Genomic DNA, 107,971 nt, shown 5'->3' on the forward strand with positions numbered 1-107,971 from the left:
TTTTTCCTTGACGGTGTTGCGCATTTTTCACATACAGAAAAAAGAGGAATTCTAATTAAATTCCCTCAAATTGTGTTGAAAAGTTTGGGGAATTTAATTAATTTTTACATGAAGTTCAAAACTTGAATTTATACGATTTCTGTTAGACAATTTGCTACACATTGATAAAAACAATAATAATAACAATAATAATAAAACGAACATTCAAAGCAAAAAAATAAAAATAGTCAAAACTGCTTAAAATGTTGATGAGCTATCACTTGTCGCGTGCTGCACATACTTACACCTATTTTGTGTGCTCTAACTATTTTCAATGAAAACGTAGCTACCTGTCTTTTAGTTTTTTTCAAGCTTCCTACTTAGATCAATGTTTTTGTAAATTATTTTTCCACAACGCACAGTAGGGCAAATGACTGCCTTTTCGAGTAAAATGAATAATAGCTACAAAATCATTATTTAATTTGGTTCAACAACTGTAAGAATTGCATTACAAAGAATAACTACATAAAAGGTAAAACCAATCCATTAGCGAGGCAAGCAAAATTTACGCTTTCAAGGTCACTAATTAACTTGTCAAAAAGCTTCAAAGTTTAGTTCCTTTACACATCTTCTCAGCCATAGAAGAGCTTAAATAAGTCGCAATTTGAAATGGGGTGAAAAAGGTTCTTATGAGGTTACATGGGTTTATCGATTTATTTTTTTTTTTGTGCTTATTAATTTCTACAATATCTCAGGAATATTATCCTAAATTTTCAAGTCGATCCGAATAAAAAATTCGGAGATACAGCCTTTGGAATGTGTGCGCTCCAAGCCACTTTTATTGTTACTCAAAACTTTAAACGCGTTTTTCTCGGAACCGTGTTTTCAAAGTCGGCTGTCAAATGTTCTCGAAAACTACTCAACCGATCTTGATGAAATTTTACCCAGGTGTTCGAAATACAATTTACTCGTGCTTGAACGAAAGATTTTGTTTTTTTTTTTCAATTACAACTATTAAAAAAAAAAAATGTCAAGCAAATTTGACCGAAATTTTCATTTTTTCGGAAAAATGTCTGCCAAAACTCCATTTTTTACTTTTTTTCTTTTCTTCGTTCAATCACGAGTTTATGGTCTTAACTAAAGCACTTATTTTGGTTTTTTCATTTTTAATGATCGTGTCAGGAGTTATGCTAACAACGCGAACGCACCTTTTTTCGAGGGGTCACCGGAAATGACGTCACAATGGAGGAGTTTTAATTTTTTTTTTTTTTTTTAATTTCAGAAATTATTCTTTAAATATGTATCTATAAGACAGAAAAAAGTTTGAATTAAATAAATAATTTTTTACATAGAAAAAAAAATATTGAAAATAGGCCTTTTTTTACCCGACGAAACCCATGTAACCCCTTAATATATTAAATTAATTTTTTGTAATGAGTGCAAACGCCAGGCGAAGTCTTTGCCGGCCTTATACCGGTAAGCAACTTATAACCCTCCCTGAGCACACATTCAGGTTACATTTATATTTAAACTTTAATACTGTCGGTCCCACCAAAAGTGTAACGACGGTCCTCAAGAACCGGAGCCGGTTACGGGAAAAGATCAGCGCTGGTCCCCTATTTAGGGATTTTCAACTTTTTCCTCTTCCATTACTATCAGCAAAATTTATGAAACCTGCAAGAGTTCGATCAAAAAACTTTTTCTCGGTACTAACAAAACTAGTAATTTCACTCATCTTTGCATAATTTCAAATAATTAAAGGACCACCTGACATCTTTTTTCAATATGGATTTTACTTAAAGCCCTGCGCAAGGCGAATCTATACAAGCTCGTATGGTTTCATCGGCAAAATATTGATTTGAGAGCATTTCCATGAGTATTTTCTGTCCCTTTTCTTCCTTCAGCTGAAATTTGATTACACCCTACCACATTATTGTAATTGTAGAATTGACTTTGTACACGTTCGCCTTGCCCTGCTCTAACGCAGTGAAGTGCGCTGCTTAGGTTAATCTCTCTCTCTTTCTCCGCCGTAACAAATATTTGCTCTCAGGGAGGCAAAGAGTGCAAAACCAATAGAAGAACTGAAGATTATACAAACTAAGACGTAGAACTGATGGTATCGAAAATTTATGGGTAAGAATTGTGCTATCAAGCCCAATGTAACCCAATCCGGACAAGAAAATAGTGGCGCTCTTTCGGTGCAAGTATACAGAAGCAAAGTCCGAGCAAACCGAGTTCAACACATCTCAACCACTCGTCTGGACTATATAAATCCACTGTACAAAAATATCCTAATCAAGAAAAAAACATTGTTTCTAGCGACAAGATTAATTTCGTGACTCACCTAATGCTTGCGCTCATCCAACTTTAGTTCAGTAGGGATTTCATATTAGCATTGTGGGCCGGTGCCTTCTGTGTTTTAATATTATTTTTATTATTATGAGCGGATTTGGCACTGTAACCAGAAATATCTATTGTGTCACCTTTTTGAATTCAGAGTATTTTTTTGAACCCAATTTGTTTAATAAATTTCGGTTTATTTTATCGAATTTTATTTCTCGGTGGTTAGCTGTAGTGATCGATATATCGTAAACTAGCGATCAAGGAATTAATAGTTTATGTCCGTTCCACACCAAAAAAAATCGTTTGCTGTTTTTTGTTTGTTCCATTCAGTTGTGACTTACAGGGTATTAACAATGGAGGTCAACAAAGAGAAAATTCGAGTTTTTTCCGTCATTTTATAGTTTTTTTTTTTGGTTTATGCGTTCATGGTGTCTATACTGGAACAGCTAATTATGTGCAATTGTGGTTTCGTCGCCATTTGCGCAAAAATTTTACGCAAAAATAATGGGTTTCTTTTTCCGAAAACTAATATGATTACTCAAATGTTTGCCTGCTTCTACATCAGTGCTAAACACGATCCCAGCACATGTTCGGCAGTGTCATCTTCTTACCTACAGCACCTGGAATTTTCTTTGGAGTATATTCCCAGATTAGTAGGAAGATGATTAAATATTCTTATGCAATGCGCTATTACAATTCATCTAATGATTCTCAAACTATTCTTATTTGATTCCATGCAATCTCCCAGTACGATCTTTTTTGTCTTTTCTCTAAGTTTCCCTTCCTAGGCCACAAACTGACTCTGTGCTAAATGCGCAGGCTGCACCTTTCTTGGCTAACTCATCTGCCATTTGGTTCTCAGTAATTCTTATGTATCTTAGAATCCCTAGTATTCGCATCTGATTGTTCTGGGCTAAGCTATTCAGTTTATCAAGGCAACCCAGCGCCAGTTTTGATGTAACCTGGAAAGAGTTTTGAGCCTTCATTGTCGTTCGTTTTAACCTTAAACTCAATATTACGTTTAATTGAGACCCGGAAGAATAGTAATAAGGATATACTCAGGATTCAAAGAACGACAATGGTGTTGGAGCAATAGACTATTGAACACAACGTACAATGTTCGTAAAACTGCTTGAAGCAACAAGACGGATCAGTTTTTCGGGCTGGGTAGATGCCTTAGACGCATCTTTTCGAGAGTTAGCAAATAGTGGGATGATCAAAAAGGACATCTCCACGAGCACTAAGGGCTTTGAAAGTGCATGAAGTTACATCGATGATGTGGTGAGACGGTACTCAATTACAGTATTAATAAAAATTGCATACATGAACGCACTGTAGCTTATATACATAGGTATGGGTAATGAAGTGGCAGATATATTTACTAGAAAGGAGGCAGTCATGGATATCCATTGCGTGAAATTATTTTCTTTTGTTGAACAAAGAGATGTAGCATTGCTATACGAATATGGAAGGAATAGGCAAGACAAAGGATTCCTTCTGGGGGTATCTACCGGAAGATCCAAAAACATTCTTCATAATAACTACACTTACCTCAGTGGCATTTGAGCAAAATATTAGTGATGATCTGCACCTAAATAAAAATTAGAAACAATAGATAAAGTCTACTTGAAGTATCCATAACAATAATAACGCAACTGGATCACATTCTGGAGCTTCTTTGGGTAATCATCTTTATTTTTAAGCCTTTTGATTAGTTCTATAGGGCTCGACGCCAGGAATAGGTATGACGAAAATAGAAAAGCTGTACTTGAAATGAATGATATTTTTATATAATAACTAGCGGACCCGACAAACCACGTTCTCTCAAATAGATTTTGGCACATTTCGACCTTAACACGTTTTTACTCTGCTGACCCTCACACACCGCATTATCATCATGGTGACGGTTCTGTTCAGGAGAATTAAAGAAAAGGGTCAGCTCGGGTGACCTAAGCATCTTTGCTTCCACGAACTTTGGCCACCCTTTTAGGACCCACTAAAAACCCCGACTGGGATGTTTGCCAGAGGGTTTCAAACTAAGAGGGAACTTAAGGTTCAAACCTGATTGAAAAATAATCTAAAGGGATAGTGGGAACCTAAAGGTGACAAATATTTATAAAGCGGCTGCTTCAATGACAAAACATAGAGATAATTTATTATTTATTATTATTATTATTAACATAGGGTTAATAACCGATATAATAAAGAATAATGAAATAAAACGTATATAAGTATTTTCAGTAATCGCTACATTATAAATCAAGTGAATTATTCGTCTTTTGTTCTTCTTAACATATCGCACCCTAAATACAAAAGGGTCACAACTCAAAATGTACTTCTGCTCACATATTAATGAGACGTTATCAATAAAACGGTCCGCGGATGACATATGGCAAAAATAAATTTTTTTGTTTTTTGGTAGGACTGTTATAAGCTTACATGGCAAATTTTAGCGTGATATGTCACATAGTTTGTTTTCTGTGCTACTGTAAACAAGTCAAGCTCGAGTGTGGAAAATTTTGAGTTGTGACCCTTTTGTATTTAGGGTGCGATATGTTTAGCTTTTGGTATTCTTTAAATTTGTTTGGATTTGTTCAGCCCTGCATGATTATTCTTAGAATTTACTAAACCATTTTTATTTATTATTTGTGAATGAAATCATTCCTTAACTCGTTCTAAAACTAAAACAAAAGAAAGAATATTGCCAGGCCAACCAAATCCATAGCTCTTACATTTTTTGACTTTTCAATTTGGTCGGGTTCAGGATATTATCACTTTTGTGTGAACGCATTAGATCTTCCAACGCGAACACGTACACGAACGCGCAATATTTGTATGGGAAAAAGAAAAGGTCTGTTTTAGGATTTTCCCGGAAATTTTTCGAATTTTTCTCGCCGCACAAACTATCCTTGGACTTCAAGGAACATTAAAAAAAAAGAATTGTTAAGATTGTTAATTCATGCGTTGTTGAGTTATGCGCTTACCGACACATTTTGCGATTCATTTTTATATAATATTATAGATAAATATATGCACAAAATAATGGATTTTGCCGCTGGTGGGTCAGCTTATACTGGTTAGGCTGCTCCCAAAGAAAGTGGACTTACTTGGATGCTGCCTAGGAAAGAGGGAAGCGCAAGGGAGGTATTACAATCATTACGATCAGGAGCTCCTGAAGAAAAAACCGCAGCGTGCTTATGAAAAAATTGTGCAGGTATAGCTAAAAAGTGAGAGTCAAGCTGTTGGAACTTTGGTCACGTAAAAGCAGGCTAGCTGAGTGGGAGAAAAGAGACTCGATGTTCTATTGAGTCTCAATGAATCGAGTATAGTTGAGTATGTCGGGTCCCATCGTACGAGTATAGCTGAAATTATTATAGAATGAAAAAAAATATACTTTTTCTATAAATTTTTTTTTGGATTACTCAAATTTTTTATTGCCTGTAATTAAGTGCACGTACAGCCTTGTAATCTAGTGAATATTTATTTTTTTTATATTTATATGGCTTGTGTACTTCTATATACATACATATATAGGTATGTATTTCATTTCGGTAATGCATATTTGTTTGCAGCTCAAACATTTCTTATCTACGTCATGTAAAAGGTTTGCCTATTTACTTTCGTACGCCAGATAAATGTTTTTGTACGAACAGTGTTACGATTTGAGAAATAGAAACAAAAGCAATTGATTTTCTCTGAAGGCTGCAGGTCGTTTTATGGTAGTTTGAAATGTCGTATTTTGCAGATTAAAGTTAAATGTAGATTAGATTAAAACTAAAAAAAAAAAAAGAACGAAATCAATAGAGAAGCTAGCAATAAAAGACAGGTTAATTGCTTTAAAACATGTTTTTTTTATTAATTTGACACAATTGCTGTTTGTGTGACGTCACATGCTATTTATTCGTCTGTTCCTAGTGTAATTAGTTTTCCTTGCATCTTCTTCGCATTTCCACATATCTCTCCCGGAATTGCACCAGTGTGACGACAAGTCTCTCTGATGAGCGCAGTCTTGTTTTCTATCATTCTTGGACATAATGCGATGATCCCCGAACTGATTTGCTAGTTTTTGTTCCTAAACTATCGATTTTAAAGGTGAACTTAGTCATTGAATCATTGAAAGACTCAATGAAATCCTGAAAAATGTTGAGAAAGGCTGGCAGATAAGTACTAATCTAGGTAACTAAGCATCAGCATCAAACAGTGATTTATTACTTGAAAACAGCTAAATATTAGCTTGGGGAAAAAGAAATCCAATATTTTTGAGTATAAATTTTGTGGTCGATCTTTAGCTCCTGGGCAATGCTACGATCGGCAAACTAATACTAATTTATTATTTCTGTGATTTCAACGACATTATCGACATTTTCTTTAACATCAAACATGCCTAAACGGAGTCGACGAAACCAAAATTAACTGTTACAGTATCAGCACCATAAACACCCTTCACCATTTCAGCGACCTGGCTTGCATTTTCGACTTTATCAAAGAAAAAGTTTAAAATTTAATTTTCTTTTGACTCCCATTGTTAACACCCTGTAACTCACAACTGAATGGAACAAACAAAAACAGCAAACGATTTTTTTAGTGTGAAATGTCACCTTGGCAACGAGCGCAAACTTTAAATTGTTTGATCGATACTTTACGAGATATCGATCACTACAGCACCCTACCGAGAAAATAATGGATTCTTTTTACCCTAGCTAATACAAAATGATGCTCAAAATCCTGTTGGAACTGAACAAAATCAAGCCATTTTACAAGCGTACGATTAATAGTGATGAAAAATGGAGCAGCTGCAACAATTATGCTCTAAAAATTTTGTAGGTGAAATAAGTTAAATCTTCTCGAATGTCACCAAAGTTTGGTGGCTGGGGAAGGGAATAATAAATAACCAGAAAGGTATTGAAATATTATGTGTTTGGAGGGTGTGGAAGGCGGTAAAATATTATAATTCTGGCCAAATTACTGAAAAGAGATTTTATTCTTATACTTATTCCTCCACTGTTAATGGCACTGAACATAAGAATAGGTTAATTAAAACAAACTGCTCTGTAAAAGAGTTCACTTGGTGGCCACAGAGGCACATTACAAATGTAATATGCCTTTAAGACATTCCCTGTGTCTAAACTGTGACAAAGTTGATGTTCTACATACACTCCTCTCCTCTTCCTTACTTTCAGCAATTGCGGCAAAAGTCTGTTGATGGCTAGCTCAACTGCTTTCAGTGTAACTGCTTTAGACAGTTTTCTATATTATTCTTATTCCATAAATATTACTATTATTCCACGCCATTCTCTTTTAAAGAAATTCACTACTTGCAAAAAAGCAGCTCAAAGCAAAGCAACTTCTCCGATGGTATTTTCGGCACTTTTTTGCCGGCTCAGCTGCCGTTCTCGTGATCAGAAACCGTGTTGTATGGTTTCTTCTTCCTCCTACACCTCGTGGCAAGCTCGCTCATAGCACTCCTACATTCAATTGTTTGATACCTTTGAGGAGATTGGAGGAGACAAGCGATGTAAATCTATCATCAAATTTTGTTTTTGAATAACTTTTTTTACTGAATTAAAAAAAAAATTATTTTGTGTGATGAAAAACTTTATTTCGACTTTAACGCCCCCCATTTCCTAGTCCGTTTGTATACTGCAACTGTCTAGTTCACAAGTGCCAAATATGATTGTGATGATTGTCTAGTTCGCATGTGTAAAATTAGAATTCTTCCAATTAGGCGGTGCCACCTTGTTAGATTGTAGACATTTAATGACGGCTTGACTCTCAAGACGCACACCACAAATAGGAGGAGGAGCTCGGCCAAACACCTAACAGAAGTGTACGCGCCAATTATTTATTATTTTTTTTTTTTTGACTGTCGTAGTGCATTCTAAGAATAACTTCTGAGTTAAACTGAGAAACTCAGGTTTTGTGAGAATTCTTTTGAAAGAATTCGACCACCCACTCTAACATTTAGCTTTAGAGTTATCTGTAAAGATGTCAGTGAACCAAGTGGTCTACCTAGGCCCATTACATTTCTCCACTCATTTCACACAAAGATTCTAGTGAAAAATCAGTTTTCAAAAGTAAAAAAGAAAGTATCTAATTCTTATTACTATTTTTAAGTTTTGAGGAATTTCGAGTAGTCAGAATTGCCAAGTGCTCAAATTTATGCTACCTTCAGAGCTGTGTCGCGCTGAATTAGGTCGGCTTGCCATTGACTCTCAAGACTCTCAAGGCTCTCAAGTTTGTTAATAAACTAGAATTTACCATGCATTTAGGTTATATTGGCTGGCAGAACCCAGGCAGAGACCATTTTGGTCCAAAGCGATAACACAACAGAGTCCTTTTTTTTTGTTTTAACAAAAATATGAATCGCTCAAACGCCAGTTCAGTGAAATATTATAGTTTTTCAAAACTGAGAGCACCAAGGTAGCACAGTCCAGTTTCCGAGAGACACAGACAGTAGCATAGAAGATGGGTTTCCCTTGTACTCGGCTCACTACATTTCTTATAGGCATCGTTAAGACTGCTTTTTTTTTTGGAGGATAAACATGTCAGAATCATTCAATTTATAGCTTCGCACAAAACCTCCCTCTTCGGCTGACTTCCACACAGGGCTGCATGTTTGCACTACATCGAGTTGGAGCCGTGATTGTGTCTATTGACTACAATAGAAACCTACGTCCAGACCCTCTGTCTTAGACGTATTTAGGATATAAGATGTTGAAGATAGTCTCCAATTACTTCCATTGTAGGTGGGATCAAAAGGAGCATCGAAAATGCGGTAATGTCATAACCACTAGTGTCTTGTCCCTATATGATTTTGAAAGTTAGCGATAGACTGAGTCGTCTGTCATTGTCATCAGTTCGTCTCTATGCGACATCCACTAGAACTCTGCTTCTAAATGAATACAGGCACAGATGTCAAAGTTATCAGGTTCTATCTACTGCTGTGGAATCTGCTGTCGTCTTCACCTTTCTTCCTCGAGCTCACTCAGTAGCCGCATTGCCAACTTAGTAAACTCGCACGCCGCATCCCCACACGTTAGGCTTAACTCCTCACGCCTTCTTGCGAACCGAGGACAATGGAATAGAATATGGTTCGCATCTTTGAGGTTGTTGTTGTTGTAGCAGTATAAACATCCCCCACATATATATGAGGAATGCTGCTGAAGTGATAGTCTTTGGCCGGATATAAATCCGGGTCGTTCCGGTAACGTAGAACCGACTGTCGTGGGAACGCGTCTTTGAGGTCATCAGGGGAGGTGGAGCAATATAGTGAAGCTGACATTTAAAATGGAGTCAAATGAGCTTGTGAGCTTCATATTATTACTTGACTGGCTCAAAGCAGATACTTTGTACTGACAGGATTGATCTGCTTCGAGCTTTCACTAGTCTATAGTATTTATTTACGTTACAGATCCCTCTTTATAAGAGTCCGTTGACGTTCTCCCATTTTTATGGCCTATATCATTTAATTTTCAGCTATTTTCACTACATTATTAGCCACTTACGTCCCACTGTGCCGACCACAGACCGTGACTATTTTGCTTTACTTTGTTTTGTTTTTTGTATTTGTTGGTGCTGACACGAGTGCGTGTAATGTTGCATGAGCCGACTGCCACCGCATTTACTACGATTATAATGCATGTTGGCATGCACATAAACATACATACACACATACAAATGCACCAGGTTACTTATGTAGATTTGAAGTTTTGAATGCACGTAAGCGTGTGCATTTAGCTGCTGTGCTACTGCTGCCACTCGAAGGCAAACGCTCGCTTCCATTTTTTATATGTATGTAAATATAAGTCAACTATACATTCACGTACTTTTATTTACAATACTTTTTACACGTAAATAATATATTGAGACTTAGTTTAAACACGAAAGAGGAAACACAAAAATATGCAAATAAAAAATATAAAAAATTAAAAAAAAATTAAAAAAAATATACATACATGAATGTAAAATGTTAACTATGTGAAAAAGGAAAAAAAAAAAAAAATTAAAAAAAAATTAATAGAGATCTATACAAAAAAATATACATATTGCAGTGTACAGCTATTATTATAAATACCTTACTGTGAGTAGATAATTTAATAATAATAAAAAATAATTGAAAAATTGTTTTGCTTAAAAGTAAATTGTGTGAGAAATAGAAATATTGAATTATGGAATTAATAGTGTATTGGAGCGGTGGAAAAGTGAAGCAATTACATACATACATACATACATATATGCATATGTACATACGAGTGTACGGTCATTCTCAATTAAGTCTAATGAGATTCTATAATTCCATTTGGCGAAAATTTCACACACGACTTAGTTTGTATTGAAACTAAAAGAAAAAGTCTAAGAAATTTAAAATAATCTCCGGTAGCCAGCAAAATGAGTGAGCAGAAATCTTCTTTAGATAACTACTTTTTGTTCTCTTTGCCCTTCAATTGCCTGGGGGCGGTTATAAGATAAGAAAGTTTATGAAACTAACCTTGGATTAAATAGGGAGCACACTTTCGACTGACTTACTATACTAGGAGTTCCATTTTGCGAGCTACACAGGCCTATCGGCTTAGAGCAAATACCAGTATTTATAGCTCTGGGCTCTTTGAGACTACATTTTAGAATATATCGTCCCCTTAGTATAACAATAGCCTATGTGTTCATAGGCTATTATTTTTTTGTTGAATTTTTGGATTCTCCATCGTCGATTTTATATGTGGTCAAAATTTTGTCAAATTCTAGTTCCACAGAGTGGGTCAAAACGTCAGTCAAAAAATAATAAATATTTACAGACATAACGAGATTTGAGTGAGAGCTACTTTCGACAAAAATTTTGAAATTTATTTTCTCAAAACATCAAAAAATTTATAGGCTATTTTAATACTAAGGGGACGATATTTTATTTTATTTTATTTTTTTTTTTTTTTTATTATTGCAACTAGTTCATAAATATTTACAAATGACTAACAAGCAACTTAATTATGATAACATTACACAATTTACACTCTAAATGACATAAAGCAATTCTATGGTGGTATGAGATCGCTAGGTTTAGTGCGTCTGAGCCTTCGTATTAATCCGTTGGTTTCAATTAAATTAAGTGATTCTTCATTGATGTGGTTTAATAGTCTTTCTTTGTGGGCAACTGCAATCTTTGCGATTTCAGTGTTAACGGAGTTTATTTTAAGGTCGCGCTCAATGTCGGAACTTCTGCAGTACCATGGTGCTTTGATAATGCACCTAAGGACCTTATTTTGGAAGTGTTGGATTTCGTTTTTCGTACTTTGACTGGCGCACCCCCATAGCTGTGCCCCATAACTCTATACTGGCCTTAGTATCTGCTTGTAAATTAACAGCTTGTTTTCTATCGTGAGAGCTGATCTGCTACCCATGAGCCATTGCATGTTTTTGAGTTTAATGTCTAATTCTTGCCTCTTTTTCTTGACATGCTCTTTCCATCGAAGTTTGCAGTCAAGTGTCATACCTAGGTACTTCGCATAGTTTGAGTATGGGACTTGTTGATCATCTATGTATAGTGGTATATGTTGTATTTTGGTGTTTGTGAAAACTACGTGTACAGATTTTGTTTGGTTAAGTTTAATTTTCCATGTATTAGTCCACTGGCAGATCTTATTTAACGCGTTTTGTAATGTGGCTGTCGATTCGTTTTCAGTTTTTCCAACTGCAATCAAGGCGGTGTCATCTGCAAACGTTGCTGTGACGTAATTAGGATCAGACGGTAGGTCATGTGTAAAGATAAGGTACAGCAGAGGCCCAAGAACGCTGCCTTGAGGTACTCCTGCATTTATTTGTCGAAGACTTGAATAAGCATCATCTTGCTTGACTCGAAAATAGCGATCTGATAAGTACGACTCCAAGATTTCGTAGTATTGCTTAGGAAGTATTAATTTTAGTTTAAAAAGCAAACCTGTGTGACAAACTTTATCGAATGCCTTTGCCACATCGAGGAATACGCCAGAACATACTTTTTTATTTTCGAGTGCTTTTTCTATTTCGTGCGTGATCCTGTGTATCTGGTCGATTGTAGAATGTTTACTTCGAAAACCAAACTGATGTTGGAATTATTTTTTTTCGTTCTATTATTTTATTGAGTCTTTTAATCAACAGCTTTGAGATCACTGGTAGGAGTGATATAGGTCTATACGATGAAACTTCGTGTCCAGGTTTGCCTGGTTTTTGGAGCATAATAACCTCCGCAGTTTTCCAGAGAATAGGAACGTAATGAAGCTTAAAAGATGCATTCATTATGCTAGTGAGAATTTGGATGCTTTTAGGGGGAAGCTGCTTGAGTATTTCTGCAGTGATTATATCGAAACCAGGAGATTTTTTATTTTTTAGCATTTTAATTTCTCTTTTTAGTTCGGCGCTTGTGACTCGTGGAATTTCTTCAAACTCTTGGGGCACGGATGTAGACAGGCTTTCGGATGTTGCCTCATGAGGTGTAAAAATATCAGCTAGATAATCTGCATATAGTTCTGCTTTCTGGGAATTGTTATTAGCCCATTTTCCTTCTTTTATTTTGAGTGGAGGACAGTGCATTTGTGGCCTTTTTAAGTACTTTGTGCATTTCCATAAAGAGTAATCCACACGACGATCGTTGGACAATGAATGCAAGTAACGAGAAAACCCATCATTTTTAAACTTCTTTATTTTCCGACTGAGGTCTTTGGTCATTTTGTTTAGCCTAGTTTTATCTATTGGTGCTCGTGTTTGATGCCACTTACTGCGCAGTTTTCTCTTTAGTGAAATGAGATCTCTGATGTCCTTTGGGTATTGAGTAATGACTGCGGTTTTTTTAATAGCTGGAGTACTTTTCCATGCGGCAAGTTGCACGTTGGACGTAAAATTTTGAATTTCACTATCTAATTGTTCCTCATTAACTATTTGTGCTGCATTATTTTTGCAATTTTGTAGAATTTTCTTGAAGTAATGCCAATCTGTGAATCGGTTACTCAATTTGTCCATATGTTCTTTAAAAATGATATGCTCGCTGAGAGACAAAAATATTGGTGAGTGATCCGAGTTTAGATAATCACTATCTTCAATTTCTAGAAAGTTTCGAGATATTTTGTTAACTATGAAAAAATCGATTAGGTCAGGCATTTTTTTCGAATCAGTTGGCCAGTACGTTGGTTTGCATGTTGTGACCGCATCACATCCAGCAAGTTGCATTGCCTTATGTAATTCTCTTCCTTTCGTTGTAGTTAGTCTTGAACCACAGTATACGTTTTTAGCTTTAAAGTCTCCACCCATGATGAATCTATTTTTATATCTTTTTAATAGTTTATAATATTGTTCACATTTGATCTGGTATCTTGGGGGGCTGTATAGTGCGATAAGCGAAAGGGGGTTTTGATCTTCATTAATAGTTACGGCTGTAACTTGGAACTCATCATCAGAAACTTTTTCTTCTTCGAAGTGCCTGATGCAGCTTTTTATTATTATTGCACTACCACCTCGGGCACAATTGCTTGGATGAATCACATGATAGGTTTCATAGTTTTTAATTTTTATGTATGATTGCGTTGTGAAATGCGTTTCAGATATCATACAGACATCAACATTTTCCGAATTGAGTACAATCTCCAACTCATTTTTGTGCTTTAGTAGTCCATTCGAGTTCCATAAAAGTATTTTTAGGGTTTTAGACATGGTTAGATTCGGATAAGAATATCTCAAGTTTAGATAAGCGTATTTCCAGTGCTTTATTGAAATCCATTTGCTCATTTAGTTTCTGTAGTATCTGTGCTAGTGCATCTCCAGAGCAAGCAGTATTAGTAGTGTTTTGTTTTAGAACATGTGCGTAAGTAAGTTGTTGTGGGGTCTGTTTTTTTAATGTATAATTGCAAGCCATTGATTTCTCAGAATTTTCTTCATTAATTTGGTTGGATTTCGTTGTATAGGGAGCTGGAAGTTCTTTTTTTTTCCTGTCCAACTTTTTGACTGCGCATTTTTTGTAGTTCTTTTGGTACCCTCTATAACTGGCTGGATGGGCTTCTCCGCAGTTGCAGCATTTTGGTTTTTCTTTTTCGGGTTTTTTCGGGGACGATATAATGTTAATTATTTTATCTTTGTGATGATTTTTGTTTTGGTTATGAAACGTATTTTTGTATTAGAAATGAAAGGACTTCTTAAAATTATTACATAGTAAAAATTTTAAAAGCTGTAATTTAAATACCCAATGCGTTTAATAACTATGGCACGGGAACTTCTTGACAAGTTTGACCTTTTATTTATTTTCTTAATTAATTTTAATAGTTATGTTAAGGGGTTACATGGGTTTCGTCGGGTAAAAAAGGCCTATTTTCAATATTTTTCTTTTCTATTTAAAAAATGATTTATTTAATTTAAACTTTTTTCTGTCTTATAGATAAATATTTAAAGAATAATTTCTGAAATTTTCAAAAAAAAAAATTAAAACTCCTCCATTGTGACGTCATTTCCGATGACCGGCCCCTCGAAAAAAAGGTGCGTCCGCGTTGTCAGCATAAGTCCTGACAGGCTCAATAAAAATGAAAAAACCAAAAGCAAGTGTTTTAGTTAAGACCATAAACTCGTGCTTGAACGAAGGAAAGGAAAAAAGTAAAAATTGGAATTTTGGCAGACATTTTTCCAAAAAAATGAAAATTTCGGTCAAATTTGCTTGACATTTTGTTTTTTTTAAATAGTTGTAATTGAAAAAAAAAAAAAAAAATCCTTCATTCAAGCACGAGTAAATTGTATTTCGAACACCTGGGTAAAATTTCATCAAGATCGGTTGAGTAGTTTTCGAGAACATTTGACAACCGACTTTGAAAACACAGTTCCGAGAAAAACGCGTTTAAAGTAACAATAAAAGTGGCTTGGAGCGCACACCTTCCAAAGGCTGTATCTCCGAATTTATTATTCGGATCGACTTGAAAATTTAGGATGATATTCCTGAGATGTTATAGAAATTAATAAGCCAAAAAAAAGAAATAAATCGATTTTTAGAACCAACGAAACCCATGTAACCCCTTAAGAAAATATAGTTGTCTCTTCTACAAAATCCATACGAATTGAACTTCGTGCAAATAAAAAAAGACAAACAAGTTTTCATTGAAGCTGCACACTTTCTAATTAGAGATTTTAGAGAAATTTGGAGTATGCAGTTTTATTAAAAAAATAATAATAATTGGCGCGTACACTTCTGTGAGGTGTTAGGAGGAGAAACTCTTTGTAATATGGGTCTTCATATTTTTCCACAAATGTAGAGACTTACAATTTTAAGCCGCCTACGGGCAGTAGGCAGTTTCTTTATGAGAAGCTTGGCAGAAATACACCCGAAAATACATCGCTTGCTGAGGGCCGACCGTTAATAGAAATCATTTTTTCCATGTTCGAGGTTTCGAATGGTAGTCATACACTAAACCATTTGGCTACGGCGCGTGGATTATTAGGTGAACCCGCCTTAGGGAATTTTTCAATTTGTACCCAGTAAAAATAACAAAAACTAGTTTTTCAAACTTAAGAAAATATATAGGTTTTTAACTTCAAATTAAAGGTTTTTAATTTCAAATTAAATTTTTTTAAAGGCAAATTAAAGATTTTTAATTTCAAACTAAATTTTTTTAAAGGCAAATTAAAGTTCTTTTATTTCAAACTAAATTTAAAAAAAAAATACTAACAAGAATAAGAATAAAAAAAGTTAAATAAAACAATTTGGACAAAGCATTTAATGCAACGATTGTTCTGCTACAGCCAGCGGTAGTTTCCTAGACATGTCAACGTAATAATTGTTGCTATCAGTAGAAGTAACAGTGGTCATTGATTCTTCAAAAATCTGTACCAAATTTTGATTATTTTGTAGATCGGCTAGCCAATTTCGTGGAGACAACTTTATTTTTGAAAATACCTTTTCTATAGGATTTAAAATGGCGGAATATGGGGATAGAAAAATTATATTTTCCAAATAAAAAAGAAATATATTTCAAAAAATCTTACATTAACATAAGTCTTTTTGTCAAGCTAAATAAGTTGGCACTCAACGACTAGACAATTTATTTGGGTGGAATCATCCGGTTAAAAAATTCTAGCCGAACCAAATCTGTCTGCTGAAAGCCGAGCTTTGAGATTTAATTGATGTGAAAAAGTGACTTTATACTCCCAACCAAAATGAATAATTATATACCAAAGTAGCGAAAGTTGCTTCAGTTTTGCACATTACTACAATTACAAAGTAGCGCAAAATTAATCATCTGAAGGTTTATAATTTTTGCAAATGGTACGAAGATGCAGTATACAAACAGATAAGCAATGGAGGGCGTGAAGGTCAAAACAATTATTTCCATACGCAATTTTTAATTTTTTTTTAACAAAAAAAACATTAGATGAATCATTTTGCGCCCCCTTGTATATATAAGTACATATTTATAGATACATATGCCCGTGTAGTTGACTATGTGTAAATCGTAAAATTATCTAGCAAGTGATATTGTGAAAAATATAAAATTTAATGTATCGTTAAATGATATACGAGTGTCAGGTTACGTGAAATTGGCAGGCGGGGAAGTTGACTCATAACAAATAGTGGTGTATGTGCATACATCGAATACGCCCATAGTGCTACCAATAGGCATTTACGATCCTGACAGCAATGTTATACATACATACATGCGTACATATGAGCTTCAATGTCAACTGATCCAATTATCTTTTGGACATTGTCGCAAATTTTACTGACAACTACTTTAGTTGTAGGCTTAAGTACTGAGAAATTTTTTAAATAAGATTATAATTCAGATTTATTCAATGTAGAAAATTTTGGTATAGAGTTCTTTAAAGTGAAATATCGGGTTTTTCAAAAAGAGGTGTTATTTTGATATTCAAAGAAAAATGCTATTTTTTAATATAAATGATCGGATGTTTATGTCATTATAAAGAGGGAGGTATACCATAACCGAATTGCAAAGTGGCTGCCCTATGTCCTCGATAACCTCACCCATCTTTGAGGCCTTGAATCGACCCTGGGCTGTAGACCTCCTCTTTCACGTCGCCCCAAAGACAAAAGTCACAAGGTATTAAATCACAAGAGATCGGTGGCCAATTGTGATCAACTCTTCGAGAGATAACACGGTCCGGAAACTTTTCCCGTAAAAGATCAATGGTTTCGTTGCTTGTGTGGCACGTAGCGCTGTCTTGTTGATACTAAACGTTGTCCAGATCAATACCACCCAATTCCCGCCATAAAAAATCGTTAATCATCTCATGATAGCGCAATCCATTCACCAGTAACACCTGTTATTGAAAACCCTTTATCTTCGGTTCTTTTTAACATTAAAAAATTGTTTTTTAGTTTTGAGGATAAAATATTCTATGCTTTTCAAATGCTTTTTAAGATGGTTTTGTGGCAAAAAACAAATAGATCACAAAAATAATCAAAAATATTTTTAAAGTTTTTTATTAAAATAAAAAAAAATAAATAATTGGCGCGTACACTTCTGTTAGGTGTTTGGCCGAGCTCCTCCTCCTATTTGTGGTGTGCGTCTTGATGTTGTTCCACAAATGGAAGGACCTACAGTTTCAAGCCAGATATTTTTATGAGGAGCTTTTTCATGGCAGAAATACAGAGGTTTGCCATATTGCCTGCCGAGGGGCGACCGCTATTAGAAAAATGTTTTTATTAATTTTTGCTTTCACCGAGATTCGAACCAACGACCTCTCTGTGAATTCCGAATGGTAATCACGCACCAACCCATTCGGCTACGGCGGCCGTCATTTTTTATTAAAAATTTATATTTTTGTGGAAAGTTTTTTGAGACTCTTTCTTTTGTCATTTTTGAAAAATATATCAGGTCAATTTTTTTTAAGTTTTTTTTTTACCTATCTAATTTTTGGTTTCATTCAAATAATGAAAAGCAAAACCAGAACAAAAAAATTGAAATGGGAGGTGACACAAATAGTCTGCAAACGTTAAAAATACTGAAAGAGCCTCTCCGCGGTTCTACCTTATTATTTTCTACCTTAATTTAACAACCATGAATTTGGTTTTTTGGGTGTTAATACTTAGGCCGCATTACAGACTTTTTACCTTGACGTTTTTACGAGATATTGCAGGCGATTAATTGTGACCAATTGTTGACCAATTTTTTCTGCTGACGATGTTGGGTGTTTTCTGTCATTAGGAAAAAAGTGAAGTAGGCGTTCAATGGCGTCAACTGTATACAGGCATGCCGACTGGGCTCCAAAACGAAAAAACAAGGATTCCTACGCTGTACATACAGCGCGCCTCGTCTCAAATGAGTGAGGGTAATCGCTTCCTTTGTTGTTATTATTAGTTAGGGCTAAGTCAAAATGTTTAGCCGAAAGGACTTAGATATACTTTTACATACATATAAAATATGTAAGTGTGTATGTATGTACACATGGAGATATACATGTATGTGTGTGCGTGCCTGCACATCCACGCTTTCCGTTCCATATTCAACGCATTTTTTGTATTTTGTTGTTGTAACCCATCAACTAAATAAAAGCTTTAATTAATTCATAATAAATATTAATTATGCATAGGAAAACAAAAACCAATTATTAACACTAACAAAAAAAAATAAATTATGTATGTATGAATACACGTGCGCATAGGTAATGAAGAATAATTAAATGAAAAAAAATGTATACTAAAAAAAGACGTCAATAAATGTATATATGTATGTATGTGTGTCGGTGTTTTCATTCCAAAATATTCTTCATGGGTGTAGGTAAATGCTTATACTTTTCATTTTTCAATTTTATAGAGCATTTTCCATATGTACTTTGTGTTTTTTTGTTTTTGTTTTCCCTCAAATTAGTTGCACTACTGTTCGTCGGCAGTCCGCTTTGTGTGTTTTCTTCCATTTTTCGGTAGTTGATATCCCGCGCGGCAGCGATAAAGACCGCTCATAAAGGTGGTAATGTGTGAGTGGGCAAGTAAACCTGTATGCATGCAAGCCTACATACATACATACATACAGAAATGCGAGCCTGCGTATATTCATGTGTGCTCGCAAATGTGTCGGTGCCTAATGGGAGTAAATGGAAGATTTACTGTCTCTCCGTTGCAGCGTTGATAGCCAAGGTACCTGCATAGTAGCCAACAGCAACCAGCGAACAGCATAGCATACATACACACATATAGATGCATTTACACTCAGTAAATGCTGGCAATCCTCGACGATCACTGCCGATCAGAGATCACAACTCGAGCGCTGTAATGGCCTAAAGTTCAATCAGAAAGGCAGGAAAGTACCAAAAAAAAAAAGAGAAAAAACACCTAAAAATAGTTTGCAATGAGAAAGTGGAAGGAAAAATAATTTCGTTTGCTACTTATTTTTCACACATACCCATACGCACGCGCGCGCAACTTTAGAGCTGCACAGACAGAATTCATATGAAAGTATCTCCCAGATACTACTATCTTTCGGACGCCACTGCTGTCGCACGCACAGATAGCAGTAAAGCATTTATGCACTGCCAGTTTGCGGCTGTAAATTTTTTACGCAGGCGAGACGCATACATACGCATATGCCCGCAAGCATATGTATCAACTTTGGAGGTAGTCAGCCAGTCAGCCAGCCAGCCAGCCAGCAATATCTGTACAATCTCCTCTAAATTTATGTATGTATGTGCGCGCGTGTGTGTGTGTGTGTTTGAGTAGCCACATGCATTTAGGAAAATGTGAAAATAAAAAACATTAAAGTGAGTTTCTCGTATCTCATTTGGAGACCTCCACTGCCGCCGACGCCACCATCGTGCAAGGTGAGTACAAACTATTATGAACGCAATTATCAGCGCACATGGGAAAAAATGAATGTCTGCGCAACAACAAAACATTGATAATAGCTACAAAATATGCAGTAATAATATGAACAACAACGACATCAAAAACAACAACATCAACAACACCAACAAACAGTGAGTATGTAATAACAGCGCGCGTATTGAGTGACAACCGAACAGTGAGTGGAAGGCACCAGCAGCAGCAGCAGCTAGCAATAAGCCAAAACGGCAGCCGCGGTAGTCAACTGTAGGCAGCAGCAACAACCACAGCGGCAGCAGGCAACACTTACAGCAACAACAACAGCCGACAAGAGATAAAAAGAAAAATTGCACAAACAACAACAGCAGCAACAGTAAAAGCTACATTATAGCAAAGGCAGCTAAAACAACAGCACCACCACCACCACCAACAACAGCAACACCAACAACAAGTCAATCGTCAGTTCAGCCAAAACAGCAGCCGGCAGTTGGCAGCCAGCAGCAACAGCCATAAAATGGTAGCAGTATCAAGTTTTATGTACTAGAGGGTAATCCATGCAAGCAGTGTGCGGCGGCACCTCACCCAGCCACGGTCGGGCAGCACTCCTCCTCCCGCAATGCACGCCACCATAGTAACACACGTAAACCAACGTTCCTCCTCTACGGTCGCAGAAAAGCAAACACACGGCAATACAGTGGGACTGGCTTGAAAGATTATAGAGCTGAGCTATTAAGCAAGAAGAAGAAGAAGTAAGCCTTGAACGTGACTACTTCTTCTATCGAATTTTGACTGGGACACGCATAAACTTATGGCTCCAAAAATGATTGTGAAGTTGAAGCGGGATCTTTTGTGAATCGCTGGGGGTAAGAAGATCCGGTTATTGGCCTATTTTCTGAGTAATTTCGAGGCAGAAGTGTTTGCCGTGATCTTTGTTGGAAGTTTGGGTCAGCTTGCGTATATCTTTACAAGACTCTTTCATCGTACACGGTTCTGAGCTGTTCCTTTTGCGCCGTTCCCTGTGATGTCGGCATCTGCCAGCTTGCGCATTATCGACCTTCTTCAAGTAATCTTTGGTTGACCGCGACCTCTGCTCCATTGCCTGTTCGAATCCAATGCCATTCTCTTGATGTTATCTGGTGGATTTCTACCCGTGTGACCTATCCATCGCCACTTTCTACATTTGATTTGCTTTAGAATGGATTCCTTATTCGTTGATCGGCACAGCGCGTCATTGCTGATAGTGTTCGGCATTTGTTGACGAAAGATTGCAGCCTCTGTGGGATGGAGTTGGAGACCAGCCTGCAGTTGGCATCTTCATCTGTTCCGCCGTCTGTCGTGATAGTGCTGCCGACTCATCAGAAGCTTTCGACAAATTCCACCGGACACCCGCCAACCATTATAGGTCTTACTTTATTATGGTTGATTCTCATTGTCTCCAGTCCGACAGTGCATGCCAGGCCCCCAGATGTCTGGTGAAACTCCATACGATACCTCTAATGTGCAGGGTTAATTGGCTCATAACGTCGTCTAGGACGATGACAAATAGAAGGCACGACAGGGGACAACCTTGCCTTACGCCTGCATTGGTGGTGAATGGGTTGCTTATGTTACCATTGTGAAGCACGGTCAGTTTGAAGTTCTCATTTAGGGCTTATCCCTTTCTACTCAACCCTAGCCATATTTAATCTTGTTTGATTGTGTCGAATGCCTTCTTGAAGTCGACGAACAGCATATAAAGTCGGGAGCGCCACTCAGTTGATTGTTCTATTATGATGCGAAGAGTGTTGGCTTGGTCAACACAGCTTTGGTGAGTCGAAAAAGAGCGTTTGCTACATTGTAGTCTGCTTTGTATGATCGCGGTAGACTTTTGCAGATGGAGTTGAGCAGGATTATTCCTCGTCAGGTGCAGCAGTCATGCAAATCGTGTTTTATGGGTAGCTTCGCGATGATGCTGTTTGTCTTAGGACGGATGTAACTTCTCATTGCCCCAGACGGCGGCGATGTGGACGGACTACATCTAAGTACAGACTCCGTATAAGTGTTTTCTTATTTTAAGCTTTATCTCTATGCTAACCGAGGTATTTTTATGAGGCGCAGGCCACTGAGTTATTTATCCGTGGCCACTTTGCAGTTGGAGCATTCAGAAATCAACTTCACCATGTGATCTATTTAGCCAAGCTTCGTTGCATGGCAAGAGCTGGAGTTATTTGGTATTTGACCGAGCTCTTTCTCCCATTTATGATGTGCGTTCTGATGTTGTTCCAGAAGTAGAGGAACTTACAGTTTTAAGCCGACTCCGAACGGCAAATGGTTTTTTTTATTAGGAGCTTTTTCATAGCAGAAATACACTCGGAGGTTTACCATTGCCTGCCGATTAGTTGTAATGTACTCCGACCAAATATAGGCATAACCCAACGTTTTTGGATCTGAATGTTGCTTTATCACTCGGATGCAATATCGAGTATTGCGAGGGCTCTGTTTTTACCCTTAGATGGTAAATAGTGTCCTGGAATTTCATTACCTGGCTGTCTCACACGAAACTCTTTGAGAAGAACTACTTAAACAACACCTGCCTCAATGGAGCACATCTTTAGTTTAATAAATTAATTTTAAAAATCTACTAAAGAATATCAGGTTACATATCCACTGTGCGCTAGTCCTAGTGGTAATATCTTAGAGTCGTTTCCAGTTGCTGTTATTGTGTATCGTTTTTCTGGTTTTTTGTTTTTTTGTCATATCTCGATTTTTGTGTTCGTCACCAGCCAGTCATTTTTTGCTTATTTATCAACGTTTTGTGAGTGCATAGGCGTGTGTGTGTGCGTGTTTTATTACTCTCACAATTCGTTTTACTGAATTCTTCTGGTATTTTTAAAGCCGTTTCCACGCTGCTCACGTATCGTCTATGCAGCCAAAAGCGACAAATAGTCACAAAGCCCAACTGGCCAACGAACAAACAGACAAACGTACCAGCAAACTAACAGTCGAATAAGCCGATCAGACAAATACTCAAACGCTAAGGCAGAGAGACATGCAGACAAATGGACGCAGCGTCAAAGTGACGGGCGTTGAGCACAGACGTACAAACACAGCTGAAATGACAATCCATCACTTGCTGGCCAACAAGCAACGCCAACCTCAAAACGTGTTTCTCTCACTAGCCAAGTTGAGCTAAATGCGCTCACACACTTTTGCTGACTGGTCTTGACTCGTTGAACAGGTAACTAAATTATTGACGACAGCACGTCGCGAGAGGCAAACACTCGAATAAACGTAGAAGACGAACTCGTATCTCAAACGTGCAATGCTCCGCAGCTAAGTTGGAAGTGTGCGTACGCTCCCATAAAATTTGATGGAAACAAATAAAATAAAATTGAAAAACCCGTAGATAACAACAACACCAACAGCAGTAAAATTGCACTTATACGAGTATCTTCTCTCCCGGTAGTACGTGTAGTGGCAGTGGCAGTGGCAACAGCGGCACCGCCAGTAGTCAAGTCAACTCAGTTCATCGGTGGCTCAGTGGCTCGTTGGCTCGGTGGCTCTTTTGTGTTAGGCTGCAACTGGTTTTTGGCTATCTTAGTCGGAGCGAACTGCATGAGTGTGAGTCTGACTCACACATGCGCACGCAGAGACGACGACTCAATGAAGATCGTATGCAATGATGAGAGTCAGTCAGTCAACTGAGTAAACTAAATATGTATGTGTGAACTCTCGATTTGGTGAGCACTCACGTTGGGTACAAAAGGTTTTTGGGCTCGTTGCCCCCAACGGTGAGGCTCTCAGATTAGTCTTGAAGAGCTGATCGTACTTAACGCACCTGTAGAAAGTCGGAACGGTCGAAACGTTGTGATAAACCATACGGACGGATTGGTTTTTCAACTGTTAGTTTTTTTTCGATTCGCTTTATGTTTGCTTGATTATCTGTTTGTTCATTGCCTGCATGGGTCAATACAAACATACCACGCGTACCAATACATAAACGAGTGTACAACAACAACAATATACTGTGTATGTGTAAGAAACAACAAAAAGTATATGAATAGATGATTATAGTGCGCAGTAGCGGTAACGGCGAACGTTCAATTCGTCGGAAGCGGTGGTGAAAACGCGCAGAGCCTGATCGAGGCTCTATAAGCGGGCGGTCAAATAGAAGGCTCGCTTTTCAGCAGCGCATCGGAAGGTGCGCAAGTTAAAGGGATTGTAGTGGATTTTGATTTGTTGTAGCGTAGATGCCAGCGAGTAAGTCTGATTTGAACTTGTTGCGCCGCTCATCGGGCAGCTCTCCAGCTCGCTCATAGCTCATAAGCTGTCTCTGGTGGCTGCAGCTGGTGAGATGTGTTTCTTGGTCGTTGATTTTTTTGCATCAACTCGTTTTCTAGCCTACTGTCAGTTGCTCTCGTACGCACACAAGCATGCGAAAATATACACTCATATATACGCACACATCGAAAACGTGTGATATTTACATACATACGAATAGGTGGAACACGTTGAAGTCTGGTGAGCTTAGAAGACGTGAACAAACAGCGTCCGTATGAACAACTCAGTATCTATTATACGCATAGATATACAAATATACACACGTACATATGTGTGTGTATGATTTTTGTATGTCTGTATGTTTGCGTGATCGAAGCGATTTCGACAATTTTCTAGCATCGCTCCACGTTTAGCGTCAGCATCATCGTCGTCGTCGTCGTCGTCGTCTTGGCCGTAGTCGTCGTGTGGGTAGAGATTGGGACTACTTGAGGAGCGATTTGGTAGCTGCACTGGCTTCAGCTCCTATTTCAAAACAGAATGTAGAAAAACACATTTCAACTGCCGTTTGGCCAGCACCACCAAGCGAGTTGGAGTCTTGTTTTCCTTGCTTGAATTTTTCTTTTACTAGAGGGAGTATGTCAGAGTGTGTGTATGTGTGCGCGTGTTTGAACACATGCCCGGTTGAGTGTGGCTGCATTGAATAGGCAATAAGGCGGCGCAATAGGCCATGATAGACGACGAAATAGCGATAGGGTTATAGGCAACAATGACAGTTGTAGCCATCATGGGGAGTAGGTAGAAAATGCACATACGTACATATGTGTGTGTACGTGTGTGTGTGTGTGTGGAATAACTGATGCAGTTGCCGCAGTTATTAAAACTAAATTCGATGGGAACGCGGGGGTGGCGAAAAGGGTTGTGGTGACATGAAGGTGTTGAAAAATCCCTCAGTAACTGAAAAATGTGATGAAAAATTAAAATTAAAAAAAAGGAAACTGTGTGTGGACTGAAGAAAATGAATGAAATATAAATTGAAAAAAATCGGTCAAATGTGAATAATACAAGAAGTTGCTTGTAAAACCTGGATGAAGAAACGGGTAATGGACTTAGAATATAAGGAAAAAAAAATTACTGAAAGATTATTCGAAGTAATGATGAGTGTTTTTGAAATTGTAAAAAAAGTATGAAACTCTTATAAAACTTCAATAGAGGCAAAAACTTATAAGTGATGAATTTAAGAAAACGAGTCGATACCCTAAAAGTTTGGCAGGTGTGAAAGAAATGGACTAAAACAGAATAAAATATATTTAAAAAAAATAAAATAAAATAATATAAAATAAAGTAAAATAAAATGAAATAAAATAAAATAAAATAAAAAAATATAATACTTGAAAAAAATTAAATAAAAATTATTTTTAAATAAATTAACTTAAATTAAACAAAAAGCAATAAAATAACAATAAAACTAGTTTAACAAAATAAAATAATAATAAATTAATACAATTAAAATCAATTTAATTACATTAATAAAAACAGTAATAAAATAAAAATAAAATAGTTTAACAAAATAAAATATATGAATAAAATTAAAATAAATTAACTTTTTAATAAATTAAAAATATATTAATAAATTAAATGCAAAAAATAAATAAAGTTAAAGTAAACTCAACAGGAAATAATAAAATAAAAATTATAATTAAATGAAATGAAATAAAATAAATTAAATTAAATTAAACAAGAAATAATAAAAAAGAGTAAAATTAAATACAATGCACAAAAATACAATACAACAAGAAAAAAATTAAAAAAAGTAAAAAACAATAGATTTAATAACTGAATAACAAATTAAACACGAAATAATAAAATAAAAAATGTATAAAATGAAATAAAATAAAGTAAAATAAAATAAACGAAATAAATAAATAAATAAAATTAAAATAAAACTAAAATAAACTAAGCTAAGTTAAAGAAAAAAATAATAATTAAATAAAACAGAATACAACACAAATTAAACAAAAAACAAAGTAAAATTAAAGAAATGAAATAAATAAATTTAATTTCAATAAAATTAAAATAAATTAACTTAAACTAAACAAGAAATAATAAAATAAAATATGGTTCAAGCAGCTCAAACTTCCGGGACTAGCCCAAGTATCCTCTGGGTAGCTTCCGTTCGGGAGTGAGCCAACGTGAGAAGCGAAGAACCCAGGATAGCTGGTTGTGCGCTGGGTTTGGGACCCGCCACTTAAAAATCCCTCCCAACGAAACGAAAACCAAGTAAAATAATAAAAAATTGGATTAAAAAAAAACAACACAACAAAAAAAAAAAATAAAGTAAAATAATAAATTAAACAGGAAATAATATATAAAAAAAGAAAGTAAAATACAATAAAATGAAATAAAATGAAATAAATATTTTAAGTGAATTTAAAAGATACGACAAAAATAATTAAAGCTTGAGAGCATTTCTGATTAAGGAGAAGTCAGCAAATAAAAAATAGTAAATAAATACAAATAAATATATTGAAGAAAATGTAAAAATAAATCAAAAAATAGAATAATAAATCTGCTAAATAAACATAAATAGACGTAAATAAATAATGTAATTAGAAAAGTTGTCTTAAGCAAAAAAGTAATAATAAATATTAAACAAAATAGTCAAAGCTTTGCAGGAAAAAAAATTTTTTTGATGAAATTTGAAGTATTTAAACTTAAATTGGGTTAGAATTTGACAAAAATCTTAACTATTTCACTTCCAAATTAAATAAAGTTAAAAATAATAATTTAAAAACTGAAAATATTTCTTTGTTTTAAACATTTTTTTTTAATTTTTTCATTTAAATGGTATTGTACATGCAGTATACAAAATATTGCCAATATAAATTTGGAACATTGTTTTATAATATTTTTACTATGTTACTCAATGAACAAAATTTTTATAAAAAAATTAGTGAATAAATACCATACAAATATGGCCCCTTTTGACTTAATTTCGTAAATTTTGGTATATCTACATACATATATAAATATTTAATTCATTATGTAACAAAAATATTATAAAACAATGTTCCAAATTTATATTGGCAATATATTTTATACCCTGTGAGAAATCAAAAAAAAAAGTAAAAAATAAAAAAAAAAAAAAACAGATTAAAGAAACGAGCGCAAGACTCTTGTCGGGGCTTTATGCTCCCGAGAGGAGTAAAAATGAAAAAAAAAGCAAAAATATTTTATATTTTTTTTTATAAAAAGACTAAAAATAATTAATTAAATACCTAAAAAAGTAAGCAGCGCCGTTTAAATCTAATTTTAACAGTAAGAAAAAATAAGAATCAAACTTTTGATAAAGTATATTGAAAAAAAAAAGATGAATAAGAACCAATGAAAAAGTAGCCGAAATAAAAAACGCTTAAACTTAAAAAATATAAAAAATACGAAAAAGTGCCAGAGAAAAACTGCAAATAAAAATAGTTGAGCTAGAAACAAAACCCAAACAAAAAATGTGCCCATAGTTACCGAGTGAAAAAAAAAAATTTACCAAACAAATTTCAAAGCCTAATAACTCTACTCTAAAAAATGAGGCGAAAGATGGAACAAATACCTTTAAAATACAAACTTATGCACGTAAATACGCGTGAGCAAGTGTGCGTGCTTGTGTGCGAACAGGTTTTTGAGACATTCGCTCGAAAATGAAGTATTGTCTCCGTAGAGTTGTGGCCAAAAAGAACGGCGTTCAAGTGTGGAAAGGTGAAGAAAGGCGCAAGTAAAGAGTGAAGATTTTGTATGTGCAAACGTACATACGCACACACACAAGCTTCATCGCGGAATTGATTAAACAAAAACACACTCCATACATTTACGAATGAGGCTGTGTGTGCCTTTGGTTTCGTGGAAGTCTGGCTACATATGTATGTGTGTGTATGTGTATGATATGTGTACGTGTATGTGTATGTGTATGACGGTATGCAATGTTGCTGAGTTGCTGGCTATAATTTTCTTCCTCGACCGTCATTGCAGCTGGACTTGGAGTTAATTTTCGTGTTTCTGTTTCATGTTTTTGTGTCTGAAGTCAAAAGTGAAGGCTGAAACAATCTTTTTGCTGGCATGTCGGCACTGAAGGTGGATCGGGTGAGGTATTTAAATTAAATTAGAAAAGAAATGTTTATGAAAAAATGAATCAAAGAAATTAGTTTTGCAAATTTAAAGTAATAAAGCGAGCGGCGGTGAAAGATAGATATTGACAAAATATTTTCTGTTCTCAGTCAGTGGGGAATATAGCACCGCAGCATAAGATTTTTTCATTGGAAAAGGATATATTTTTCCTTTAATAGTTGGACTCATGTTTGATATAAAATATATCTGCAGCAATTAAATTGATATATTTATTTATATGTTACGCAGTTTCTGCCATGAAACGAAATCATTCAATTTTTATTATATGGAGAAAATGCACAAGATAAGGCAAGCAAAAAGAAATAAAAAATAGTGAAAAATCAACGCAATTTTTGAGTCACTTCAAACTTGCACTATTTAGATCAAAATTGAAAGAGCTATAAAATTGCATACACAGAATTTTTTAGAAATTTTGCCCAAAAAGTTTAAAATGTTGATGAAAATTCTTGTTGAATTTTTTGTAATTTTGTACAAAATTTGAAACTTTGAGTTATATCGTTTTTGTTGTAGTATGAACTATAGTTTTATAAAAAAATAGAAAAAAATGTCATAAAAGATTAGTAACTACTCCAAACCTTGCAATATGATGTCCTCCCATTATTTGCGTACACATAAATATATGTATAGGAATATTTTTATTATTAGAATGAAACACATAAGTGAAAGCATAACAGTAAAAGTAAAGAAGAAAAATTACAAACATTTTAATATGACTTCAATTTAGTATAGTACAGTTACACTGATATATACTTCTTTTTTTCTTTATATATTTCTTTTTTTTAATAAGTTGCTTTTGCATAACTTCATTTATATGCCGGCACATAATTAATGATACATTTTTTTTAAATACTTTTTTACTAAATAAATAACAACTTTATTTTGAGTGTTGAAATCTTTATTTTGATCTGTACACCCTCCAATGCTTGTCTGTTTGTATACTGCAGCTGTCCACTTCACAAGCGTCAAGTATGATTGACGTACAACGCCATTTGCAAAAATTATAAATCTTCTGATAAGGTGATTAATTTTGCGCCACCTTGTACCTTTATGTCTGTTTATGAATATTTTCAATAAAATACATAGAAGTAAATAATTAACAGCCAAAATAAAAATAAAAAAAAAAAATATTGCATATAAAATAAATATGCATATGTACAAGGTGGCGCAAAATTATTCATCCAATTTTGGTTTTCAATAACTTTTTTACTAAATATTTACAAAAAAAAAAGATTTGAGTGAAGTGTCAAATATGACTGACATACAATCCCATTTGCAAAAATTATAATTCTTCCGATAGAGTGATTAATTTTGCGCCATCTTTTATATATGTAGTATATAAAATAATAGAGCTCCGCCACAGTCAAATTGTTATTGCGTGACTACCATTCGGTAGTGTCCGCGTTCAAAACCCGCTGTGGACACAAAACCACTACAATGTTTTTTTCTTTCTTTCTCGAGTGTATTTCTGTCATGAAAAAGTCCCTTATTAAAGAAAACGATCTGCTGTTCGGAGGCGACATGAAACTGTGGTTTCCGCCATTTACGGAAAAACCTCAAGACGCACATCGCAAATTGGAGTAGCAACTCAAACAAACACAACAGCAATGCTTTGTTCTGAAGGCCATTACAATTTGACGAAGATATGTTCTCTTTTTATAATATTAAGTAAAAAATCTATAGTTTACTACAATGAGGTCGATTTCGCTCAGGAGCCATTGAATAGTAATTAAATTCCAGTAAGAAAGTAGGAGATATGGAGGTTCTCACGTTCACGTATTCGTGGATATTTGTAGTCGTTATAATCGTCCAACAGGTTCCTGAATAAAAAAGTTTAATGAAAAAATGAAAAGTTTTGATTCAATTGGCTCGTTACAAGACATAAAGGCATCAATGCATACTCACTCGCCCATTTATCTATTATCCACCTATTGCATTAAATATTTAGTGCACTATGGCAAAATAAATAAAAATATTATGGATTATTTTTAACAGTTTAACAGTTTTTTTTTTTTTAGATTTTACTTACGCGTAACTTTTTTAAGTCATTTTGAAATCATTTTCATTAACTGCTCAATACTACTTGATCGTTTCATACTGAGATTCTCATAACTAAAGATTTTTTCAAAAGCCGAGCCTAGATATTTATTTAAAAAAAAAATGTGTACAAATTTAGCTTTTAGATTCTCTCAGGTTACAGTATTTTTATTCAAAATACGGTTCTTAACCAACAAAATGGTGCGAAAGCGCTAGTTGGATTCTGGAAGAATCACAATTTTAACTAACGGTTTTTAACAATTAAATGTGAAAAATTACTTCATTTTAATGTCCACGGTGAGCGCGTCTACAGGTAAAAGCCGCCAAGCTGCCGATTCATGAACTCTTAATTCTTGTAATTCTTAGTTATGTGAAGATATCGATGTTGAAGGTTATTCAGCAACACTTTGCACTATAGCAGCAATTTTCTCAACAGAACGTTCAGTTTTTGATCTGCCAGTCCTTTGGCCTGCCTATCTTCGACAGAACAAGCCTCTTGAAATTTTTTCACCAACCTATGATTTGTCGCTCCTGCGGACGATTAAAGTCACGAATTGTTTTTCTTAAGGGGGGAGCCTGGTTTATGAGGTCTAAAAATTGCATCTCTTTGCGATTTTTTTTTTTTAAGGAAAAAATTAATTTAGCACTACAAAGTTTTTTCGATCTTTTAATGAACATTTAAAAAGTATAAAAAATTTTTGTACTGGTTAAAATAAGTTGAAAAAAATGTTTAACATAGAAATTAATAGAGCGCCGCAACGCTGGAGTTTCCAACTGGCGTACAAGATACAGCTCGTAATTATTATCTAAAGCAAAAAATTCAAATGGATTTCTAATTATCATGATTTTTTATTCTAGATGAACTAAGAAAACTGAGAGAAATTCCAAAATTTCAACTTTTTGGAGGGTTTAAAGAAAAAAATGCCTTTCTATAAAAAAAAAAAATCACTTCAACTTGGTATAAAAATCTTGAAAAATTTTTTTAATCTATTTTGTTAGTTCAAATAGAAGAGAATTTAATACTGAAGGGAACAAGCTATGATTCATTTCAAAAGGTTCATTAGTTTTTTTTCATTCGTGTACGCCAATTCAAAGAAATCATAAAAATGAAAAGTCGAGAAAAGAAGATAAAGTTTGTACTATAGCTGTCCGGTCACAGCGTAACTACCTAACGCTCGCCTACCTTTGGCATTCTATCTACGGAAATATTGAAAATTAGGTTCTGTAACTTTGTGTGAATATTCTGAAATATATTAGGAATCGTTTAAAACGAAAAAAAAAAATTGATTTTTTTGACCTTATAAACCAGGCTCCCCCCTTAAAGATCGACCATTTTGATAATAAGTTTCAATAAATTTAACGCATTGTTCTATTGTGTCAAATGTTGCATCTGTCTAGTTGAAAAATGTCAAAGAAAGGTATCAATTATTTACTAGGCATCTATGCGTCATTTTTGAGATGCTTTTTATTATTAGAAAATAACTCTACAGTGTCTCTGAAGTAGCCTTCTTAATTCATTGAGTAGCTAGGAGTAACATGGAGCTCGGTGAGGCAAATATTTGTAGTCCGAAATTCATAGAAAATTGTATCAAGAACAATTAATGAAAACACAAACTCATTTTTTAAACCTGCACCATTTTCTCAAAAAAAAATATAAAAAAACCAGCCACGTACGTCGATAGCCATTGATGTATAGATTAAGAATTTTTTTGGTTTTTTGCTTTCAGATGAATTTTTACCGCTGTATCGTGTCCACGCGTTCACAGTGGTGTTCCCCCTTAAAAATAGATTTTTTCGACAGAACTACGCTTCGAATACCTTCGAAAATACCCTCAATGCTTCTGCGCCAGAACTTTTGTTCCATAAAGTAATACAATGTGGCCTCGCTGCTCAATAGAATAAAAAATTATAAAAATCGTCAAGTTTACTTTAAGTTGTACGCAAAACACAAGCACAACTATGAAAGCAATAAAACTACTGCCAGCGAACATCAATGTTTTCTGCTACTACTATGAAATTTGAGGCAGATGTCAATGACAGTAGTACCAGCCACAATGTTTGAGTTACAAAGTCAATCTGATCACAGCAGTAGAGCTGGGTATATACGAGTATATGTTCGTATATATTTTGCTTAAAACGATAAATTCTTGTGTATGCATACGTAGTTGTATTATATATTTTCTGCCTACAACAGTGCCATGCACCAAAAAAAACCGCTTCAAACTTTTCAAGTAACTTGGCCTCTCTAAATAAAAGCAAAGAAACATTTTCATCTAATAACGTAGTGTTAACTGATATTGCCTTGAATTTTTTACGTAAATAAAAATAAATAAATATATTAATTGGCGCGTACACTTCTGTCAGGTGTTTAGCAGAGCTCCACCTCCTATTTGTGGTATACATCTTGATTTTTGTTTATGCTTTTTGGATTATGATCTTCTTGTAGCAAATAACTTATATAACATATATATCCATTTGTTTCTCAGAAATGGTCCCAACAATTTGAGCGAAATTCTCCACTCAGAAAATTGTTAATTTTTGCTCTTAAATATTTTTTTTATTTATATCAGAGTATCAAACGAGAGTTTAACAAGACAGATAATATTTTACTTTCTGTAGGTAGGTAAGATGGCAAGAGTACCCCAGGTACACTTCAAGGAACCATTTTAATACAATAATGTGGTCCACTACCTGTGAAAATATTTAGGGAAGAGAAAAACCCGTCTACAACAATCCAGTGCTGTTGATGTAATGGAGGAGGGAGAAGGGATCTAGGCTGGAGAATTTCTTCAAGTCATCCCCAAAAGGCACGCTAAGGAATCTCACGCGCCTAGCCGCCAGAGCCGGACATTTGCAGAGAAAGTGTTCCACAGTCTCTATCTCTGCAGGATCCCCACAGCTTCTACAATAGGGGTTGTACGGAATTCCAAGCTTCTCCGCATGAGTACCGATCACCCAGTGACCAGTGAACACCGCAATGAGTTTAGAAATTGAATGGTGGGGGATTCCCATGGTAAGGCACTTAATACAACCGACCTTGCCTGCGCATCGGAGGAGATCGTTAAAGACTGGTTATTTAGACACTACCAGCCACGCAGCTCTCGGCACGGGTACCTCGACACCTTAGTCGACAAGGCTTTGTCACCGGTCGACAGAGCCTCGTTAGCGAAAACAGGGAGTACCAAGTCCAGGACATCAAGTCCTGGACAGTGGGTAGAGGTTGCCATTTGGAAAGGAGTGACTATATTGTTCGCATCACTTTCCCATCAAGCCCCCATCTTTCTGTATTCTCCACACAACTTATGACACCATGCACGTTAGTACTATCTTCACAGCCCTGAAATTTCGCCAGCAACTCACATTTGGTTTGCTGTGAAATGTTGCTAGCAACGTTGATTGTCTAAAGAGAAGAAACGTCGAATTTATGAGCATCGCCTCAGAAAAAAATAGCAAATTTCAGTAAGAAAATTGTTTTGAAACAACTTAATGAGACAAATGGGACATAAAAAAACAAAATAAAAAGAAGATTTACTTACACTCTTTGCACAGACGTTTCGCTCAAAAATGCCATATCTTCGGAGTATTCGAACTCAGGCACTTCACTCGCAAAACGAGCTTTCATTCAATTTTAAATGGCATGTGCGTTTTAAATAGATGTGAAAAATGCATGCGAAATTTCACGCATATCTCACCGCAATGCAATTTGTATGGATTTTGACAGCCAATTTAATTTTTTTAAAGAATATTCAAATTTCAAAAGACCGTATTTTCAAAAAATGATATAGTATCCATTGTGGCCGCCGTAGCCGAATGGATTGGTGCGTGACTACCATTCGGAATTCACAGGGAGAACGTAGGTTCGAATCTTGATGAAACACCAAAATTAAGAAAAACATTTTTCTAATAGCGGTCGCTTGGCGGCAGGCAATGGCAATAATAGCTGCCGGGCAGGCATAAAAATATCTGCCATTCGGAGTCGGCTTGAAACTGTAGGTCTCTCCATCTGTGGAACAACATCACGACGCACACCACAAATAGGAGGAGGAGCTCGGCCAAACACCCAAAAAGGGTGTACGCGTCAATCATCTATATATATATATATCCAATGCGTATTATTTTTTTTTAGAAGAAAAGTTGAACTACTTATTCTTCGTGGAATTTCAGCCCCCCAAGAAAATTGAGTTTGAGAAGTAAGCAAAATAATTTTTATTAGCCGGATATATCCGCTTTCATTTAATATTTATTTTAATGTCATAGAGTGGGTATAAGTATTTAAAACCATTTTTTGAAAATTTAGTCCTTCAAAAGTTTAAAGTCCTTTAAAAAATTAATTTGATAAGTAAGTGAAAAACTGAGTTGGCAACAGTACGAAATAAAAATTATAATTTTACGCACTTGTGGAATTTTTCCTGAGTATCTCATACTGTTGCATGGTACAAATATTAACATGCGAATCATTGGCGGCCCAATATGCCTGAATCCTGTCTTGAGAATAAGAACACTGCAGAGCATTTTCTCTGTAGCTGTCCGAGGTTTTCTAGAACCAGACTTAGACTGTTAGGTTGTGATTATCCTCGTCGGGATCTCTTAATAATATATATCCTGTCTCTCTATTCCTTCATCTATCCGGGTGTAGTGCAATGGTCTTCCTGAGTGTGTACTTGGACCTATCCACCTATCTTATGTAATGGTAGAATATTTTAAAATTAAAAAAATTGCAATTACCAACTACGCTTCAAGAAAATGCTGTGGAAAGTTATCACTTCATTCCTAATATAAAACTTTTCCCGGATAAAATATTCAATTCTGACAAAATGACAAACCTGCGCAAACTCAAAAAATGATGAGTAAATGTCAGTCGTTCTGATATCTTATTTAATATAAGCCGCATTATATTCTCCCACTTCCATTTGCGCATTTAGTATTGCAAATTTGCGAAATACCCAGTGCAGTAAATCCAAAAAGGTAGCCAAATTTAAATTAAATGCATTTATTGCTTGTGCAAACATTTTTTTTTTTTTTGCACTCCGTTGACCCAACCAAGACCAGCAATAAATGAATACAAATGAATTGGTTCATAAATAACAATAAAAGACTCAAACAAACGTAATTTATGCACTCAACCCCCTCACTTCGAGCACCCATCGCTTGGCGTGTTGACGGAGCTTTATTAAATATCTAAATATGCATAAGCGTATAATTTTTTTTTTAATTAAAAATGTACAAACAACAATATAAATCAGAGCGAGTTTTGCATAAAATTTACAATTCAATCACCAGCTACCGCCAACTACTCGCATCAAATCGGCGCAAAACGGCAGCGAACGCATTTAGTATTTAGTAGACTAACTGCGACTGCTGCTACTGCTGGTGCACGCAAAGCTCAGGAATTCAGCGAAATGACGCAGCACAGCAACAAAGTACTAAATACGCCGTATATGGAGTGCTCGCGCTGCACGGGAGCTGTTTTTTTACTTCTCGCTTAATTACTTTAAAGTGCTACCAACTTAAATTCAAATTCCCAAGTGTGGCTAATTAATTTCACCGCAGCGCCGTACGTCTCTCACCGTCGGGCTACCAGTTTTGCAGTCAAAAACAAGTTATGCTGTGACGAGTTGTATTCCTGCTTGTTGTTTTTGTTACTGTAGCTGGTGCTGCTGCCATAGCTGCTGTTACTCTGCTACTCAGTGCTTCTGTTGCGCTGCCGACCCGATGAAGACAACCAACCACACCGACCGGCCACAAACAAAAAGCAAAGACAAAGAAAAATTAAAAAAAAGAAAATTATTAAAAGAGCCACCACAACAGAAAAAGAGATTAAACCATGTGCCATACAAAACGTGCAGAGCGCGCTCACTAGATAGCATATTAATAAGTGCATGTGCATGTGTATGTGCGCGTGCGCACGCTTGACTATGCATTGCGCATGTCAATGTGTGGGTCAGCTAGCTAGCGCCGCGCCGCGCTAGTATACAGGTCCAGTCACTGCTTCAATGACTTCACTTCATTGTTGCTTGCCACATTCTCTTCGTCGTTTGTTGGCCACCACCGCTCGGTTCAACTATAGCACGCCACCGCCGCTACTACTACTACTTCTACAACTACCAATACAACAATTCCAGCTGCCACTGTCATTGCCACCGAACACAGTGTGGTGCCGCGGTGTGCAACCACAAGTGAAGTGGCGACTACGAGGCGCATTGCCTCAACCCATTTGATGCGCTTGGCGAACAACTGCACTACCAGTTAACAAACCGACCGACCAACCAGCCAACCTACCAACCTACCAATCCACCATCCAAGCAAGCGAGCTGTGGCATAATATATTCATATTCAGCCTATGCGCGCCTCTCGCACGAATATTTTCCAATGTGCCTCATGACGGCAGGCATCTCCAGTGCTTTCTTTTCGTTGTCTTCCCTATTCTTGCGTTCAGCTGGTGTATGCGTTGTTGCTGGTTTGCCTGCAGTGGCTTGACTGCGCTAGAACACGTCTTTGGCAGCATCTGCGCTCAGCAGCATAAGCACGTCGTCTCCGCATCTTCATTTGTATGCTGTCCTCATAATCTTCAGTATCAGCTTTTTTATTTTCTCGCATTGCCTTTCACATAGACTGGTGGTTATTAGCCAATCCGTAAGTCTAAACTTTCCGCTAGATCTTATTTTGCAAAGATTGCTTTTTTAATGCTTTCAAGGTTGGAAGATACTCGTATGTCACGGTTTCTGGTTGTAGGAAACGTTATAAGTCCCAAAGGATCGGCATCTAAATGGTTCCGATTTCCACATGAAGGACAATGTCGAGAGCCTCAACTCTGGCCTCTCTTCAGTTTGTTTTGTGGAAGAAATCATTCGTATTTTACTAAAGATTTTCCTGCAGAGTAGAACTCTAAAGAGTTCATAGTCCGTGATAGTAAATCCGAAAAAAAAACGATCCTCTGGTATTAGGGAGCTTAAAATTTCATATCATACGAAGTGGTCGTCACTCGACAAGCAACGACAAACCTCCGACTTATATTTCTGCTATTGGAAAGCTCCTCATACGAAACCATATGCCGTCGGCGGAGTCGGCTTAAAGCATTAGGTCCCTCTAATTGTGGAACAACATCGAAACGCACGCCAAAAATAGGAGCAGAAGCTCGGCCCAACACCTAACAGAAGTGTGCGCGCCAATTATTTATTTATTTATTTACGAAATGTCTTTAACCTAATGCTAAAGGCAGCGAGAAAGACGTAAAAAAGGCTTTGCGGCTTGTGAGGATACAGGCAAAGATATTCCATGCATTAGTCCGCAGTTAGATACCAGAAATAAATGTCTTTGGTGTATTTAAATTCTTTTGACTGTTTCCGTATTCCGTTAAGTCGGTCTTAAATCTAACTGGTGTATGCCTAATTGGCAGGAGTCTCTTACCTAGCGAGGCCGAATGGATGAAGAACAAAGCACCGGCGTCTTAACCTTCTCATCACAGGACAGGCAAGTCAAATGGAATTGTGATGTATGCCTTTAGAATTCAAGAGCTTGAGTCTCTGTCAGTTCCTTCTTTTTTATGAGAAGAAAACTCGTGAGGTTGCCCCCAGCCACCTCTGCATGAGTTTAACTTTTCTACATCCCCTTTTTGCATTCCACTCGTAACTGAGTAAAATATTTTACTTTCCAACTTGTCTTTGATGGCCAAAAGAAGTAGGAAGGTTACAAGATTATCAACACAGTTAAGCTGTGACAAAGAAGTTAACGGACCCTACGATAGCGTATACTCCACTTGGAAGGTTGAAACCTTCTGTCGTGCCTATCCATATTTCATGCGACATTTACCCAAAATGTCGACCAAGTATCAGTTCTCGATCTTAGATCTCTAGCAGTTCCTTCTTTTTTATGGTTGAGTTTAGCTTATCTACAACCCTTTGTTGCATTCCGCTCGTAATAGGAGTCAAAAAAAGCGCACACACCATTTGGAAGCTTGACAGTTTCTTTCTAAGGTCAAGTTTTGGCTATCTATATTTGATTTGAAATTTACCGCCATGTGAACCCACTACCAGTTTGCGATTCTAGTTATAATGCGAGGTCTGTGAGCCGTAAATAAAGCTTCTACTTTCAATTCATGAACCACAGCTTAGCGAGTTTAACAATTTTTGATTTTTCTCAATCTCACTTTCGGGTACAGAAGACTATTCAAAACATTTAATTCTTTCAAAACAGAGCATTAAGCTCCTTCAAAGTTTACAGACTTATTTCCCGCGATGTTCAGGGAAAAGAAATTACCCACGAATTGGACAACTGCGGGTCAGCAGTTATTCCACAAGGACCAGAGCCAATAATCGCAATCAGTTCTGAAGGAATCATGAATTGGATCAGCAATTATGTATGTAATTTACATAAAGATCAATGGTCTAGAATGCTGCAAAGTGTTTTGTGACAAGCCTGAATAGAAAACTGCCAAACTTTCTACTAAAACTTGGAAGAAAAGACGTTCGGTTGATGGTCAGTATTATTAAATTATTATAATTTTAAATTTTGAATTTTGAATTTTGAATCACTGCGGACCCGATTTGTCTGACTTGCTTAAAGGAGGCGGATAGCACTGAGTATTTTCGCTGTGAATGTCTTGCTTTTGCTCACGCAGACTATGAATTTTGGGTTCCGATGTCATGAGAATGATGAGTAAAATCGTCCTTCAAACTAGAGGACAGTTTCAGATTTGCCAAAGGAGCTGGAAAATTCTCACAAAACTAGCTACCTCTTTCTCTGTTTCTGTCGAAGTCTCTATTCTATCATAACTCTTTCTCTCTGTGACTTCCCTCCTTTCCCTTTTGACTATCTACCCTTTTACTGTCCAGAGCTTTGCATACAATGGGCTTTTTAGCCTGACTGTTTTAGGAGTTACCAATTTCTCGGTGTTTCTTTGCTCGCATTTTTCAAATTTCAAATTTACTTCCCTGCTCCATATAGCCTCTTAATCCATTTATTCTATTACCAAAGACTTCTGGCAATTATTACTCGCACTCATCTTCAGGTGATTATCTTTCTTCATGAACCATACACCCATAAGTTTTCCACATCACCATTCAGCTGTAAAATATTTTTAACTTCATCTATACGTACCTACTTTCAAGACGAGGCAAACGAATTGAACTGGAGCTTTCTACATACGTCCACCAACGGTCCAGCCAAGTCATCACAGCCACCGCTTGCCGCTGATACGATGATCGCCAACATCGTCGTCTTTTCGGCTTGCGTTCACGTTCGCTACTTTAGAAGTTGCTTTATTTTTGCTGTGGCTGCTGTTTGCTGAACCTGAATCCGGTTTTCGGCTTTGGCTGTCAATGCCCTGCCCCTCGCTGCACATTTCTCAAGCCACGCCGATCCTCACCGCCACCGCTTTACTGCCTGCCATACGTTAATCGTTTAGAACGTGGCCGGGGAAACGAGCAATTGCCGCGAGCTTCTGTATCTCAGGTTGCTGCCGTGCTGGCTAACTTGACTTGTATGTTGGCGCGGAGGTTTATGTTTTTCGTATACTTTTTTGTGTGTATAGTTTCTTAGCTGTGCCGCCAGCCGTCAGTCGCCTGGTCACAGAGTCTTGACTGTGTGGTGTTGGAGCGACGCCTGGTCGGCCGCGCAGAGTGACTCGCTAGCGAGTTGGTTGGTTAATGGACTGACTGTTGTTGTCTTATTGTTTACTTGCTTTTTGCTAGCTGAGTGCTGTGTGCGTTTGCTTAGCCATTTGCCGCCTGTCCGTCCGTCCGTCCGTCCGTCCGTCCGTCTGACTACTGCCTGGGTATTAGCTGGATGTGGATCGTTGTTTGTTGGTTCGCTGGCCGGTTGGCTGGTTGATGACTGTCTTTGAATTTTGTTTGTCTCAGCCATTGTGTGCGCTTGTTCGTGCGGATGGACGACTGCCTGCTTGTTTGTATGTGACTCGGTGTGTAGTTTTGTGCTTAACGTGATTTTTAATTAAAAATTTAAAACTTCAAGTAGGAAAGTGTACCTGAATAGCTTGTTGCCCGAAGGTTTATACCCGTATATACGTAAGTATGCAAGTATGTACATATGTAGGGTTGCATGTATGTGCGCTGGCAGATACTTTTTCGTATCTCAGCCGGTGTAATGATACGTGTACACAATGACTATAGAAATTACAGTGGAGACCCACCGAGGAGGCGCACATTTTCGACAGGTTCGCATAGGAGATTCAATTGTGATAACCACTTGTCCGTATGTACATACATTTTATGTACTCTAAGTGGTATATTCACATACATACATGTACGGGTATTACTAACGTGGCTATGTGCGCCTCAAAACAAGTCAGCACTATTATGAAGAGCAATCGTGCAGGCCAAGCGCGCTTACCCATTTTTTTTTTTCGTCTTATTTTCGCCCGCTGCTATATGGCCAATGGATATCGCTTGTTATTCACTTAGAGATATTATCAAAGTGCTCCAATATAACTTAGCTACAAAAGCAATGTATAACAGCGATCGGCAGTTGAGCAAAAAAATAAATTAAGTCAAATACTTTGAAGCCAGGCTTCGTGCGGAATGTTTATGATCAAACAAAAAAATTCACGTAATTACATAGTCATATCGCATACATATGGTACATACACATGTATACATACATACATACATACATCCATACAGACTTACAGACATACATACATACACACTTACAAACATATGCAGAAGGCAAGCGCTGCGGCTATGAATATAAAAAATAATAACTATTAGATATTCTTGAAAAATTACTCACTAAACACGAAAGCAGTTTGCAAAAAAGTCAAATCTGTAAATACTCCCTCGGGCTTAAATGCGAATAATTTATCCTTACGAAGGTTTTTGTGACGGTTTTAAGTGAATTGCGCTGTTTGCTTAGTATTTTAATCGCCCAGAACGAGTCTTTGCAATTTTCAGTGGGCTTATACGAGGTTCAATGGAAAAGTCCGCGCATAGACAGAGAGATGGCACCACTGGCGCGAATCGAGGTTAGATTTAGTTAGCAGCATCTCTTAAAAGAACACACACCAAGTTGCGCCTAGATCGGTGTATTACTTTGTGTTTGGCATTCGTTTAAATCGAGGAAGTCGAGTGATTTTCAAAAAGTGATTTTTCCTTCACCACAACGCACCAGCTCACACCTTAGCAGTTGTAGTCGCAAAATTAATGGAAATAGGATTCCAACTCGTTTCACATCCCCCTATTCTCCATACTTGGCTCCCTCAGATAACTTGGACACTATTAGCTCCCCAATTCGAAGAAATGGCTGGCAGGATAAAGTATTTAATGATTGCAATAACGAATGGTTATTTTCAGACTTGAATAAATCCTAATATTCAAAAGGGATCAACAAACTAGAGCAACGTAGGGCGAAATGAATAAGCTTCAAAGGAGACTATGTCGAAAAAGAAAAAGGGTTTACTCCAAACAATGAAGCAGTTTCTTGAACGTATTTTGCAAACGACCCTCCTAACTATTGTCATTAGACAACGTCAAAGGCATCGGCGAACCTTCCGCGCACTAAAAGTAAGAGAGAGAAGGAATTAAAATACAAAGATCTTCTTCCCATAGACCCCTTTTTTGTGTTGATTCCCTCAAAAACCGTCTTAACATAGTACTGTTCTTTTTATTCCTGGGCGCCAATTTGGAACATAAAATGAAGCTTAGACCCTTTCCTACGGAGAGAGAAGCTCTGTCTTCCTCTTGCGCCACCTTAAGATATTTCATACGCAGTGGAAAACTCTTTCTTCCTTTTCTACCACCTGCACCTGTATCGAAAAAACTCTTCACTCTACCCAGCTCCACTTTGCGCTTCCAAAGCTCTCCCTCAGCTTTGGAGGCTTGAGTAAAGAATCTAGTTACAAGTCATGAGTCCATTAACAGTATAACAGTGTAACAGCCTAAGCGATTTAGCCAAATTTGTCACAGTGCTCCTGGCGTTTTGTCCTCGAGCTAATGGGACAAAGCCGAATGAGTTGTTGCGCCACTACAATTCGCAAATACGCGGGTTCGAATATCCGGAAGCACCAAAAAATAGCAGAAAATTTTTCTAATAGCGGTCGCCTCGCAGGAGGCTTTGGCAAACCTCCAGGTGTATTTCTGCCAAGGAGAAGCTGCTCATAGGTGAGTCGGCTTAAAATTGTAGGTCTCTCCACTTGTGGATCAACATGAAGGCGCACACCACAAAGTGGAGAAGTAGCTTGGCCAAAACTCCAAATAAAATATACATTTAAATGTAACTGGCGGCAATTAGGAATATCAAGTCCTTTTCCATTTTGTATTTCGAACGGACTGCAACCCGCAAGGGAGCATGGGTCGTGGTCGGCTAAAGCTCACTTGGCGAAGATCGATGTTGCGCGAACTAGCAGATGTCGACATCACATGGGACGGCGCGAAAGCAACGTCCCAGAACCGTGCACGATGGAAGAGTCTTATCGAAGCCCTATGCTGTCGAGCGGAGTGAACAAGGATATAAAAAAAAACTTCGAACGCATGGAATATTCTCTTTTCCGCCACGAGCTAGTACTACATCGAAAACTCTTTATTGGAGTTTTTGCATCGATTCTTATGATTCTGGTCTAGCCAACGGAGGCGCTGGATCTTTATTAGCTGCTGTATGAGTTACAACACATCATTCCAAAGCCTGCTGTATTCGCTGCATCCAACAGAGGTCCATAACGAGGTCTTTATCTCCAACACTGCATAGACACCTGATCGGTTTTCCTTATCTTCGAACATGAAAAGAGGCATATGAAGTGCAGTTTTTGCTTATCAACAGAGAACTTCAGTGTTTAATTGTGTACTCAGTTCAAAATTTGTTTAGCAAAACCTTAAGCTGGATTTCAAGGCTCCCATTTGTGCTAGTGCTAACGCCAATTCTCACGTAAATTAAGTCCTCTACTACTTCAACATTATGTACAACGCTCAACTGTGATGTGAGTGCTGTGGATGTTTGTTTGAAGAAAGAGATACTTCACCTATCCCCGTTCATTTGCAGACAAACTCGCTTTATCTCTTTACTCACTTTGACAAGTTCATAACAGCAAGAAAATCTGAGTGACTCAGTGGCTCAGCTCTGCAGTTTGATCAGCAGCTTTTCTAACATCAGAGTAAAGAGTTGTGAAATCGCCAATTATCTAAACCTATTTTTGGTTCAGTGCAAACTGTTACGAAATAAAGGTCGACCATAAAAGTCACTTGTACTTAGCAGGCGATTAGATTTACCCTCTTAACTCTATTCTAATCTATCAGTTACTGTCATGCGGCACGTGCATTCGCTAATCACTTCCACTTCGTTCAAATTTATAACTAATGGAGAGACCAGCGGTTTCAGTGCGAATAAAGAGACAGCGGAATATGGGTTTTTATTGCTTTATCAAAATTTTATTATGGGAAGCTTTTTTTGCATAATAAAAGAAATATTTTCATTGTAGGCCATTAAAGTAAAAGGTGTTTTTATTGCACATAGATGATGCAAGAGCTTGTACGTTTATAATTACAAAAAAAACACAAACACATAACTTCTAACCTTTTGCAGTTCAGCGATAATTAAGTGAAGCCAATAGCGAATGCTAAAATAATTCATATTAAAATTTAATCGCCAGCGTTGTTTAATATTATATTTTTTTGTTTAATAAAGATAAAGAGCACAACAACAACTGTGATAAATTATACGTTCATACAGTTGCGGTCAAAATTAGATGTCATTTGAGTGCAGTTTGAAATTTGAAACCTACTCGACATTGCACTATGGGCCAGAAGCACCTCAAAAGTGATGAAAATTTACCGAGATTCAGGACATGAAGTTTGTTAAATGAAGTATACTATCTTATCATTACTAAATGAAGGTACATTAAACTCAAGTTTCAAGTAAATTGATTAAGAGTTTCATTGCTGGTAGATACCAAAACTTGGAAATTCGTTAGAAATCACTTTTCGGGTGTTTTGTGCGAATTATCATATTACACATATGAATTATAAAAGTAATTATAAACCTTATATCCACTCTTCTTCTCGAAAAAAATCTCAATTTTTAAAATTAAATTTAAAACTGCCTCTGATTTCTATGCCCTGATTTCTAGGTTATGTGCAGCTTAAAATTCTTAAAATTTTCGGCACTTGACGTTCAACTAAATATCGATTAACGTCCATTGAGTTCGATATTGCAATGTCAATTGGGTTATTAGAGTATTGGGGTTCCTTAGAGTAAGGAATTGGAATCATTTCAGGAATTGATATAGCTTGTTGCAACTTTTTAGATATATATATATATATAATTGGCGCGTGCACCCTTTTTGGGTGAATACACTCGGAGGTTTGCCGTTGCCCTCCGAGGGGCGACCGCTATTAGAAAAATGTTTTTCTTAATTTTGGGTGTTTCACCGAGACTTGAACCGACGTTCTCTCTGTGAATTCCGAATGGTAGTCACGCACCAACCCATTCGGCTACGGCGGCCGCCACTTTTTAGATACACTTCTGAAATTTTGTATTTAACTTGGCTACTTCATCTATGCTAATTCAAAATCCAAGGCCGGTTTTGCTTGCCTTGTAATGTTTGCAGTTGGCCTATAAGAAATGTACTTAGTTTACAAAGTCCGCCACAAAGAGGTTATAGGACAATTTTTGGACTTTTTATTTTTGAGTTTTATATTCTTTTGAAGGCTTTTTAATTGTTTACTGTTTAAAAATTTTTTTAAGAAAAGTTTTAAATTTTTGCTTAATATTTTTAATTTTCTCTCTTTCTTATTCAATAATTAAAAAAAATTGTATTACTGCTTTTTAACTCTTTTTAACACACTTTTATTAGGTCGGGTTGTATGTATGTATATATGTAACGGAATCTTTGAGCTTAATTTTCACTGACTTCTAAAAATCTGATCGACGTGAAATTTTGCATACCTATCAAGGACCGATGACAATGTAATAATTTGATAAAAGTTTTCCATTATTCTTATTAGGATTGCCAGGATTAATATTTTCTTTTTTTACTGTGGGCAAAAAGTAAGGTGAATTTGGTTGTAAAATGAAAAATCTGTATTTATTTTTGTAAATCAGTTTCTCAGTCTCCCTCCACGAAATAAGTTCTTCATCCCGATTACTTCTTTATCACGGCCGATAACTGCATAGCTTTAGACTCTCAGTCGATAAGAAAGGAATTAAATATAACACGAATATATCGAATCATTTATTCACTGACTGCAATGATAACAATAATTTTCATTCATAATAAAAAAAAATAGTTTAAAGAAACTAAAAAACACGCTTTTTTGCTAATCGAACTAAAAAGTAGAAAATAAAAAATAGTTTAAAAAAACTAAAAAACACGCTTTTACCGCAGTAGAAAATAAATTTTAATGACAAAGAGACCTATAATGAAGTAATAGCAAATCGAACGATCAGTCATAGTCAACTACCTCAGAACAGAATTATAACAAAAATTAAGATACAAATAAAGTAATTCAAATTAGAGTTAAAAGCGTGGGATGCTTGATATAGTAAATATTACAATCATTCTATTGGCAACTACCTATGTACAGAGGGTTATGAAAGTGAAGCAAAATGCATCCCACGCTTTTAACTCTAATTTGAATTACTTTATTTGTATCTTAATTTTTGTTATAATTCTGTTCTGAGGTAGTTGACTATAACTGATCGTTCGATTTGCTATTACTTCATTATAGGTCCCTTTGTCATTAAAATTTATTTTCTACTTTTTAGTTCGATTAGCAATAAAAGCGTGTTTTTTAGTTTTTTTAAACTATTTTTTATTATTTTAATTTTTATAATTTTATTTTAATATTATAAATTTAAAAATTTTTTGATTAAGTGTATTAACTTATTTTCATTTAAATTTGCAAAAATGTTGTTTTACTTTTAATTTTCTTAATTTTATTTTTTAATTAAAAATATTTTTTTTGGCTTTTTATTTTTACATATTTCTATAAGAAAAGTTTTAAATTTTTGTTTAATATTTTTTATTTTCTCTCTTTCTTTAGTAATTATTAAAAAATAGTATTACTGTTTTTGACTCTTTTTATTTTCATTTTTATAATATTTTTAAATATTTTAAACTTTTTTATTAAGTTTTTTTAACTTTTATAAATGTTTTTTTTTGTTTTTAATTTTTTATTAATTTAACAATTTCTTCTAGATGTTTTATTCGGATTTTACGTTTTTTTAAATAAATTTTTAAAATGATTTTTTTCCAATTTTTATAAATTTTACATATTTTCAATTTTTTAGTATTTTAAATTTTTTCTTTCTTTTAAATTAAATTTTTTAATAATTTAAAAATTTTTTGTTTTAGATATTTTATTCAGATTAGAACTTTTTAAATTAAATTTTTAAAATGATTTTTTTTAATTTTAATAATTTTTTACATATATAAAATTTTTTGGTATTTTAATTTTTATATTTCTTTTTTAATTATTAAAAAAACCTACTAAATTTTATAATTAAAATTTTTATAGTTGTTTTTGATCTTAATTTTTTCCTTTTTATTCAATTATTTTTTTTTTTATTTAAGAAAAATTTTTTGGTTTTGATTCTTTTAATTAAAGTTTGTAAATTTTTATTCTTTTTTAATTTTTCTGCTTTATAAATTTTACAAACTTTCAATTATTTTTTTTTACTATTTTAATTTTAGTATTAGATTTTTATAAATTTTACAAGTTTTCTTTTTTTTTTGTATTCTAATTTTTCCCCTTCATTTTTAATTAATTAAAAATTTTAGAAATTTTCAATTTTTTTTAGTATATTACTTTTAGTATTCCATTTTTATAAATTTTACAATTTTTTTTTTGTATTGTAATTTTTTCCCTTCACTTTTAAATTTTTCCTTTCTTCATTTAAATTTTTATAAATTTTATTTAGATTTTAACTACAATTTTTAAATGCTCTTGTTTTTTTAGTTTTTTAATCAATTTTACAAATTTTCAATTCTTTAAAAAAATACTATAAAAATTAGAATATAATATTTTTTATTATATATATATATGTATATAATTGGCGCGTATACCCTTTTTGGGTGTTCGGCCGAGCTCCTTCTCCTATTTGTGGTCTGTGTCTTGATGTTGTTCCACAAATGGAGGGGCCTACAGTTTCAAGCAGATATTTTTATGAGGAGCTTTTTCATGGCAGAAATGCATTCAGAGGTTTGCTATTGCCTGCCGAGGCGCGAGCGCTATTAGAAAAATGTTTTTCTTAATTTTGGTGTTTCAGCGAGATTCGAACCTACGTTCTCTCTGTGAACTCCGAATGGTAGTCACGCACCAACCCATTCAGCTGGGGCGGCCGCCCTTAAGTCGACTTAGCTCACTCTTTTACCTCTAAACAGTAAATCGCTGAGTTTCAATGTTATAGTTAAACTATAATATTAGTTTGAGAAAAAATAAATCCATTATATTTTAGTGAGAAATGTGACTTTGACAACGCCCATTAACTTTTAATTGTTTGATGGATTCTTTAAGAGACATCTACCGAGAAAATAATGGATTTCTTTTTCCCAACCTAATATTCACCAAGCCGGTAGCTGCTGTAAAATTTTGCATTTTTATAATTCGTTTTAATTAGATTTCACTTTGATAAATAAATAGAAAATATAGAAATAAATAAACAAAATACGAATATTAATCACTCTTAGCATTAGACTAAGAGTCCATTTTAATGAAATTTCTATGAAAAAGTATTAATTTTTTCTATGAAAAATCATGATTTATTTCACTAAAAGCGTAACCCGCTTAGGTATACCTATATGTGGCGCATACATCTACATATCTAAATTACAAATACAATACACCTGTACCTGCATTAATATTCAAATAATTTATCTCTGTGCTTAATAGCAGCTTAAAATGGCATTACTGATGAGCGAAAAAACTAACAAAAAATCAAACAAATGAATTGTTAAGCAGCAAAAAAGAGTTATAATTTATTAAAAAATACAAATTTATTTTATTTCTTCTGCCATGGTTCATTTTGTTTTCCTATTTTTTTTTTTTTTGCCTATATATCTTAATGACTCTGATGCCACGCTACTGTTGAACACTTCAGACACTTAGTTAGGGTTACTCACTTAAGTGAGTGCTTATTGTTGTATCTTCATTTACTATGTATTTATGTGTATGCATATTCACAGGTATGTACGTGTGTGCATGCGCAACATTCTCAAGCCACTCATAAGGCATTAGAAGAAAAATAATAAAGACTTTTTGAAACTTTTATTTGTTGTGTTATAACATTGGCATTTATCAGTTAATAAGGTAAACGCTACACAATGGCGCTGATAATGTGAAACTTTACAATGTTGTGCTCATAATTGCATACATACCATACATACAACTAAGTATTGTCATGCTAGGCTGTGGTGTGTGTGTATGTATGCACGAGCATCGTAAAGTCATAGATTAACGTCACATCATTTGGACTAATACTTGAAGTTATAGGCATTAAATGAGCTTATAAAAGTTAATGGACGGCGCTGCTGTTGTACAACATTCGCCAAAGCATTTTTATTGCAGTCGAATCAATACGAGTTGAAAGCAAGATTGCAGGAATTTTTTGATTTTTCAAAAATATTTCACCATTTTAAGTAGCAGTAGCATCAGCAGCTCTGTGTGATGATAATTTCATTGTCACCGATGAATAAATATAAATATGTACATATTTTTCAAATAGTGGATAGGGCTTCAAAAAAAAAAATTAAAAATTAAAAAAAAACACGAACAAAAAATCAAATTAAAAGGAAAAAAAAGAAAAATAATTTTATCTGTTGATAGTCGATAAATAGTTGCTTTCAACGCGAAAAAAATTAACATCGAATTCATAAAAATTCAATTGACCATAAATATTGGACTTAATACGATTCAAGATGTACAGCAACTGGCATAATAATCCGATCACCGATCACATCAAAAGTTAGTCATAAAATGAGCACAACTTTCATTTTTTTTCTATACAATTAATTTCTTCAAACTATTGTCCATTGCTAGTCATAGTTTTCATTCAACTCTCAGATAATTGTTGATATTTTTTTCACTTTCATGTAGAAGCAAAATAGAAAAATGAAACTGCAGGTCCCTCCATTTATCCATTAAAGCATCAGGACGCACAACACAAATAGAAGAAGGAGCTCCGTCAAACACTCCAATTAAATGTTTGTATATTTTGTACAGACCTCATGAAGAATCACATGACACTTGATGTAAGCAGGGAAGTGAGTCAAATTTATATTTCAAAGAACTGTAAAATATGATTACCCCTCCATCGACATGAGAACGCTGATCGCATGCAAATCGTCTCATACGATATAATGCAAAAGGAGACCGATCATCGTAGACCGCATACATTAATGCGCAGAGCGCAACTATGCTTTCATTTATACCAGAGTGTAATGATACAGAGTGTGCCAGGTAGCAATGACACTCATTTTCAGTATGCAGATGCGGTAGTTAAATAGTAATTTAAATTTTTTTTCCTTGATTCTGTCTCCATTTTCAGACTTGGTAGATTTTTTTGCCTTTATTTTGATTCATTCTGCAAAAAATATTTTCCAAAAATGACAATAAGGAAACTTTAAATGTTTGAAGTACGCTGCCCATGATTCAATTATTTAAGGTTTGCTCACTTGTGACATTAGAGTTTTGACACTCCCTTACAAAAGGTCGCATTTAAGAAGAGCGAAGAAAGTGGAGAAATTAAATACCTTTTTGGTAAAAATGGTAGCAAAAATGTTTTATTTTTATTAAATTACAATATAAAGGGTACAAACGGAAATTGCCAGGAATCATATTGAAAAAAAGGTTATTAAGTTAAACCCAGATTGATATTTTGTGAATTAGTTTTTAAATTGAAAACTGATCATGAAGTTGGGAAGTTTTGCCAATATGACGCTATTATAGGACTATGAATAAGTTCGTGCGGTTTTACAACGGATGGCGTAACTTGATTATTATTCCATCGATCCACATTTCCAAACATTCATTGGAGAGCTACTGTCGTAAGGCACAAACGTCAGTATAAGTTTTTTATTTGAAGCGTAAACAACAATATTTTTACCACACTTGAAAATGTCGAATTTCGTGCCAAATAATGTGTTTTTGCGGGGAATTCTTCTTCATTATTTTAATATGAAGAAAAAAGCAGCCGAAAGTCATCGTATCTTGGTGGAAGTTTATGGTGAGCATGCTCTAGCTGAGCGAACGTGCCAGAAGTGGTTTGCACGCATTAAAAGTGGTGATTTTGGCTTGGAAGACGAAGAACGCGAGGGTGCGCCGCCAAAGTTCATGGATACCGAATTGGAGGAATTGCTCGATCAAGATCCGGCTCAAACGCAAGAAGAGGTTGCAAAAACTTTGGGAGTTGATCAATCAACCATTTCCAAACGTTTAAAAGCCATGGGAATGATCCGAAAGGTAGGCCATTGGGTGCCGTATGAATTGAAGCCAAGAGACGTTGAACGCCGTTTTATGGCATGCGAACAACTGCTTCAACGGCACAAAAGAAAGGGTTTTTTGCATCGAATTGTGACTGGCGATGAAAAGTGGGTCCATTACGACAATCCAAAACGTCGGGCAACGTATGGATACCCTGGCCATGCTTCAACATCGACGTCGGCGCAGAATATTCATGGCCTGAAGGTTATGCTGTGTATCTGGTGGGACCAGCTGGGTGTTGTGTATTATGAGCTACTGAAACCGAATGAAACGATTACGGGGGATGTCTACCGACGACAATTGATGCGTTTGAGCCGAGCACTGCGAGAAAAACGGCCGCAATACGCCGATAGACACGACAAAGTTATTTTGCAACATGACAATGCTCGGCCACATGTTGCACAAGTGGTCAAAACATACTTAGAAACGCTCAAATGGGATGTCCTACCCCACCCGCCGTATAGTCCAGACCTTGCGCCATCCGATTACTATCTCTTCCGATCGATGCAACATGGCCTGGCTGACCAGCACTTCCGTAATTACGATGAAGTCAAAAAATGGATCGATTCGTGGATTGCGGCAAAACCGACCGAATTTTTCACAAAGGGAATCCGTGAATTGCCAGAAAGATGGGAAAAAGTAGTAGTAAGCGATGGACAATACTTTGAATATTAAATTTGTAACCATTTTACGTCAATAAAGTTTCAAATTTCGAAAAAAACCGCACGAACTTATTCATAGTCCTAAGCATTATGGCCCTAATGAAAGCCTTTCAGAGGAAAATCGACGTCATCATAAATTTAGTTGACTAACAACAAGCTGTGAATATACTCACGCCTTGCTTTACTATACTATGCCCACGTACGTTTGGAGTTTTGACCCCTCTTGACAAACTACCCCGGGTATAGAACACAAAATGATAGATAATGTTGTTTGTAATAGCTGAGGCTCCTCGACAGGCAATGGCACATCTCCGAGTGTATTCCTGCCATCAAAAAACTCCTCATAATCTCTCTCCATCTGCCATCAGGAGGCTGTGATTAATTACATATTGCTAAATGAGATCTTGTTGGTAACTTATGTATCTTTAAAGTAACCTAGAAAGTACGTCTCCAATCTGTATTTGTAAAGCATTGGATTAAAATTGTCAAAACGTCCATCTTTCACGTTGATTACCCTAAAAAGATGCTCTATGATATCCTGAATTAAGCTGTATGTCAGGATGTTTTCCATTTCGTTTTGATTATCGATATACAGAGCAAGTACCCATACACACTTTTGAATACGAAATGTTTTTCCTACGAATTTCACTTTTCTTCCACTTTTGCTAAAAATTTCTAGAGTAGGCAAACCAGTGTCTTGCTAAGGGAGCCGATTTGTCAAGAGGAAATGAGAAAGCTGCTTAATGAGCAAACCTTTTATTATTAAATCATGTCATGAAGCAATAATTAAAGGTGATGTAAGTAGCCTTATTTTCACCCTGTGTTAGCCATCTTGAAGCTACTTAATAAATCCGTGTTGTCCTCTTGGAAAAGCTACTTTTTATTTCAGAGCAAATTCTAAAGAAAAAGTACTCAAAAGCGTAGAAATTAAAATTTTTGCTGAAAAAGTTAGCAGGCAATATTGTTTTGCCTATTCCATTTTGCTTAGACCTTTGCATCTTTCAATTCTATTGAAAGTTCTGTGAAAATTACATTGATAAATAGCTGCTACATAGCCACATTTAGGTAAGTGTTTTGTTGCAGATTATCAATCTGATTTTTTGTTAATAACTGCTTAAAATTTATTTACACAGGTGTGAAAAAATTTGTACACAACGCAAAATTAATACTTCGTTGCTCCACCTTTTTGCTTTTCAACGGCTTGGCATCGATTCCACTAACTTTTTGCAAACATCAGGGCTTATTTTATTCCATTCTTCCTGCAGAGCAATTTTCAAGAGTTGAATTGATGTACACTGCCTTTCCTGCATCCGGCGACCTAATTCATCCCACAAATGCTCAATGGCATTGAGGTCGGGGTTTTTATTACCTTTGGACAGTTATATAACAACCAGCTCTTGACGTCATATGAGGAATGTTTGGGATCGTTGTCCTGGTAGAATTGAAAACTACTTTCGATGCCTAGTTTTCTCACGCTCAAATTTTGTTTCAAAATTGTTAAATAAACGTGTTTATTCATTATTCCATCAATGAAATGCAATTTTCCAACTCCTGACGCCGCCATGCATCCCCAAACCATTACAGATCCACCACCGTGTTTAACCGTTTTTCTTAAATTCTTGCCTTCCAGCTCCTTGTTCGGTTTGCGCCACACTTTACCCCTTCCATCACATCCAAATAAATTAAATTTACTTTCGTCACCTAAAGAATGAATATTAAAATCATGAAATTGTTATTTTTTCCCCCACTTACAGTGCTCCAAAAATCGAAATCCTTAGCCATATATTGGCGAGCAAAAACAAGGCGGTCATTTTGGTTTTTCTTATTTATTAGGGGCTTCTTCCGCGCAACTCGGCCGTGAAAATAATTTTTTCGAAGAAGTCTTCTTATTGTTTCGGGATTTACCTCCACCTCAGATGCTTCTTTAACCATCGCAGTTAATTTTGGAGCACAAATGAATGGATTTTTCTTCACTTCCCTTAGCACCATGCTCTCATCTTTGGAGGAAAGCTTCTTTGGACGGGTTCTACGATGCTTATTTGCAATGAAACCATTTTCATTGTATCTAGCAATAATATCCTGCACTGTTGACTTGCTTTTTTTAATCAATTTCGATATTGCTCGCTCAGATTTTCCGTCTAAGTGCAGTTGAATTACTATTTTGCGTTCCTCCAATGTAGACTGTTTACCATTACGCGGTATTTTGCAAAATACTTTTATAAACTCACCCAATGATTGACAAGGCAACAATGAACAATAACTTTTAATACAAGTATAGAAAATTTAAAAATAACGGTATGCATATTTGCAAAACATGGTTTGCCCGACTTTAAATGTGAGACAGAGAAGGGGCCTTTTTCAGTTTTTTATACATTAACATTTTATAAAGCAACTTGGAATATATTTTTTTTGTTGTTTTTGAATAAAACAATTTTTGTGAAAAAACAGAAAAAGGTAGAACGTGTTTTCTTTCATCAAAACATAGATATTATGTCTAGAAGTTTTCGTATGCATCTGCCCGACTTTGAATGTGAGTAATCTCGTTAAAAAATCAAATGTATGATTAGCGGACGTGACGAAATAAAACTGGTTTTTCCTTGTTAAGAGTTTCCACTATTCTCAAGTTGTTTTATTTTTTACTTCAGTGTAGGTTTACAAATGGCACATATAGATTCCAATCCGATGCATGGTCAAAATACATACATATATGACACAAATCCATGGGAATAGTTAAGTTAAAAATATAAATAATTAAGTACCACTTATAAAATAACATAAAATTATTCTATGGCTCACAACGCTTTTTTCAATTTTTTACTACATTTTCAGAAAGGGGATAAACTTATGCCCTTTTTTCCCTTGCTTCCAAATTGCATCAATGGATTAAGTAGCATCCGAAATCAGTTGTCAAACTTTACTTAACCTTGTATAATTGAATCATGAAATCATGTACGCTGCCTAGCACAAAATATATTTTCAGAAATGAGAATAAAGAAACTTTAAATATTTGAAGTACGCTGCCTAGCACAAAATATATTTTCAAATTCAAAAAATATTTTCAGAAATGAGAATAAAGAAACTTTAAATGTTTCATGTACGCTGCCTGGCATACTTTGCTATTGCACATCATTTATATGAAACCTTTGTAGCGGGAACATTAGAAAATCAAGAGTAATTTAACAGAGAAGACTACTTAATATTAACTCTATAATACTAATGTTAGCCGATTCGACTAGCATAGCTTACATTATATTTAATAGCACAGTTTTTCTCTCACTTTGCCGATCGCTTTCAAGCATCGTGCACTCTCAATTGACTATGTTTTCATACAACAATGCAGTAACATCATGTATGTATAATATCATATAATATGTAGTTGTATGCAGAGAGTGTTGTTATTTTGTAGTTATGAAACTCGTGCAAGTCAATTTGACTAATAATTAACATTCATGTAACTTCTTTTTAGCAGCATTTAGTTCTGGAGATAGAGGTAGAGAGCTGCTGTTTGTGCTTCTGCTTTCTCAATATGAAGAAATGAGTTTCAAAACAGCTTAACAGACGATTTTATAGAAACAAAGCACGGAATGTCCAAGCCTATATGTGAGTGCAATAGAAGCATAAAAGCGTATGTGGCGAGCACAATGTTGAGATCTGCAAGAATTGCTCTTAAAGGGAGATACGTGTTATTTTTGAAGTGCTATATTTAAAAAAGTTTTTATTTTGTTTATAATGAAATTTGTGATTGAGAAATTTTTTTTATTTACGCGTTTACTTATTTTTTACACTTGATCTCAAAAAAATTATCTCACAAAAGTGAATTTTTAGAGTTGAAGTAATAACAGAATGCCAAAGCCTTTACTTTATTATACTTAGAACAAATAAAAATAAAAATATTAATTTGGGGAAAAAGAAATCCATTATTTTCAAGGTAGATGTCTGTAGTGATCGATATTTTACGAGGTATCAATTTAAAGTTTGTGCTCATTGTCAAGGCGACATTTCACACTCAACAATTATTTTGATGTTTGTTCCATTCAGTTGTGGGTTACAGGGTGTTAACAATGGAAGTCAACAAAGAGAAAATTCGGTACATTTTAAACTTTTTCTTTGATGAAGCCGAAAATGCAAGCCAGGCCGCTGAAATGGTGAAGGGTGTTTATAGTGCTGATACTGCAGCAGCTAATTACGTGCAATTTTGGTTTCGTCGGCTCCGTTCAGGCATTTTTGATGTTAAAGAAAATGTCAATAAAGACGAAAATGTCAATAATGTCGAATTTATCAATCAAATCACAGAAATAATCGAAGTTGACTGGCAAGTTAGTAGTTGTAGCATCGCACAGGAGCTAAAGATCAACCATAAAACAGTTTTAAACCATTTGCATCGCCCAGCAGCTAAATATCCACCATGAAACAGTTTTAAACCGTTTGGGCAAAAATTATACCCAAAAATAATAGATTTCTTTTTCCTCAAACTAATATAGGGTGGGCCATGTAAAATTTGCTTTTTGAATCGGCTATAAAAAAAGTAATAATTTTTTTTTTTTCAAAATTTTTTTTTTATTTTGAAGGTTTAACATTGTCATTTATGAATAAAAAATAATATCGTTCAAATGACTGCCACGACTGGCTTTACAGTAGGCCATTCGATCAACCCAATTTTTAAGCACATTTTCGATTGTTTGGGCTCCAATTTCATCAATGGCAACTTCGATTTCGTGTTTTAAAGCATCAATCGTCTCTGGATGGTTCGCATAGCATTTGTCTTTAACGGCTCCTCACAAAAAATAGTCCAACGGGCTTAAATCATAGCTCCGAGGCGGCCAATTGATATCGGAATTCAAAAACGGTAGCCAAAAGTTCGAGTGTAACTTTGGCAGTGTGACAAGTTGCACCGTCCTGTTGAAACCAAATGTCGTCCATGTCATCCTCTTCAATTTTTGGAAACAAAAACTCGTTGAGCATGTCACGGTAACGCTCGCCATTTACTGTAACCGCGGAAGAAGAAGAAGACTCACCACTTTGGAAATAGGTTTTCAATATTTCCCAATTTCGTTCAAGCGTATAGCGTCCCATTTCGTAAATGTCAAACCTTTAAGTAAATTATGAACACATTTGACATGTGATTTGTGTTACCATTCTCAAAAAAATAGGTGGTTCAAAAAGCAAACGCTGTATGGCCCACCCTGTATAACTAAGACCCCATGAACCCACTAGATCCTTAATCGCGCCCTTATTAATAATTTTGGCAAACAAGAAAGCAAGACTTTCAGAGAACCTTTGCCTCGAACCCGCTATGGCCCTTTAGTCACCCTCACAACATCTGCCTCATAAATATAATAAAACGACCTTACAATGTGGCGTCTAATACGCTTTTTTTTTTTGGGTGCGAGGACTTTACTATGTACTTACATAATTACCAACTCATTCACTTACTCGCCAGGGGCGATAAAATTTATACTGGCTTACTGACTTTCTTGCCGTTGGCATCGCTTGCCTAAGCCTCATTAAAAAAGCGATACAAATACCCACATGCGCATATCTTGACATACATACAATATACACATACATACATACATACATATGTATGTAGCGATAAATTCTTCATGTCCACGTACATTTAGATACTTTTGTATGCACATACAAACAAATTTCAACGTAGATATGTTTTAAAGTGGCGTTTTTGTCAACGTTGTCACATTTAAGCTTCCAGCTGATAAGCATCGCATCGCAAGCGTTCTTATTTAAATACTTCGTCTTTGCATTATTTTGATTAAAAAAAATAAAATAAAAAAAAACTAAAATGAAAAATATTTTATCTGCCATCGACCACCGCGTTCTACACACGCTTTTTTTTCCCCCTTATCCATTTAAGAAAGTCTTTTCGCCGCGCTCCATGCAGCATATGGATGCGAGTACGTGAGCTATGGGCATGCATGTATGTTACGTGTGTATGTTAATGTTTACTTAAGCCAAAAAACAAAAACAACCTCGTCATCAATGGTATTTGTTGCCTCGAAGGGGTTACCATGTTTTTTTTTTTTGTCTTAAAGGTATTTTTTGTTATGCTGCTCGCTATAACTTGTATAGCCTACCAACACGTATACACCTACATGCATACATACATATGTACGTATGTGAATGTATAGGTGTGTTTTTTCTTCAGCATCTTACTTCTTGATTACTTTTTGTTTTAGCCGCATTGTTGCAACCTTCAGTTGCGGCACTCACGGCACTTAACCACCGAAATGAAAAAAAAAAATAAATGCATACATTCACACACACGAAAATTCCAATGTCCACCAGCCGCTGGCATTTGTGTTTCGAAAGCAAAAACAAAAAAAACAAAAAAAGAGAGCCAAGAAAATAAAGGTCCAATATCTGTGCAGCAGCAAAGTCTGTGGCGTTGGTGACCATTACCCCGCAACCAGCAGCCAACAGTTGGCTATTCTAGCATAAAAGTGCTCGATGGGCTTAGTTATGAGCTGATTTTGAGGACGAAGGAGGTTAACAAGGCTAGGTAAAAAAAAAGTTTTTGTTCTTTTTGCTTTTTTGAAATTTTAAAATTTTAATTAAGTAAAAGTATTCGGTACAGAAAATTAGCAGAAAAATTGCATTGAAGGAAAGGATATAAGATTTCAATGTGTTTATATATTTAATGCTAGTCGTGTTCCTAAACCCGTTTTGAAGAGTCAACTGGAGAATCGACATAATAAGTTTAATACCAGAAAAATCCAGCCGATTTGTCTTATCGATTGAACGTGTTTGGGAAAATTCAAGAATACATATAAAATAATAACAATATATTAGGTAGGGGAATAAGTTCGTAGCGTTTCTAGCGAAGACTTTTATTCAAACAAAAAACAATAATTATATCAATAAATCAATCAATTATATAATCGCCGTTGCTGTTTACAACATCTTTTCACTTATCGACCAATTCGATGATGCTGTTCCGCCGATAATCGCCTGGTCTGATGTCAAAGAAGTTATTGAGCCAGGTTTTAAGGACCTCTTTGTTAACGAAGGTTTGACAGGAACCGGAAAAGATGGTAATTGGTCGGTTCAAGGTCCGGAGAATACGGCGGGGGCTGGACGAGTTCTTGTAGTGCGGCTTTGACGACTTGTGCGACATGGGATCTGGCGTTGTCGTGAAGGAGTATGTTTCGTCTTTTCAGTCGAATAGCCTCTTTCAGGCGGGGTAGCTGGGTAATGTAGAACTCCTTGTTGACCGTGGCATTCTTTTCGAGCATTTCCCAGAGCACCATGCCCTCCCACTTCCACCAAACACAACTCTTTGGATAAGATCCGGCTTGACACTCGGCTTTGGCGTATCTCCTGGAGCCACCCACTCCTTTCTTTGCTTCATATTGATGATGATAGGCACCATTTCTCATCGCCCGTGGCGATTCGGTACAAAAAGCAATGTTTATGACCGCACGTTGCTCGATGGCAGGCGAGATGCTGAGAATCAATTTGAAGGCGACTTTCTTTGTTTTTTTCCTTGAGCTCGTGAGGCATCCAGGCTTTCAATTTTTTGGTAAACTCCATTGAATGAAGGTTATTGAGAATTGTTTTGTTATCGCAGTTAATTTTTTCTCCATTTCACAACTGATTTGGCAGTTCGATGAATTCGTCATCGAATTCAGAAAGCCTTCCGCTAAGAGACGTGTCATCGACATTAAAGTCGCCATTTCTGAACTTTACACATCATTTCCGTGCTGTAGACTCACCTATGATACCTTCTCCATACACGTCGCAAAGGTCCCGGGCTGCTTCGGCAGCTTTTTGACCTCGATGAAAAGCAAAGAAGAGCAGGTGTTAAAAATGTTGATGTCCTGGGTATTCCATTTCTAAGCCTCACAACTAAAGTCAAAATAAAAGATTACTTACCCTTCGCCAAGCAGCAAACAAATCGATGGAAAATAAAAGAAAATATAAAAAATATGCACTTATTCCCCAACCCAATACACTTGCGAATGTATAAGGAGTCAAACAACACCCTCTTTCTATCAGAGACCACTTGCCTTAGCAATTATTAGTGAAATCCAATTGACAAGCAGTGAAAAAATCTGACAGATGGCACATGACGCTTGATCTCTGCCACTCTTTGAAAACGAGTAAATTGTCAGATAGTACTCGCGAATAAGTTTTAGCATTTTTCATTTTATTTATATGAAAACTCGTCTTTTCCATTAATGAATGAAGGTCAGTTAACAAATAGAGATCTTGTCATAGGACCAGCTTGTCTGACATATGCGAATTTATAAGGAGTCAAACCCGACCCAGGTGTCACTTTCCATAGCCGACAACTTAAAATTATCTGCTATTCAATTATTAGTGAAATCCAATTGACAAGCAGTGAAAAAATCTGACAGATGACAGATGTCGCTTGAGCTAGACCACTCTTTGAAAACGAGCAAATTGTCAGATAGTATTCTTCTTCTTCGTCTCACTTTATCTCATCCCCGGTGGGGTATAGGGTGTCGCTTTTAAGTACTCGCTTTTTATCAAAGGTCACTTTTTATTTATCTAAAAAACTTCTCTTTTTCATTAATTAGTGAAGGTCAGTTAACAGATAGGGATCCCGTCATAGGATCACCTTATCTACATTCATTGTAAATCTAAAGAACATTTCTAGCTGGGTATAATCTCACATGGATGCACACATATCCACACAACTGTAATCGAAAACTGTACATACGTACAACTACAACATAGTCGAGCGTATAAACAAACAAACAGTGCAATTGACCGCCAGCCACAAAGATGGCTAACTGGTGAAGTAGACAAAAGCGTACGTACGTGTGCTTATATGACGAGCCGACAAGACAAATATCCATTCACTTCATTGAAACTCTCACGCATCGCAAGTAAATGTTTAAATAAAAAAATTAACCCGTTCGAAGAAAAAATGTAAGCGACCGAGATTATTTGTGCAATTTTTAGAAACAAAAAACAAGACTTTAAAGATTCGAGCAAAGGACGTATTTAGGAGGTATTTGCCTGCCTATTATGAGTGCCTCTAAGCCCACCTGAGCTCTATTTGCAACTAAAACCTAGAGAATTCTTCATTTCAGGAATCAAGAAGGGGCAAACTTTGAAACAAAGGTTCAGTGAATTGACTTACAGATTTTTCAAAGTTGAATGGAATGGTTAGAGAAGGTGGTGTATTTTTCTCTCCCTCAACTACCAATTTAATCTGCCGTGTATTTCAGTTGGTGACTGCGAAAAAAAAATGTGGACTCGCTAGTATAATATCCTTCAATGAGGTTAACATTTATTGTGATAACCAAGCAAGGATGATAGATTTACAAGGTTTGCTCTTTAACTATGGTGAAAAAAGAAATTCTGAGAGGAACTTCGGCTGCCACGTCACAAGGGAGACTCGACAGCCGAATTCTCCATGATAATTTCACGTGTATTCACACACTCGTCCAATCATTCGTTGTTCAGATGGCAATGTGAAAGGGGCTGATTTATCTTTTTCGTATATCCCCAACACAATCTCAGTCCTTTTGCAAACACATCACTAGTAACGTCAGTCCATTAGCTGATTCTGTCGTACTCGCATTTCTTTCTTGTGCTAATCGGCGCCAGTTGGAAACACAAAGGGAAGCCAAGTCCCTCTCCACCTGAGCTTTCTAACGCAGAGCAGGCCTCCTTTTTCTCATCTACCTCCAGTTGGTACCGCATCGAATATTTACAGATCCGTTTCCATTCGAAGGAGGATCCGTATGTAGAAGTCCATGCAATTGGGAAAAGTGCCTGATCGCCATTTACTTGGGAGTGACCTAGACGATTCTTCTGCATACGGTTCAAGCAACTTACAACATCCGGGCTTCGCCGAAGTTACAAGAGCGAGCTAATGTGAGAAGGCGAATCAACCTAGGATATCTGGTTGTGTGGTGGGTTTGGGGAACGCCAGATAAAAATCCTTCCCCAATGAAAAACACTGTGTGAATACTAAACTATATAAAAAATACTGTTTAGAGAGGAGGGAAAGGATATACACTATTTACCGGAGTATCCGTCGCTACGAAGAATCCCAAATTGAAGCCTGGTAAAGATGGTAGGCTTCTCAGTAGACTTTCATATCGATTGATCGAATAGATTGTTAGACATAGCGAGCAACTAGCAGTGAGTAGTGAATGCCATCTGGGGACTTGTAGAATAGCCCTAATTTCGCAAGGGCACTGTAGTCCTAAGAATACCAGTAATAGAAGTGTCTTTCATTTGGGTGCCTGGGCATTGTGGTATTACAGGGAATGAGTTGGCTGGAAAACTTGCTAATGGAGGTGGTGTAAGCATACCATTAGCCCCTGAACCGTTTCTAGTTGTCAATTCTGCATCAATTCAGCTATGGATTGACAACTTCATGAGGTCTACCCATAAAAAACGTTGATCTGAGATCCTGCAGAGTAGCTAAGTGCTTTGTGAAAGAACCAAACAGGAAACTAGTAACCTTTCATCTAAAACTTAGTAGGAACGACCTGAGTGTAATGGTGGGTGTAATTACAGGGCGCAATGTCTGTGGTTAGCATATGGCTACTATGGGAAACATTGACGACCTAATATGGCTATCCTGCCGTGAGAATGAGGATACTGCAGAGCATTTTCTCGGTTGCTGTCCGTCGTTTGCTAGAATCAGACTAAGGTTGTTGGTGTGCTATGTACTGGATAAGGTTCATACTCTTCCTCTTTCGGATCGCTCCAGATTCATTAATGAATCCAAAAGATTCGCGGAATAATGTACTCAAACCAATTTTTCAGTCTTACCATCCATAATTTATCTATTCAGTCCCTCTACTCCTTTCACTGTAATCTATCCGGGTGTTGTACAATGGACTTCCTGACTGAGTATTAGGACCTGTCCAACCCTCCACAAATCTAATCTAAGCTCCTTTAGCTCTCTGCTTTATGGAGACTCTGTCCCGCTGGTAGCTTCGTTTTGCTTTGCTATACTACCGTCATAAGTTCGCTATGTAGTCGTTCCACTATTAAACAGGTGCTCGTCGACTGTACGGATTTTTTTTCTTTTTTCTTCGAGTCTCGCAAGGTTGATTGATTTGTAGTCATTAGGTAGTTTGCCATGTTGTTAGTTCCATAGGGTAGCTTAAAAGTAACCATCCTGGTTACCGTAACATCCTGATCTAGAGGTCTATGTAGTATTCCAGCCCATTGCTGTCGTGTTGGCATTCCTGCTCTGTCTCTACTCGCGTATTGAAAATAGTATTGCCTAATAACCGCTATAGGTTAGGTTAAGTTATACTGCTGGCCGAAGCCATGCAGAGACAATTTCGCTCCATAGCGAAACCAGACCAGAGTTCTTTTTTTTAGCCGCTATAAATAGTCTCCAAAAAAGAAAGTTTAAGTGAGTATGAAAAGAGCTGTTAGGTTAAGTTAGATTTAGCAGCCACATCGCACATAGAGACAGCAGTGCCACTTAGACCACGAAATGGGTCCCTTGTGAGCCATAGGGGCTGGGCGGCATTTCCCTTTCCATATTGAACCATCCTGAGCTTTTGACAAGGCGTTAAAGGTTATTGATACCTAATTAACTATAGTCATTAAGAAGTAGGATCTTAAATATCGGTTCCTGCTTCTGGCTAGAGCCGAGCATGTGCAAAAAAAAGAGGAAATAATGAAATGACGGGGGTTTAGGAATAACAAGGGATCTTCGTCGGTACGATGATCTTCGTGCGGTAATTGGATGGCCACCAGTTTCGTCGTAAAGCGGATGCATGGCTAGCCAATTCCCATATGGAGCATCCCTCTTAGTTCGTGTTGAGTTGGTCCCCATGATATGGGGGTCAAACCACCACTTAAGCCTCATCCCCGCGGCAAGAAGACCAACATGATGAGGAAATCAGCTTTTCATAGGAGAAAAAATTGGATCAACTTTGCTGTGGACTGTCCCATTGAAGACCATTTCCAGCTGGGTAGTTTAGAATGCTATTTGAAGTATTTAGTACGTATCTGTTTGTGTGTGTGCAACGCTGTTGGTGGTAATATGATAACAGCAAAGGCCTCACTAACAGTGTTGCATAGTGAAAATACAAATAAAAAATAGCCGTGGATATATCAGCTTTAACCGTTGAGAAATTCTTCGTCAGTGTCGAGGTAACGGCAACATTTTCAACTGTGCGCTAGCATTCTTACACGGCTGGGCCGGAATACAATGCCGATGATTATAGCTGCCGCTATTACTGCTGCTGGCTGTGCCGCAACAATCTGTTTTTGATTAGCTTTGCTAAAGATGATGGAAATTATTGAGGCTGATGATGAGATAAATGAATGATAGTGTGGGGATGGGAGGAGTCAGAAAGTTGTTCTGTTTTTTTTTTGCTTAACGCAATCCAGACGTTCGTTTGTTGATACACTTCATATCTTGTTTTTGTTTACAACTCCGTTTTTGAAACAACAACAAATATACTATTCACTATAACCGCAAACTCAGCGGAATTAGAGAGAAATTTTAAGGTTCGCCAACAAAGGAAAACGGAAAGCAAAAATCGCAAGCAAACAACAATTTTGCCAATTCAGCAGTATAAAAAAATTTCAGATGACTGCTGCATTTGGATAGCGAATATTTCCAAGCTATTTGCCAACTCACAGCGCGTACCACAGTTAGTCGCGCTGTTATTTAGAAGCTCAGACAACGACAAAAAAGTGTTTGCTGTTTATCAAAGCCATAAACTGCGGCTTATCGCTGCTGTTTGAGGAAAAAATACATTTTTTACAATTATATTTGTATGCGAAAAGTAACAGCGCGCAGTTTATTACACCGTCATTTAGATAAATATTAGAGATTGCGCATTTCGCCACCGCTCGACGCGCTTATCGCCGCGCCAACCGACACCAGGCATGTCCAGGCAACAGGCCATAACGCAAAGCAGTAGGCCATAGCGAGCGGCATGGAAAGACTGTGTAGACACAAATGCGCCGCTTATCAACTGCATCGAACGCCTACTGCCATTTGAGTTAAACGCGTATTTTCTTTTATTTCTACAACTAATTGTGTTTCTTTTTCTCTTAATTTTCATTTCAGTAACCAATTAGTCATGTCAATGTCACGACAGTGAGCTCCCCAACGCCACACATTCGTGATCGTCAAGCGCGGCACCGAAATGCCTACCGAGAATTCATTGCTGGAGGAACGCGCTAGCGGTGGACCCATTTCCATGGTACGCCCTACGCGACTGGAACAATTTTTGCAAGCGCCTGGTGCTGGTGGCGCGGCCGAGCAACGTAGCACTTCCAGCGGTCGTGTACCGAGCGGCGCTGCGGCAGCTGCTGCCGCTGCAGCAGCTTACGAAACGCAACTCGCCTATCAACATCATCTGGTAGCAGCAGGTTTGATGGGTGCTGCCGGTGGTGCCGCGAACGCACAAGCTGCGCATTCTGCCTTCGTACCAGTGCTACCATCGCGTAATGCTTTGCGTGCGCCAGGCGCTGCCGCCATTTACGGTGGCATGCTGGATGCCGAGGTGGCGAAGGAGGCGAGCAAGCGCCATGGCAGCAATTCCAATTTTGAAATCATCTCCATGATGGCAGACAAGCGCAAGGAGTTGGCTTTACGGGAAGCGGCTGCCGCAGCGATGTTAATGCAACGACCACCTGGACAGGGACCGCCACCGGGTGTGCCCACTGCTGTTATGTATCCACCACCACCGCCATATCTAGGCGGTCCCGGACCATCACCGACTGGCGCCGGCACTTTCGCCTTTCCATCGGCAGCCGCTGCGGCGGCACTCTTCCCTGCTGGGCTGCCGCCAACTATGCACGCCGGTTTGGATCGCCGTTTATTGCGCGCACCGGGACGCGCATCGCGTCCAAAGAAACAGTTCATTTGCAAATTCTGTAATCGTCAATTCACCAAGTCCTACAATCTGCTCATACACGAGCGCACACATACCGACGAGCGGCCGTACTCGTGCGACATCTGCGGCAAAGCGTTTCGCCGGCAGGATCATTTGCGCGATCACAGGTGAGTTGCGTTTTGTACGTTGCTATTTAACTTTAATTTTTTTTTAAGTTGCTTCACTTTTTTTGTGTGCTTGTTTTTTATATTTTTGTTTTATGTTGAACATTCATCATAAACTGTCAACCGCAAAGAAAACAAATCGGTGCGCGGTACGTGATTGTCTCACAAACGACGCAATCAAGTTGCTTTCGTACAAAGAATGAGACGTTAAAATAAAATAAAAACGTATAAATACTCATTAAGCACAGCGCGGTTTGGCGTAATGCAGCGCGCAGCGGCAAGGGCATACCACAAACCCTACGCAACCGCAAAACCGCCGTTGCACACAACAAAGTGCATTCAAGCAAAAAACAAAAAAACAAAAAAAGGACTGAAAAATGACCAGCCCAGCCAGTAAGACATTTATCTTATGGAAGACCACAGCCAGTAATCAGTCGGCGCGGGCGCTCGGGTGTGGCGTGTCATGTTTTCCGCGCGCAGAACCTGTTTCCACTTTGCCTTAAACGCAATTTTTTCTTGCTACTTCTCGTTTTTTCTGCCATTAGACTGTCGGCTGCTGCTTAAAACTATTTGGCAAGCAATCACCGCGATATGCCAGTCATTTTAAGGTGGCTAATGCGAGGCGTTCCACAGCGGCGCTGAAATAGTGACTGCAGCCATGGCCGTGGTGGCTGTAATGGTGGCGCTGAAGCGATTCTATTTATGCACCAGGCAATCGTCAGCTAGTTTTTGGATTGCCGTGCGCTGCCTAATCGAGTAGCATTCATCACTTTTGAGTACGATTTTTTAATGTGTATTCAGAGTCTATTTGAGATTTTGAGTCACAGTGAGTGCGCCTCGTGGGCCGAGCTTTTCGTTTGAAAGACTCTTGTGAAGTCTTCGCGCTGATGTCTTCGTGGCAATATTCACTGACTTTACTGCCGAAATATTCCTAATAAATTCAACGAAAATGGAGAAAAATTTACACCAAGTTCCCACATCCAACTTCCGTTAGAAATTTTTGATACTTTGTTTTACAAAGAAAATAACCAACAAAATTTTTTCCAATGTGGCCTACCAATCCCTATCAGACTTCTGATAACTGCTAGAGGGAAATCTATACCGAAGCTTGTACCTCTGTCTCCACTAACAATTCTAAGATGGAATCGGGAGACGGAGCAGAGGTTTTCTCTACATGAGCCAATTTATCTATTTCCTTAGAATTGCCGAATACTGGTAGTGTTTGCAGGCAGTCTTCACGATCCTGCAGGCAAGCAAAAGGCTTAGTGAAGATATTAAATTTTTTTCGATAGCCACGCCGCTCTCAAGGCTCTGACGACGCCATGGTGCAGAACCAAACTACTAAAGTTCTGTATCTCTCGGGCGCGCAGTTAACATTTCTCTGATCTGGGTTCGATGACTTAGGAACATAGAGGGAAATGAAGTTACAGATGAGCTTGCCAGGTCGGGGTCGATTAAATTCGATCACAGAGGTCTCCTACCCGGTCATCGGCATACCCCAAACTGTTTTTGAAGGGGAATTGCACAACTTATTCCTTAGGAAGGCGCAGAAAAGATAGAGCTCCATTTCTTCATGTGGTATTTCGAAAACCCTATGGCCCCAGTACAATAGAAGGAGGACTCAAAAAGTCGTAGGGATTCCATACCATTCAATTTGCAAACTTGTAGCTGTGTTTACCGCCCCATTGCAGAAGCTGTGAGGACCTTTCAGAGCAGGAGACTGTTGTGACTTTCTCTGTAAATGTCCGAGTTGGCAGCTGGACGATTAAGGCCACTGGGTACTCCTTTCTTCGACAGCCTGGGTCAGTGCGCCAACTTAAATCCCATCAATCTTCTCCATTATATCAATAGCTCTGGCCGGCTGGGAATATCTGCCTGTTAGAGGTCGCATAATGGTATCAAAACGGCGCTTTAGTGCTCCTTGATAAGTGCTTGAGTGGTATTTCAACCATTTCCTCTACCTACCCACTGTCTTCAAGGTCAGTCTTATATGGGTTCCGGGGCATAGAGATATTGAAGAAAGTTGTAAGGCCGATGAGCTAGCCAGAGGTGCTAATCTTCCACTGCTTGAAAACTGAAGTAATATTGGAATTCCAGTGGCAACTTGCAAATTACGAATAAAAAGAAAGTTAATAGGTCATGCAGAGAAGAAAATGCTTACATATGTATGTTACAAGCAGGCTAACTTGGTCGCAAAGAGATAAGAAAAGGTCAGGATAATTGCTCAACCTCTCAAGAGAGAACATCTCGAAGGTGGGAGCTTGTGTCACACACCGATCATTGGCTATTAGGTAGACACTCTTCTAAGCTGGGAGTATTTTCTCATCAATACTGCAGAGGTCGTAGAGACGAGGAAGAGAAAGAAACAGTAGAATATTTTCTCTGTAATTGTCATGCTTTAGCTGCGAGTGCGGCGGTTTATTAGGAAAAGATTCTTTTGACTCTTTAACGGAACTATTCGGTGTTGGGGTGAAACCTCTCCTACACTTCATAAGAGCGTCTAAATGATGCCTTGATGAATAAATACTGAGGTTCCCATGTCAAACAGTGGTTCTACAACGAACATTGGCTAAGTGAGTTGGATATTTTAAACCGACATCCACAAAAGCCTAACCTAAGCTAATACTGCAATGGAATTTTTTAATTTTTGGTGGCTGAGGTAGGCTTCAAAATGCCTTCGCACTTACAGCGACCGTCGTCTACTGCGTCGAGTGTCCACTAAAGCAATACCTCTTCTCCTTCTGAGGAGACTCCCTTCCCAGTACTACTTTTTGTATTTTTTCGGGAGGGCCTAGAACGGCATCCATAACGGACCAATTCTATTCACCCACGTCTGAGTCCACCATATTTACAGCCAGCTTTAATGCCATAGGTTCGTCTTCTTGCGTCTTTATCTGTGCGGCTTCGCTTTGTTGCACTGTGTCGAGGTCTATCTCTTTTTCCGTAGCAAGTTATCGATGTATTTCTTAACCGCGTTCCAGCTGTCCTTTGGTTCGAGCATTTTACCGATTATGTTGCTCGGCGCGATGTCGTCAAACTGCTTCCTCAGAGCATCTCTTTCCGGGAGCCATCAGTCACAACTACAACAAGTCGAGCAGGCATCGAACTATATTATTTTGAGATAGTGAAATAATCGTAAATTATAGTTTGATTCAATAATTTTACCAACGCTCAGTCCAATAGTTCACCGGGGTAGTCAGTACGCTACGCAGGCGCGTCCACTAAGATTACCAGCGCCTTTGCTTTGCGCATCGAGGTGCCAACAAAGCCACATTTAATGAGCAGTGCCGCGAACAACTAAAAGCGAAACACAGCGCAATTATTCAGGCCTATGTGCATACATATTAATTTCCAACTCTTTCACACAATTCTGGTCATTTTTTTGTTTTCGTTTTTTGTTATTATTGCTGTTATTTATATAATTCGCTTGAAGGCTTACTTATAAACATTTATCTTTTTTTCTCCCTCTCCCTCTTTCCCATTTCCCCCACGCACACAGATACATTCACTCCAAGGAGAAGCCTTTTAAATGCACCGAATGTGGCAAAGGTTTCTGCCAGTCGCGTACGCTGGCCGTCCACAAGATACTCCACATGGAAGAGTCGCCACACAAGTGTCCCGTTTGCAGTCGCAGCTTCAATCAGCGCTCCAATTTGAAAACGCACCTGCTCACGCATACCGACCACAAGCCATACGAGTGCTCTTCTTGTGGCAAAGTCTTCCGTCGTAATTGTGATCTGCGCCGTCATGCGCTAACTCACGCCGTCGGCGATGTGCCCTCCGAATATGTAGATGTAGGCGAGGAGGATGAGGGCCGACATTTGAGTGGTGATGAAGAGGATACCCTATTGGAAGTAGATTCACCGCGGCAATCACCAATACATCGTTTACAAAGCAACTCACCAACGCAAGAGCTGGGAAGCGCGGCGGATGCTGAGAAGGCGAGTGAAAATGCGCGCGCAGCTGCACGTATGCGCCTCAAGCGCAAGGCCTGCTACGATGCGGAATTGTCAGATGAATCCGAAGAAGAGCTAGATGAGGATGACGAGCTGGATGAAGCCGAGCTGGAGGATGCCGAGCTCGATGATGAAGATGAAGTGGAAACGGCGCGTAACAATTTGAATGAAGGTTTGTTGGAACCAAGACCCACCGGGCAGGGTGTAACGCACTGTCATCATGAAGGCGGTGAGACGTACACTATGCGACCGTCACACGAGACGCGTGACTCAAATGACCCCACACATGCCGCTGGCTCGCCGCACTCCTTATGCGCGCCACCACCCGGCTCCGTTTTCATGCCGTCATCCTCACCGAGCGCACGCTACAATCCGATGCGTGCATTGCCTGGTGCCGGCGAATCTATACATTCACCCTCAACATCCAATGGGCCCGAGCCTTACATACCAATGTTGCATGTACGCAGAGATCTCCATCCCAAAGCGCTGCTGCTGGCAGGTGTTGAAATGAAGAGCGCCAATTTATTGCCACCAAATGTGATGATAGCAACAGTAGCGGCGGCGCAAACTACATCAACACAACCACCACAGCCACCACAACCAACGGCTGCACCGCCAATCACCCTACCGCCTGGGCTAACAAGCGCTGGTACACACACGTCGTCGGGCGCGCAACCGACTGGCGTGCCACCACCACCCTTGCCGCCGCTTGTCGAACCAGGGAAGAATTTACAACAGCCACTGCATTCGCCGCTCGAATCAATGCCCAGTTTTCTTGGCTCCATACCCATACGCAAACGTATTGTCGGCCTCGAACAAATGGCGGATGCGCAACGCGCCTACAACGTGACAACAAACACCGGACTGATGGCGCTCAATATGACACGTACGCATGTCGCAATGAAAGTCGCTACCCACCCACCGCAGCCGCCGCCGCCCCCACCGCACAAGCAATCGCCGCATGCTTTACTACCCAGCAATGCGTACTTGGTCAATCAGTCGTCTCTATTGGGAGCGAAGTCTTTGGGTGGTGATGGTGCTGGCACCAATTTAATTTCAGATGCGTCAACGCACATGACTAGAGAGACGGGCGGCACGCCAGGTGGAGCGGCGCCACATATGCCGAGTGTTAGCAGTGAGCGTCATTTCTTGTTGATGCCAAACACAGTGGATTTGAATACTCCTGAGTCCTTGGCTGGTGGTGGAGGCGCGCGTTCCATAATACCACCAGCGCCTACAACAATAACAATGCAACAACAACAACAGCAGCAGCCACCGCCGCCAACGAGGCGCACTGGCTTTAGCATAGAGGATATAATGCGGCGCTGAGGCTAAGCTTTGTTGGTTGAGAGGCTGCGCGCTTAATGCGTGGCGGCGGTTTATTTTTCCTATGATTTGCCCACTTTTTTGCATTTCTCTACGCTTTGAAATGCTTACGCTAAGAAAATGAATATATTCGCTATTAATTGATTTAAAATATTTTAGTTTAAGATTAGATTTCAAGTGCCTTCTCATGTAACTGTGTATGTACTCACATACATATATAGATATTTTAGTGCCCAAAGCCAATCTACTGCATACACACACGCACTCTATACATATTTATAAGTATGACCTATGGTTTTTTAAGTTATATGCGCGTACTTTGATTTTTGCTTACAGTTAAGTGCTTCTAGTTGTAGTTACTTGCATTCAATTAAGCTTTTTTTAAACTAAACTGCATACAATTTTGGATATAATGTAATTAATAGGCACACACACACACGTACATATGTGGGCATGCATGCATGCACTTAGTTTAGAATCGTGTAAATATAAGTTCAACCGTATGAATGTATAACTACTTGCCGGGCACTTAGTGCTATAAACGGTTTTCAATATTATAAATATACGCGTACATTTTACAACAACTGACAAAGGACAGCTCAATATTTGTTAAAAATGTGGGCTGAGAGAACGACGCAAAGCCTTAAATAACTTAAATTATAACAAAGGTGAATATGTAGGTGAATTGATATGACAGTGGATCTCACAAAACATAGAGAATAAAACAACAAACAGTCTACAGAATATTCGAGCTTTTTTCGCCCTCAGTGAATATTATTATGCTTTCTAGCAAGTTGGACCCATTTCCAAATGCATTCTATGGGAGTAAAAAAAATGTGTATGAGCTTGAGAATGCTAAGCATCTCTTTGTTATTTAATTAAAAAATAAAACAAAAAATTACTCTAATATCCACGCACGCTATAACTATACTGAGAGAGATACTGCATGCGAAAGAGAGAGCTTCGCGAAGAGCGCTTAGCTAACACTTAATCTAACATTTCTCTGCTAGCACTTCTATAGCAATGTAAGGTTACACACAGAGTGGAAGCGAAGCCGAAGACAAAGTCGAAGCCCACGACAGTCGGTTCTATGTAACCGGAACGATTCGGATTTATATACGGTCAAGGGCTGGCACTTCAACAGCATTCCCCTTATATAGTATGTATGGGAAATGTTTATGCTGTCACAACAACAACAGCGAATTGTTTGCGTTGCGAGCAAACTGGCGAGTGTTCATAGAGGAAGACTCGCACGATGTAATAACTATTAAAATGGATTCGCCTTCAGATGGAGCAAATATTAATTGTTAAAACAGCAAAGCCAGAACATCACAGAAACATTCAAACTATAAAGCAAAGCTACTTGTGACTACCGCCAACGCTACTAAAATGTGGTTGTTTTTAAGGAGTGAACATTTTAACAAAAGCAAGTAGCAGACTTGAATTGGTTTCACTTAGTTTGCCATGAAGTTTCATTAGGCACGACTTGAGTAAATGAACTCAACTTTACAAAGCGAAACCAAAAATAAAATCTTTAATTCCACAAATAATTTCGGAAACACCCCTAGCTTGACCAGACTTAAAAGAAGTCACAGGTTTTCTCAACGCTTTTTAAATCACTTTTCAGTTCCAAACTTTGTTTCTTAGATGACAGAAGAGCTCAGATTGCCACTGTCCCTGGGACGAGTGTTAGATTTCGTAAAAATTACTGCAGATTGGTACTTTATTAAAAAAAAAACTTGAAAAAGGCGTGTTGCTGGAAAGACCCCTATAACTTCAAAATTAATAATAATTTTCTATCGCATAGAAATTTGATGAAAATTAAGATCAACTTCGAAGTAGGAGACGCCTTCTTCTTCTTCTTCTTCTTCTTCTTCTTCTTCTTGCTGATGCACACATGTTTGCTCTCTCATAAGTTTGTTAAACTCTCGATCCTGAAGCAAACGACCCGGATTTGATTATTTTGGTTCTTAGGGCGAGTGTTTTTTTACCTATGTTAAGAATTGTGTTGGTAATAAATTTTTAAAATTTGTTATTAAAAATTATTTTTTCTTTAAATTGTATGAGATCCACAGTATACTTAAAAAATTAAGAATTCATGAAGTTTTAAGATTTAAGTAAACGGCATGCGTCAGAATATTAAATAAGTAAAACAGCCATAATTTATAAAATCATTAATATAATAATAATTAAATGAAAATTAAAAGCATTTTTCGGTTATTTTGTTTTTTTTTTTTTTGGTTTTTTTTTCTTTTCGGTGACATAATCGGACAAAAAGTTATGCTTATAAAAATCAGCGAAGTCAATTAATTCTTATATGGCTTTTAAAAGTCGATATATAAAAGGTTTGCCGCTGTACTTATTGGAAAATAACTTGGAGCCTTTGTTTTATTTTAAATTCTGTGGGAAAATTTTAAAACTCCGTTAATTAACAAAGCCTCCGAAACATTTCAAAAGTATTACTCAATGTTAAATTAAAATTTGTTAATTAATAATAAAATATTCAAATAAAACAATGCAGTAATTACAAATTATTTAATCTTGAGAAGAGATAACTAAAACATAATAATCAAAAATGAAATTAAATGTAAAGCAAATAAAATAAAATATAACAAAATAAATAAATAAAGCTAAAGCAAATATGATAAAACAACGTAAAATAAAAAAATATATAAAATAAATTAAATTAAATTAAATTAAATAATATCAAATTAAATATTGTAAAAATAAGTGGAATAAAAAAGAAGTAAAAAATATTAAATAAAAAAAATGCAAAATAATATACAAAATTTAGATAAAATTAAATAAATTAAATCTAACAAATAAGTTAAATTAAACAAAATTAAATTTAATGAAAAATAAGAAAAAATAATTAAAAAAATAAAACGAAATATAATGAAACAACGGGAAATAATAAACAAAAATTATATAAAAGAATTAATTAAAATAAATTAATACCAAATAAAATGAATAAAAAAAAGAAAAAAATAATTTAAAAAATGTGAACGAAATATGAAATGACTAAAATGAAATAATGTGGAATAAAAAATTAAAATTTATATAAAATCAACTAAATTAAATAATATTATATAAAAATACGTGGAATAAAAAGAACAAACAAAACTGGATAAAATTAACTAAAATGAAATAAAACCGGGAAAAAATGTAAAGTAAATTAAAAAAATAACCTCGAAATAAAAAGAAAAAAAAATTACAAAAATGAGTGATAAAATATAAAATTAAATATAATAAATCCACATGAAGAAGAAAATAAAACACAAAAAAAAAATTATATTAAAAAAATAGATAAAATAAAATAATAATATCAAATAAAAATAAGTGAAACAAAAACAAATTAAAATTAAATAAAGAAATCAAAAATGAAACGAAATAAAAAAAAAATAAATTTAAAAATTTAGAAATGAAATCTAATATTAAATAAAATACATAAAACAAAATAGAACTAAAAAACCCTAAAAATAAAAAAAAATCAGTCAAAACTATGAAACGAAGTATAATAAAATAATGAAGTAAAAAATAACCAAAAATAAAAATTATATAATATAAAAAAAACTATATTAGGTGAACTAAAATAAAATGCAATAAAGTGATGCGCAATAAAAAATAAATAATTGAAAAAAGCAAAATTACGAAAAAAATAAATAAATTAAAATACAACATAAAAAAGCTAATTTAGATAAAGCAAAATTAAATTGAATTAATTAAAATAAGAAGCAATGAGAAAAGAACACCATGAAATAAAAAATAAATGAAAGAAACTCAGTTAAAAATAATTAATTAAATTTAATTAAATATTAAATAGTAAATAATAAATTGAATATGAATAAAAAATTAGACAAAATAACTTATAACAAAAATTTTATGAAATAAAAAAAATGAAACTACAATGGGAAAATAACAAACTGAAATAAAAAATAGAAAAAAGAAAATCAGTTAAAAATAATAAAATCAATCACTTATATTAAGGGGACAGATACCTGCAAACGGCCATATTTTCCCTGATTTTCATTAAAATTATTTAAAATGAAGAAGTCAATATACTTTTTTCAAAATTGGCATACAGTTTAGATATACATTAAAATAATATAACTTTTTTTTTTTTAATTTTAATCATTTAAAATGGCGGATGTACACTCAATTCTTCCAGGAAGGTCGCAACGGGGCTTCTCAATCGGCGGCAATTGTAGCATAGGCGTCAGTGATCTGAATACAAAATTGTTGTTTATAAATGCCATTATTTCTATATGAATTAAATAAAAAATAAGGAGAAAAATCACAGAATAAAGTACTTAAAAAAATGAATTTTGGGGAGAATTTTCCTCTATTTTTGCTACGAAAAAAGTATTTTTTTCGAAAAATTTTCGTAACCTTGAAACACATAGAAAGTAATATCATAAAAAAGATGTGTGCAAAATTTCAGGGAGATCGGCCAATAACTTTTCGAGTTATCGTGTACGCCAATTTGAAAAATATAGTTTTGAGAAAAACGCGTCTAAAGTTTGAATACAACGTAACTATAGCTCGCCCAGCGCTCGAACGCAAAGAATAGAGTCGTCACGCTTGACGATCCATAATATAAGAAATACTTAAATTTACGTTCTAAAAATGTTTTGACATATTCTCAAAGGATTATATTAACATTTTATGGGAAAAAACTTTTTTCCGAAATTTTACAGGTATCTGCCCCCTTAAATAAAACAAACTAAAGGATAAATAAAAAACCAGTTGAAAAATAAAATAAATAAAAAATATAATTTAAACAATTAGTTTTAATAAAATGAACTGAAAGAAAATACAACAAATAATTTAAGTAAATAAACTAAATCAAATAAGTTTGAAAAAATAAATCAAGACAATAAAACGAAACATAATAAAGAGACGTGAAAAAAAAAAATAAAAATCATATAAAAAATTAGAGAAAATAAAACTAAATAAAATAAAGAAGAAGAAACTACAATGACAAAATATCAACATGAAATAAAAAAAATAAATAAATAAATATTTACATGAAAAATATAATTTAAGTAATTAATTTCAATAAATAAACTGAAAAGTTGTGTTTTATTTTGACATTGTGTTTTACTGATGCACAACATAACCTTTTAAGCATGAATATTTTTTTTCGCTTCCGATTGACCTGGTTCACCTGGCAGACTCGAACATTTTCGACGCTTAGGGTTATCCTAATAGATCCATTTTTGATCACCAGTGGCGATACGATGCAGAAAATCTTTTCTTTTCTACCGTTCAAGAAGCATCTCACACGTCACCAAACGTCTCTCGATATCCCTCTCCTTCAATTGATGTGGCACCCAGTTACCTGATTTCTGGACCATTCCCATCGCGTGCAAACATTTACCGATGGTTGATCTGTCAACATCCAACTCTTTAGACATTTGGACATATCATCAAGGGTTCGACATGCGTCTGCATCCAATAAATGTTGTAGTTGAGTATCCTCGATTTCTTCGGTGCACCTTCGCGATTATTCGCCTAATCACTCACGCCGAAATTGCCACTTTGGAAGCATCGAAACCACTCTTTCAGAGTTGTGTGAAAAATTGAATTAAATAATCTAAATCAAATTCACATGAAAAAATAAATTTAATAAAAAAAATATGTATATAATAAACAGACTTGAAATAAAAACCAAATAAAAATCGTATACAAATTTCGATAAAATAAAATATAACAAGAAAAAACTTAAGTAAATAAAACTAAATTACGTTAAACTAAAAAGAAATAAAAAAAGTTGATTAAATAACATGAAAATAAGTAAATGGCAGAAAAAAAATTAAATAAACTAAAATCAAATAGTAGATACAAAAATAGTAGAAAAAATGAGTAAAACAACGTAAAATAGTAAAGAAAAAATAGCTGAAATAAAATACAACAAAATAAATTAAACAAATGCAAAACAAACAAATATGTAAACTTGGAAAATTAACGCAGTTATAAAATATCATAAACTTAAAAACAAATATATAAATAATATAAATGAAAAAATATATGCAATAAAAATATGTACGAATAAATAAAAATACGCAATTCTGAATAAAATTTTAAACTCTGAATAAAAATATCAAATAAAATAATTCAAAAATGTATCTACAATCAGCTTTAATACGGAAAAGGAATATAAATTCTATAAAAAAGTAGGAAAAGTAAGAACAAATAATGTAAAAAAAATTATAAAATTTGACATAGCAACTAAATAAATAAAAGCAAACTCCTAAATTTAAAAATATGCATTAAATTATTTTCTAAGGAGCTAAGATTGTATTAAGAAATCTAAATAAAAAAAACCCAATTTTATTTAAGAAAATTAAAAGGCGAAATACCTATAATTGCTTACAACTACTTATATACATATTTACTTATACATGTGCGTGTGTACTTAAGTTTCTGAATGCCTTTAGAAAATATTTTATCTTACTTAAATTAAGCATTCCATGTGTCTTCCTCTAAGTAGCCCTTAAGAATTTCTGATGAAATATGATAAATAAATTACAGAAGAAAATTAAAATATGAAATTAAATGGATTTTTTTCTTTTTTTGCACAAAATTTAAAAGCGATTTTTTTTAATGTATTTTTAATTTTTTTAGAGAATTTAAAAGTAATTTATTTCTTGAATGGATTTTTATGTTTTTTTTTTACAGAATTGAAAAGAAATTTTTTTAATGGATTTTTTATATTTTTCATAGAATTTAAAAGCGACTTATTTTTTTAATGGATTTTTTATTTTGTTTTCACAGAATTTAAAAGCGATTTATTTATTTTTAATGGATTTTTAATTTTTTTTTACAGAATTTAAAAGCGATTTAATTTTTTTTAATGGATTTTTATTTTTTTTGCAGATTTGAAAAGCGATTTTTTAATGGATTTTTTTTCACAGAATTTAATAGCGATTTATTTTTTTTAATTTTTTACAGAATTGAAAAGCAATTTTTTTTAATGGATTTTTATATTTTTCATAGAATTTAAAAGCGGTTTAATTTTTTTGAATGGATTTTTATTTTTTTTACAGAATTGAAAAGCGTTTTGTTTTAATGGATTTTTTTTTCACAGAATTTAAAAGCGATTTTTTTAATGGATTTTTCATTTTTTTTTACAGAATTGAAAAGCGATTTTATTTAATGGGTTTTTTATTTTTTCACAGATTTTTATATTTTTTTATTTTTAATTAAAAGCGATTTAATTTTTTTAATGAATTTTTTTTTTTTGTAATTAAAAGCAATTTAATTTTTTTAATGGATTTTTAATTATGTTTTTTCACAGAATTTAAAAGCGATTTAGTTTTTTTTTATAATGGAGTTTTTATTTTTTTACAGAATTTATTTAAAAGCTATTTTTTTTGAATGGATTTTTTATTTTTTTCACAGAATTTAAATGCGATTTATTTTTTTTAAGGGATTTTTATTTTTTTTACAGAATTGAAAAGCGATTTTTTTTATGGATTTTTTATTTTTTTCACAGGATTTAAAAGCGACTTATTTTTAATGGATTTTTTATTTTTTTCACGGAATTTAAAAGCGACTTTTTTTAATGGATTTTTCATTTTTTTTTTTTTAATTAAAAGCGATTTAATTTTTTTAATGGATTTTTTATTTGTTTTTTTTTTTTTACAGAATTTAAAAGCGATTTATGTTTTTTTAATGTTTTTGTTTTTATTTTTTTCACAGAATTTATAAGCTATTTTTTTGAATGGATTTTTTATTTTTTTCACAGAATTTAAATGTGATTTAATTTTTTTAATGAATTTTTTTTTTTTGTAATTAAAAGCAATTTGATTTTTTTTAATGGATTTTTAATTATTTTTTTTCACAGAATTTAAAAGCGATTTAGTTTTTTTTTATAATGGAGTTTTTATTTTTTTACAGAATTTATAAGCTATTTTTTTTGAATGGATTTTTTATTTTTTTCACAGAATTTAAGTGCGATTTATTTTTTTTAATAGATTTTTATTTTTTTTTACAGAATTGAAAAGCGATTTTTTTATGGATTTTTTTTTCACAGGATTTAAAAGCGACTTATTTTTAATGGATTTTTTATTTTTTTCACGGAATTTAAAAGCGACTTTTTTTAATGGATTTTTCATTTTTTTCTTAATTAAAAGCGATTTAATTTTTTTAATAGATTTTTTATTTGTTTTCTTTTTACAGAATTTAAAAGCGATTTATGTTTTTTTAATGTTTTTGTTTTTATTTTTTTTTTTCACAGAATTTAAAACCGATTTTTTTAAATGGATTTTTCATTTTTTTTTTTTTTTAATTAAAAGCGATTTAATTTTTTTAATGGATTTTTTATTTGTTTTTTTTTTTTTTACAGAATTTAAAAGCGATTTATGTTTTTTTAATGTTTTTATTTTTATTTTTTTCACAGAATTCAAAACCAATTTTTTTTTAATGGATTTTTATTTTTTCCACAGAATTTAAAAGCGATTTATTTTTGTTTAATGGATTTTTTATTTTTTCACAGACCTTAAAAGCGATTTTTTTAATGGATTTTTTATTTTTTTCGCAGAATTTAAAAGCGATTTATTTGTTTTTAAATGGATTTTTTTTACAGGGCTTATAAGCGATTTAATTTTTTTTTTTTGAATAGAAAAGTTTTTAAGTACTGAGTGAACGACAAATGAGGATTTAAAACAATAACGAGCAGCTATTGGTTTTTTGGGCCAACCACCTTAAAGTTACAAAAAGTTACAAGGTTTTAATAAATCACTTGGTGTAAAATACGACAAAACGAACTAAGTAAGCAGTGCAAAGCATGAAGAAAGGTTTTCAAAAATGTATAGAAATTCCTGCTCCTTTCATGTTGCGCATTAAGTACTTTATAGACACATTTACTATTCATACTTTTTTTTTTTTTTTGTTTTTTGTACTTACACAAACTCACCCATTTATTCTTCACTTAAGCACGTACTTTTTTGGAGTACGCTTTTTTCTGCTCATTGGCTAAGCGCGCTGGTGCAAAAAGGCACGTAAAATGTCATCATCACAATTAAAGTGAATTTAATAAAATAAAATGGCAATGCTTTGACAAAATGCGAAATTCATTTGCTGATGCCGGCAGTCAGCTATCCATTGAGTCAGTCAGTCAGTCACAGATCGTTTATTCAGTTATGTGAAAAGGCATATTTATGGCCTTTATTAGCGGTTTCTCCCGCACCGCAGTGATAGCATCTGCCACATGCAATAGACACAAATTTGCGTGTGTGGGTGTGTGTGTGCAATCATCATCGGGGGACAAAAGCGCAGCATTGAGTGAAGCGACGTGGCGTGCATACAATTAAGTGTGCAAGTGTAGTGGTACTCAGCATTGAAACACATACACACGCACGTGAGATAGCCTAGGCTTTCTTGAAACTTGATGAATAATCCAGCCAGCCATGCGCCGCATTCAGCGCCTTTCGCCACTCAACCCACAAACTTTGCCGATAGTAAGCGAATGTTTATTTGATTACACAGTTGAAGTTTGTAAAGAAAGTATTTATTAAGAAATAATAAGAAATGGATTGCATATAAAGTGTTGATTAGTGAAAAGTACAAGTACTTGGAAGTATGCAAATAGGCAATGAAGTTTACAGGAACGCACTTGCAGCGATGTATGCTCGTACATAGCCATGAGACGCGTGAAGGTGTGGAGTAGACATACAGTGCTGATTAAAACTTAAGCACCTTTTTCATATATTTCAGTAGGGGTTATATAATTCCCTTTTTCACACACAAACAACATAAAATATTGTTCGATATAATTCTCAATTAGTTGCTGGGTGAGGTTAGGTTTACCTGGTCTCTAAGACCAACTCACTTAGACCTTACAGGTACGTTGTGATACCACTGTGCGACAAGAAATCTCATTTATTTATCTCCGTGAAACCTTTTTGTGGCTCTTATGAAGCGCAGGTTTGGGCTAATCCCCACGCCAAACAGTTCCTTAAGAGAATTAAAAAAGTATCTACTTATAAAACCTGCTCTGATTTTAGCTAAGGCTGGACAATCGCAAAGGAAGTGCTCAACTGTTTCTTCAACTTCCTCATCTCTACAACTTCTGCAATATTCATGCGAGAAAACTTCGAGTCTCCAGGAATGACTGCCAAATAGCCAATGACCGGTTATACAAGCCACCAACTTCGAGATATCCTCCCTTGAAAGGCTAAGCAGTTCCTTTGTCTTTTTCTTGTTTGTTTGCCGCCACAGTAGCCTAGCTGTTATGCATGTGCCTTCATCTCTCCATTCCCTATTGGATTCTTGGATAATGTTGTTTTTGATTATTGGTTTGCACGTGGTCATAGGTATCCCAATGGTATTTCCATCACTGAACAGTTGAGGAGTAGTAGCTTTCCTGACTAGCTCATAGGCTTTACAATTTTTCCTTAATGTCTCTGTGCCCCAGAAACCCAATAAGACTGGCCTTGAATGCGACACTAATAACATTTAGGGCAGCCCGGCATTCCTGTACAACCTTTGATTTTAGCCTGGCCGCCTGGCTATCCAAAAATATATTTATTGCAGATTTTGTTATGGCATGCGTATTTAGATGCGTAGCCACTTCTTTTATGACTAGAACTTCTGCCTTAGAAATGCTCCAGTAACCCAGTCGTCGAACGGATAGTTCAAGTCCTAATTCCTTGGAAAATACTATTAGGTGCGCAACTAAGTTCTCGCTGTTTTTTTTTTTTTTTTTTTGATGAAAATACAACTTTCTGAAAAAATGGTTACAAGTGAATCATTGAAAGTATTGCCCATCGCTGGCTACTACTTTTTCCCATCTTTCTGGTAGATCTCGTATCCTGTCACGGTAAATCTGTTCATCTTTCGAAACTATCCACGGATCAAGCCATTTTTTGATGTCTTCATATGAATGGAACTGCTGGTCAGCTAGACCTTGTGCCATCGATCGGAACAAGTGATAATCGGATGGCGCAATATCTGGAGAATATAGCGGGTGGGGTAGGATTTCCCATTTCAGTGCTTCCAGGTAGGTTTTAACGAGTTCCGAAACGTGAAACCAAGCGTTGTCATGCTGTAGAATCACTTTTTCATGCCTCTCCGCAGTGCTCAGCTCAATCGTATCAATTGAAGTCGACACCGATCCCCAGTAATGGTTTCGCTTGGTTTTAACAGTTCATAATAAATATGTAACACCAACTTGGTCCCGCCAAATACATAGCGTAACCTTCGCAGCGTGAATATCCGGCCGAGGCAACAACATATAAGCATGACCCGGCAGTCCCCATGACTTTCTTTTCTTTGGATTGCTGTAATGAATCCATTTTTCATCACCCGTCACGATGCGATGAAGAAAACCCTTCCTTTTTTGCCGCTGGAGCAGTTGTTCATAGGTGAAAAAACGGCGTTCAACATCGCTTGGTTTTAACTCATAAGGAACCCAAGTCCCCTGTTTCTAAACCATTCCCAAAGCATGCAATCACTTGAAAATGGATTGGCGGGTAACTCCTAATACTGAAGCAAGCTCGTCTGGCGTCTGACATGGATCCAGCAATGCCTCCAATTCAGCGTCTTCGAAGGTTTTTGGTCTTCCTTCACGCGTCACGTCGTCAACATTAAAATCACCGTCTTTGAAGCGACGGAACCGATCTCGGCACGTTGTTTCACTTAAAGCAGCATCCACATAAACCTTTTGTAGCTCTCGATGCATTCAGCCGCCCTTTTTTTCGAATGAAAGAGGAAAATCAACACTTCCCGCTTGAAGAATCTGTCGAAGGTGAGTCTAGGAATAAAAACAGTCCATTTTTTGTTTGTGACTATTCAGAGTATGCGAAATAGAGACGTGGCCACGTATTTCTCTACAAGATTTAGTGCAGGCAAGTTGATTAGCACTTCCAGCGCTTTGTTTGGTGTAGTCCTTAAAGCATCAGATATGCATAAAAAAGCTGTTGGACTGTACTCATGATTTTAGCGTTAGTAGCATTTTGAGCAGATGACCACCTTACAAGTATTCCACATTTTGATTTACCTAACTACATAAGTATGGAGCCAATGTGTAATACCAAGTGCTAACCTCCATTTAATACCGACTGCTCTTTTGTAAGTGTATAATGCAACGTTGGAATTCTTTACCCTTTACTCGATGTTAAGTTTCCACGTGAGCTTCTAATCTAAAATGAAATACTTGACATTCTCTCGCGAAGGAATCTCCAGAAAGGAATCTTTAGAAAGTAATGGGAAAGTTATAAGAAGGCCATTTTTCTTAGTAAAATGAATTAGTTCAGTTCTTACGGGTTTTATACCGAGTCCCCTACTCTCCGTCTAGCTTTTTAGGTCATCCGTTGTCAAAAGTTATGCAAATATCATCCAGAATAATATGAAAAAAAAGTTGGTCAATATCCGCAAATTAACCCCCAGAAAGCTGGCAGAGGACTTGAACATTGCCTATGGATCCATTTAGGACATTGTAGTTAATGATTTGTGTTCGCGCCGCGTTGCTGCCAAGTTGGTCCCAATGGACCGGAATTTAATGCAAAAAAGGGATCGCGTTGATATCACCAAAGGCATGATTTCCAAGGCTGAACTCGGCTGAACACAAATTCTTCCATTGCATGCTTTGGCAACAAGAACGTCGAAAGCTGGAAAATGCAGTTGGTCACTGAAAATGTAATCGACAAGATGCTAAGTAGCGAAGAAACGTGAGAGATCATCAGTCGGTACCTGGACGCAGGCACATAGGCATAGACCTTTGTAATGAGGAAGATGGAAAGCCACTCTGAAGTAAAGCGAAAAAAAGCTGAATCCAAAGTTCGTGGGTTTATGAGTATGACACGCAATCCAGACATCAGGCGAGTGAGTAGAGAGCTCCAAAAGGACCCATAATAAAAAAACCACGTCGTTTTCAGTCAAAACAGAAAGCGTTGCTCACGGTTTTTATGGGTTATAACGGTATTGTACAAGACAAATTTTTGTTAGAAGCTCAGACAGTTAATCAGGACTATTATTTAGGCGCTATGAGACGTTTACGTGAAGGAATTCACCAAAAAAAGAAAAGATTTGCGGCAAAACAACTCGTGGATTTTGCACCATTTTTGACTAAGAACGAAACGAATACCAAGGGAACAGCCATCGAATTCACCTGGATTAGTTCGCTATGATCTTTTTCTGTTTGATCGAGTCGAAAAACCACTACGGGGAACGCTTTTTAACAGTCGAAAGAAAGTAATAAAAAAATCGCAGCTGGCTCAGATCGCTATACAGAAAATAGAGTGGCAGAAATGTTTTGAGTGCTGGAGCAAACGCTGGCATAAGTGCATTTCAGTTGATGGAGAATACTTTTAAGGCGATAATATCTCTTTTGAGGAGTAAACTTATATTTTGAATATTCTGAATATATTCCGAAAACTTTTTAATGAAGGTAGTTTGTATAATTGTTGAAAATATCATTACATTAGTTGATTGTCCGTCTAGTATACATTAATATTTAATTTAAAGAAATTAATATTTCTTTTTGTATATTGTTTATTTTAGTGGACTATATCTGTTTTCTTTTCGGCTCTTTTTGTAGTTATATAGAACCAATTATTTCCGTGCTAGTTAAGGTTAAAATCTAATGATATATTATATTTTAGCTGAAACTACTTCAAATTATTTCTCCGCATCCGAGCTTGGTTCCAGGGCTGCCAGCCAAGTCTCAAAGGTGGCATTTCAAGGCATTTCCCTCTCGCCGATGATAAGGTTATATCGCCTTTTACTCGTTCGTTGTTTGGCGAATGAGACAGGAGCACCAAGTTTTTACAGTGGGTGAGGTTGTCAATAGAAAAGAAGTGGCGCATCACTTTTCCATTAGAAAATATGAAAATTAATATCCAAACTTTACTTTATTAATTACTTTCTTTCATTTTATACGGGACTGAGTAAATTTTTTTGCAAACTTTTACCAAAAACTGAAATGTTGCATCGAGAGTAAAAAAAATATTTTCTTGGCAAGAACAACAACTGGTCAAATGGCGCATTTTCAGTTGTTAATGTGAAAGACTCTGAATCAGAGGCTTCAAAGCGGTCTCGAAGCGGACGTTTACAAAATTCGTTTAGCAAATACGGTGAACGAACACAACGGAGCAAGAAAATAGATGTTAAGAGAGTATTTCTGAACTATTTATAAGCGGGAGGTGCGTAAAAATAAATCAATTGCAGTCATTTTAAGGACGTTTAAGGGTGTTTTTACTATAATAAATATTGATAAAAACACTAATTCGGTTGGAGAATAAGTTCATATCGTTTTTATATTTTCTTTTACAACGATTTGTTTGCTGTTTGGCGAAGGGCAAATATTCATTCGATAGAACTCTTTCTGCCCTACAAAACTATTTGAATTATATTTTTGAGGTATTTAATTTTTTATTAGTTTTGAGGCTTAGAAATGGAATACCCAAGAGGCAAAAATCAACAGTTTCGACAGCTGCTTTTCTTTGCTTCTCATTGCGGTCAAAAAGCTCGAAGTAGCCCAGAACATTTGCGACGTATATGGACGAGAAGGTGTCATAGGCGAGTCTACAGCCTGGAAATAATTTGCAAAGTTCAAAAATGGTAGCTTTGAAGTCGACGATACGTCCCGCAGCAGAAGGCCTTCTAAATTCGAAGAAGAACGTCTCAAATCACTTTTGAAGAGGAACGGCCGCCAAACCAGTCGTGAATTGGCGATCATAAAACGATTCTCAATCTCCTTCATTCAATGGATTTACCGAAAAGTTGGGAGCCTGGGTGCTTCACGAGTTCAACAAAAAAAAAAAAACAACTCCGGAGTCGTACATTCATCGGCGCGGTTTTTATGACAATTTTAAGCACTTTTGAGGTTAGGCTTGCATGAGAGGTATACTTTAAAATAAATCATTCACAGCCATTTTCCCTTTTTTTTTTGAATTAGGTCTTGAAAAGTTACATACAAAAAAATTTAAGGGGTATTCTGGTCTAGACGCCTTAATTTTAGGTATTTTTAAAACTAAGATAAAAAAAATGAAAAATATTTTTACCATCCAATATTTTATGGATTTTATTAATATTGGAAAAGTATAAAAAAATTATTAAAAACAAGAAAAAATTAAAAAATCGTGGAATTACAGGCCGGCGGAGTGGGGGCTACATAAAAAACGGTGCTCCATGGTTGACTTGATTCCAACCCTTATGGTGATCTAAAACAAACAATTTAAAAAAATTCTTCATTAGTTAGGATGTCGCTATCGGATTACACCAAATCAAAGAAAAAAATTCACAAAATGGCGTCAACTTGAAAAAAAAAAAAATTGTACCTTCTTTTTTACCTTTTTAATTTTTTTAAAATACTTTGAACTTAAATTTTTCAAAATCCGAGGCAGGCGTGATAGACAGATGTATAATAAGAAATTCTTATCAAACTTCAAAGCGATCGATCAAGTAAAACTTGAGATATCATGACGACCATCTCAAAAAAAGTAGTTTTGAGAAAATCGCGTTTGAAGTTTGAGCAACAATTCCAATAGAATAACTTAGATCATAATATTTACTGCTCACTCTGGACTAATCGGCGATATATTTGCAGGTATATATTATAGAAGTATAAAGTATATAAATATGTATAGAATAAATAAAGGTTGTGTGGGATACAAAAGATTTTCTGGAAAGAACGAGTCCTCAAGACGTCCGGTAACATCCGGCGATTCGCTCCACTCGGCCAGCTTAGACGCCACGTCACAAAATCCGCTGTATCGCCGAAAATAATTCGAGTTTTGTAAAATCCGCTGAAGGGCATATTTTTGAAGGTCTAAACTTTGAAAATATGCAAAAAAAATCGATTTTTCAAATTTTTAGACGAGAAGGGGTATTCCCTTAAAAAAAGTGTATGGTGCTCAACCATTGTGTGGCGTCTTCACAAAAAATGTATGAAAAAATGTGCGAGTGGTTGCCAATATTATGACCAATACTGTATGTGCCCATGCACGTATCTTCATAAGCTTTAATAAAATTGTAAAAGCAGTGAAGTATCCGCCACACGTCCCAGTACTTACCCGCACAAGTACGTTTTGCGGTTACTCCTTTCTTAGGTGTATATTTTGAAAAGTTTTTGATTAAAATAAAATTATTGTTATACGAAATAAAGTTATGCGTGACTTGTTACGTTGATGAACAATTGGGAATGGGCCCACCCAATGATATTGACTACTTACTTATGTGTCATCGAAGAAATAAAATTAAAATTGACTCTGCACAGCTTTCTAGGCATTTCCGCTCAGGTTTGAGTTGCATACGTAGGATTTTCTATTTCAGCATTATTCGGTTTCATGGTGAAGTAAAGTTGGTCGTGTTCGCCGTGTCCAATGTTGTTGCCAGGTAAAGATTTTGTTTGTAGCTAAAAATCGGGAGGTGGAGCTAGAAAGAGCTAAATTATTTTAAGCAAATATAGGTCAAAATATTTCAGATTTGTTAATGTGCGTACTTACATTTATTTCTTATTTAACTTTAACCGATTTTATAATAAATAAATTATTTTACAGGAATAAGTGAAAAATAAAAGCCTCTTAGGAAAGTGGTGTGCTTAACCAGCTTCGTTTTCTGATTATAAAAGTATACAAAAAACCTTTTCCCGGTGCGCCTGGTATAGCGGAACTGGGCCAGAGTTAATTTTTTTATATTTCAAAACACCATATTTTTATCGCACCTACCTAGTGACATCCATCTAGTTTTTTATCGGAGCATAAACGAAATTTGTTTAGCGGCGCACTTTTCGTCATCAGCATCATTACTTTCAGAGTCCATCTTTTAACGTTCGTCGCTTTCTACTGATTCCTGCATTTCTTCACTTTCTTTCTTTCGAATGAACCATATAACTCGTAGCTGCGGAGGAAATACCATATGTCGAATATATTAAAAAGTAAATGCCATAAAATCATCTAAAAGATTATAATTAGAAAAATTCATTCCAACAATATTTCAGTTTTGTTATATCATTTTAAGTTCTCAAGCTCTTAAAAACACACCCACTACTTGAAAACGCGTATTGTAATAAACAAATAAGCTCACAATTTAACGTTCCCTTTTGCGAAAAATTTTGTTTTTGAAAACCTTTTTGGCTAATTAAAGAAATGTTTTCAGTGATGGAAATCTTTATTTTAACCTTCATTGAGAGGTAAGAGGAGGCGCTCCATAGCATGTCTGTTTGTATACTGCAGTTGTTTAGTTCACAAGTGTTAAATATGATTGACGTATGATGTCATTTGAAAAAATTATAAATTTTCGATGGGGTGATTAATTTTGCGCCACCTTTATTAAGAAGTAATCCATACAGCCACTACTCGTGTTACGTCGTTGTTGTCTGAACAACGACTGTTTGGCAAATTGTGCTGCTAAATCCCCTATGACGTGGCAGTCGAAGTTACTATCACAATTTTGCTCTGGATGGGCAAACCTTGAAATTTATCAATCATGAGCAATCGTAGAGCGGGAGAAACTTAGTGAAACCATTTTACGCGTCACAATTATAAAAGTCAAATATTATTAAAGTCAGACTTACAAACTTGCGAGGTTCAATTATCTCCTTCATCTATGTACTTCGATATCGCCTCACTGCAGCAAAGAGAGTTATTTCAATGAAATTATCTTCCACGATTAATCGGAAGGTTAATTTTTTGTAATGTACAGGGTTGCCCATATTCGACGGACCCATTTGGCAATCCTGTATCTTTTGAGAGAGACGTCAGATCGCTTAATGACATACCGCGTTGGAAGCGTCAGTCCAAGCAGATTTTTACCATGGAACAGTACACGCCACGCGAGTGCTCCCAAATTGTTGAAATTTACATTCAACAAAAGAAGTCAATTGTGAAAACTCAACGTGCGTATAAAAAATTAAATAATGTGAAAAGTGCGTCTTCTAAGAACACCATTAAACGTTTGTACGAAAGGTTTTCGACTGGTGATGCTCTTTCTAATCCAAAGAGACCAAATCAAAACCGACCAAGGCTATTGGATGAGAATATTGCTCTTGTACGATAATTATCCGCATTGATTTGCATTTATTCCCGTATAAGATTCAATTGACGCAATGATTGTTGCCTGCGGACAAGACTCGTCGATTGGAATGGGCCCAAAGAGTCATCGAAATCCGTCGGGTCCGTCGAATATGGGCAACCCAGTAGTAAATATGTAGAACAGTTGTAAAATGTTGAAAATCTTTCGTTATATGTTTGGCTGAATTTCTTCTATAATTTGTGTCCTACAAATGGAGGGACCTACAGTTTTAAGCTGCCTTTCAATGGCAGATGACTTTTATGAGAAATTTTTTCATAGCAGAAGTAAACACAGAATGCACTGAAGGTTGGCACTGGGTTGGTTGACACTGGGTTCTTCGTACTTCGGCACAATGAAGATCAACTCCTATACGCTTTTCGATCCCATCTCACTCCTTTTTTAATTGCTCCGAAAGCCATTGTTCCAGCCATTCCGTATACTCTTTTTTATTAAACGCTACTGGTCTTGAGAATTTCATACTCCAAGACTGGAGCTTCTATGACTTTTGACATTGAACATCTAGTTTATCGATGTACATAGATGAATTATCGAAATACAGAATGTGCTTGCTATCGGAATTTATGGCAGCAGCGGTGGGCCAGCATTGCATTCGCTTTGGCTACCAAATTTCGTGCAACGGAGACCTTGAATGTTAAGGGAACTGGAACTTTGTCAGGGTGGCCATATTTCATACTTCTTCCACGACCTGGAAAATTCTTCTTTGACAGAAATTCAAAAATCTCTTTCTAACTGGCAGCGAGTAGAAAGAGGAACTATTTGTGAAACAATGCGACGCATGTCTCCATAATGTACTAAGTACGGGAATCTAGACAGTGGAACTTTATACCGAGAAGTCTATTGACTTTGCCAAATAGTTTAGCTTCGCAACGGCAAGGGGCTAGTATTACTATTTTTCTGTCGGGCAATCAACCATAAAGGCCTTTGTAGTAATAGCAGTACTGTAGTAGTAGTTCTTCTGTAGTAATGGCATCTAGACTTGTAAAGCAGTACAGAGTATGCCATGTATTTAGCTATTCGGCACAGCATTGCCCTCACTTGGGTGTCGAACCACTGTAACATTCATGGTAACGAATGAGCTGGTCTGGAACGGCTCAACTCATGACTTTTTATGGCCAAAGGAGGTTTTTATGTCTCTAAGTTTCATCCGGTTTTTCATGAGGAAATTTTTCATGCCAGAAATACACTCGAGAGTTTACCACTGCCTGCCGAGGAGCGACCACTATTAGCAAAGCTCCTAATAAAAACAACTCCCAGTTATGGAACAACGTCAAGATGCAGGCCGAAAATAGAAGGAGCGGCTCGACCAAAAACCTAATAGATCTCACAACTCTGACAAAGCTTGACTAAGTTGTCATAACGAATAGGTGAACTAAAGTCCCGCATAGCCCCCAAGAATTTGTGCTCTTTGTACTAAGATTTTCAATCATCATTAAGTAGAAAAATAGGAGTAATTATTATTTTTACAGGCCGCTCTGCATTGTACGCTCACACAGCCGGGATAGGAATACAATACAACTCTTTCTGATGCTGCTGCAACTGCCCTGGAACGATAGAAATGGCGAAGGACCTTCTTTGCGATAGCTCGGTATTGTGTAGGACCAGAATGAAGTATTTAGGAAAAGTTGATTTTGATAGCTTAACAGAGTTGATCAACTTACATTCCCAGGCACGAAACATAGAAAAAGAAAAAGTTTTCTATGATAGCGGTCGCTCCTCGGCAGGCAATGGCAAACCTCCGAGTGTATTTCTGCCATGAAAAATCTCCTTATAAAAACCGGACTCGCCTTATAGCTTTAGGTCCCTCCAAAATTCCTAACAGAAGTGTACGCGCCAATTATTTATTTATTTTAATTGGATTTATTCGAACCCGACCGATAAAGGTAATGGAAAACGAAGGCAAACACTGTTTTCGCACTTTCACGGATGGCTCCAGGACCGAGTACGGGTCCGGCTCTGGGGTCTACGTGGAATTCAGCGGGACATAACTGCACTTTGCTTTTGGAATGCATGCATCTGTGTTTCAAGCGGAGGTGTATGCTGTTCAAGAAGCAATGAACTTTGTGGTGGAAAACAGATGGAGAGGCAGATCTAGCATATATATGCCTGCAGCGACAGTCAAGCTGTACTCATGGTCTTAGACAGCCCTCCAACCACTTGAGTCCTATATATCAAACCAACTTCCTTGGCTCGGAGCCCATTCTGCCAATCCCTCTTACAGCCATCAAAGCCACGGTTAGCAAATGGGTTACTACAACCCACAAGCGAGCTTGGCAGGCTGAGAGAGGCTGCAGATGGAATAAACTGCCTCCTGTCACTAAGCAAAAGGGACTGCAGGCAGCTGGTTGGACTGATGACGGGCCACTTTCTGTGGGCGAAGCACATAGAAAATGTAGGCATCTCAGACAGTGCACTCTGCCCAGCTTATGGAGAGGAAGATGAGACGGCGGATGGGGTATTTGTCACTGATGTGTTAAGGAGCGACCACCTTGGTTCCTTGGCACCACAAGATCTACTCAGAGTTCTTCGAAACTTGGGAAGATTTAAAGAAAATTAAAAAGGAAGTAGAGTGCAGTACAATGGACTTAATGTTGTGTCTGGACTTAATGTGTATGAGTGTTGTACTTGCTAGTTGTCCCGACAAAAAAAAACCAAAAATGCTTTCCTTGGGTTTAGGTATCTCATTATACTTATCGCGTTATATTTAAAGGTATTAAAGTTTAAAAAAATGTATATGGAAATGGCATTCAAACAGTTGCTTACAAATAACAAAAACCAAAAATTATTATTTACTACTCGTAATAAACAACCAATTGCAGCGTAACTTAACGAAAATAAAGTGGCTCATTCACAAGCTCAACAAAGCTGCCCCACTCTAAAGATCTTGGGGATCCAAAAGTCACAAGTTTAGGCAAAGCAAATGAAACACAGCTGCCAGAGCTTAAAGCCAACTTAAGTATTACCAACGAAAAAGCGCTGAAGAAACAGGTTAAGACAAAACGAACGTAAACAAAGCAGAACCAAAACAACTTATGCGAGGGGCTAAAGCCGTTAGCGGTGTGCGATACACAGACGCACACAAACGCCTAGGCAAGAAAACTTTAGGTAAATGAGCGCGCGCGCACATTAAAGCTCACTTAAGTTACTTAATTAATGAATAGGTGAATGATACAGTGGCGGCACTTGGGCACTTAGACGCCACTGTCACCGACACCAGCACAGCCAGCCAGCCAGATAGCAGTATCGCCTTACCAGGTGTATGCGCGCGACGCTCTCAGATCGCCAGTTAGTTTGATTCTTGGTGCTGAGCGAGTTGGAAGCGAGTTGGTGGAACGACGGTCGGTTGAACGGTTCAATTGTTGCTTATATATTTTTGTGGCCAAGTTGAGGGGACCGCGCCTATTTTGGCAAATAAAATACTCGAAAGCGTGCGAATCTTCCCATGGAGGGGCGTGAAAAGTGTAGTCTCGCTTGAATGAAAGTGAAAAATGTATGAAAAGTGATTCAATTAATAAGGAAAATTTAGATTTTTAGCAAAGAAATGTGCTGAAAAATGGTGAAAAATATGCATGTGTGTGTGAGTGTGTGTGCATTTTCACACAAATGTATGGGTGAGTTGGTTGAAAAGACTTGCCAGCCAACTGACATTTGCACGTAACCCATACTAAGAAGGCTTAAAGAGAGAGGAGCTTATGGCAAAGTCTTAAAGACAGTAAAAAAGACGTTAATAACAACAACAGCAACAACAACTGCATTAATTTTTTAAGAAATAAGAGGGAAACAACAAATGAGGGAAAAATGTTGAAGTTTGTGAATATAAATGCGACAAAATAGTGAAGTTTGTGGAAGTGGAAGTCGAAGAAAATGAAGATAAAGAAGTGTAAAAGGGGGGTTAAGAAAGGCGAAGTCGCAGAGGTGACAAAATAAAGTTCTACACGTAAATCTGTAGCGGCTAAAAACCAAAAAACAAAAATATACAACAACAAATAATAATAAAAATAAATGAGCAACACCCGCATACGCGAAACAATAAGTGCTGCTTTAGTGCTGCGCGCATTGAAGACTGATTCATTTGTGGAGATACTCGATTATATTGAAAATAATAATGACCGCAACGAGTTTTATGTGAAATAAGTTCAATTAAAGTAAAGAATAAAAACGAAGAAATTGTTTTAAAATGACAAAATTTGAAATTTGAAAGGTTGAAATAAAAAAACTTTAAATAAAATTAATTATAAAAAAATAAAATAAATTAAAATAAAACGAAATTAAAATAAAACAAAATAAAATTAAAAAGCAAGCAAAATAAAATAAGTTTAAATACCTAAAATAAAGCAAAATAAGACAGAACAAAATTAAACAAAAATAAAGCAAAATATAGCAAAAAATGCAAATTTAAAAAATATAAGAAAATACCTGACCTCAATAGTGCGTCGGCCCGTAGAAAATTTTTTGACTACCTCATTGCACTCCTTATTATGACTTGATCTTGCATGCGCTCATTATTTATTTATAAAAGTGGAAGTCCACAATAAACAAGACTCAGTTAAAATAGAAACGACAGGAGCTTTCTTCTGATAACTTCGAGTTTATTTATTCCAAATAGTTCCCTCTGACCTCGATACAAGTGACCTAAAAGCTTTTCGAAAGAGTGTTTCAGGTCATTGATCGGAATGTCCTTCAGGATGTCGGTATAAGCCTTTTGGATAGCCTCTAAGGACACAAAATGTTTTCCTTTCACGGCCAAATGCTATTTTCCGAATAGGTAGAAGTCACCGAGAGTCATATCAGGCGAATGCAGCGAGTGATTGATGGTTAAAATGGGATTTCTAGTCAAAAAAACAGTCACAAGAGTTGATCGATGAGATGGATTGCATTATCACACATTAAGCGCCAGCTTTCTCTTTCGTGGTATTCAAAACGCCGAGATAGAAAATTACATTGTCGCTTTGGCCCGTTGGAACGAACTTCTTGTGGACAATTCTCTTAGAATCGTAAGCACAATGAGCATTGACTTAATTTTTGACTTCTCCAAACGCGATTTTTTGGGTGGTGGCTTGTCTGGGGCCTTCCATTCGGGACTTAGACACTTAGTTTCAGGTTATTGTTGGGAATACCATGTTTCATTACCAGTTACAATGTTGTAATGGAAGTTCAGAGTCTTTTCTCACCTCTTTAATGAGGTCTTGAACTTTGAGCAATTTTCGGTACTCAGTTAATTTGCGTGGAATGAAACGAGCACAGATCTTGCGTAAGTCCAAATGATCAGTTAAAATGGGATAGATCGATGTTTTAGAGGTATTCAACTCCGATTCCATGAATTTCAACGATGATTTCGGTTCATTTATGATTAATTTACGAACAATTTCGTTGGAGTTTTCGGTGATTACTGATTTTGAGCGACCCATAATGTTCATTGTCTTTTATGTCCGCACAACCATCTCTGAAACGTGTAAACTACTCATGAACTCTGGCACGCCATCAACTTTTTTCATCAATTCAATTGTTTCGGTAAACGTTTTACAGATTTTAAAACAAAATTTGTTCGAAACTCATTTTTGTACCGATGACACAAACATACTGACACTTTAGACGCAATAATTTCGAACTCCGAACGTCACCAAACTTTCACTGGAAGTCAGCTATGGATGTAACTTCCAACGCACTAACTCATTAAAAGGATGGCGCCATCAAAAACATTTTTATGACGCCAATCTTGTTTATTTTGGACTTCACCTTGTATGTGTGAAATTTCGTAAGTTGGTGGAAGAATACAAGTGGTTTAAGCAAAAGCCACAATACTAAGTAAAAACTTCGAAATTTTGTTGATGATTTTATTACAATATTTTTCCAATATTGCATATAACTTGAAACTTTGAAATATGTTACTTTTGTTTTAGCTATGAACTATGTTTTCTAAAAGCAATCGCTGGACCCAAACTTCTTTGACTCACTGTATATGTCACGGTAGGCAGGAAGCATCGATAGGTTGCACAAAAATGTCGACAAAAACTGCAAGCTGGGTTGTATTTGTTGATGATTATAGGTGCAAAATCCGTTGGAATTGAAATCCTACCTGCTCCTTTTCAAAAGTTATTCATATTTTTATATTTCATGTTGGGACAATTTGGAATCAATATCAAAAGTATAATCTCGTTTGAATTTGTATTATGCAAGAGAATAATAAAGAATCTTACGTAAGTTTTTAGCCGATTTTAATCCTTTCCAAGGTACACCACGTGGAGGTAACTTACTTTGTACCTTTTTTTTCTATTTTTTTATGTTTTTTTCAGTTTTTTTGTTTTTTTTCAGATTTTTTGCTTTTTTAGATTTTTTTTATTTATTTATTTTTTGATTTTAAGATGTGTTACTATTTCTGTATATATTATTTAGAATTTGTAAACTTAAGTTTGTAAACTTAAACATGCTGTGATGAAAATGTAACGACAGCTTTCTTTAAGCGACTTATAAAAGATGGTTCATCTAGCAAATTTATTTTAAATCTCTTCCAATATTTATTGAACTCGCTATGAACTGACTCTCCAGCCTGCTCGGACCATAAACCTAAGCCATCATTATTCAAGAATATGATTGCTTCCTGCAAATGCTCCAGGATAATATGAATTTTTAGTGTTTGAGAAATTTCAGTACTTTTTAAGGCTTCACGGAGTTCTTTTAAATTTTTGTTAAAGTCAGTAAGATCAGCTTTTTTGGCAGCAAAGCACTTTTCAACAATTTTATTCATAGCTTTAAATGCAGCAATATAAGGCTGTAAACGAAATGGTCCTGCAAGCTCGTAAATTTCAGGATCCTGCAATTTATCTGCCTCTTTAAGTAATTTTCGACATTGATTGCCTTCAAACATATCTCCTTGATAGCTCTTATGAGATATACCTGATTTATTCGGCCACAATAACGCTCTATATTTTCCAATTTCCTCAATTTTAACTACACCGTCCCAGAAAAGATGGTTGACAAACCCTTGTAATAGGTGTAGTTCAGGAGGAATGCACTTCTGAAGTACGTACAAGTTATCATCTTCAGTAGTGCCGTATTCAATGAATAAAGGGTGATTTACTGTACTGCGTCATTCTTTAGACTTTTTTTTGTCATTACCCAAGCTCTTGAATTTAAAGTAATCATCTTTTAAATGCTTGTAGGTCTTTAAATAAAGATTTTTGTCATCACTGTTTATATAATTTTCCTCAATCATTTTATTATAACTTTTTAATTCATTTAATGTGACGAAACAATAAGGGCAATGGTAGAAAGCCGTTGCAGTTTGCTGCCCATTGACCAATAGAACGAGCTTTAAATCTCCAACAAATTTAAATGGTAAAATTTTAAAATTATCATAGGTCTCTTTAATCCGAGGCACTATGCCTAATAAAAGCAATTTAAATACACTAGTCAACTTACGTTTTTTTGCCATCCTTCCACCAGTAGAGTAAGTTGAAACATTTTTACTTTTATCCAAGTCATTTTCTTTCAAGTCGTCTTCTGGAATTGATATTGAAAGAGAAACTTTGAAGAAATCTTGTCCTCCATCTGCCATTACTTTTATTTTTGATTGTTCAATATGTTCAATGTTTCGATTTTCAAAGACAAAGTCTACGAGTTCTGATGCAGTAGCATACACAACTGGTCTCTGTTTAATACCATCTTGGGATGTTTCGAATTCGTAGAAACCTTCTTTATAAATGTGTTCCAGGATATTAGATTTTTCATACAAGTATTGAATGTAATTCTTGGGAACTGAGTTTCTACCAGCAGAACTACGAATGAAGTTAGCCAATTTTTTCATATCATTTGTAGACGATCCAGTATTAGCTTGGAAATTGTCTAATCTTTCGGCAGAAAATCTTAATTCTTTTTCTTTTTTTTTATTAACAGTTACCCGAACCTTCGATCCCAGAGTATTTAACACGAGCTCATCTTTATCTTTGTTATCATTGTTGGATATTTTTGTTTTCAAAATTTTAGTTATTATTGGGTTCTGCTGTTTCTCGGGTAACTTTTGTACTAATATAATATATATTCAAAACATTCTTACGAGCATTAGAAGTAGAAGGACCTCTGCAAGAATGTGATATGCCTTAACCTATTTGTTGAAAACAACTGTTACATAACTCAGTAGAAGTTCTCGGTTTAGTTGCCTTTGCCTCATTTTTAGAAAGTAAATCTTTTTGTTGCGAAGTATCATCAAAACACTTGTTTACGTCAATATTTGTAGAGAAATCCCTAATTTGACTTCTATCTTTTTTTTTGTTTTTTATGACTCGTAACTCGTGCTGTTAGACAGATGTAACAATTACAACCCATCGTTCTTGTTTCTTTTGATAATTTAAGATCCTCGTAATTGGGCATAGTTGCATAAGGTCTTTTGAAAATATCATTTCCATATTCATTTATAGTTAGTCGGCAAGAGCTACATAAACTTTTTGGGAATTTACTATTATAAATATTAAATTCACCATTAATGTGCTTTTTTATAACGTCAATATGTTTTTCAGATAGCAAGAAATGATGGGAAGGTTTATTTCGGAAAATAATTTTTTTCCCACAAAGAGCGCATACTTTTGTGCGATTTTCTTCATGATCGCATTTATAAAGCGGATGCTGACTATTCACCCGACTATTCAGCTGACTATTCATTATTAATTAATCTTCTCATATAAGAATTTCTAAAACTAGAAAATACATTTGCCAGAAAACACTAATATTAATAGTTTAAACTGTACTTTTTTATTGCGGGAAGCACTCGACTGCCCTCTGCCACCTAGCGGCATTTATCGTAACTATTATATATAATATAGCTACATAATATTGATATACGTATTATATACCATGTATTGAGTATACAACACTTTTACATATCTATTTAGAAAATAACTTTTGATATTTATTCCAAACTGTCCCGACCTGAAATTTAAAAATATGAATAACTTTTGAAACGGAGCAGGTAGGATTTCAATTCCAACGGATTTTGCACCTATAATCATCAACAAATACAACCGAGCTTGCAGTTTTTGTCGACATTTTTGTGCAACCTATCGATGCTTCCTGCCTACCGTGATGTAATATATTGCATTTTTTACAGAACAGAATTCAGATGCTTTAGAAAGTAATAAGGTTCCTGAACAGTTTATTTAAATGAAATGTTTTTTGTTTATTCACTACTCGCTATGGGGTAGAAGTGGCAGTCGGTTCATTGTGATACCACAACAGGCCTTTACCCGCTAGTTCCCGTTAAACCATTTTGTTTTAAGCACAAGCCTATTTATCTAGCTGAAATTTATACAGGTATCCCTAAAGTCATGAGTATCATTCAAGCACGTTGAGCTAAAGTATCTAAGCCTAGTGGTATGCCACGCGGGAAAGTAACAGAGAAGATGTCTGACATGCTCTTCCTTTTCCTCATTCTTGCAGTTACAAGTTAAAATCTATCGAAAGTTTTCTAAGCGACATGCAGATGCCCAAGAATGACTGCCCACAGGTAATGGAAAAAGTGTGTATTTCGAATTAGTTGATGGTACCTTGGCTGAATCTGAAAATCAGTTTGCTCTTTGAAGTATTAATTCCTGGAGCTTTAATTCCGTTTATGAAGAACGGAAAGAAACACTTGTGGCATACATCTTCTTTCTCTGTTTTATGCTTCTTTTCTGATGGTATTCACAGACACTCAGCTTCATCAACTCGAATAGTCGGTAGAGTGGGTGAACGCCTTATGGGTTAAAATTCAATAAAATCTTAGGTCCTATATTAGGGTATCAATCCTCTAACTTCCATCTTGCTTTTTTGCTTTCATTTGTATTACTGTATTATTTGCTTTACGTTTTCTCCAAATTCTCCTCCTCGGATCGAATACTTCGATAGAACAAAAATTATTGGAAAACATTTGAAAATGTAGAAAACTCGTTGTTGTGATTGATGTTGTTGTAGCAGCTTACTAAGCCCTGTCAGTGCGATGTAATTACTGGTCGTTTTCGTCTAACTCATCTAGTGGTAGACCCAGAAAACATGCTGTTCCGAAAGGTTGGGTCCAGAGGGAGAGGGCTGTTAGGTCCTACGTTACCGGAATGACTCGAGTTTTTCCCGATTAGGAGCAGCTGCCTTAGTAAACTAGCTCTGTCTTGTGCATTGTAAAAAACTAGTTGATATTGATTTCCAATTATGAAAATATTGGGATTAGCAGCAAATTACGAGGGTCGTTTGAAAAGTCCGCTCAAAGTCAGAGAGATGGCACTATTGTCGCGTACCGAAGTTGTGTTTTATTAGTAGCATCTCTTGGAAGAGCACACAGCTTGTTTCAGCCAGATCGGTTTATATCTTTGTATGTGGCATTCGTTTGAATCGAGGAAATCGAGTGATTTCCAAAAAAGTTTTTCTACCACCACGACAACGCACCAGCTCTCGCCTCAGTAGTTGTGATCGCAAAACTAATGGAAATATGTAGGATTCCAACTAATTTCTTTCTTGAGTCCTCTCGGACTCGTAATTACTCCCCAATTTGAAAAAAATGGCTGGCGAAATGGAAAAGAAGGCGAGCCAAGAAGCACCGAGAGATTTGATAACTCCTAAAACACTCAGGCCAAAAAGCCAATTGCATGCAAAGCTTTGGAAAGTAAAAGGGTAAATAGTCAAGGAGGAGAGAAAAGAAGTCGCAGAGAGAAAGAGATAGCATAGAATAGAGACAGAAATAGCTAGTCCTCATTACTCATTCTCATGAAACTAAAATACGTGGCCTTGCTCTAGCAATGGCAGGCCACTCAAAGAGAAAATGCTCGGTTTTATTCGTTTCCTCTAAGCAAGACAGGCAAATTGGGTCCTCAATGATTCCAATGGTGATCATACAGGGTTTGATTGAAAAGCAAAGAGCCTTATTTTTTTAAGCAGTTTTATTAAACCTTTTGGCTTGTACAACTAATATTCTTCAAAATAGGACCCTTGAGCGTCAATACACCGCTGGTAGCGGGCCTTCCACTGCAGGAAACATTTTTTAAACTCATCCGCCGGAATCGCGTTCAATTCGGCTGTCACAGTTTTTGGATCGCCTCGATGGAGTCGAAACGCCTCCCCTTCAGCTTTCTTTTCAGGCGCGGGAACAAGAAGAAGTCCGGAGGGGACAGGTCTGGGCTGTAGGGAGGATGGGGAAGCGCCGGAACCCCCATCTTGACCAATGCAGAGGTGCAGAGGAAGGCGGTGGGCGCCGGCGCATTGTCGTGATGTAGGGTCCAATTGTTGACGAGGTCGGGCCGAACCCGGGCGACGCGGTTTTTCAGCCACGATTTCCCGCACATTGTAATAAGTTAAATTTAACTCTTCACTGATCTCACGTAGACTAACACGAAGGTCAATGTTCAAAAATTCACAAACCCGGTTCACATCTTCGTCTGTTTGCGTCGTCGAAGGCCTTCCAGATCGCTGTTCGTCTTCGACAGCCTTCCTTGAACGACTTGTGCCACCGTTTTACCTGGGCACTGGACAGAGATTGGTCCCCGTAAGCCTCCTTGAGTAGCCCAATGGTTTCGGTACTTGTTTTGTTTAGCTTCACGCAAAATTTGATCAAGTAATGTGGCTCCAACGATCGCTGCATTTTCGCCACTGCAAAATCCTAACACACTTTTAAAACAGCTTTCACGCGCGGAGCGATGTTGACTGCACCGCTGTTGCCAGCGAACTGGGACCGGTTTCTAGTGGAAGGGGAAGGTCCAACGATCATTTTCCCCTGTGGATGAAGCCGATTTGGTTGATCGCTTGGCAGAGGCTCCGCGCGGGAAGGCTCATTACTTTTCAATCAAACCCTGTATACTGACCCCATTGGTCGACCCCCTGACCATCAACCGAACGTCTTTAGTTTACTGTTCGGGCTTGTCACAAAACACTTCGCAATTCGGCAGTTTTTTAGACTAGACCACCGCTTTTATATAAATTGCATACAAATCATTGATTCAATTTCTGATTCCTGTAGCACTGATTGTGATTATAGACTCTGGTGCTTGTGGGGTAACCGCTGATCCGCAGTTGGTGAATTCATCTTCAGCGTTGGACAAATCGTAGAAGCCCAAAAGAAGACTTTACCGAAAAATAAAAAAGGCTTACCCTAACTATTAAGCGGTTTTTATTTTTGCACCTACTTTTCAAACTACCCTCGTATAAGCTATAATTAATCTCGTTAATAAATTTATTCATTTTGCACTCTTGCTGATGTACGTGCACATAATTACATGTATATATGTATAATATATTTGTATGTATGCATGCATCGTAAGTTCACAAGCCAATAAATCTACATTCGTGCCTTATGGGGCTTCCAAGTAATCTAGCAAAATAAAATTATACAAGAGCAAAATATTGAAATGGAAAAATCTGATTGCAATCGTGTTCTGCACTTTACTTTCAAGTCAATGCCTCGTTCGCAAGATACAGTTGCTTCAGCAGCGCTTTTCCTCCGAGTGGTTGTGGGCCACAGGCAACGTTGCGCGAAAAATACTACATCAGGCAGTCATATCTACGTAAATTTCTTGTGATTGACATACTTGTGTCGGTATGTCGGTAGATACTCGTATGTGCATATTCACGTTGCAATTACTTAGCGCATAAACCCAGCTCCACTATTGTGGCTGCTTATGATTCAGTGAATCCATGGACAGGAGCAACATTTCCACGCTTTTGATGTGCTTTTACCAGCCGTTACCGCCGCTAAATGCGAATGACGTTGACGACAACAGCGCGTGGCGGGAGCAATAGCACCGAGACGACAACAAATGGTTGCACACGCGGTCGTGCGCAACCGCAGCTACGGTGCATCACAGTGCGAATGATTACTCAGCGTGCGGAGATTGGGTGGTGGCAATGGCGGTGATGGCGCTGGCGACAAAGACTTTGCGACTTTGCGGCGTAACAGGTGTTTTTCGCGATTTAATTGTGCGCAACTAACTGTAACCAATAAACAGTCGATGAGGGAGAGAAAATTAAGAGGACATAAACGGTTTTTTGTAGCGCGAAGGAGTACAACGGCAATTGAGCTTTTAAGAGTATTGGGTGTGACTGCATAGTTGGAGAGATAAGTGGAGTGATGGGGGTAGTGAGGTCTCCACTAGTCGGGATATCTGAATAGGAGGGCGGTTTAAGCGTAAAATATTTAGACGGCGAGGATAATTTCGGCATTTAATTTCTAAGAAAGTTAGGATAAATGTCTACCTAAGCGAGGCCCCACTTGAACAAATAATCAAAACGCGTCTATTGTGATGTCATACGAGGAAAAAACAAAGGGGGGAAAACAAAAACCGAGCAGGTGGGTAGAAGGAGGAAGGGGTTTTTGATGGGAGGTTGATGACCAAACAGTGACTAATTACAATACGTTAACCGCTTCAAGCTGCTGATGAATGTCGTCAGGTGTGTAATGTTTAAACCTGCTATATCGTCGAGGTGTTCCCTAGAAAATCATATCAATAATTACAACAACTTATGATGGCGCTAGATGCCGTGTGCTGCACAAGGGTAAGCTACCGGAGCCATTCGAAGCTCGAAGCGGAGTTCGCCAGGGATGTATTCTATCGTCCGTGTTATTTCTCCTAGTAATAGGAGACGTCCTCGCAGCAGTAAGCCCTCTTCACAACTGCGGTATTAAATGGACGATGACAAGCACGACTATGTTGACGACATATGCCTCCAGGCACATCGCCTAACAAAACTTAAGGGAATGGGTTTCGCGCTTCATAGTGATGCTAGGCCTGCCGGCCTTAAAATCAATTTTGACAAGACGAAGGTGATGTGTCTGGCAAATAAGATGCGGAGATTGCAGGTAACCCTATCGAAACAGTGGAGGAATTTAAATAGCTCGACAACAAAGTTGCCCAGAGCGATGGCACGGATGTAGACATACGCTGACGAATCGAAAAATCAGAGGGGCATTCGGGATGTTGTACTCTGTACGGCGAAACAACAACCTGAGTTTCAGTTTAAAGATTAGGCTCTTCAAGACAAATGTGCTGTCGGTACTGCTGTACGGTAGTTCTACTTAGAAAATCAAGACCGATATGACTAGTCACTTTTTGGCCAAAAATAATGCCAAGCAAGGAATTGCTGGAAATAGCAAACGTGGAGACGCTATAGCGCATAGCGAAGAAGGTAATCGAATGGAACCCGCTCACAGCGAAAGGAAAAGCGTCTGGCAGGCTAAGGGAAGCCTGGAAAAGAACGGTGGATCGCGAGACAGCTCAACTCGAGTGAAGCTGGAAGCAAATGAAAGCGTTATCCAGTAACCGGACAAGATGGTGCGTAGGTGTTGTTGGTGCGCTATGTCCCGCTAGGGATTCAAAGGAAACAATGATGATAATGACAAAAAAGTGAAAACCCAGCTGTCTGAATCTTAGCGCGGCGAGAGCAGAGCAGGCGAAGGTGCTGAGATGATGCCACCTCATCCTCCAGACAGCTTCTGCAGAAAGGACTTGTGACAATCGCAAGTCTCACTACCTGGCTACCTAATGCCAAATGCCCGGCAAGAGCACCCACCAAATTCGAGAGCTGCGGCTTTGTTAGCTTCAGAAGCTCCCACGAGTGTCCCCGATTTACCCGTGGCCAGAAGAGTATTTCTATATATATTTTTTTTATGTGGGTACAATGAGACAAACTGTATGGAGTTCAGCCTCTGTTTCAGTCAAACTGACAGCCGAGTCAATATGAAGAATGAAGTCATAGCAGATCGTAGGTTTAGGTCTAAACACGTAGACGCTTCTTAAACTCGATCCCACCTATTTTTTGGGAACAGTACTTCGGAGAGTTTTGCAGTGGTTGTGGTTTAACATTAGAAGTTGTGTAAGTATGGCGTCAACTCAGTACTTTTTGCAGCTACATTGAAACTAGAAGCTGGTCTTGAAGTGCGGCACAGGTTTGCAATTCATATATTGTGGTGGGTCTTCTTTTTTTACTTTTTTTGAATGGGTGAGGTAGGGTTCAAAAAATGCTTTCGCACTTACCAGTCGCTGTAAGTCGTCTACTGCTTTGAGTGATGTGGCCACTAAAGTAATCCCTCATCCGCTTCTGAGGAGACTCCCTTCCCGGCTCTGCTTTCTATATTACTTCGGGAGACTACGAACGGCATCGATAAGGACCAATTCTATTCACCCACGTCTGGGTCCACCATATTTGTAGCCAGCTTTCATGCTATAGGCTCGTCACTATCTGTGTCGCGTGTTTGTCTATTGACCACAATTTATTATTGCATTGAGGGTCGTCCCTCCTTGGGACATATGGAGGTTTTGTTTCATGTGACAGGCAAAGTTCTACCTGGAAAATACATTTAAGTAAAATGCCAAATTTTCATTTATCCATCTAAATTTACTTTATTGCCTTCAAATGCTCTCTGCAAATGCAATACGAAGTTGCCAGCGTTTTTTCCATTCTCTCAAATATTTTTTTACACCCTTCACTATTCGATAGCGCCTTTATGGCTTCAATAAACTATAAAATCCATAAGATTGACGGTTTAATGCTCTAAAGTTTTTTAAAAAACATTCGAATTGATTTTATTTTGTAAAAAGGAATTACAAATTAAAAGTTTTTAGAGAATATTAAAATTAATTTTTCAATTAAATAACAGAGAAAAAAACTCCAAAAATATTTTTAAGCCTATGAAACACAGACAAAAATGAATTAAGTTGGAGCTTTGGCTGCAATTTTCCTGATGGAACTCATTAGTTCTTTAACGTAAATGACGAGATTTGTGTTTCTGCTGATTCCAGTCCATCAGTCTATTTAGTAACTTGGATTCTGTAAAACTCATAAGAAAGGAGTCTTTCAAAAGACACGCCTAGATGTTGTTTTAAAACAAAGCAAGTAAATATTTGGATTCCTTTCACAATTTTTATTCACAAAATTTCTTAACAATTACTTGTGAAAAACGGTAGCATTTAAATGTGCACCATGAGCACAGTTAAAATCCGCCCAACAGTCTTTGTCTAATTATTGAGAACGTCTAGATATCGATGCTGAAGGTTTTTCGGCCACACTTTGCGCTACAGAAGGAATATTCTCAGAAGAACGTACAGTTTTGGACCTGCCAGTTCTTTTTCTATTGTCGACAGAACCAGTTTCTTGAAAATTTTCAAACAACCTTCGAGTTATCGTCTCATTCGGACGATTATTTCCACTAAAAAAATCACAATTTTGCGAAAAGTTGTTCATAAAGTACGACTATTTTCAAATTTTTTTTTTACTTTTATTTAAGTGCCGGTATCCATTTTCATAATAAGAACCAATAATTGTACAGTTTTTTCTATCGTTTAAAGTTGTGCAACTGTCTACTTGTTTACTATGAAAGTTGACATAAAAAATTACCTGTCTAGGAATTATTCACTACTAACATCTCGTCACTTTTGAATGACCTTTTACTTCAAAATAGGTCTAACTGTAGAAGTGGAGTATGTTTTGGTAGCAGATTAAACACTTTTTCCTTCTTGGACTTTTGTTTGTTCAATGCCAAAATGCTCTGCCCTGCTCTTAACACCTACTGAAGGTACTTCATAATACCCATGTCAGTAAATCCGGTTACTTAGTCAAAATGATGGACCCAAATCTTACAACAGCAATGATTTTCTCAAAAAGCTTATGAAAGCGAATGAAACTTCTTAGTTTTCAAGTTAACAGAACTTTTATCACAGCACCAATTAAATGCCTGAGTTACGTCGCCTTGTAACTAGTCCAACTTTAACCACTGGGTAATATCTAAGTAAAGATTTTTTTCTAATATCGGTCGCTCCTAGGCAGGCAATGGAAAGCCTCCGAGTATGTTTCTGCCATGAAAAAGCTGCTAATAAGAAAACCATCTGCTGCTCGGAGACGGCATTAAACTGTAGGTTCCTCCAGCTGTAGAAAAACACCAAGACGCACCCAACGAAATGGAGGAAGAACTCAGCCAAATACCAAATAAAGGGTGCAAGCGCGAATTATATAAATATTGCTATACCTACCCTATGAGCAGAAAGTATCGGGAATGTTTAAATAAAACAAAACTGAGTTAAATTTCAGGCAAATTTATTTTACCTCCTTTAAAATATGACCCGTTTGAAGCAACACACATGTGCCAACGTCCTCCATGCACCCCTGGTAAGCCGACGAAGGGATGACTTCGTCGCATTCTCTTTGATCTCCTCTATCGACTGAAATCTCCTTCCACGAAGTGATAACTTCAACTTGGGAAATAAAAACAAGTCGCACGGAGTCTTATTAGGTAAATTCGGTCCTTGCACGATGATATTCACATGGTGTTTAGTCAAATAATCCAGCACAATTTGGGTTCGGTGCGATGGCGTGTTATCATCATGCAAAATCCAAAAATTGGTTGCCCACATTTCCGACCGTTTGCAACGTACATCATCTCTTAAACGCTCCAAACGGATAAATAGGAACAGATGTGTGTCTTACAGTCCTACCAACATAAGAAAGAAATATGGACCGGTACATCCTCGGTACTTTTTGATCATAGGGTATAATACTAAAAGTAACATAAACTTTTATAAAAATTGCATAGCTACACCCTAGGATTTCATAACTTGTTCTTATATTTAGCGTTAATTAATTCGATATTTTTATAGGCTTGAAAGTTTTGAGCTGTTGCAGTCTTTGGAGGTGCATGCATATTACCAAAGCCTAGTGCAATAATTCGTGCATAAACATAAAAATATGCGTATGTATGTACATGTGGGATTCGTGTGCATATGTATGCAGTTATGCACCTTCCAAGTGCACTGGTCATGCACCAAAAAGCAAATTGCATTTTATGGATTGATGTAATTCAGATTGCGAAAATACAGAATGTTGAATCAGAGAAATTTTGTATGTATGCATATAAGTGATTATAAAACTTATATATAATATATGTAAATGTGTATTTTTGTTCCCAGATGTGTGAATGCGTTTATGGAGCAAGAATTAATAATTTATGTAAGAAATAAAGGGGACAAAAAATAAGTGCGCATTCATAGCTACAAAATCACTTCTTTCCGTCAAGTGGTTGTATCTACAAACAAGAACAAATACGTTTGAGTGCAAGAAAAATAAGGAAATAGCAAACATAGAATTTATATAAAAAGGATACGAGAGCGCGAACTTTGTTAAATTATTGAAATATGAAATGAAATATCACATTAGGAATGATATTTTAGACAGCTTTGATATGAAAATTAATTATATAACATTATATAGCGTTGCCACATATTTTTAAATATAAGCTAGTAAATTTAATTTGATATTTATTGGTTATAGGAATAAGTCACCACCCTTTCTTAGCCAAAGTTACGAATTATTTAAACAATTATATAATACATGACATTATGTGAAGTATGTGTCATTGGAAGCTACAACTTTACTCCATCTTTCAGGCAGCATACGGATTCCTCTGACGAAAAATTCGATTTTTTCGACTTGATCCAAACTGCAAGGATCGACGACCACGTTGACTTTAGAGCTATGCTCTAGTGGAGTTTTCTTCTTAGTTATTTATGTAGAAACCGAATCTGCTATAGACGACGTCGAAACAATTGGCCCACCCTAATGTATGTATATGGTATTCTTATAAGAATATTCTTCAGGATAACATATATTCAAATAAATCTTTTTTAACGCCATTCTTCATTATATTTTAATTTTAAAATAAATAGCTAAATAAATTTTTTTAACATTGTAAATTAGGTGGCAACCCCATCAATCAAGTCTATGGAGAATACTTTTAATTTGATACCGATCTTGCCATGATTTATTTAAAAAAAGTGGCTACCTTGTGCCAATAATCTCACGGATAACACCAATCCAGATAAAGCTTTTTAACGCTTTTCGTCATTTTTCTTGCTACTTAAGCACAAATTGTTTATTATATATATAATTAAAAAATAAATAACTAGAGAAATTTTTTTATCTTTGAAAACTACGTGGCAACCCCATGAAAAAATATGTCCGTATTAAATATGTGAAGAATATCATTAATTTGATACCAATATTGTCATCATTTATGTACTTTTCAA

The 107,971-nt window shown here is 36.4% G+C and overlaps 1 protein-coding gene across 8 annotated transcripts; it reads left to right on the forward strand.

The window, feature by feature from the left end:
- Positions 1 to 21,881: 21,881 nt before the first annotated feature.
- Positions 21,882 to 71,682, forward strand: LOC129247635 (protein bowel). Of its 8 annotated transcripts, none has more exons than XM_054886846.1 (3): positions 21,882 to 21,902; positions 64,696 to 65,634; positions 69,131 to 71,682. In XM_054886846.1, the coding sequence occupies exons 2-3, from the start codon at positions 64,775 to 64,777 to the stop codon at positions 70,914 to 70,916; spliced, it is 2,646 nt and encodes an 881-aa protein (XP_054742821.1). In that variant the 5' UTR covers positions 21,882 to 21,902; positions 64,696 to 64,774; the 3' UTR covers positions 70,917 to 71,682. The 8 variants fall into 8 exon arrangements, with proteins under 8 accessions (XP_054742821.1, XP_054742816.1, XP_054742813.1 ...); XM_054886841.1 differs by lacking the exon at positions 21,882 to 21,902 and adding an exon at positions 23,899 to 24,109; XM_054886838.1 differs by lacking the exon at positions 21,882 to 21,902 and adding an exon at positions 23,899 to 24,103.
- Positions 71,683 to 107,971: the final 36,289 nt, after the last annotated feature.

This window comes from Anastrepha obliqua, chromosome 5 (genome assembly GCF_027943255.1).
Source record: "Anastrepha obliqua isolate idAnaObli1 chromosome 5, idAnaObli1_1.0, whole genome shotgun sequence".
NCBI lineage: Eukaryota > Metazoa > Arthropoda > Insecta > Diptera > Tephritidae > Anastrepha > Anastrepha obliqua.

Excerpts from the sequence above, each read along its gene's own strand:
- LOC129247635 (XM_054886846.1), top strand. The coding sequence starts at position 64,775 with ATGCCTACCGAGAATTCATTGCTGGAGGAACGCGCTAGCGGTGGACCC. Across the intron at positions 65,635-69,130 it reads GATCATTTGCGCGATCACAG|ATACATTCACTCCAAGGAGA; the intron begins GTGAGTTGCGTT and ends CCACGCACACAG.